The sequence below is a fragment of the Spermophilus citellus genome (assembly GCF_964194105.1).
Source record: "Spermophilus citellus genome assembly, chromosome: 9".
In the NCBI taxonomy this organism is placed as follows: domain Eukaryota; kingdom Metazoa; phylum Chordata; class Mammalia; order Rodentia; family Sciuridae; genus Spermophilus; species Spermophilus citellus.
Window position 1 is genome coordinate 133,079,519 of NC_138191.1, and position 142,336 is coordinate 133,221,854.

Genomic DNA, 142,336 nt, shown 5'->3' on the forward strand with positions numbered 1-142,336 from the left:
CCTCCTCCCTGGCCTGGAACCCAGGCAGCCCCTCCCCTCAGCTTCCTGCCCGGTGCATCTTCAGGGTGAGACCCCAAGGGGAGAGGCAGGGCTCGGTGGACTGACTACAGCGAGGTCATGAGAGGGGGTGGACCACCGGAAACTACTCCCCAACCAGGCCCCAGCCCTCACTTGGACTCAGGGTCATGAGGCTGGTCACCTGCCTGCCCCATTCCAGGACTGACCATGGCCAGAAAACTGGGCTTCTGGGGACCCTCCCCATAGACGGCCACTGCCAAGCCTTTCGCTGCCTGGGACCCTGGGAGATCCCAGGCCTCAGGACACACAGGTGGGGGCGGGCATCAGAGCCTACCAGGCCTGGCCTGTGCTTCCTCTCCCCGTGGCCACTTCTATATCCTGACCATCTCTGTCCTTCCAACTGCCTCTGGGCATCCCCCCAACATTCTGCAGAGCCCTCAAACCCAATGCATCAGGCGGGGTTCCCGGGCCCAGCCATCCTGGCCACCCTCTGGGTAGCACCCTGTCAGGAAGGCACTCCTGCCTAGCTTAAAACCACAGGGTCCTGCTGTGGCCTTCACTCTCCTCCTGCCCACTACTGCCCCATCCTTCCTCCACAACAGGGGCCTTTCTCAGAAGCCCTGGGGCTGCTCAGACCACAGCAGGAGCCAGGTGGGGGCAGGGGGAGGCGCCATCGGCCTCAGCAGTTCCTCTGCTGGTCTCCCTCCGAGTGGGCGGTGGGCGCTAACCCACCAGCGGCCTCTGCTTCCCCTCACGAAGGCTGTGGGGCTGAGAAACTGGAAATAAAAGCAGTTTGCAGCTGCAGTGTCACAGGCGTCCCCTCCTCTGCCCACTTTGGGCAGGAGTCTCACCCAGCACTGAGTGGCACCCAGGGCCACAGCGTAGGTGGATGTTAAGGGAGGCCTGGCCTTTTTTGGAGGAGATTCAGCCCGCCTGGCTACTCCCATGGGAAAGGGGGCAGGTGTGTGGACAGAGCCGGCCCATTGTCATCAATGCCATTATTATTATCTAACGCACTATCATCTAATCATAATCCTTACTGGTGTTGTCCAATTTAGATATATCAACCCCATGAGATCAGTAGTAGGCTCCCATTTCACAGGGGAGAAGGTGGAGGCAGGGAGGCCTGTTTACACAGCATGACTTGGCTGGACAGGGTTTGGAGGCTCAGGCTGCAGGAAGCTCGTGCCTTCAGCTGCGAGGCATGAAGATTTGTCTTCCTTTGGGTTGGGGGCCACAAACTGCAGCCCCAGCACATGCACAACTGTGCAGTCCCCCCCCCGCAGGAGGGCTGGATGTAGAGGGGGAGGAAGCCCCTGGGGCAGAGAGGCTGAGTTGGAGTCCCTACCTTCAGGGGACACTTGCCACTCCTCTCCCCAGGCCATCTGTGGCCATCTGCCTGCCTTGACCTCTGGGCCTCCTGTCTGGTCTCCAGGGAGCACAAAGTGCCACCTGGTGGCGATTTGGGGGCATTGCAGGCGCTGTCCACAGATGCTCAGTGCCCCTTGCTGCATGCCTGGCTGAGGTGTGTGATTTCCGCCACATGGTGACCTACAGAACATGGGACTTCTCTTCTTCCTGCCAGATTCCAACAGGGTGGGGCCCAGCATAAACCCTTGTGCTGTGGGGCCTGGGCTGCAGGTGGCCGTGGCAGGTGCTGGACAGCCGGGCTAGTTGTGCCTCCTGCAGACCCCACCCGCTTCTCCCCCACTCCTGCTCCGCCCTCCCTGTCAGGCTCCACTGGCCTGGGGACATCCCATCTGGGCCAGGAGTTCTCCCTGACCCAGCTCCCTCCCCTCCTGACCTGCCCCCGCCTGCGCTTCCTTCTTGCCGAGGTTTCTCTTCCCCTGGTGGCTGGTGGCTGGTGGCTCGATTCTCTCTCTGGCTCGCCCGGGGCAGATGTCCTGAAGTCACTGTCCGTGAGACCCTCAAGGACAGGGTGAGCGGTTCACTTGTTCCTTCAACATGTTGTCAACCAGGTGCGGGGCCCTGCCTGCAATCCCAGCTCCTCAGGAGGCCGAGGCAGGAAGATCACGAGAGTCCATCCTGGACAGCTCATGAGACCCGCCTTGGCATAGAGGTCAAAAGGGCTGGGATACAGCCCAGAGGAAGCGCCCTTGGTTCACTCCCTTGTGTTGCAAAACAAGAACACAACCACACAAACAGAACCCGTGTTGTCAAAGGCCACCAGACACGGTCACACTTGATATTCTGTGGCATTTCATACGGAGGCTGCCTCCAGTTTCCTGAGGATACAGCAGTGGCCAGCATCCCTGCCCTGGAGGGTGTTCCGGTGGGGTCGGGAGCAGAAGATACGAAAGCACCCCTACTGTCTGCCCACGACACCTGCCCAAGCCTGGCCCTCACCACCTCCGGCCATGGCTCGGGTACCTCCTCGGTGAGTCCTCCTGCAGGGCTTCCCTTCCCAACGCCTTCTTGACTGAATTGCTGAGGAAGGGAAAGAAGAAAAGTGCTCCTTCAACTTGATTGTTTTTGGTGCTAGGTATGGAGCCCAGGGCCTCCACATGCTAAGCACGTGCTGTACCACAAAGCTGCACCCCGGCCCCCCAAGATGGTTCTTTAAGGGCTGGGGTTGTGGCCCAGTGGTAGAGCGCTCGCCTAGCACATGCGAGGCCCTGGGTTCCATCCTCAGCACCACATAACAATAAATGAATAAAATAAAGGTATTGTGTCCAACTCCATCTAAAAAATAAATCTATTTAAAAAAAGACGATACTTTACGAAATGCAAACCCCTCTGGAGAGCTGAAAGGGTGGTTCTGTGCACACTGGAGCTCGGGGTGGGAGACGGGCCTGTTTGCAGGCAGAGGGCAGGAAACAGCACACAAGCTGATTGGGCAGGCTGCTGCTGGGGGCTCCTTCAGCGGGAGGGCAGGTGGGACCAGGTATGGGTGGGGCAGCCCGGGGAGCAGCGTGGACAGAGCAGCCCTGGTGACCAAGGATGTCGTGGCAGAGGACAGGGTCCAGGTCCTCGAGGTGTTAGTCAGCTTCTCTCAGCTTGACACCCCAAATGCTTCACTCAGACCTTTGGACTCCAGTCTCAGTTTCTGTGAGTCAGTCGTTCTCAGCTATTAGCCAAGAAAATGGAAGAGCAGGGTCCAGGACACCGCCAGGTCCTACTGGGAGTGACTGTAACTACACCTACTAAGCACAGCTGCTGTTCTCAGCATGCCCGCACCGTGAGCTCGGGCAACCCTCACCAGGGTCCTCCGAGAAGACCCTGTGGGTGCTTCCATGTCACTGGTAAAGGAGGAAGGAAGTAAAGGGGGCCTCAGGTGCTTGGCTGAGGGGGGACTGGATGGTGGCAGGATGGGTCCCACAGTGTGCAGGGCCCGGAGCAAGATGAAGACACAGGCCTTTGCCCCCAAATTGTTAAGGCTTTCAAGATGGCGACAGCGGAGCATTAACCCCTTCACCACTCAGTGGCCGTGAGCAGGCCTGGTGGTGGAGGGACAAGTGGCAGCAGCGGCTCGGCCTCTCTGGGAGGTCTGGGCTGGTGCCTTGGCCTTCCCGCTCAGGGACCTGCTTTCTGCTCCTCCAGGCCTGGACACGGGGCTCAGTGCTGTGGTACAAAAGCTCTCTTGGCCCGAGGAGGCCGAGCCAGAGGCCAGGCAGGGGGAGCAGAGCAGGGACAGAGGCATGGGGCAGAGGCAGAGGCCGGCTTCGCTCACTGACCTGGAGTCTGAAAGCAGGGGGCCTCTTGCTTCTCCCCCTCCAGGCTGCATGGGGCTGGCTGATCCCTCCCACCTCCGTCTTCCCCTATCCAGGATCTTGGTGCAGGGAAATGAACCCCACCCCAAGATGTGGGGTCGAAGACTTAAAATGTGCACTGGATGTGTTCTGGGCTTGCAGCCACGACCATGGCTTCCCACAGCACATCCCCCTTCCAGCTGAGCCCAAAGCCGAGGACGCCTTGCCCACTTGGATTATCCAACAGCAGGTGGTGGCCTAAAAAACTATGGTACTGCGACAAAAAAGTGTGCCATCATCGGAAATCATGGAGAGCATTTAATGATGGGGGGAAACGCGCAGGATGTGAGATATTAAAAAACAACAACAACAACAACAACAAACACCTGTCTTGAAAAAACAACCAGCCGCCCAACATTGTCCCAATTTTATTAAACAATACAGGTGTCTTCATTCACTCCCTCACAACCGCCTCCCAAGCACTCACAGCTCCTGCGGTGGAGCCTGAGGGGCGGGGTCAGGAAGCCTGGCCCTGAAGTTGAGATGCCCGAGCTGAAGAGGAAAGAAGGACGCGCCTGGTGCCCTGGAGGGACCCCGGCTGCCGGAGGAGGTGGTACCTGAGCCAACACTGAAGGACACTCAGCTGGGTGGGGGCGGGGACCTGGAGGCTGCAGAAAGCTCAGCCAGTTTGGGGACAGCAAGTGCCCAGGCAGTGGTCAGGGCTAAACTGGGGACCCGACTGTGACCGATGGGCTAGAGTGGGACCCATCCCCTGTCCCTCTCTCATGACCTGACAGTTCTGCAAAGGAAGGAAATGAGAGGAAGAAGAACAGGGTGGTCAGAAAAGCCTTCTGTGGAGGGGGGGGCAGGGCTGAGACCTGCAGGAAGAGCGTGGGGAGGGGCCTGGGTGGGAGAGTGGCCTGCAGCGAGCCACTGTTCTGGATGGGGTTGTCCTTGGGCAGGGTGTTCTGGAGTTTTTATTTTCATTTTTTGGTGGTTCTGGGGATTGAACAAGGGCTTTGTGCATGCGAGGCAAGCACTCTACCAACTGAGTGATCACCAGGCAACCACCAGCCACTCTCTGGATTCTTTATAGGGCCCCTGTGTGCCTCTGGGACTCTGAGGCATCCAGAATCAGCCTCGGCAGCAGTTCTTTACAGCCCAGTCTTCCCACAGGTGCCAGCAGGAGCTGCCCAAGCACCAGGTTCCATCCTGAGGACACGGACTGGTCGACCAGATGCTCTGGGCAGGTCAGAGCCAGCTCTGCAAGGCAAAATCAAGAACCCAGGACAGGGCTGCCGTCCAGCTCAGTGTCCCCCACCTACATGGCACATGTGGCCTCTGCTGAGGAAGATGCCCTTTTGAAGAACCCCTGAGATTGTTACTGAGGGAAAATAAACCCTTTTGCTTCACTCGCTTTTGGTTGAATTTAAAAACCGCAAGTTTTGGAGGTCGCGCAGCTGGGCAATGTATTATTAACTCCCATTACCTGGCTTTAGGGAACACCTCTGACCCAGATATGATGCTGATGGCTGCCTAGGTTACCCTTCAGGGACCTGCAGGCCACTGCTGCCGAGAACTCTGACTTCACTGAGCCTGCAGGTGTCCCATGGTGGTAGAACGGGAGGAAAAGCCTTCCTGTTGTGCCTGTCTCCTTTGCTGCTCAGCTGAAGATGGGTCAGATTTCTGCTCAGCTCTGCATGTCGGCAGTTGATCATTTGAGAAGTGCTCCGCCTGGTGCAGGGGTGATTTGACCCAGCCTTGCCAGGTCTCCTCTCCTGGAAGCTAAAGGCACCAAGAGGGGAGTGGCTGGGACAGCATCCAGTTCTGGGTCACTAGGGTGGTACCTCTCCTTTGTCCCTGCTCCTCCCCCCCCCATAAAGCCCTTTTGCATATCCAAGGTCCCCAAGTTGGTTGCTGAGGGTAGGGTGCTTGACTCACTGTCGTCCGAGCCGGCTTGTTATGAATACATAAAACTCTTTGGGGGCTGGGGCTGTGGCTCAGTGGTAGAGCACTTGCTGAGCCCAGTGAGGCACTGGCTTCAATCCTCAGTACCACATTTAAAAAAAATAAATAAAAATAGAATAAAGGTACTGTGTCCATCTACAACTTAAAAAAAAAAAAAGAAAAGAAAAAAGAAAACCTCTTTGTTCTCTTGTCACTTGTCTCCCAAGCCATTGGCTTTCTAGGGTGGCAGCTGACCTTCTCTGGGTTACCAGACTCAGGGCTTGGAGTACCTCCAGCTAAGACACTCTGAATCTATGCTGTTCCCATTTTACAGATAACAGAACTGAGGTGCAGGAGGATTGGTTGAAGGGGCCCCCTCTACATGGGAAGTGGCTGAGTTAGGATTTTTTTTAATATTTATTTATTTATTTTTTAGTTTTCGGCAGACTCAACATCTTTGTTTGTATGTGGTGCTGAGGATCGAACCTGGGCCACACGCATGCCAGGCGAGCGCGCTACCGCTTGAGAGCCACATCCCCAGCCCCTGAGTTAGGATTTAAACATGGGTCCTCCTGTGCTCTCACACCTGCGCTCTACTCCCTGGGTCCTCGTGACTCTGGAACCAGCACCTGGCAATTCCCAGCCTCCTCTGCATCCTTTACAGAATTGACTCATTCACCCTGCACCAGTCCCCGGAGGTGGGTTCCCATGTTTCGTCCAGGAGGAAACAGTCTCAGTGCTAGAGTCTGGGTGTTTCCCAGGGGCCTACCCGTCCAAGGCTTGGTTGCCAGCCTGGGGTGCTACCAGGACGTAGTGGGACCTTTAAGGGGCCGGGTCTTGTGGGAGGAAGTCTACATTGGGGATGTGCCCTGGAGAGGACTTGGGGACCCACAGCCCCTTGCTCTCTTTGGTGGCTGGCCACCAGGAGCTGAGTGGCTTCTGCCACATGTTCCTGTGGAGACGTGCTGCCTTGCTAGGGGCCTCCAGGCCGGGTCTACCACGCGACCTGCGCAGTGGTTTCATTAATGAGGTTCTGGCATTCAGTTAGTTAGAAGAGATCAAAATAAAACACACAGACAGTACCTTATTTTAATGCTAGGTCCAAGACGGCTCGCCTCTCTGTTTCCCTCCTCAAGCCGCTCAGCAGGGCAGCGAGGATTACTCTGGGCTAGCAGGAGAGAGAGAGAGCGAACACGCCGGGGATCAGCCTTTTATTTGGGGAAACAAGAGATTCAGGGGAGAATTCCATCCAATGAAGGTTGAGGGGGGGCTGTACTCCAAGGTCAGGGTCAGTGATTGGGTCTCCAGGGTCAGTGGTTACACACACCCCCACACGGATGGGCTCTCTCATCAGGAAAGGGTCGGGATAACTCCGACACAGCCAGAGTGCCTCAGGCCCTTAACGGGAGTCACCCAATCACGTGTCAGAATGGCTCCCCACAGCCGGGCTTCCTCTGAGCTGTGGATCTTGGAAGCATGTAATTTCCTTTTTGATTTTTTACAGCGGCTCACAGCTGAGAATTTGCCTCACATCTTGGATAAGGGTTTTAGTCGTGGTTTCTGAGTTTTGCTGGGACTGTTAAGACCCTGGGGTCTCTGGAGGTAGACTGGATGCATTTTGCTCTGTGAGATGCACCTGAGCCTTCGTGGAGCAGTATGGTTTGGATGGGTGTCCCCCAGAGGCCCATGAGTTAAAGAACCGGTCCCCCGCTCATGGCACTGCTAGGAGAGACCCTAAGGTGTTTGGCACAGTGGAAGGCTTGGTTACTGGGGACATGGCCTTGAAGGGGATATTGGAAACCTGGTTCTTGGTCTTTTTACTTCTGGCCCCCCAGGAGGTGAATGGGTGTGCGCCACACACACTCCCTGGCGGGATGTGCTGCCTTGCCCTAGGCTCAGAGCAACAGGCCAACTGACCATGGGCTGGAACTGAGGCAAAGAAACCTTCCTTAAAAAAAAATGTTTATCCAGGCATTTTGTTACAGTCTTAAGTCAGGAAACAGGGCTAGAGACCCCTGTGCCTGCACCCACCCAGTGTTCAGAGAGGCTCCAGCTCATCTTCATGCTCTGCTGATCCTGCCTCAGAATTCTTCATCATATTTTGTGTAAGGGGTGTCATATTTTTATTTCATGCCAGGCCCTGCAATTATGTATACAGTTCTCCTGAAAGAAACTCATATCCAATTGTTGGCAAGAACTGTCCCTGGGAAATAATGTTGTGGGGAGTGAAACAGCCAGAATTTCTCGTATATTCTGCACAGTGCCACCATGTTCACAAGCACTTTTGCTTTTGTACCTTACATACGAATATCTAGAACATGAGTAGTGCTCCGGGTAAAGTTAGCTGCCCAGTGAAGAAAAATCGTACTCCATGTGGGCAGAGCTGGATGAATTCTGTCTCTTCCAAATAGTCACTGGTCTGCTCACCTTGGGTACACTACTTGGGGATTGAACCCAGGGCCTTGTGCGTGGGAGGCAAGCACTCTACCAGCTGAGCTATATCCGCAGCCCAGGTTAATTGACTTTCCATTGCTGTAACAAAATGCCTGGGATAATCATTTTTTTTTAAAGGAAGGTTTCTTTGCCTCAGTTCCAGCCTAGGGCAAGGCAGCACATCCCGCCAGGGAGTGTGTGTGGTGCACACCCATTCACCTCCTGGGGGGCCAGAAGTAAAAAGACCAAGAACCAGGTTTCCAATATCCCCTTCAAGGCCATGTCCCCAGTAACCAAGCCTTCCACTGGGCCAAACACCTTAGGGTCTCTCCTAGCAGTGCCATGAGCGGGGGACCGATTCTTTAACTCATGGGCCTCTGGGGGACACCCATCCAAACCATACTGCTCCACGAAGGCTCAGGTGCATCTCACAGAGCAAAATGCATCCAGTCCACCTCCAGAGACCCCAGGGTCTTCAGTCAGGAAAGACGTGCAGGCCTTTATGCTCCAAATCCTACTGTCCATGTGTTTCTGCAACTCGCTGCTTTCATTTTACAGAGAGTCACATGCGACACTATGTACCTAGGCACTCTACAAGCTTAGTTCAAATGTGTGTACGCGCACACACACACTCACACACACACACACACACAGGTGGGCAGTCAAACTCTTCAGTGACCTGTGAGGGACCCACTGTAACGGCCTGATTCTGGGGATCACAGATGCGACTTCCATGAGACAGATCAGTCGCGGCTCCCTCCCCAGCGGGTCCTGGTCCGACTCTGTGTGGAGAGATACAAAGCAAGGCTGTCGGCGGGTGTCATCGGCTCACTCAGCCGTTCTCAATCCTCCTCTGTAGAAGAATAGGGCAAGTTTTGCTAATTAAAAAATTGTATTGGGCTGGGGATGTGGCTCAAGCGGTAGCGCGCTCGCCTGGCGTGCATGCGGCCTGGGTTCGATCCTCAGCACCACATACCAACAAAGATGTTGTGTCCGCGAGAACTAAAATAAATAAATAAATAAATTCTCTCTCTCTCTCTCTCTCTCCCCCCCTTTCCTCTCTCTTAAAAAAAATAAAAAATTGTATTGAAATTATCATCTGTATTAGTCTGTTTTTTGTCTAATAAAACAGCTCAGGCGGAGTGGCTCACCCAAAAGACGTCCGTTTTCTCCAGTTCTGAAGGCTGGAGTCCCAGAGGAGGCAGCGGGCAGACGGGCCCCTTCCTCTCTGGGTGTCTCCTGGTGGCCTGCAGAGGCCACCTTCTCCCTGAGTGTCCCTAAGGTCTCCTCCATGTGTGCTCCTGGTGCTTGTCTTTTCCTAAGGACACCAGTCCTGCTGTGAGGGCACTTCCTTACCACTGCATGTGACCGCAACGACGCCCCAAAGGCTCTGCTTCCAGGCTCACTGGGATTAAGGCTTCAACGAGTTGTGGGGGGACACAGTCCAGTCTATGACATCATCCACAAGGAACAGGCCGTAAGCCTGGGTAAAGAACCTTCGGATCAGTAACAGAACAGGGCAGGGGTGTGGCTAGTGACAGGACGCTTGCCTTCTCTGCCTCCCCTGGTTTCCCTAGACAGGGAAGGCCTCCGTGCAGATGTCCAGAATCCAGCTGGAAACTCGGTTGACCTGGACACCTTCCCCCGCTCCACCCAGGGCTGGTGGGTTGTCTCCGGGACGCACTAGCATCCCTCTGCTCCATCCCGGCCCAGCTGTGGCCTCTGTCCTGAAGGGGGGCCCCACCACTTCTGCTTCTGCCCTAGGGTCTCCAAGCAGTTCCCAAATGCAGCAGAGCGGCTTTTATTGATTGATTGATTGATTTGTAGTTGTAGGTGGACAGCAAGCCTTTATGTTGTGGATTGAACCCAGGGCCTCATGCGAGCTAGGCAAGGGTCTACCACTGAGATGCAGCCCCAGCCCCAGGGCTTTTAAAATCATCCCATCCTTTTCTGGACTTGTCACAGGTGTCCCTTTGTTCTTAGCAGATCTAAGTCCCTAAGTGGCAGAGGATTCCTGGTGAACGGCCCCACCTTCCTCCTGGGTCTTGCCATGCTGGCCTCGGCCTCGGCCTTGCTAAGCACTTCCTCCCACCACCCGACCTCCCGCTCCGCCCTGCCACTCTCTGGATTGGGCCTCTCCTGCTGCAGGCCAGCTCCCCAGCACAGGGACAGTTCCATGGTGCCCTAGCGGTCTGGCACTCACTGCCGGCGGCCCCTGGTGGCACAGATGTGGATCTGGCTGACTGGACCGAGGGACTTGTTGCAACCTGCTGTGAACTCTGCAGGCCGGCCCTCCCGTGGTCAGTCTCACCTGGCGAGCAGCCTGTGCAGGGCTCCAGGCAGCCAGAGGGTCACAGCAACCGCAGCGGCCCTGAGGCTGGGCTGCCCTTTTTAAGAGCAGCTTTCCTCACATCTGTCCCCAGCAGCACCCTCGAGCTGCCCTCACAGAAAGCGCTTTGCCATGATGGAGTCCTTCTGGGTTCCCTGACGCCTGCTATGGAGGTCCCATCTCAGAAGGGTCAGGAGACCTAGGCTTCTCCTCTCCTGTAACAGAGGGACCCCAGAGTCACAGGCTGTCAGTTAAGAGGGCTGGTGTGCCAGAAATTTTTAAACCCTATTACTTTTTTAATCAATGGACTATTTTCTGACACCAACTTGGGGGAGGCCCGCATGGGAGGACTGGGCTTCTCTGCCCGAAGTGGATGGTGCTGCCCTGTGCGCATGTCCTCAGCCACCCAGGTTCCTTCCTAGAGCTGCGTTAAAAATCACCTTGACCTGTCTCTAATCCCAGTGACTGGGGAGGCTGAGGCGGGAGGATCACAAGTTCCAGGCCAGCTTGGACAATTTAGCAAGACCCGGTCTCAAAACAAAAAAATAAAAAAGGGCTGGGATGTGGCTCAGTGGTTAAGCGCCCCGGGGCTCAATCCCTAGTACCCAAAAATTCTAACCAACCAAAAAACACAAAACATCTCTTTACAAATGTTACTAGGGGAACTTGGATTTCCTGAACCTCTTACCTCACCACGTAAGATGTCTGGTCACTAGAGCCAAGTTTGCAAAGCAAGTCAGGTTAGGTGTTGGAACAAATAATACTATACTTTTATGGAACACAACAGGCAACTTTAAATGCCCTAGAATCCTTTTTTTTTTTGCAGTGCGGGTACTGAATCCAGGGCTGTGTGTGTGCCAGGCAGGCACTCTACCACTGAGCCACACCCCCAGCCCAGCAAAGATGTTTCCTGGCATCCCAATGCAAACAGTAGGCCTTCAAGATGTTTAGCATCAGGGAAGTCAGGTTCCAACAGGGCTGCAGGCTTAATGACAGGGGGAGGGGTTATGATGTTAGAGGAGAAGTAAAGTTACCAAATTCTGTTTTCATTCATAAAAAGTGCACATTTAGGGCCGGGGATGTGGCTCAGTGGTAGAGCGCTAGCCTAGCATGTGTGACACCCTGGGTTCGATCTCCAGCACCACATTAAAAAAAAAAAAAAAAAAAAATAGGGGCTGGGATTGTGGCTCAGAGGTAGAGTGCTCGCCTAGCCCGCGTGAGGCACTGGGTTCAATCCTTAGCACCACATAAATATAAAATAAAGAGATTGTGTCCACCTATAACTAAAGAATATTTTTTAAAAAATGCACATTTAGGGGCTGGGGTTGTGACTCAGCAGTAGAGCGCTCACCTAGCATATGCAAGGCCCTGGGTTCAATCCTCAGCACCACATAAAAATAGATAAATAAAATAAAGGTATTATGTCCAACTACAATTAAAAAATATTTTTTAAAAAGTGCACATTTAGATATATATAGAGAAACCCCCCCAAAACTAGAGGGGCTGGGTGTGGTGGCTCAGTGGTCGAGCACTTGCCCAGCATGCACGAGGCCCTCAATCCCCAGCACGGTGGGTGTGGAAGACACCAATATTTTGTTTATATTTCTGGATTTTCTTCAACATGCAAGGCAAGGGATGGGCAGGCATAAATATTTTAATGGTAGGATGGACATTTTCTTTTTTGATTACTTATAATTCTGAATTTTCTTTAATAATTTTTTTCTTTTTGTAATAAACAGCTTAGCTATCTTCATGATACTGGGTAAGGGGTCTGGAGTGTGACTGAATCTCAGGCTCATGTGTAGAATGGGACAAGCCCATTCTAAGTCGCTGGGCTACCTTAGAACCCCAGAGGGTATCTATCACGGGAACCCTTGGAGTCGGGGACCTGAGGTGTTGGGGCCCCACCTGCGGGCAGCTTGGTCCCATGGTTCTGGGTAGGGCAAGTTAGCCCAGCCTTGTGCGCCATCTGCCCTGGGGGAGTCAAGCACCAACTCACGTCCATCCTCTGGTGGGCACTGGGCCAGGAAGACAGTGGCTCCCTGTGCATTGTGCTGGGCTTAGTATCCCTACGATGGCCTGGATGGACAGCCTGCTAGCTCAGTGACACTGAAGCCGACAAAGAAATGCAAACCCAACGTCCCTGACCTGAGATGGCTTCGAGGGCTGGTCTTGAGGTCCTTGCTCAGCCCGGAGCCCTGTCGTCCTGTGGCTGCATCTCACACTGCATGCAGACATGCTGGTGCCAAGTCCAGCTGCCCAAGGGCCACAGGCCACTCGGAGTGGGTTCAGCGAGATGAGGCATGTCACACACTGACCCTGAGCCTGGGGCAGGCTTTCTAGTGATGGGCTGAGCACTTTCTGAGCCAGCCCTGGTGTGGGAGGCCCTTCCTCATCTCTGCTCACAACCTCTTTGGCTCCTCTTGCCTAGGCTGGCCCAGGTCACCAGTTTCCCTTTCAATAACACCACTGTCACCTGCCACCCCACCCCAGGGGCTCTGCATGGAGGGAGGAGGGGAATCGGTCCCACCTCGGGCGGGGCTCGCCCCATGGAGCTGTGAGCAAACAAGAATGAAGAGGAGACAGCGAGGCACAGTTCAAAGGTTGTTATGTTTTTTGGTTTCATTTTTTGCTTTTGTAAACAAAAATAAGGTTGTGTTTTCTGTTTGAAACAAAACATAAAAGCCCTTCCCCGGCCCTGCGGGGGTGCTGGGCCACTGGTCCAGGCGGCAGAGCTCCCTGCGTGGGAGCATCCTCAGAGCCAGAGACAAAGGGCACTGGGAATGGAGTTTGGTTTTGTTAGGCAAGAAATAAAATTTAAAGACGTAACACGCCCACCATACAAATGAGGATCAAAAGATGCTACCTCGGTGTTGGAACCCTCTTGGCAGCTGGACTGAGTCCTCACACCACCCAGGCCAGGGTGGTGGACAGCCCAGGACACAGCATGGGGGCTCCCAGGACAAGAGTGGCGAGGGAGGGAGGGTGAGGTCAGAGTAGCCTCCTTCCCTGTGTTAAAAAAAGTACTAGGAAGCACCCAGAGCTTAAGAAAATCCCCCAGCAGGGAGAGTCGACAGCGAACACCCTGCCTGGCGAAATGTACAAAAATAAAACAAAACTTTATCCCTGAATGACAGAGTGAAGACCCCTCCACCTGCCCCATGCCCCTCCCCACAGCAAGTCCCAGAATTTACTGAGGCGGCCAATCCCTCCCCCAGCGGCACAACCCCCTGAATCAACAGGCAGACAGACATGCGCGTGGGCGGAGGCCCAGGGTGGGAGGGGATCCCGCACCCAGACCCTGACAGCCCACGTGCTCCTTCCCCCTCAGGAGGCAAGACCGCCACAGCACGGGGGAAGGGGGTGTCAAAGAGCACTGGCAGGGGCGAACAGGAGTGGGGCAGACGGTGGCCAGTCGAGGTGGCCTGGGAGACGAGAGGAACCCAGGTGGGCACAGGAGGACAAAGGGGAAGACAGTGGGTCCCGGGTTGAAAGAAGCCAAGGACCAGGGTGGGGGTGGGGTGGGGTCCGGTCTCCTCTGAGACCTGCAGTTCATGTGGGGCTGAGGACCTGGAGGGCAGTGTGGGCGGGAGGTCCTAGCATACAGGCTGCTTCCTGGGGCGGTCACTAGAAGTCACAGAATAGGGAAGTAGGGGGAGGGGGAGGGTCTGGGTGGAGGGGGAGGGTGGGTGCTGGAACTGAGCCCTAGGCACCCAATTGCCCACTTTGCCTGAAGCCAGCAGCAAGGGAAAAGGGTGGGGCAGTGATCCAGGGACCATCCCAGGGGCTTTCTTCGTCTTTGTGGGGCTCTGATGTGGCCCCCATGCCAGGGGAGTACAGTATGAAGATGGGACCACTTCAGGTGGCGGCAGGGCTCAGGCAGCCTGGCCTCCTGCTGCAGATACAGTAGTTCTGGCGTTCTGCCGGGCAGGTGGACGGCAGGGAGGGGCCTCGGTTTCAGGGTCAGAGTGTCAGCACCAAACACACCCATGTCAGCCAAGGGGGTGGCAGGCGAGGAACGTGGCCTCGGACAGATGGTCAGGTGAGGATCGCGGGTGTCCTGAGGACAGGAACGCATGACCTGGCAGGTCCAGGCCCTGGAGAGGCGGGAGGCACAGTCCCTGGGAGGCTTCTGAGGCCGGCAGTGGTGGAAGCAGATGGCACCTGGGCTCCGCCCTCCAGGACTCCGAAGTCAGCGCAGGCTCTGGTACAGGTAGGCGGAGGTGAAGAGGGTGTTGGCGGCCAAGCTCACAGCCAGGAGGCCCCGGACCAGGGAGGGGCCAAAGCGCCCTGTGCAGGGGGAGACACCAGTCAGAGGAGCCTTGGAGGGGTCACGTCGGCTGAATAGCACCCAATCTTCCACAAGAGGCGGTTTGTGGGGCCTCAGTGTCCCCCTCCAAAGGTGTCCCTATGATGGAGGACCTCGGCCCTGCCGTCCTCCATGGAGCCCTGCCTCCCTGCAGGTGCACCTTTGAGCTCAGGCCGGCGGGCAGCCCAGGGCAGCCTGTGCCATGTCCATCCCTGGGCAACATGGGACAACCACGACAGCAATTTCACAGACAAGGAAATAGGGGTGTGGGTCACCACCTGGCCGGGTCTCAAAGGTAAAAAGCAGTGACTCAGGTCTGTCCTCACCAAGGCCTCACAAGCTACACCCCAGATCTGCCTCACTCAGCTCAATAAAAACCCCTACTGTGGGCCTGTCTGTCCTCCTCTTCACACCCCACCCCCAGGGGACAAACCACGTTAATCTCTGCCACGGCCCAGCCAGCCAGTATGCAGAAGAGCCAGCAGCTTAGCACCCTGCTGTGGGTCCAAAGCCTGTGTGCCCTCGTCCACCCCCACACTGTGCCGCCTCGAGGTGCCCAAGCCCTGTAGACCAGCCCCAGGTGGGAAGTCTCTAGTGTCTGCCCGTCCAGCATGGCAGCCACAGTCATGTGCAGCCGCTGAGCGCTGGCAGTGTGGCCAGTACAGCTGAGAAACCAAGTTTTTTTTTTTTTTTTTTGGGGGGGGGTACCAGGGATGGAACCCACGGTGCTTAACCACTAAGCCACACCCCCAGCCCTTTTTGTTTTTTGGAGACAGGGTCCTGTGAAGTTGACGAGGTTGGCTTTGAATCTGTTATGCTCCTGCCTCAGCCCCCCGAGTTGCAGGAATTACAGGTGCACACCACTATACCCAGCCCAAGTTCTTAATTTTATTTTAGTTCAGTTAAATTTAAATAGGCACCTGAGGCCACAGACTCATTCGGGAAAGTGGAGGCCTGGACCTGTCCTGGCAAGAAGGGGAGGCCATTTGCTGAGTGCAAACTCTGGATCCAGAGGCACTGGGAAGAGTCCACTGGTTGGAGGATGGTGGTACCCTTGAGGGTTCTTTCTCCCAGTGTCACAGGTCCTGTGGCTCTAGGCCAGAGCTCTGTACCCACCAGGAGGTGACCTTGCCTTTGGCTCTGTCCCTTCCCATGCCCTCCAGCATCCAGGGAGCAGACCTTTCCAGGCGGCGGCCTCCTCTGAGCACCCTCTGGTGGTGGTGTCCACCACACAGGTGGATGACTGGGATGACTCGTCCTCTTTCTTGATGGAGAGGCTGCTGCAAGCACTGCCTCTCTCTGGCACTGATCTCATGTCTGCAAAGAGAAGGGTGCGTGTCTCAGGGGTGCTCACAGCTCACCCCCAGGGACAGATGTGGGCAGCTCCACTTCAATTCCAAGACGTGATCCTTGGAAGTGGTGGGCCAGCCTGTCCCAACCCCTCACCTCCCCTGGGCAGTGGAAGGCTGGGTTCTTGTTCAGACCCTGTTTGTACCCTTGCTGCTTGGCTGCCATGGAGTAGCTGGTTATAGATCAGGTGCCCAAAATGCCCACAAGTGGGACCTCTGGAGGGGAAGGTGGACAGGCAGCAGGGCAGCCCCAGGGACAGGGGACCCCTGCCTAGCCGGCATTCAGCCAGTGTGGTTGGAACTTTTGCATTATTAGAGACACAAGAAATCGGCGCGTTTGCATGGAGTCCTAGAAGCTGAAGCCACACACCTGTGATCCCAGTGAGTGGGAGGCTGAGCAGAAGGTACATGAGTTTGAGGTCAGTCTCAGCAATTTGGTGAGACTCTTTGTCAAAAAATAAAAAGCTCTGGGGATGTGGCATAGTGGTTAAATGCCCCTGGGTTTAATCCCTGATTAAAAAAAAATTTTTTAAAGGAGCCCAATATAAAAAAATCTTCTTTTCCCCAGTGCCGAGGATTGCCTTGTACATGCTCGGCAAACACCTTGTGCTGAGCTACATCCCCAGTCCTAGGCACTTTTTATTTTTCTTTTTTTTTTTTTTAAATATTTATTTATTTTTTTGTTTTCGGCGGACCCAACATCTTTGTTGGTATGTGGTGCTGAGGATCGAACCCGGATCGCAGGCACGCCAGGCGAGCGCGCTACCGCTTGAGCCACATCCCCAGCCCCCACTTTTTATTTTTCTTATTTGCAGTGTTGGGGGGTTGAACCCAGGGCCTCATGCATGGCTAGGCAAGTATTCTACCACTGAGCTCCATCCTCAACCCAGACCTAAAAATTTTTGTTTTTGGTGCTGGGGATTGGACCCAGGAACACTTTACCACTGAGCCACAACCCAGCCCTTTGTGTTTTTTTAGACAGGGTCTTGCTAAGTTGCTTCGAGCCTTGCTAAATTGCGGAGGCTGACTTTGAACTTGCAGTCCTCCTGCTTAGGCTCCCAAACTGCTGGGATTACAGGCATGCACCACCATGTCTGGCCCTAAAATTTTTTAAATGCTTTGCAGTACAAGAGCATTTGAGCAAAACAAAAACATCTATGACAAGACACGGCCTGGCTGAGCATGACTGTGTTCAATGGGTCCAGAATGGAGGACCCTGAAGGTCACTTGTAAAAGAAAAACATAAAAACAGCCAGTAGAGGCCAATGTCCCAGGGGTTCAAGGTCATCAGAGCCACTTCACTGGGAAGTCTGGAGCCTGGGAAAGTGTCCAAAGACAGGACAGCCCCCTTGCAGCACCGATGGCCTCTTGGTGCTGTGTGGAAGGTGAGCTGAAGGTTGTATCTGCAACGTGCTTTGTGCCCCCCACGTACCCACAGTGTGCTTCTTGTCCCGCGTGGGCTGCCTGTGGGAGAGCTGAGGCGGCTCGATGGTGAAGAGGCTGCCATTGTGTGGGGAGTGCTCTTCTGAGCTGCTGGGGGTGTTGGGGGCCTCCCCAGGGGGTGACGGGAACAGCAGCAGCTTCTGTCCCTTGAGGTTGAGCCGGGCGGGGCTGATGAGGGGCCTGCGATGGCGCAGGGAGCCATAGCTGGAGGCCAGTGAGCTGGCCACCGAGGGCACCGGGGAAGGGAGTGGCGAGGTGGGGCAGCTCCCCGACAGCAGAGAGAAGTAATCTGCAGGGAGGGAGGACATAAGAGCAATGACGGCAATGCGAGGATGTGTCACGGCCACCCAGTCCTGGCGCTTCTCCTTCCTTAACCCAGGACGAAGGGGAAGAAGCAGACGTGGGGGACAGTGGGAGGCCCTGCTGGAACCGAGGAGGGGTGGTCATGGAGCCTCAGCCACCTCGGTTTCTGTCCGAAGCCTGGTACCCCCTTCAGCGGAGAGCAAGGCCTGTGTAGAACAAGCTCAGGCCTGACTCTAGGTCTCCCAGCCCAAGCACCCTGGAGGCTGGAGCCCAGAGTACAGCTCTGTCCACGGCCGACAGCACACCCTGATCCTATAACCCACCACCCCATTTCACACCACAGGAAACCGGGCCCGGGTATGGCATTCTTGCCCAGGCCTGGTGTGAACACAACTCGGTTGGGTCTCACAGCTCATGCTCGGGGCTACCCCACTCTGGAAACCCAGGGCCACCCTGGCCCCAAGGCAGCTTTCCTGTCCCCCCTCTTGGCTCCTGTTCTTCTTACCTGAAAGAGGAACCTCCCCGGGTCGAGACATCCGAGATGGTGGGCGGCTCCCGCTGAACAGGTATCCTGAGTCTGACAGAAAGAGAGACAAACTGCACAAGGCCTGCGACCAGAGCCACCACCTCTCACCCGACCCACCTGCACTTTCACCCTGCTCTCCCCAAACATGGGCATTTGAATGATCCCTCAGCCACCACCCAGGTACCTTGGCATATTGCCATCTTGAAGATGAAGAAACCGGAGCCCTGGTGGGCCACAGGGTGAGCCAGCGGCTGGTTCAGGCCTTCCACTCCTCATCCCATGTCCTCCTCCCACACGAGGCCCCCATCTTCAGCCGTCTTGAGCTCCACCTTCCCCACTGCCCTAGAGCCAGCCGCCTGTGTCGGACCCCATGGGACACCTCCTCCCCAATCAAGTGCACCCAGGGCAGGCCCAGATCCAGGATCTCATGTCCCCCAAATGACCTGCTGAGAGCTGTGCGGGAGACCTGGAGGATGCCACAGACCTCGTGGTGGGGACAGACTGCTGTTCCCCTGCCTTAGGAGCTCTGCAGGGTCCATCCCAGTGTCCTGCCAGCCCCTTCCCCTTCAGGCCAGCCCCTGTGGCTGGGTAAGGGTGAACACGTGACCCAAGCATGCCGATCAGTCCCCCAGGACCAGGTCTATGGATGCATCGACAAGCCTGGGGCTCAGGAATGTCCTCAGAACAGTTCCCTGTAGGGGACAGGCAGCAGCCACTTTCCGCCAGCAGCCTGGCTCCTGGCTGGTTACACAGGAACACCCAGAGTGTGGGACTGTGTACCTAGGGTCATCACCCTTCACCAGTCCTCTGAAGGCCGTGGACTGTGTCTCCCTGGGGAACGACAGGGTGACCCTTACATGCTCTGGAGCATGCTCACTCACACAGCCTGAGCTTAAGGGCTCAAACCCTGTTCTCAGCATCAGAGGGACCTTGGGCAAGTCACTAGGGAGCAGAGGGGCTGACACAGAGCCACACCCCCCTGCCTGGAAGAATTGTTGAGGGGCTTAAGTGAGACTCTCACTGCACTTGACCAAGCCTGTGCCTACAGTTTAGCAAAGAGAAATCAGATTAACCCAGATGCACCCACATTCTGCCTTAAGCTCCCCTGGCACTCAGAAAGCCACCTGCAGGAGACTCCACTGAGAGTGAGGCTTCCCAAAGTCGAGAGGGGATCATTCAGACACTCTGGGTCCCTGAGCACATTTAAAACTGAATTAATTTACTCGTAACTTAGAAGATGCAGCCGGGAAAGGTGAGGGTGAGACAAAAGTCCTTCATGTCAGGGACAGTTGTTGGTCCCCCTCAAAGTCTGGGAGAAGCAAGTGCTTGCCCAATGTAACTGACCTGAACAGAATCCCTGCCCTGGGGGACACATTTCCCCTTCCCCAGGACTTGGCTTAGAACAGTAGATTTTAGAAACAGGAGGAAAAGGCAAAAGCCAGCAAGAGCTCACATTTATTGAGTCCCCAGGGTGCCTGTGGCCCTTCCAAGGCCCCTCCGTATACCCCTTCATTTAGCCCTTTGACCATGCTGTTCCTGTCCCGTGTTTCGGAGGGAAGCAGAGGCTGAGCGGGATTGAGGCCGAGGGCAGCTGCTGAGCAGGCCCATCCTGTCCTTACCAGATCCCAGTGCAGCTGTCCCTGGCCTGCGCCTGCCCACCAATGCAGACATGCATGCCACTTACCTGCTCGAGTCAGAGAGGGAATGGTTCCCAGCGAGAGGGCCCGGCGGAGGCGGCCTGGCAGTGAGGAGGGCGAGGCCCGACGGGGAGACCGGAACAGTTGCTGGTTGGCGAGTGGCAGGAAGCCGGGCGGGGAGGGGATGAACAGGGATGGTGAGGAGCCTGTGACGCTCGGGTGCGGCATGGCCAGGCTGGGGCCAGAAGGGAAAAGGCCGGCAGAGTCTCCAGGGAAGCACCTGCAAGGGCCCATTGGGCACCGAGAGAGGAAGAGGGTGAGCCTGGAAGGTTCTGGAGGCAGCCTGCCCAGCAGGGGCCCATGCCCTGTCCCAGGGTATGAGGGGGCCTTAGTCGGGGTCCCACAGGAGGCGTGCATTAGTTAAAGCAGGAAAGCAGTCGTCCATTTGCACCATTAGGAGCAGGTGGCTGAGAGGTGGCAGCATGACTCCCCCCACCCTGCATGCCCCTCCAACCCCTCAGGCTCACAGCAAACTACCTCTACTACAAGTCTCAGCATTAAAGTGACACTGTCGCCCTTGCTGACCTCACATCAACCTGGTGGCCTGAAACAACCCAGCTGTGTGCCGTGCGCTCAGTGAGGCTCTGTGGACCTGGGCTCCTTCCTTCCACTTCCTGTTCTGTGTCCAGAGATTCCCAGCAGAGCAGTGGAGCCCAAGAGACACCCTGGGTGGTCTCCCACATGGGCTGGGACCCGGGGAAGCAAGAGAGCATGGGGAGCCCTGTGCATCCTGGGCACGGTTCCTGCAGCCCTCCCGGGGCTCCCCCTTGGGAGGCTGCCTTTTACTCTCTGCTCTCAGACACTGGATGCTCTGCTAAAGCCCCCTGTGGCGCAGAAGGAGAGGTGGCCAGGCCTGGCACTGCCAGGCTCTCAGGGGTACACACCAAACTCAAGCTCAGAAAAGACCCCTAAACGACCATGAGGCTGCCCAAAGGACAGGTGACAGTGTCTCTTTAACTTGAGAATGGTACAAATCACACAACAGGACGGATGGCCCCAGGCCAGAAGGTCAACCATGCTTCCGATTAAGGCACCCGATTACAGGGGGGAGAGGACAGAGGCAGTTAATACATTAGTCTGCCATCTGGACGGAGCTTTGGGCGTCCAGCCTTACCTCAATCCCAAGGGACAAAGGAGCCCGGCAGACAATGTGGCAACAGATGGGCAGGTAGGCTCAGGCCTGTGGTGAGGGGGGCTGGCTACTGCACCCGTGCTGTCCCGACTGAGCACTCCTGAGCTACCAAGATGCCACCACTCTCCTGGCTATTCCTCTCCTCTGTCCCTTTAAGTTTTATAAGGTAAGGACGGGGACAGCTGTTGACTCCCTGGATAATCACGTGACCATTCTGATCTTAGGCAAAGAACCAGGAGGCCACCTGGACTTTAGAACCAATGGTGAGACCCAGTGTTTGCAAATTAAGGCAGAGAATCTGCAGAGGGGCCTGGCCAACTGGGCCCAGGCTGGACGCACCCCTGCTCCACCTGCTGACTCATCCTTCAGACCTGATGCCTGGCTCCTTGCCCCTAAACTCTGGGGAGGGCTCTGCCTCTAAACAAAAAAGATTTTGCAGGCTGAGGGCGCCACTCGGGGGCAGAGCATTTGCTGAGTGTATGCAAGGGCACAACACAAAAAAATAAGGTTAAGAAAAAAAGGTTTCGTCTTCTCGTTTTGGGAGTGTACAACATGTGGTAGGCAATGCAGGGCAGTGGCTGGGACTGGCGGGCTACAGGCCCCATGACACAGAAGCCTGGGTAGGAAGAGACTGGGTGCTCAGCCCTGCCGGGGAGTCAGCAGAGAGCATCCCGGCGGCAGCAGGCTGTGGGTCAAGAAGCCGAAGCAGGCCCCTCCAGCAGGTGGCAGCAGGACTCTGTGCTGGGCCTCCTGTGACCACTCCTCTCAAGGCCAGAGCCAAGGGTGACTCTTGAGCAGAAGACCCCAGGGACAAGTGAGCATGGTTAGGGAGGCAGAGAGGAGAGAGTATCCCTATCAGGCTATGGGTTTTGGAGGCAGCCAGCTAGGACCAGAGGCTCCTGGCCCCTAGGGCCAACACCAGAAGGAGCAGCTGTTGTCTTGTTAGTGTGTTCCCAGGTTCCCCAGTACTTCCTCACCCCCGGGGCCACCCCCCACATCTCCCAGTTGAACCCGAGAATCCCAACCATCTGACAAAGACGTTTCTGATTTTGGTGGCATGGAAAATGTTGGCACTGTGGGGGGCTGGAAGTCTACCCTCTTGCTGTCATGTGAGGGAACGTCACTGGATAAGTGGACTCTCACAAAGCCCGAGGTGTGGTCTCTATTTGGGCTCAATTCTGCTCTGGACAAGGGTCTCCACGGAGCATCCTTCTGTTACAGGGGCCCTGGCTGTCGGGCTCCAGAGAGCTGTGCAGGTACGAGTGCTCATGTGCTCAAACCCACCTCAGAGTGGGACTCGGAGCCTGAGATGCACGTCTGTGTGACCCCCAACTCCCCAGGGTGGTGGCTGTGGGTGGGGCCAGCAACATAACTGACACATGAGAAGCCACGGCCTTCTCCTGCCCCGCCTCATCAAGAGCAGGAGATAGGTTATGTTTTAAGCAGCTGTTTATTGAGATGGGAAAAATATGCAGCAAGGCAAATGAGGAAGGGTGGCCCCTGAGCCATCTGGTGACATTGTCACCAGTTCCCAGATCTCCCACCCAGACTTCTGTGTACGTGCCTACACCCCAAACAAGCCCTCCCGCTGCCCCAGCCCTGGCAGAGGCCCTTCTGAAGAAACGTGAAAGAAAACAGGAAAAGACGCGTGGTACCTGACGCCACCCGGAAGTAACAGGGCCGGGAGGCATTTATTGAAAACACAGCATTCAGATCATGTCGTCTACGGCCAGGGTGTGTTTACAGCGGTCGGGGTCACTACACAGTCATCGACAATGCTACACAACAGGACAGATGAGACTGGCACCTGTCGCAGACAGAGGACACAGGCCCCTTCCTGGCAGGGCTGGGCCGGCTGAGGGGTCCTGGAGGATGGTCCTGGCAGTCTGCTCCAGGGCCCACTCGGCGGGGTTGGGGACCGCAGAGCCAGAGGGTGAAGATGGCTGAGCCTACCTCTCCCACATCTCCGCAGGGGTGGTCACCCTGACCTGGGACGTTCTGGCGGTGGGCCCCAGGCCCCCTCCAGGGAAGCCTGCACTTCCTCAGTTGCCACTATTGATACCAGAAGGTGCCGGCACTTGTAATGGAAACTTCAGCGGACAGTTAAAAGTCACACAAAACTCTAAAAAGGCCAGGAATCCTTACTCGCACGTGTCTTTTGACACCCACTAGAGGGCAGGAGACACATTTGCTTGGTAAGGGATCCCTGCCAGCCAGAGCTGGCTCCGGCTCTGATAAATAATTTAAATAATAAACACATACATCCTGCTCCTGCCCACCGCCAAGAGCGCAGAAATCAGCACCACACTGTCAGCTTGGAGAAAAGGAGATTCACATCACACCAAGAGCACGCATGGCTGACAGCCTGGCCCTGCCACCTTCCCCCTAGGTGGCTTCACAAGGTGGAAGGACAGGCAGGTGAACCTCCAGGGCGGCTGTGGCCCCCCACTCCTCACTGCTGAGCACAGGGGCATGGCCGCATCCACCTCTTTTCTGAGGGGCTTTTTATCTCACTCTACAGCAGAACAACAAGCCGCGTCCAGCACGGCCAAGCCTCGTGTGAAGTCACAGAAGGCCACAGAAACCCAGATGGTCTCCTTGCCCTTGCTGGGCTCCCCTCATGCAGAAACTGAGCAGGATGTGAGCTCCTACTGTCCATTATGGAGGCTAGAGGGTAGATGGCCTCACAGGATCCTCGGACTTAACAGCTTACAATGCTGGGGCCTAGGCACGACTCTCCAACTCCCCGTGGGGCTCCATGGTCAAGCTGACCAGCCATCTCCCACCTGCCCATCTGCCCCCCAGACCTAGGCAGCTGGTGGCCCCTTTGTTGGGTGTGGCCCTTACATGTGTAATCTGCTTTTGCCCTCCTGGGCTCTGAGGAAGAGGGTGGAAGAGCTGGCAAACTGTAGGCCAGTCACAGCAGGGGTTATGTTGAATGACAAGCGGCAGGACAGACTGGCCCTGGAGGGAGTGTACAGCCTACTCAGGGGCACCACAGGCTACATGCCAGGCAGGCCCAGGCTGGGCCCACGCTCCTGCTGGATCCTTGCACACAGCCTCAAAGCCAAGGTATATCTCCACATTTGGACAGCACCCAGTTCTCAGAGCATGTCCACATGTGCTACTTCATGTGACCCTTACATCCCCAGAAGCCACATCCCAGGGCCCTGGAGAGGGGACCACCTATTGTTTTGGGTGGTTAATCGAGGCTAGGAACAGCAGGGGCCTGGCCAGGACAAACAGCTAACCAGGAGCCGGGTATGGCCCTTCCCCGGGGCAGCTCTGGGGGGGCAGCACCCCAGGCAGCCCTGCCTCAGAGGGAAAGGCAAGGCTGAGGCCCCGTGGCTGCCCTCTGGGGAAGTGGGGGGTAGGAGGTACGGCACCCTGCATGAGCTGCTACAAGGAAGTCAGTGGGTGACAAGGCAGAGAAGGACGAGGTGGCAATGACCTGGGTCACTATGAGCCTCTGGATCCCTTGGGCTCCTGACCTGCATAGAACTGGGGCAATCTGAGCTTCTCTCAGGCACCACATGGGGTGAGCAGAGGAGCTGGGGCATGTCCTAGGCACAGGGCAGAGCAAGGCCGATGACAGCACTCAAGTCCTGCTCTTGCCAGCCACAGAAGGGCAGCTTTGGCCCAGCTGGCAGGGCAGGGCAGGGCAGGGCAGGGCAGTGGGCAGGGTGCGCATGTGGGGTGCCCAGTAACTAACTTATGAGCAGAGACTATTAAGACTCTGCACCCTGGGCAACCCCAGCACAGCCTGGCTGTCAGGAAGGAGCCTCCTGACTACATAAAGCAGCAGGATTTTCTACTATCCACCTTGGGATGGGGCTCACCACACAAATCATGGTCAAAGCCAGGTCAGGCCCAATACTACACTCCGCATTCCTGGGGAAGGAGGCCGAGGGAATCATGCAGTCTCCAGGAAGGTCTTAGAGCAGGAAACGGGGTAGTGGATCAAGGAACAGACCAGGCAGGAGGTCCTATGCGGGGACAGGGTGGTGATTCTGTTCTAGTCCTCACTCAACCAGAGTGGCACCTGCCCTGCCAAGCAGCCTAAGTGGACAGGTCACACAGCAAGGGCTCAGCAGGTAGCCACCATCACTGTCCTGTACCAGGGGCTCACCCCTGGGAGCTGGAGCCAGGAGAGGGCCATGGTGGTGTGTACGTGCGTGTGCCTGCAGGGTTAGGGCTGGGGTCAGAGGCAGACTGTGAAATGCTGATCATGTTTAGGTCACTGGGGCTGTGAAAGGGTCTCAGGCCAGAAGTGGTGGTAGTGGTGAACAGTTCCTGGGCGCTTGGGCAGCACCTCAACTGGGGGATGGCCTAGCGGTGCTGGGAAGGAAAGAGGGGGCAATGGAGAGGCTGGACTGAACTCAGGGCTCTAGGCTGGGTGGATGGGAAGTGAGACAGGTAAGAAGAGAGAAGACTGAGGGGTGTCTGTTCCGGGCACGAGTTGCACCCTGGGCCTGTTCATCCATCTGTCCTCCCCCCGCAGTCACTGCTGCTTCTCTGACCTTCGGGGCCGGAACCTCCGTGGGCCCGTTGCTTTTCTTGTTGCCACAGCTGCAGTGAAGCCCACCAGGCAGCACAGGGATGTGGTACTGAACTTGAGTGTGTCCAGCCAGCTGGGTGAGGCCGCCTGCAGGTACTGTTGGGCCAGGTGCAGCCCCAGCAGCAGGGCCCAGAGGCAGGTGGAAAAGGCGTCGATTCTTCGGAGCCTGTGGGGGGACAGGAGGGGCAGGTGAGTGCCCAAGAGGCAAGGCAGGAACCCTCAGCCCCCTCCATCCACACTGGGCCTTGCTCAGAGTGCAGAGTCCAGAGCCAGGGGGATCCCTCTTCTGGCTTACAAGCCACCAGCCCTGGGCCAGTGCAATTCCTAAGCTGGTGAAATGGGCTAAGGAAACCTCTTGAGCCACTGTGTGGATGCAGCAGGTGTGGACCTGCTACCACTCGAGAAGGAAGCACGGCCCAAGAGCACCTCTCCTGAGCCCTGCAGCCTCAGGGCAGGTGGTCATCATCACCTGACTTACAGGTGGGAGCATGAGAGAGAGAAGTGAAGTGTCAGGGCCCAGCTCACAGTGGGCAAGTGCTGGTGACCCTGCCCCTGAAAGGCAAGTCATTTGTTATCCTGTCTCACCTGCAAGACTAACAAGTCTCGTCTGGCTACATGGTGGAGTTCAGCCCAGGGCTGTGCACCAACAAGGCCTCTCAGCTCCCATCCCTGCACAGCAATGCAGAGCTCGAATCCCACACATACCTGATGCGGCCAGCCAACAGCATGGCCAGCAGGCAGGTGAGCAGGCCCAGCAGTACAATGCCCATCTGGTGGCTCTGCCCAAAGGCCCAGGCCTCAAGCAACTTCTCTGCTGTGTGCTCGGGCAGCAGGCCCAGCAGCTGCCGCCAGCCCTCAGCCCCAGGGGCAGTGCCATTGTCCGGCATGGCTGAGCCATTGCTGCCAGGGGGCAGAGCTGGGGGCAGGGCAGCCTCTGGGGTGAAGGGGTCACTGGGGCCATACAGCGCAGCAGTCAGCAGGAAGGCACAGGCCAGGAAGGCCAGAGCACGGAGCAGGATGACCTGGACTGGGGCCTTCACCGTAGAGAAGCTCTGAGAGGGAGGAAGAAAAATGGGTCAGCAAGTGCCACCAACAGCCACCTGTGCCCTCTGGGGGGGTGGAAAGTGTGGGGAGGGGCTGGCCAGGGCCCTATGGCACCCACTCGAGAGCCCGATACTCAAGAGATGACCTGTTCCCACACCCCTCAGCTCTGTGTGGACACACCACTGGCTTGTCCCACTCCTGCCCCCACCTGGCGTGGGAGGGGCACCCTCCACCACGCTCACGCTCCCTCTAGACAATCTCTTCCACATTGTAGGGGCCTTATTCCTCCAAACAAGTTTCCAAATTTATTTTGTCAAGTTCTCTCTTGTGCTTTTAACTAGCACTGGAATAACCATACAGTTAATGCTGGCAAAAGTTATGTTAAACAGTACAGTCGAGCCATTCAGTCAGAATGAGAACCACAGGTCTGACAAGGGTCCACCTGGTGTCCTGCTGTGGGCCAGGGACCCAGTGCAGACTGTTAACCACACCAAGTGCCCCAGGGCACATCTCAGGACATGAGAGGTCGGTGTTTATTTCTAAATCCACCTGCTACTATGTCAAGTTAAGGTTTTTTTTTTTTTTTGTGCTTAGATCAAATCCAGAACCTTGTATGTGCCAGGAAAGTGCTCCCCCTCTGACATGCACATCTATTCCCTCATTTTTCAAATGACCAGAATATTTCATTAATTAAGTACTGTGATAACAGTTAATAGTTTCAGCCAGACATTCCCAGGTTTAAACCCTGATACTGGTGCCCAGCAGGTGTGGCAGGTGTGGGGCTCTGTGCAAGCCTCTCAGCCTCCTCACACAGCACCTAAGAGTAACCACGAAGGCCGTTATGAGGAATGTACATATGATGCCGAGGAAGTGCCACTCAAACCCATGCTTGGGCATGTAAACAACCCAAATGTCATGGTCCTGGTCACTCTCCTTGGGAACACACACATGGCTGGTGACAAAGGGACTTGGGGGGCAGGGTGGGAAGGGGGTTCTAGGGGAAGGTTGTTTCCTCAGGAAGGGTCACTGAGGCCCAGCCCTCTGGCAGGGGCTTCCCATGTAGACCCAAGGCCCCAGAAGCCCACGATGCCAGTCTCAGACTTGTACCTGGGCCTGGTCAGCCTCCCGGCGCCTGAACTGGTGGCTAAGCAGCAGGGCCCGCAGCTGGCGGTTCTGGTGCTTGATGTAGTACTCCACGGCTGCCTGGCATGGCCGGCATAGCTTGTACATCTGCTCCAGGTGGTGGCGGTACACCTCGATCTCCTCGTCGTATCTCCCCTGTGGGTAAGGACAGAGGCTTGGGTCTGGGGGCACCTGAGCTCCCCTGGTTCAGAACCAGGTCCTGCCACTTAGAAGAGGGTGACCATGGGCAAGTACTCCCACTCTGAACTGCCTGTCTCTCTGCCACTGAATGGTGATGCAGGCTCCCAAGAGTGAGGGACAGCACAGGGCAGGGGCACAGGTGACAGCAGTGTTCTAACAAAATTGCTGCTCCAACCATGTACCTAGAGGCCAGGCACTGAAGAAGCGCTGCCTGCAGCAGTCCCCACTCCTGCCTGGAGCTCCTGGAAGTGGGTGACCTACAGGAGGCAGTTCTAGGCTGCTGCTGGAATCAATCCAGCAGATGGGCAACCCCAGCTCAGGGACTGCCCTTACCCTTGACTGATGGTCTAAAATGCATTATAGCTGCTGGCTAGGCCAAGGCCTTATTGGGGAGCTAAAGGGTTCTTTGGGCTTCTGGAATAGCCCAGAAGACAAGTCCCATCCTTACCATCCTCAGAGATACAGCACTGTACCTCCAATGTCTTATAGTCTGGAGTGGCCAAGACGGTTATCAGTTTGATCTCTTGAGGAGACCAAGCATGTCAGAAAAGCCATCTGGTGCCAGGTCCCCTATTCCTCCCCTTTCTGCAGACCCTTCCCTCCTTGCTTGGCCTGAGCTCACTCTGTTCTCTCCCCCTCCTAGGCTGGACCTGAGAAGGCTGGTGTTCCTGGGCTTCAGCTGGGATCTGCCTCTGAGGTCATAGGACCTAGGCTAGGCAACGTCTGGGGATAGGGTTCAGGAGGAGGAATCTCTGGATCTCAAGGAGGAGGTCGAGGGGAACAAAGCTCCCAGCTCAACCCAATTCCTAACTTCAAGTTTCTTAGCAATACCTAGCTTCCTTCCTCTCCCAGAGCTCTGAGTGTTCCCACCAGCTCAGAACTGGCCCTGCTGGGCTGAGGTATAGCTCAGTGGTGCAGCACTTGGGTTCAATCCCTAGAACCCTTCACCCCCAGGAACTGCACAGGCTGCCAGTGGGTAAAGGGACCTAGAAGGACGGGGACAGGATAGGGCCCAATGGAGTCCAAGTTCCTTATCTCTTTCTGTCCAGGGACAAAAACCCCTGGAACAGCAATCCCTGGGGTTTCCACTGGTGTTCCTGGGCTGAGTCCCCGGGCAGCATGGACAAGACAGGGAGAGCAGGCAGTTTGGCTCTAGTTGAGAATGAAATTGCACTCCCTGGAATGTGGCCAGACCAGGGTCAGGGAAAGGGGCCTTGGGTCCCCGGGACAGAAAAGCTGCTACCTGGCTGAACAGGGGCTGGAGGAGCAGAGCTAGCCCCAGCCAGCACCTGTGCACCTCGGCCCTGCCACCCTGCTCACCTCCTCCCGCGGTGCGAAGGCGGCCAGCTGCTTGATCTTGGTGGTCTGGTGGTGGCTGCACCTTCTGCACAGAAGGACTTGGCTGCTCACCCACTGCTGCGGCTGTGTGGGATCTTGGGGCATGCGCACGCTGCTCACCACGTGGTTCAGGTGCTCCATGTACTGGGCAGGGATCGGCTTGTTGTAGTCACCGTTCTGTGGAGGAGTGTGGGCATCCTGGTTAGTGGGGAGCCCACTCCCAGACCCTGGCTGGCTCAGCTAGAGGCCGCTGCAGGATGCTTCAGGATCTCAGACATTCCCACTCTTTCTCTATGTGACAGAGCAGCAGCTTTTCCTGACACCTCACGGGTGCTGGGGCAGGGCCTGCACACACACCTGGCTCTGGCTTCATCACTCAGAACCCAGACTGTGAACAGTGGCCTGTGAGCGGGCTGCCTGCCTGCTCTGTGAAGTCTTACCGGAAATTGGCCACTCTCCTTCATTCACATATTGTCTGTGGTGGCTGGGCAGTCGAGCAGCTGTGATGGACCACGCTGCTTGTAGAGCCGCAGATTTGGGCTTGCCTCAAGTCTGCCACTTGTAATGGCGAGATAGCTGACAAGCCACCACGGCTCCCTGAGCCTGGTTCCTCCCCCACAAATAAGGGTGTTGTGCCAGGACAGCTGTGAAGCATGTGTGAGATGCCAGCACGCTGCTCACGGTCCAATGGATGGAGATGTGGCGGCCACCAACCCTGGGATGGGCCAGGGAGCAGGTGGCTTTGAGTTGCTGTCTCAGGAGCACCAGCCCCACCTGCCCGCCTGCCCACGGCCCGCACCTCCTGGAAGCCGTTGTATTGCTCGCAGTGGGGACAGTCCCAGCAGTTGCGGTTCCCATATGGCACCAGTGTGTCCTGGTTGCAGAACCAGCAATTGACCATTGTGTGCGTTGGCTTCACCCTGTGGACCAAGGACAGTAGATTCAGTCCAGAAGCCCTCAAGACTTGTGAGAGGGGAGGCCACCCAAGCCCTGCCCCAGGCCACCAGAGAAAGGACAACAGAAGCAGGATCCCAGCTGGAGACGTAGGTGGGCTGCCAGAGGAAACGGCGGCCGAGGGAGAGTGGGGAGAGGAACTCAGACTCCATGTGCTGTGGCTGGACCAGAAGGACCAAGCGAGGGGGCCACAGCTGACAAAGCACCTCCCAGGAAGAAGCTGGACACTCTCCGGATCCAACAGTTCCAGCACATCCACATGGGGACCTAGGGCCACCAGCTCCCCCCACAACCTGGGGCCCAACTCAGGATGGTCCCTCCCCAGGCTGCGGAAATGGTGCTCTCCAGAGTTTTCTAAGGGAAGGGAGTCACCCGTGAAAAACTCCCAGACTTTCTGCTTCCCAGAAAAAGTCCCTGGAGTACGACGGCCAAGGAGCAGGGACTACTGACAGCTGCTGGGCCAGGGCCCAGCCTTCCTAGTGAGGCAACAAATGTGGGCAGGTCCACAGTGGCCTTCCCTGGTCACACTTGTGGTGACAGGTGGGGGCTTCAGGATAAGCCTAGCCCAGACACTGGGGAATCTGTGTTCTGGGTCCCCTGTCCCCCTCCATCTGCTTCATTGGCTGTGGGGCGTTGTATGGGGGAGGGGGGCACAAAACAAATACACAACAAACTCCTCAGTCCCAGAGCCTAGGAGGACGGGAGTGAAGGAGGCAGCTGGGAGTTCTTACCTCCCAGCTCAGGGCCCACGTCTGTGAAGCAGGAGCTTCTGCACACTGCAAGGGCTCGATGGCATAAGATACAAAGGGCTCTGCCAGCCAAGGGACAGCTCTGTCACTACTCTTGTTACTGGCCTGGGGGGACGGTAGCTCCAGGGAAGAAGGGCACAGCTGCTGCTGCCTGGCCTTGCCCTCCTGTGCCCTCCCATCGACTGACTATGGGCAGGATAAAGTGGTTTCATCACCTGTCGCTTGGGGACAAGAAGGCTGGCTGCCCTCACGGCCTGTTCCTGGGCAGTGCTTAGGAGGCTGGGCCTAGAGTCAACCTCATAAACCGTAGTGATGTGGGGGTGGGGAGGCCAGAGGGTGGCCAGGGTACGCCACTGGCAGCCTCTGCCTACACCCGCTTCCTACTCTGGCTCAGGTCAAAGCCCTCATCATGACAAAAACCAGCTGCATCTTGTCAACAGCACAGGGCTAGCAGGCAAGGCCTGAAGATAGTGCACAGGGCAGGGGTGGCTCTGTGCTCACTGGCATGGCCTCCAGAGAGGGTCACCCAACTTCCTGGAATCCCCACTTCATTCCCTCACCTAACAAACGGGGGACACTAAGACTCACTGCCCCAGAATGGCTGCTGGGAGGACCCAACCAGAGAATGTAGGAAAGCACTGAGCACGGCAGGTGGCCCATGCTCAGCGCCAGCCAGCTTCACTGGGCACCAACAATGGGGCCAGTGTGGCTGGAGGCGTGGAATCTCTGCAGTGGTGGTCTGGTGGCCTGGGCAATTAGCACTTGCTGTTTATTAATTTGTACTGCTTTACAAGCCTCTCTGTAGTTGTGCATGGGGGTGTGTCCCGACAGCTGGTGACCAGGCAGTGTGACCTCTCTCACCACTCCCCCCCATGCCTAGGACAAGGCTCTGTACCTACCTGTCTCTAGGGCCCCTCAGCCATGGTTTGTTTGAAGGGGAAGACCACCCCCTGTGCCTGCCCTGGGAACCAAAGACAGGTGAGCAGGAGTGTGGCTCCCGCTGCCCAGGGGGCCTTCAGAAGCCCCTCCCATCCAGGGAGCCCCTGCCAGGGAAATGGCTCAGGGCCCTAGAAGGAGCCCAGCCTAGAAGGGAAGGCAGGAGGTTAGCCTTTGTCACAGGCCAGCAGCTAATCTTTGATGGGGGCAGAGGTATTCTTTTGTGGCCACAGTGGCTGTTGCCCACTCTGGCTAGGCAGTCTCCAAACCAACAGTTGCCTCCTAGCCCCAAAAGGTCTGTGGGTGGGGTTGGGGATGTGGCTCAAGCGGTAACGCGCTCGCCTGGCATGCATGCGGCCTGGGTTCGATCCTCAGCACCACATACCAACAAAGATGTTGTGTCCGCCGAGAACTAAAAAATAAATATTAAAAAATTAAAAAAAAAAAAAAGGTCTGTGGGTGGCAATGAGGGGCTACTGGTAGAATCTCAGGACCCCTCCCACTAGTAAGGCTGCCTCCCAGGCTTCAGACATCAGCTGTGTGGGTGAATGTGCCAGCCCAGGCAGACCAGGCAATCCTGGCCTCGAGGCCTCCCTCTGCCAGGCCTAATGCAGCAGTAGCTGAGCCAACCTCACCTGGCCTGGCTTCTGCTCAGAGAAACGCCCCTGTCCCACCTCACATTTCCCTCATAAACCCCGGGGCCCACTTCTCTCCACCCGGCCTACAACTACCCCACAACTGGTTCTAGGACACAGTGTACCTAGCAGGTTTGAGGTGAAAAGACAAAGTGACACAGGCAGCCTCAGGCCCACGAACCTTTTAGGAGGTTACTTGGGGGCTTATGGGTGGGCCTGGAAGGAACTCTCCTAGCTCCTGACACCATTATACTAAGCTCTTGGGCTGCTGGAGGGGCCTGAGGCAGTCATGGGGCAGAAACATAGCCCAGAACAGAGGGGAAAACTACGAGCAGGGGGAGTCTCTGAAGAGGCTGGCGCTCCAGGAGGCCCCGACACAGAGCGTTAGCGTTACTCAGAACAAAGCTCCTGCCCTGAGGTCTCCCCACTGTTCTAGAGTGCCCACAACTTGAGTTCCTTGAGGCCTACCTCTGCCAGGCTGCTCTGTGTCACACAGAAGAGACACTGAAATGGCTCAGCTGCCATCCTGAGGAGCTCCAAGTGCATGTGTACACTGGTCTCCACCAGGCTGAGCAGCACACGGCCTGTCAGAGGCCCAGCCCTGTCACTTTGACCCTGGGCACTGTGAGCAGGCTTGGTGGAGGTTGGAAAGACATGTCTCTGTGAGCAGGCTTGGTTCCCTCACAGGCCCAGGGAGAGCTGGCCTCACAGGGTGTCTCTCTTGCCGTTCCACCTGCTGGGTGGCCACGCAGATTACCTCATCTGCCCTAAGTATCCAAGGAGCCTCTTGGCTTACTTCAACCATGGTGGCATCACACCACAAAGCACACCAAAGTCCACAGTGATGCTACCAACACCAAAACAGAAACCCCAAGTTCTACCCCTCGGAGGACAGTCCTGGCTTGGGGCGGCTCTTTGCCTATCAGTTCACCAAGCACCATGCAAAGTTTGCAGAGATGCAAGGACTAGCACAGTGCCCCACTTGGTCCTGCACATGAGGACAAGAATGACAACTCAAAAGGCAGCAGGAGACAGATGCCACAGGAAAGTAGCCAACAAGCAGGGCATCTGCTGTCACCCTGAAGAGCAGGTGTGCTCAAGCCAGTATGGTGGTGCACACCTGTAATACTAGCTACTCTGGAGGACGAGGCAGGAGGGTCACAAGTTTGAGGCCAGACTGAGCAACTTAGTGAGACCTCAAAAAACAAAAAGGGGTGGGGATGTAGCTCAGTGGTAGGGCACTCCTGGGTTCAATCCCCAATACCAAAAGGAAAAAATACCCCAAACACAAACAAACAAAAAAGAGTGGGTGCACTCAACAGCAGGCAAAAGTGGGGACCATGTGAGGTGAATGCACCCAGGCACAAAATCTGCTCAGCTTGGGTGGGCAGCCCAGGACATAAGTGGCGAGAAGTGGACCTGGCAACATGAGGGTGCCCTAGAGGGCTCTGTAGCACCAGAGGCTGTGCTACACACTGGGGGAAGTTGCCTCCTCTTCATTCCCAAACAGAAGAAAGATGATCCTAATAAACCCCAACGTAGTGTCGTAGTGTCGGGAGCCCCAGGCAGCATGTGACGGGTGCAAGGAAGTGTGTGCTTGCAAAGGGCAAATCCTGGACACGCGATAAGGTGGGATGAGACGTACCAGAGCAGCAGAGTCAAGGGCCAGGGGGTGGCACAGGAAGCCACGGGCCATCATGGCTGCCTGGACGGGGTGAGCAAGCCCAGGGAAGTGTTATTTGGGCTGTGCTGCCTGTGAGCGCAGAGAAGCAGCCCAGGTGCTTAGTGAGCACGCAGAGCATGAGGCTTGGTTGACAGCTGAGGCGTGGACATAAGGCAGGGCTCTGCCACTTACAGCTGGGTGATGCGGGGCAGGAAGACCAACCTCCCCAGGACTTTGTTTTCTCATCTGTGAAATGAGAGAATAGTATATCTGGCCCTTTGGAGTTGCTGCCTGGGGACAGCTCCAATGCTTATGGCCCCACTATCACCACAGTAATGGTAGCTGATCTGGTCGTGAACAATAATCAGGGTAAGGGGACTCATGGGGGAGGAAGCCACAGTTATTGGACTTGACTGGGGCTCTGGGGGACTTTAGAGAAGTGACCACTTCCTGGGCATCTCAGTGAGGCTTAAAGCCCAGGGTAAGGCTGACCTAGAAAGAGTCCAGAGGATGTTCCCTCCACATTCCTCCTCAGGGGCACCTTCCTGCCCTCTGCCATCTCTGTGCTAAGCCTGCAAACACTGAGCCCACCAAGTCACCTTCCAAAAACAACTGTCCTTTCATGCCCTCCTTAGGGTCATTCAAAACCCCTGCTGTGGCCAGAACCAATGACTCCTCACTGTCACAGTTTTCTCCCTGCTGGAGGGAGAAAGGTGCAAGCAGCCACTTGCCAGACTGTTCTCCAGGTGACACCCAATGCCCTATGAGGACATTGAGAGCATCCTGGGAAGGACCGGTCCTTCTCTGTCCAATCAACAGTAACAGTCCCAACACTACACCTCAACCCTCTGGTGTTGTTCAGGGACACGAAGGGACTTCTGGGCACCCACAGCACAGCTCACCCCGCACCTCACCAAGACCTCTCATTTTGTCTTGTTTCTGGCAGAATGAAAGCCATGGCTGACAGGCCAGGAAAGGGAAATTGGTACCTGGGAACAGTCACAGCACAAGACATCCAAGTGTGTGGCACAGTGAGCAATCCCTAGTCACATGCAGCCACACTAACCCCAGGTGAGCAGGTACAGACTCTGCTCCTCGGCTGTGCTCCCAATCCTGGGCTGCCGAGGTGCTGCTGTCCAGGAGGAACCTGGCTCTGCGCCAGCTCTGCTGCCCACAGGCCCTCTGTGTAAGAAAATGACTGGTTCAGACCAGCTGGTCCTGCAGGCCCCTCCAGCTTCCAGGAGCCGGGCAGGAGTGAAACATGTGGAGACTCAGGGTGAGTGACCCTTTGAGTTTGGCTCCCTCAGTTCCCCAGGAGGCAGCCCCTCCTCCCGAGACACCAGACACCTCTTCCTCTTCCAGAGGTCTCTGTGATTCGCCCAACCCACTCCTTTTTGCCTGTCTCTCCTCTGAGATGGTTAAGGAAGATTCTCCAGTCACGCTTTTGGATTCAAGCTGCAGCTCTGCCACCTGCTGCTGAGTGACCCTGGGCAAGACCCCTTGCACCCTTCACCTTCGTGCATCCCTTGCTGTCTCTAGGATGGTCTCACAACTCCACTTTCCTCCCTGTGCCCAGGGAAGGTGGATCAGTGGGGAAACAGTTGGCTATTCCCGCCCCCAGGCCTTGCTGAACCAAGAGGCCATTCCACTTCTATGCCTGACCATGGAGTGGGATGGAGAAGCCAGATGTGAATGGAGGGTCTGCATGATCTCGGCCTGGCAGGGCGGAGGACGGGCCCTGTCCATCTCAGACACCTCCGAAGCAGCTTGGCTTTGCCCATCTCCAGGAGGCAGTCCTGGAGTGCAGGTTCCAGACACAGGCAGCATCTCTCCTGACATGGACCTATCTGGCTTGCTGTCTCTCGGCTTTTCCTGGGGGAAGCAGTGGTAGCCTGAAATGGCCGATGTGAGGAGTGTGTGGCCCGAGCCATGACACGCAGAAGAGCAAGTGCCAGCTATTATCAACGCATCAGACGCGCTGCCGGGGGCCCAGGGCGGAGGGGGCCCAGAGCAAGGGGCCCAGGGCAGGCCGCCAGGGGGCAGCGACCTCCGGGCCTGCAGGGCGTGAGGCGCGGGCGCTGCGGGCGCCGCGGGCGGAGGAGCCCGCAGCCCCCGAGCCCGCCGCCCTCGCCTGCACCCCACACTCTGGAGCTCCCGCCCCCGGCCAGGCTCCCCAGCCGCTTCCCCACTCGGTTCCAAACCCGGTCTTTTCAGGGCGGGCGTGGGGCTGCAGAGCGGTCCCGCGCGTTCCCAAGCAGGCCGGTCCCCGCCGCGGCCTCCGCGAGACCGGGGCGGGGCGGCGGCCGGGCCGCATGGGGCCGGCCCGCGCACTCACCTCCGCGCGATCCGGTAGAGCAGCACGCCGGCGGCGGCGCACGCTGTGACCCCCAGGCCGCCGGCCAGGCCGGCCGTGGGGCAGCGGGCCAGCAGCGCGCTCACTCCTTCCATGGCTCCCGCGCGGGCGGCGGCGGCGGCGGCGACGGGCTGGGGGCGCGGGCCGCAGCGGTACGCGGGGCGGCGGCGCGCGCCTGCTCGCGCCGTGACCTTCGCCGCTTTGTAGCAGGCGCGGGCCCGCCCCCTGACTCGGCGCGCTCCCGCCGCTCAGCCTATCGCGGCGCGGGGCGAGCCCGGGTGGGCGGGGCGCCGGCGGAAGCGCGCGGCGCCGGCTCGGGCGCGCCCCCCGGCGTCCGGAGGTGGAAGGCGGCGCGCAGAGGCGGGCCAGAGTCCCGCCCGCGCACGCGCCGGCCCGCGTGGGTCGAGCTCCAGCCGCTGGGGCTACCTCCGCGTCCTGCCACCGAGGGCTGCTTGCCGTTGGTTCTCTCCTCCCGCTAGTCCGCTTCTCTCAACGTCTAGCCAAACCTTGCCTATGCGCTCAGTGCCGTTGCAACTTCTGAAGGCACAAGGTTGAAAATTAGCTTGTACAGACACAAGCGTCCTGCGACGGAGACAAGGTTAATCCTAGGATCATCATGCAAACGTTAGAAAGAACCTCAGGCCTGGAGGTATTGACCTGGAAGGGTGGTACACTTTTAAAAATCCACTGAGCAGGGCGCGTGGCACACGCCTGTAAACCCAGGGGTTTAGGAGGCAGAGACAGGAGTTCAAAGCCAGTTTCAGTAGGCGAGGCGCTAATCAACTCAGTGAGACCCTCTTAGTAAAATACAAAATAGGACTGGGGATCTGACTCAGTGGCCGAGTACCCCTGAGTTCAATCCGTGTACCAAAGGCGGGGAAAACCCACATGCTGGTTAATTATACAGTATCCTAAGTTTGAATAAAGCCTATTGGTGTATTTGTAAACAGTAGAGGGTGGTTAAGGCGCACTCGAGGGAGTGTAGCAGTATTGATTTGAGCTAAATTGGTCGATAAACGCTAAGGAAATATTTTTATCTAAGCAAATGTTTCTGTAACCCCACAAACTTAACACTGTTTTTGAGATCGATATTAAGTTCTGTGTGGCAGAGATGGGTTATTTGGGCATCAATGTCATCTTTGTTTTCTGTTGCCAGGGAAGCTGCCCACTCTCCATTCGGTGCTTTCACTGGGCAGGAAGGAGGAACCCGGGTGAGTGAAAGGAAGCAAGGTGAAGCCTAGGGGGTGCTTGGACCTGGACTAGACCTCCTCTCCTAGATAAGGGTGTTTGAACAAAGCCCTTGCTCCGCACTGTCTTGGCTTGCAGCTTTTTCCCAGCCATGAGCACACAAATATCTTATGATGTGCAGCATACCTTCAATGTGTGGGCCTGAGTCTAATCATCACCTTTCCCATAAGTGTGCACTTGTATCCAAAAGGAATGAGTGCACTATGTGAGAACAATGTATGACATCCAGCTGTCACATCCCTCGCTCATTAGTTTAAGCACACCTTGGTCAGCAGCGCTGCCTATGAATGCAGCTTTCTGAATGGTTTGTCAGACCCTGCCTTTGGAGTCAGAACATTCCTGTCTTTGGTTGGACCTAGAATGACACCCTCACCTTTTATTAAGTCTTTGTCTCCAGCCTTCTTTGTTATTGGAAGGTGGTGGTGACTCAGTTCACTGGAAGCATGCCCTTGACTGTGAAATCCCTGTCTATTCCTCTTTTTGCTTCTGGGCCACAAGGTGAGTGTTGCTCTGCCACGGTGCTCCTGCCATGACATGCTGCCTCCCTGCAGGCCCCAAAGCTATCAGCCAATCAACCATGGACTGGAATCTCTATAACTGAGCCAAAGTAGAACTTTTCTCTTTTTATCTCAGGCATTACCTAACACAGACTTTGGAGTCAGAACATTCCACAGGCTCCAAGGCCCTTTAGACCTCTTTTTAAATTTATTCAACAAGTAGGACAGTGGGCTACTGTGGGTCAGTTTACCACTTACCACTTGCAAGTCACTTGACATAATCCCACTCACTTCTTGTGTGGATGGTACCACCTGCCTCACAAGGTCACCAGGATGAATTTAAATGAGAAAATACCTAATACCTTGCATAGTTCATGGCATATACTAGGCATGCAATGAGGGTTTTTAAAGTCACAAATATGTATGTGTATATGTACATATGATTATTTAAAAATAATGAAATCCCAATGACTGAGCTTGTGAGCAGAGAGGAATAAATCATGGGGTTTCCCCGCTCAGCCCCAGCAGTGGTATTCCCCATGAAACCAGCATCTCTCCCACTTTGAGTGCTCAATTTTCTTTCACTTTGATGGCCCGGTGAAGGAGAGACAGAAAATTAAATTATACTGGCTCAACATCAAAATATTCAAGAATGTATAAGTGAAAAGTTAAGCAATCTCATTTTTAGAAAGAATTCTGGTTTTACTGAGTATAAAAATGATGCGGCTGGGGCTGTAGCTCAGTGGAACAGCGCTTACTTAGCACATGTGAGGGTTTGATCCTTAGCACCACATAAAAATAAAAATCTTTAAAAAATGAGGTGGTGGTAAATGCCACTATCAAACACTACAAGGAGCTTCTAGATTAGAAATCAATTTCCCATTGTACAACCAGAGAAATGAAAAGTTGTGCTGCAACCGTGTACAATGAATCAAAATGCATTCTGCCATCATATATACCTAATTTAAATAAATAATTAAATGTTTCCCATCATGCACTTTAGAAGCAATGAAGACTGGCTACAGTTTCTCTTTTAGGTAGTAGTTGAAGCAGATTATATTAGTGAGCTCAAGAATACCAACTGACTTCTCTATGACTATAAAGATCAAACTTGATTTAAATTCTACTTGAAAACATCCTCCCCTCATCCTTACCAAAGTATCTGCAATTGAATCTGAAATACAATGTATCAGGTATTAGGATCAAATCTCTTTTGAAACATTCAGATTGCAAAATAAACTTCATATACCAATTCCAGTGAAAGAGCTACTGGAAGACTACTGATTTTAACCTGCCTTTTGTCTTGTTATAATCATCGTGCTCCTTTATTGTTTCCTTTAAAAGCTAGGAGTAAAATTCTGGTAATTTGTTTTTAGGCTTTGATCAGAGGTATTTATACAACACCAGCACCTCCTGTCAGTATGAGTGACCTCCCCAGGGGTGGGCAATCACTCCTGTGTGGGGTTCCATCTCTCCAACAGCAGAGACCCAAGAACAGAGTCAGAGACTGCAGAGGAACGGCCGCTGCCCCCCCCACTCAACATTCACAGCCAGGCTGGAGTGAGCCTGTCTTCTGAGGGTTCACTTCTGGAGGACCATCCACGAGTAGGGAACAGTCCTTTAAAATTCCTGCCTCTGGTCCAAATGGGGTAGATGAGGGTTCCTTTGGAAAAATGTTTATAAGTTGTGCTTCAGCCTCCGTGTTCCTACAGTTCAAAGTAGGAGAGCATAAAAGAGGACACAAACCAAATGCACACTTAAATTAAATAGCATGATTTAATTTAGTTGCCTTAATCCTGAATCCTCTTAAGTTAAAAAAAAAAAAGTTATAATTAACTATTAACGTTAATGAATTTAAACCTTCCAGAAAGCATGTATCCAAAAGGAAATGTCCATCAGGTGACAGGAGCCAGATGCTCTATGGCCTTTCCTGTTTCAGTCTCAGACACTCTAAACATCAATGGAAAAAAATCTCTAATTTCTCAGTTTTATTCTCCTAGAGCACAGTGTGTGGCCTGCTACTGCACACGGTCCTCCAGCAGGTACACAATTAACTCATAGGTGGACAACACGATGGCAGTGTTTGGGATCTGCCTGATGAGCTGGGCTGAGAGTCCTCTGTAGAAGGCGAGGTAGCCTTCCTCCCGGAACACCAGGCGCGCTGTCTGGATGAAGGACTTGTACTTGGTGCCCTCCTCCCGGAGGCGAGTTCTAATGACCTCTGCAGAGAGACAAACACCTGCTTTAGGCTACAAATGAAACAGGGAGAGAAGTCAAGGTTCAGCTATGTCTATCTGCCATCCTGGTTCTATTTGGACAGGACAGTCACAAGCTTAGATAAAAAAAGGGTAAATTCCTTTTAGCGCATCTCCTACTCCCCTTCATAACTTTCTCCTCCTCAAATCCTTTCCACTCTGTCCAGCTGAAAAGCCGTTCCCTCCTTCTTCAAGACTTTGCTGGTTTGGCCTCCTCCCCAGGCACCCACAGCTGGACACTAGTCACTCCTACCTGTTGTGCAGAACTCAGACCCTGGATGACCTCTACTCTATCATCCCTTTGGGTCGCCTGGTAGTGTCCCAGCACAGGGTGGAACGTGATACCTGCCACCAATACTTGATACCATGTGCTGACAGTACAGCAGGCTTGGGAAACAGCCTGTATCTCACAGCACGATAAACTAAGTGTGGTTGGGCTTGTTTTGTTTTTGTGGTACTGGGGATGGAACCCAGGGCCTCAAGCAAATGGTCTACCACTAAGCCACATTCCAGCCTTTTTAAAAATTTGAGACAGGGTCTTGTCAAGTTGCCCAGGCTCAGCTCAAACTTGTGATCCTCCTGCCTTAGCTGAAGGAGTAGCTGGGATTACAGAGGTATCTGCTACTGTCCAAGGTCTTTTTTTAAAAAGTATGTCAGTGGGACAGTAATTCTATAATTCTTTAAAAAATAAAATTAGCTGAGGGCAGTGCTCAAAGGCAAAGCACATACTTAGCATTCATGAGGCCCTTCATCTCCAGCACCAAGACAAACAAAATTGCTAAAAATTAAACTTACCCAAAGCAGCCTTACTCATCACTCCACTCAAACTGAAGCTGAGTGATTTTTAAGTTTGGCTCCCACGTAATTTTTTCAATCAAGGAATTTTAAGTAAGACTCATATTTTTGAGTTTCTGTGAAAACAGAAGTTCATCAACACAGGGCCTGCATTTCTGCATAGCAAATTCTGGCCCCAATCAGCTGAAGCTGAATGAAGCAGTTCCCACAACTGACCTGATCTCTGCCAAAGTAGCTAAGGCCACTTGTGCTCACCCACCTTACCTGCAGGTATAGGGTGAGCACCCCTAACCCAATAATCTGCCTGAAACTTCTGGTGCATCATGTGGGCCAGATTAGGCACGCTTAACTGGTAAAGCCTACACACACATTACAAAACCTGAAAATCCCCAAATCTGAAACACTTCTAATCATAAGCATTTCAGACAAAGGACACTCAACCTGTATGTGCACTTCAGTTTGTGCTATGGAGGTCCTGATACAGTGACAAGTGACAAACCTGTCAACTGCTTGACTGCTCTGGAAGTAAAAGGCAAAACATACCGTGTGGATAAGCAATGCAGGAGGCACATCCCTTAGAAAGAGCAGCAGCTGCCATGAGTCCAAAAAAACTTGTGGAATTTTTCTCAGTTCCACTTGTGGAAGAGGCTAATGGACCTTCTTTCAGATACTTCTTTAAACTTTCATAAATAGCAAAACAGATGATAGTTTCTGAGATTCCAGCATATGAGGCAGTTAATCCTCTATAGAAGCCACGGATGCCCTCTGTCTGGTAAACGTATCGAGCGCACTGGAGTGTGTTCATCTGCTTGGAGCCCCTTATTCTGCATGGGGAGAACCAATGACAGGTGACTTGAGAGATCGCTGCACCAGGTCACAAAGGTGATCGCCAAATGTACAGAGAAAATGCACAAGAGAGAAATCTGTCCTGTGGCCGGCTGACCCTTGGCCCCCTGTGAGGCCAGCTCAACACACTGGGGCACCTGACTGGCCCACAGAGTGGTCGGTCTATATCAAGGGCCGGAGAATCATGTTCACAGCCTCTGACCTAATTCTATAAAGAGCTCATGGAGGATAATGCTCGTCCCAGGGGAATCACAACTGCAATACAGTCAAAACAATCCAAAAATTTAAGAATGGGATGGCAAGTACCAGATTCAAAGTCAAGGTGCAGTAAGACACAGGAAGGTGCTTAAGTGGAAAGCAGGACAAAATTCACACATGAAATGTGTGAAAGGAAGAAAAATTCACCAAAATTCTGACAGGCTGGTAAATACAAAGGTTCCCCAGGCTCCAGAGTATTTTGTACACGCACTGAGGACTGAACCCAGGGCCTCATGCATGAATGGTATATTTTTATTCTATTATTTCTAAACTTGGTTCCCTGTCTTAATCATTTTACAAAAAAGGTAACTTAGAGTGAACTGATGTTGACCAGTTGTTTTTAATTGTTCAGTCTCTTAATTGCTATGTTACAAGGAAAAGTAATTCTGGCCAAACTTCTTTTTATTATGCCCCCCCCCCTTTTGTGTGCTGGGGATTGAATCCAAGGGCGCTTAACCACTGAGCCACATCCCTAGCCCTTTTTGAGCCAGGGTCTCACAAAGTTGCTCAGGGCCTCCCCAATTGGCAGAGGCTGGCTTTGAACTTGTGATCCTTTTGCCTCAGCCTCCTGAGTTACTAGAATTGCCTTATATAGACAGCCCTCCTCTGCTTGATTCACTGGAACAGTTATTCTGTGTTATGGAATAAAGTGATATAAATTTTAGAATCATAAAATGGACCTGATTAGGAGCTTTAAGCTAAATTGCTGAGATTTCATCCTCTGACCAAGGTGCTTTCTTTTTTTTTTTTTTTTTACATTTTTTTTAAAGGGGGGGGGGAGAGAGAGAGAGAGAGAGAGAGAGAGAGAGAGAGAGAATTTTTTAATATTTATTTTCAGTTCTCGCCATACACAACATCTTTGTTGGTATGTGGTGCTGAAGATCGAACCCGGGCCGCACGCATGCCAGGCGAGCGCGCTACCACTTGAGCCACATCCCCAGCCCCCAAGGTGCTTTCTTGTCTCAAGCCTTTTCTGTAACCTGGCTGCTCTCAGGATGGTGGGTGGCCTTGCTGCCTCAGGAGACGGACCTCCTCACCTTGTTATGTGCCTCCTGGGTTGCTGGGATCAGTCTTAGGCCACTGTACCCAGCTAATTGTATTTTAGTAACTATTTATGATTTCGTTAAAAATACTTTATTCTAAAAAGAGCCTACAGGTTTCCCCAGAATGCCAAAGGAATCCACAGCACCAAAAACAAACAAACAAAAACAAAGCCAACAACAATGCCTGGCTAGAATTTCAGGGCCAAAACTGAGTGTATCTGAGGGCCTTATTCAACTTCTCCTCTGGGGCCTGAAGGCTTGTGCTGTTCTGCTCTTTCAACTTCCTCCCCTGGAAGGTGAGGCCTCCAGAGGACCCTCAGCATGTAACCTGGTGGGGCCTGCACACAGCCCTGAGAGCACTTCCCATCTTCTTCTGCCATCTCTGTGGCCCTCCTCTCCCCACAATGCTTACAAGCACAAATCTCAAAATAAAAAGTATTTCTACATATGCTTAGATTGAGAGGGGAAAAAAGGGGGATGACTGAAGAGTCCTACATCTAACACCATAGCTAGAACTGGGGAAGGAAAAATCCCACCAAATTCTTACATTAAGGAAGGGACAATCAAAAACTTACTTTCGCTCTAGCTGCATCCGAGTTTTAACCATCCATATAGGATTCATTAAGGAATTTGTGACAAAAGCTGGAAGAAAAGAACAGCAAAATAAAGTCATTACTGGGCAGAGCCAGTGCTTATCAAAGCTGCCCATGCCATACACAGCTTGAGAAACCAGGAATCCTGTGGCTTAACAGAACTGGGTGGCGGAGGCAGGTACCTCTCTGTACTGCAGATGGAAGCCGCAGTCTCTAAACTGTACCGTGTCTACTCCTGGACCCTAAGAAAGCGTTCAGCTTCCTAGAGCCTGCTGGGTCTCTCTCACCCCTAGGTGGTGCTGCTGGCCTTTCTCCTAATGTGATTCCCACAACTTAGAAGGTTCAGATCCTCAAGGAATTTTTTTAAGAAGTTGCTAATGTAATCCAAATGTTACCTTATATCTAATTTGGAAAAAAGGAATTCAATCTCTTTTCACCTGAATTCAAACTTAGAAATTTTAAGCCAGATGAATCATTTCAGGAAATGAACTATTGAGACTGATCTGCTTAGAGGACTCATCTTAATTTTGCTCATCTTTCAAATCAGTCAAAAAAAAGGCCATGCTGTGGTATTAGTTCCAACTCCTCTGACACCTCATGCCATCCATAGTCCTAAGTAGATTAATTATTAGGAAGACACTTGGTTATAAAGTTCCCTGAAGGTCTGCTTTATTTACCTGTTCTGGGTTATTTTTGCAAGTCACAAAACTAACCAGTAGCTTCTGGCTTATGGTTAACTCACTACTGGCCCATTAAGTGAAGATAGACCTAATTTGGAATGCTATGTCCTCCTCAGAGCTCCACACGAAGTGGAAATGCTTCTCTTGTGTGAAGCAGCTCTGCTTAATGTTTTCTATTCAGGGTCTAAAAATCATAAGCTCTAAATATTCAAATGGGTTGCTAGTACACTTACTGGGGTAACAGAGGCAAATGAAACTGGTGTTTATACCCACAGACTGGCACAAGGTGGAAATTTTTATAAAATGTCAATTTAAATTCTCTAAAATATGTTTCAATTTAAGTGGACATAAGCCTCTGTATAAAAAGACAGACTTTCTCTTGGCAATCTGCAAGTCCATGCTTCCTGCATAGGACTTCCTGAGGAACAGTCCTGCCCCAAGTTCTACAATGAGTGGAATGACTTGCTCAAAAGAGAACAAAAGCTCTCTGACCTGTCACCTGTCCTGAAAACACTGCCCCATAGCCCTGAACCCTCGCTGTGTACCCAGGTATTAAGGGCAGATGGGCCTGCCAGATCCTGGGGAGTCACAAAGAAAGCAGCTCTGATTTCTGGAAACAACTTAATGGGAAAAGCAGAAAGACATGAAAAACACACTAATAACATTAAAAAAAAAATAGCACTGACTGGCAGCATGCGGGAGAACATGTGAATTTTGAGGGAGAATAAAAAGCTTGAGCAGTCAAAGAAAAGGAAATCAAGTTACAAACTACTCTCAAACATCATTCCATCAGTTCTAACATAAAGCTTTTGAAAATGATTTTGGGTCAAAAAGAATAGGAAGTGAATTTCTGGGGGGTTAGGGGGGACACATGCTTTAGGAAGCAAGAGGCTTTTATTTCACTCACTAGGTAACATACCTGCAGAGCCAGCTGAGAAAATATGCACAATATTGCTATTAGGCACGAAAATGCCATTAAATTGCTCTTTGGCTTTGGAGTAACATGCAAAGTACACAGCCCTGTTAGAACAAAGAGAGAATGCTATAAAGAAATCATTATGGCACTATAAAATATATATGTGAGGCATAATAAATAATATGGGAGAAAATATACAACCAAAACCATGACCTCACCTGTGCTAAAACCAAAACCTGCTCAGAAAGTTCTTGCTTGCCCTGCCAGAATTATTTAATGATGACAGAGTATCCAAAATAATTGAGGAAAGTGATATCTGGTGATATGTGTACCAAGTTCTTTTATGTTCTTCATTCTGGATGAATGCTAACAGCAGCAATATAGACTTTAACTTTAAAAGCTTGTAACATTTCTAAAATATACTAAGGCCAGCGCAGTGTTTCTGTCCCTTGCTCCAGTCTTCTCGGTCCTTCTCCTCTGTCCTCCTTGCTGCTGGGGCTCAGGAGTACAGGCTGCTTGGAAGTTTCCCCGTAATGCAGGCAAAATGCTTCTTTTTCTTGTTGGCTAATAACCCAATCATAGGATTTAAGTTTCATCTTAGGATCTTCTTTTTTAGGTGGACACAATACCTTTGTTTTACATTTATGTGGTGCTGAGGATCAAACCCAGTGCCTCGTGCATGCTAGGCGAGTACTCGCTCTACCACTGACCACAACCCTAGCCACTCATCTTAGGACCCAGACTACTGTTAAAATAAAAATTGCAGAAGGCCACTATTTTGGACTAAATTCCTTCCTGGCCCCAAGAGATCAGACAAAAGCAGTGGAGTCCCTGTGTTGAAGTTGCTTGTCACCAAACTATCTGCCCCTCCAAGAAATCAGGATTAGGTAACTGTTAACGTTCCCAAAAGGGACAGTTTCAACTGGTGTGATCGTCAACTTTCCTCTGCTTTAATTCTTATGAAAAAGAACTGATGTTAACCAGTTATTTTTCTATTGTTCCCTGTTTTTACCCTCCTTGGCCCACTGGAACACTTATTCTAAATTATATGGAATAAAATGTTGCCTAAAAAGTAAAGCCTGGGTGCCTTTCCAGTTCCTTCAGATCAATGTTTCCAAGTGCACATGAATCATCTGGGGATCTTGCTAGGCTGTAGGCCTGGGTGTGCCCTGAGATGACATGACTGTGTGGTTTCTCACAAGCTCCTAGATAACACCACATGGTGACCACATACCACACTTAGGACAGCAAAAGCTTAAGGGAGATTATAGGTGATGATAGCAAATTAGTTTTTCTATTTAATAAAATAACCAGAATTTCTTTCTCACCCAAAAGAACACAATCACAGCTATTACCATCTCTGAAGGTCAGATATATTTAGGTGAATCCAACACAGAAAACGAAACTGGCCAGTTAGCAGTGTGGCCCTCTGGCAAAAAAGGCCCAACATGGACACTACTCTTAGGAGCAAGCGCACAATTCAATGCTTACCTTGATGGTGCCACTCCAACCAAATTTGGACCCAAGCCTCTGAAGAGTGACTTTGGTCCTTCCTTCTCCAAGATCGACCTGAATAATAAAAAGACATACTTTTTTTTTTTTTTTTTTTTTAAAGAGAGAGTGAGAGAGGAGAGAGAGAGAGAGAGAGAGAGAGAGAGAGAATTTTTAATATTTATTTTTTAGTTCTCGGCAGACACAACATCTTTGTTGGTATGTGGTGCTGAGGATCGAACCCGGGCCGCACGCATGCCAGGCGAGCGCGCTACCGCTTGAGCCACATCCCCAGCCCCAAAAGGACATACCTTTAATACCCCTTATGGGAGGACTGTGCCAAATGGCGAAAAGTCAACTTTCACATCATTCCTTCAGATAATATGTTAAGGAACCCTTACCCAACTCTACTACACCTGCAGGAGTAGGCCCTGAGTCCCATTTCCACTAACACATTGACACAGCCTGCTGCAAAAGCAATCACTGGACATATTTTCAACAAGCCTTTTCCCTGCTCCACAGGAGCAAGATATCGAGGGTTTGTGCTACATACTGAAATGCTCCGGTAAAGGGAAGTGTCCTCAATCATAACAACAGCTCAGAGATTTCTCTGGGTGGTATTTCTTTTGGAAATACCTCTTTATTTATAGCATCATTATCTTATAGATCTTTGCCTATTGTAGCAGAGCCCTAAACAGGACAGAAGGAACAGAAAAGCCTACCAAGTTTCATGGTATATGTGAAGGTTATTTAAAGCCAAAGTCTAACCTCTTGAGTCCCCAAAATGATACTGTGATAAATCTTATTTATTATTTTGGGGTATTGGGGATTGAACCCAGGGGTGCTTAATCTCTGAGCCACCTTTTATATTTTTATTTAGAGACAGGGTCTGGCTGAGTTGCTTAGGGCCTCGATAAGTTGCTAATGCTGGCTTTGAATTTGTGATCCTCCTGCCTCAGCCTCCTGAGCTGCTGGCATTACAGGCATACACCACCATTCTTTTCAAAATTGTACAAATATATAAAACAAAATTTACCATCTTGGTCATTTTTAAGTGGACAGGTCAGTGGCACTGAGGACATGCACAATGCTGTGGAAGCAACTCTCCTGTCTACCTCCAGTACATCTCCAGCTGACACTTCCTACCAAACAGTCCTGCCCCCACTCCTCTCTGACTTGCCATTCCACTTTGACTCTGCATCTGACCATTCCAGACACTCCCACCAGTGCAATTATATAACGTGTGTCTCCTTTTTGTGACTGGCTTATTTTACCTGGCATGTTTTGAGGGTCATCTATGCCCTAGCATCAGAATTTCCTTCTCCTTAGAGGTGTGATGACCTTCTATTGTTATATACACCACATTTTACTCATCCATTCATTCATCAGTATACACCAGAGCGCCTTCTACTTTCTGGCTATTGTGAGTAATGCTGCTATGAAGACAGGTGTACAAATACGGTATCTGTTCAAAATCCTGTTTTTAATACTTTTGGATTTATACTAACAGAATTGCTGGGTCACAGGGTCACTCTAGGTTTTGAGGAGCTACCATGCTGTTTTCCACAGGGTCTGTGCTATCACACATGCCTAAGAGCAATGCCTAAGGCTTCTAATTTCTCCACAACCTTGCCAATATGTTTAAAAAAAGTTAATTCGATTTCTGATTAAAATAAACACAGAAAACCCTAAAATGGTATAGAACATTCTTAGACATTTTCCTACTCCAATACAGTAATTCAAGTTGGTTAAATTTACTCATTTCAATGGCTCAATCCAATAGAATTTACTTTATTTTTATTAATGGTCTTCTCTAATTTATTCTCCTTTCTGAGTACACACACACACACACACACACACACACACACACACAGGACTGAATCTGGGGATAATCTACCACTGAGCTATATTTCCAGCCCTATTAATTTCTTATTTTGAGACACAGTCTCCTTAAGTTTCCCAGGCTGGCCTCAAACTTGAAATCCTCCTGTCTAAGTCTCCCGAACAGCTGGGTTTACAGGTGTACAGCACTATGCCCCATTAATCTTTTCTTCTAGTACCTTCAATTCGACAGTATTCTATGTTGAACCAGTTCACAAATAATCATATCCTAGTCAAAGGGTTACATGCAATGTTTTACCTTCATTATGACACGCTGAAGGTATGATAAAAAGATATTTTTACTTCTATGCCAACAGTGAAGTGTTAACTCTATCTTTACCACTTCCATATTTCCATTTCCTCAAAACCAAGCAGAGGGGTAAAATTGGGAGTTCATAACCCACTTCAATCTAATGTATGAAATATGATATGTCAAGAGCTTTGTAATATTGTGAACAACCAATAAAAAAAAAAAAAAGAAAAAAAAAAAAACCCAAGCAGAAATTTTTGGTGCGAGAGTGGTTAGGCTGATGTCTGCTCATGGCACATGAACTGTGTTCAAGTCCTGTTCACCAGCAGCTTTTCTCCTTCCTTAGGTCACTTTTCATGCTCTAGATCCCCTCGATGAACCAATCAACCAAATTGTGAACCTTGGTTTCTCTCCTAAGTTTTAGATGTTCACAAAATATTTAAACTGCTTAAACTAAATATTTATACCTTAAGATCTTTCCTAAAAATAGGAAGCTAGCAATTAAATAAGAAAAAGGTTATTTGGATTAAAAAGAAAAAAGTAAAACTCTATTTATGGACAGAAGAATCTTATAAATAAAATATATGTTGGGGCTGGGGATGTGGCTCAAGTGGTAACGCGCTCGCCTGGCATGAGCGGGGCGCTGGGTTCGATCCTCAGCACCACATAAAATAAAATAAAGATGTTGTATCCACCAAAAACTGAAAAATTAATATTAAAAAAAATTCTCTCTTTAAAATAAATAAATAAAATATATGCATTCTGTCCAGCTATAACTAAAAATATTAAAAAAAAATACGGGGGGGGGAGGGGCTGGCTGGGGCTGTAGCTTGGTGGTAGAGCACTTGCCTAGCATGGGTAAGGCCCTGGGTTTGATCCTTAGCACTAAACAAAAAAATAAGTAAATAAAATAAAGTTATAAAACATATTTTAAAAATACTAGGGAATCCACTAAAAAAAGTAATATAGCTAATAAATAAGTGCTGCAAGATTACAGGGTACGAGATCTGTATGAGAAAAATCAGCTGTTTTTCTACACAGGAGCACTCTGAAACAAAATTAAAAAAACAATTCGATGCTGGGTACAGTGGTACCTGCCTGTAGCACTGGCTAGTTTGGAGGCTAAGGCAGAAGGATCATTTGAGCCCAGGAGTTTGAGGCCAACTGGGTAACACAGTGGGATCTGTCCTAAAACAACAACCAAACAAACAAAAAATCCCAGTTCCATTTACAGTAGCATCGAAAGGAATAAAATATGGGGCTGGGGATGTGGCTCAAGTGGTAGCGTGCTCGCCTGGCATGCATGTAGCCCGGGTTGGATCCTCAGCACCACATACAAACAAAGATGTTGTGTCCACCAAATACTAAAAAATAAATATTAAAATTCTCTCTCTCTTCCTCTCTCACTCTTTTTTTAAAGAGAGAGTGAGAGAGGAGAGAGAGAGAGAGAGAGAGAGAGAGAGAGAGAGAGAGAGAATTTTTAATATTTATTTTTCAGTTCTCGGTGGACACAACATCTTTGTTGGTATGTGGTGCTGAGGATCGAACCCGGGCCGCACGCATGCCAGGCGAGCGCGCTACCGCTTGAGCCACATCCCCAGCCCCTCTCTCTCACTCTTAAAAAAAAAAAAAAAGAAAGGAATAAAATATTTATCCCTAGAGACATGAACTAAATTAGTAGTTGCCAGGAAATTGGGGGGTAGGAGTGGGAGGATACTGCTAATGGATACATATTTCTTTTTAAAATATTCTGGAATTACATACTGGTGGTGGTCACCTAACTCAATATACTAAATCTTACTGATCAGCAGACTTTAAAAGGACAAATTTCATGGTATGTAAATAATAATTATTTAAAAAAATAGTGAGAGACCTCAGTTCAATTTATGTAATCCAATTACTTAAAAAAATTAGAGAGACTGCAGTCTCATTTTCTAATCATAAAATCTTTCTTTACTGGTAGGCAGTGATGTCAGGACACTCAATAGTGTGGCCCAGACTAAACCCCTTGGTGCAAACTCTGCTCTACACTGCTACATCTAGACCAGGGAACACATCTCACACTAGCGCAGCGGTCATTTCATTTTTTTCTCCATGGCATCTGAGGAAGGTCAAAGCAATGAGTTTAAAATAAGACCTGACCAAACAATGGAAAATACTTCAATAGTAGAGAGGAAGGAAATACTGATATGTGCTACAGTAAGGATGAACCTCAAAAAACATTCAGCTAGATGAAAAAGCCAGACCCACGAAGCCAACATACATCATATGAATGTCAGGAGAAACAAATCTATAGACAGACAGCAGACTAGCATTTGGTTACCTGGGGCTGGGGCAAGAGACTAGCATTTGGTTACCTGGGGCTGTTGCAAACAGGTAAAGGATTTTATTTTAAGCTCTAAAATTAAATAATGGTCATGGCTGTACAAAACTGAACATACTAACAACAGCTAGACTGAACTTTATCTTGTTTTTTTTTTTTTTTTTTTCTTAAAATGAACAGATGGGTCTTCTGCTGCTGCCTAAAGCTGAGGATCGAACCCAGGCCACAAGCATGCCAGGCAAGCGCGATACCGCTTGAGCCACATCCCCAGCCCCACGATTCTCATCTTAATAAAGCTTTTTAAAACAATAAATAGCTGGGTGCGGTGGTATACGCCTGTAATCCCAGTGGCTCAGGAGGCTGAAGCAGGAGGATCACGAGTTCAAAGCCAGCCTCAGCAAAAGTGAGGCACTAAGCAACTCAGTGAGACCCTATCTCTAGATAAAATACAAAGTAGGGCTGAAGATGTGGCTCAGTGGTAGAATACCCCTGAGTTTAATCCCCAGTACTCAATCCCTCCCCTGCGCCCCATAAAGGCCAGGCAAGGAGAGAGGAGGAAAAACTCACTGAAGAAAGATCTAGAGCAGGGGAGAAATGCTGTTGTAAAGCAAAATTTAGTTCTTATAACAGATTAAATGCTAAAACTGGAATATGGATTATAGAATATTAAAAAGTAGCATATCAATATGAAATTTCTTGAATTTGAAAACAACTATTCTCTCTTGGAAAATAAATGCTGGAGGACTAAGGATAAAGGTGCAAGCCACATGGCACCCACTTTGAGATGGACAGAAAATAAATGTGTACAGCCAAAATCAAAGTGTGAACATTATCAAAATGTTAAAAATTGGGTGAATCTAAGGACTGGGTTGTGGCTCAGTGGTAGAGCCTGGCCTGGCATGTGTGAGGTCCTGGTTTCGATCCTTAGCACCAAATATAAATAAAGAAATAAAGTAAAACATCCACTGCAACTAAAAAAAAAAAAAAAAAAAAAAAAAAGGGTGAATCTATAAAAAGTTATAAGAAAGTTATCAGTACCATTCCTGTAACCTTTCTGTAAGTCTGAAATGATTTAAAAATAAAATCATTTAGGCTGGGAGTGCAGTTCAGTGGTAGAGTATTTGCCTAACATGTGTGAGGCCCTGGGTTTGATTCACAGAACTGCAAAAAACAAAAACAAAACAAAAAAACCTACTAAAAATATGTCAGGCTATAAAAACAACTTAGGTCATGATTACAGTGTAAACACAACTCTTAGGATTCCATAAACACAATACTTCAAAATGAAATTCATGGGGTTTCAATGAATATTCACAGTGGCCAAGAGTAAGCCATCTGGCTCTTAAGAGAGGCATGAGAATTTAATATTTTGAAATTAAAATACTTTCTCAAGGGGCTGGGGATGTGGCTCAAGCGGTAGCGCGCTCTCCTGGCATGCGTGCGGCCCGGGTTCGATCCTCAGCACCACATACCAACAAAGATGTTGTGTCCGCCGAGAACTGAAAAATAAATATTAAAAATTCTCTCTCTCCCCCCCCTCTCTCTCTAAAAAAAAAAAAAAAAAAAAAAAATACTTTCTCAAAGCAGGACTGTTAAAAAGACAAGCTCTTTTAACACAAACTTTCCTTAACACCTTGAAGTAACCTACACCTCCTGACATAGTATGTAATGAAGGTTTTCAATGCTAAGTATATTTGACAATCTTTTAAAGCTTAAATTCCGTCTGTGGTCCCAGAAATGTAGTGTGCAGCTCTAAACACAACTAAGGGAATCTCTGGCTCCAGGAAGCTGGGAGCTCTTATCCATAATGCAGCAGGGAGCTCGTGTCCTCAAGTGACTCAGACCTTTAAAGAAGTGAAGACAGCGGTCTCCATAGTTACTCATATTAACAGTGGCAAAGAGTCAAATCTGTTATATAATCCAAAAGTCTAAACTATCTGGGTGTTTACAACACTTTTCTGGAACAATCAAGTTCCTACTATAAATGGTCCACTTTAGCTTCGAAAGAAGGTTTATAAGGATTCAGACTCATTTTCCCACAGTCACATCAACCTTCATTTGGGAAAGAAATGCAAAAAGGAATTACAGTCTTGTTTGGAGCATTTCAATCTCTTCGCCAGTTTCAGAACACAATATGCTTACCACTGACTAATCCAAGACAAGTGTCTTATCTAAACATGTCAGTTTTTTAAAAATACAGACTGGCTCACTGATGTACACATTACTTTTTGGATTAAAAAGATACTTGGAAAAACAAATATAAGGCACCTCAGCAGTTAAAAGAAGCCTTGTCGACAAAAAATTAAACCAGACTTTTTTTAAAAAACAGATACCTGAAATAAACATTACTCTGGTAAATTTAATAGATGCATCCTGAATTTGCCAACACCTTGTCTTTTATTCTTTTATGTAACTGTTCAAAGAATAAAAGTTATCAATTCTCCGGTTGGAACATGGCCGCCGAGGAGGAAGCAGCAATTCTAATGTCTCCACATTAATGGGATCAAAAAGACCCTTTGGAACAGCGGCAGTCTACATACCGAGGAACTTCTAGCAAAATTCCGTGAAGAGGGGTCCCGCCGGGAATTGGTAGGTCTATTAGAAGTGTCAGTTTGTGGCCGCCGGGACTCGGGCCCGGGGACTGCAGTACTTGCCGGAGAGGGGCTGTCGCCTCCCCGGCCCCGGCTGGAGCCGCGAGCCAGAAAGACACGGACTAGGCCGCGGTGCGGCTAGAAGCAGGGAACGCCGGGGGCGGAGACAGCGACCAGGGCAGCGCTGGCTGTGGAGGCCGCGCGGAGAGAGGCGTGGGAGCCCGAGGCTGAGACACACCGGAGAGAGCGAGCTAGCGCCCCGCCATCATCCCGAAATAGCGAGAAGAGGAAGATGGCGGCGGGAAGTGAGTAAGCCTCTCTGAGCTCCGCACCCCGTGCCCCCGCGTCTGAAAAGCTGAGATGGCTGGTCAGCCCTTCACATCCTACGGAGGTGGATGCCTGCCGGGCCTTCGTGGGTAGTGGCCGCAGGGTCCAGGCGGGGCTTGGGAGAGACAGTGGGGACCCGCCCGTTGCGTTGGTCGCCCGGCAGGGGGAGGCGAACTGTCGCTGTTTGCGGGGGACACCACTGTGGCGGAGGGCTGGCGTGGCAGGACTGCGGCGGTGGAGATAACTTCATTGAAGCCTGCTGCTACAGGTGTGTGGACCCCTGGCTTTCCCTCTCCACGCATCGGGGAAACCTTAAGGGCCCCTCCCAGCTCTCCCGTGAGTGCTACAGCCAGCCCGAGGGAGTCAGCGGTGTGGGACTGCTGCTCCCGCCAGGGCTGACTGCTGAGGCCTCTTGCACCAGCTACGGGGGAGTGGCTACTGGAGGGCAAGTAAAATTCGCTGAGGATTCTCAGCCCCAAGCTCTACAAACTTAGGGTCTGAGGGAATGGCAATCTGGAGGAGTGAGCCCAGTCGTCCATGAAAACAGGGCTCCCGGGAGCAGCAGACCTGGCCTGTAGCCAGTATTGTGGTGAGCGGCACCCATGAGAGGGGCCTGGCTAGAGGAAAAGTGGGAAGTGACTAGACACAAGAGGAGGCCCTAGGCACTCAGGATTGGAGACTCGCCCAGTCTGGGAGGAGCTGCTGCACACTGATTGGTTCCCGCATACTGACAGGAGAAACTTGGCCTGGTGGGCACAGCGCCACCTAGTGGAAGAGAAGTTAATCAAACTCTAAGACTGCATTTATTAGTTTTTTTTTTTTTTGATTTGGGTTTTTCTTTCATCTTCATTTTTATATCTTGGTTTTTTTTCTTTCTTCTTTTTTTTTCTTCTTCTTTCTCTTCTAATTTTAATTTTAATTTTTTTTAATTATTATTTTTTTTAAATTTTTTTTCTTTTTTAGTTCCTATTTCTTTCTTCTTTTGTCTTTTCATTTTTCTTATCCCCCCTTCCTTGAATTCTATCTGCCTATTCTCATTCTCCTTAGTGACTTCTTCCCTTCCCTTCTAATACCTTTCCTCCCAAGCATCAAATAAATTTATAGGAATAAGCAGTAACTCAGCAGTCAAACAGAACAAGAAGCAACATGAGCAGCTTCAAGAAACAAGGAAGAAAAGGAGTACAAACAATGCAGGACAGCCTAAATATTCAGGAGGACCTAGAGTCATCAGAAAAATGGTCATATAAAGACCTCAAGGAACACCTTAGACAGATGGAATGGAACCTTAAAGAGGATACAAGACAGCAAATTCAAGCAGCGAAAGAACACATTGAGAAGGAATTACATAAACAGCTAAAAGAAGAAGTTAAGCATCTTTATCAGGAGATAGAGATTATAAAAAATAATCAAACAATAATTCTAGAAATGAAGGAAACGATAAACCAAATTAAAAACTCAATTGAGAGTATCACTAACAGAGTGGAGCAAGTAGAAACCAGAACGTCAGATAATGAAGACAAAATATACCATCTTGAGAAGAGTCTAGCCAACTCAGAAAGGCTGGTAAAAAATCACGAGAAAAACATCCAAGAGTTATGGGATAACATGAAGAAACCAAACTTACGAGTCATCGGGATAGAAGAAGGTACAGAGATTCAAACCAAGGGAATGAGAAACCGGCTGAATGAAATAATTACAGAAAACTTTCCAGAAATAAAAAAGGAAACATATATACAAATTGAAGATGCATACAGGACACCGAGCACACAAAATCACAGTAGACCAATGCCAAGACACATTGTTATGAAGATATCCAATATATAGAACAAAGAGAAAATATTAAAAGCTACAAGAGAAAGGAGACAGATTACATTTAGGGGTAAACCAATACGGTTAACAACGGATTTTTCATCACAGACACTGAAAGCAAGAAGGTCATGGAACAATGTATTTCAAACACTGAAAGACAATGGATGCCAACCAAGAATTCTGTATCCAGCAAAATTAAGCTTCAGGTATGACAATGAAATAAAGATCTTTCATGATAAACAAAAGTTAAAAGAATTTGCAGCCAGAAAACCTGCATTGCAAAGCATTTTGAGCAAAACACTACATGAGGAAGAAATGAAAAACAATAACCAAAACCATCAGTGGGAAGTGCCTCAATAAAGACAGTGGGCGAGGGGAAAGATAATCACAGAGAAACAAACTAAATTTAAAAAAAAAAAAAAAGGATAAACAATCAAACATGGATGGAAGTTCAAACCATATATCAATAGTAACTCTGAATGTTAATGGCCTAAACTCTCCAATAAAGCGACATAGGCTGGTATCATGGATTAAAAAAACAAATCCAACAATATGCTGCCTCCAGGAGACACATCTGATTGGAAAAGACATACACAGGCTGAAGGTGAAAGGATGGGAAAAAATATACCACGCACACAGTTCTCGTAAGCAAGCAGGAGTGGCCATCCTCATATCGAATAAAATCGACTTCAAGACTAAGTTAATCAAAAGGGATAAAGAAGGTCATTATATACTGTTAAAAGGAACCATTCACCAACAAGACATAACAATTATCAATATTTATGCACCAAACAATGGTGCTGCGACATTCATAAAACAAATTCTCCTCAAGTTCAAGAATCAAATAGACCACAACACAATAATTATGGGTGACTTCAACACACCTCTCTCACCATTGGACAGATCCTCCAAACAAAAATTGAATAAAGAAACTATAGAACTCAATATCACAATCAATAACCTAGACTTAACTGACATATATAGAGTATATCAACCATCATCAAATGGATATACTTTTTTCTCAGCAGCACATGGATCCTTCTCAAAAATAGACCATATATTATGCCATAGGGCAACCCTCAGTAAATATAAAGGGGTGGAGATAATACCATGCATTTTATCTGATCATAATGGAATGAAACTGGAAATCAATGATAAAAGAAGGAAGGAAAAATCCTACATCACATGGAAAATGAACAATATGATAATGAATGATCAATGGGTTACAGAAGACATAAAGGAGGAAATCAAAAAATTCTTAGAGATAAATGAAAATACAGACACAACATATCGGAATCTATGGGACACAATGAAAGCAGTTTTAAGAGGAAAATTCATCGCCTGGGGGTCATTCCTCAAAAAAAGAAAAAACCAACAAATAAATGAGCTCACACTCCATCTCAAAGCCCTAGAAAAGGAAGAGCAAAACAACAGCAAATGTAGCAGAAGGCTAGAAATAATTAAAATCAGAGCGGAAATCAATGAAATTGAAACAAAAGAAACTATTGAAAAAATTAACAAAACTAAAAGTTGGTTCTTCGAAAAAATAAATAAGATCGACAGACCTTTAGCCATGCTAACGAAGAGAAGAAGAGAGAGAACTCAAATTACGAACATACGGGATGAAAAAGGCAATATCACAACAGATGCTACAGAAATACAGAAGACAATTAGAAATTATTTTGAAAACCTATATTCCAACAAAATAGAAGATAGTGAAGACATCGATAAATTTCTTAAGTCATATGATTTACCCAGACTGAGTCAGGAGGATACACACAATTTGAACAGACCAATATCAATGGATGAAATTGAAGAAGCCATCAAAAGACTACCAACCAAGAAAAGCCCAGGACCGGATGGGTATACAGCGGAGTTTTACAAAACCTTTAAAGAAGAATTAATACCAATACTTTTCAAGTTATTTCAGGAAATAGAAAAAGAGGGAGCTCTTCCAAATTCATTCTATGAGGCCAACATCACCCTGATTCCGAAACCAGACAAAGACACCTCAAAGAAAGAAAACTACAGACCAATATCTCTAATGAACCTAGATGCAAAAATCCTCAATAAAATTCTGGCGAATCGAATACAAAAACACATCAAAAAAATTGTGCACCATGATCAAGTAGGATTCATCCCTGGGATGCAAGGATGGTTTAACATACGGAAATCAATAAATGTTATTCACCACATCAATAGACTTAAAGATAAGAACCATATGATCATCTCAATAGATGCAGAGAAAGCATTTGACAAAGTACAGCATCCCTTTATGTTCAAAACATTAGAAAAATTAGGGATAACAGGAACTTACCTTGACATTGTAAAAGCTATCTATGCTAAGCCTCAGGCTAGCATCATTCTGAATGGACAAAAGTTGAAGGCATTCCCTCTAAAATCTGGAACAAGACAGGGATGCCCTCTATCTCCACTTCTATTCAATAAAGTTCTCGAAACACTGTCCAGAGCAATTAGACAGACGAAAGAAATTAAAGGCATAAAAATTGGAAAAGAAGAACTCAAATTATCACTATTTGCAGATGACATGATTCTATACCTAGAAGACCCAAAAGGGTCTACAAAGAAACTACTAGAACTAATAAATGAATTCAGCAAAGTGGCAGGATATAAAATCAACACGCATAAATCAAAGGCATTTCTGTATATCAGCGACAAAACTTCTGAAACGGAAATGAGGAAAAACACTCCATTCACAATATCCTCAAAAAAAATAAAATACTTGGGAATTAACCTAACAAAAGAGGTGAAAGATTTATATAATGAAAACTACAGAACCCTAAAGAGAGAAGTTGATGAAGATCTTAGAAGATGAAAAAACATACCCTGTTCATGGATAGGCAGAACTAACATCATCAAAATGGCAATATTACCAAATGTTCTCTATAGGTTTAATGCAATGCCAATCAAAATCCCAATGACATATCTTGTAGAAATTGACAAAGCAATCATGAAATTCATATGGAAAAATAAAAGACCCAGAATAGCAAAAGCAATTCTAAACAGGAAGTGTGAATCAGGCGGTACAGCGATACCAGATTTCAAACTATATTACAGAGCAATAGTGACAAAAACAGCATGGTACTGGTACCAAAACAGGCAGGTGGACCAATGGTATAGAATAGAGGACACAGAGACTAATCCACAAAGTCACAACTATCTTATATTTGATAAAGGGGCTAAAAGCATGCAATGGAGGAAGGATAGCATCTTCAATAAATGGTGTTGGGAAAACTGGAAATCCATATGCAACAAAATGAAACTGAATCCCTTTCTCTCACCATGCACAAAAGTTAACTCAAAATGGATCAAGGAGCTTGATATCAAACCAGAGACTCTGCGTCTGATAGAAGAAAAAGTTGGCTCCGATCTACAGATTGTGGGGTCGGGCTCCAAATTCCTTAATAGGACACCCATAGCACAAGAGTTAACAACAAGAATCAACAAATGGGACTTAATTAAACTTAAAAGTTTTTTCTCAGCAAGAGAAACAATAAGAGAGGTAAATAGGGAGCCTACATCCTGGGAACAAATTTTTACTCCTCACACTTCAGATAGAGCCCTAATATCCAGAGTATACAAAGAACTCAAAAAAATAGACAATAAGATAATAAATAACCCAATCAACAAATGGGCCAAGGACCTGAACAGACACTTCTCAGAGGAGGATATACAATCAATCAACAAGTACATGAAAAAATGCTCACCATCTCTAGCAGTCAGAGAAATGCAAATCAAAACCACGCTAAGATACCATTTCACTCCAGTAAGATTGGCAGCCACTATGAAGTCAAACAACAACAAGTGCTGGCGAGGATGTGGAGAAAAGGGTACACTTGTACATTGCTGGTGGGACTGCAAATTGGTGCGGCCAATTTGGAAAGCAGTTTGGAGATTCCTGGGAAAGATGGGAATGGAACCACCATTTGACCCTGCTATTGCCCTTCTCGGACTATTCCCTGAAGACCTTAAAAGAGCATGCTACAGGGATACTGCCACATCGATGTTCATAGCAGCACAATTCACAATTGCTAGACTGTGGAACCAACCCAGATGCCCCTCAGTAGATGAATGGATAAAAAAAATGTGGATCTATACACAATGGAGTACTATGCAGCAATAAAAAATGACAAAATCATAGAATTTGCAGGGAAATGGATGGCACTAGAGCAGATTATGCTCAGTGAAGCTAGCCAATCCCTAAAAAACAAATGCCAAATGTCTTCTTTGATATAATGAGAGCAAATATGAACAGAGCAGGGAGGAAGAGTAGGAAGAAAAGAGTAACATTAATCAGTGACATGAGATGGGAGGGAAAGGGAGAGATGAGGAAAATTGCATGGAAAAGAAGGGAGACCCTTATTGCTATACAAAATTACATATAAGAGGTTGGGAAGGGAATGGGAAAATAAACAAGGAGAGAAATGAATTACAGTAGATGGGGTAGAGAGAGAAGAAGGGAGGGGAGGGGAGGGGGGATAGTAGGGGATAGGAAAGGTAGCAGAATACAACAATTACTAAAAGGGCAGTATGTAAAATTATGGATGTGTAACCGACATGATTCTGCAATCTGCTTTTGGGGTAAAATTGGGGGTTCATAACCCACTTCAATCTAATGTATGAAGTACGATATGTCAAGAGCTTTGTAAAGTTGTGAACAACCAATAAAAAAAAAATTAAAAAAAAAATAAATAAATAAAAATAAAAAAATAAATATTTATAAGCAGTGTGTTGTAGCTATAATGTTAGCCTTAAATGTTAAACACTTAAATGTTAAATGTTACTTTAAATATTTTAAATTATTTTAATATTAAGCATTAAATACCATATTAAGGTAATTAAAAGATGAAAAAAAAAAAAGTTATCAATTCTCCAAAGGAGAATTTTTTCTCAAATGTGTTAACTTGAGTAAACAATGATTTGCATTTTGAAAAATAAACTTCCTATAAACAAACTCTGATGTCTTTTCTTTAAATATTTAATTTTTAGTTGTAGTTAGATACAATACCTTTATTTATTTTTCTTTTTTAAAAATATTTTATTTATTTTTTTAGTTGTAGATAGACACAATATTTTTATTTGTATGAGACGCCGAGGATCCCCAGGGACTTAAACATACTAGGCAAGTGCTCTACCGCTGAGCCACAACCTCAGCCCTATTTATTTTTCTTTATGTGGTGCTGAGGATGGAACCCAGGGCCTCACACGTGCTAGGTGAGCACTCTACTGCTGAGCCACAACCCCAGCCTGGCTGATGTCTTTTACAGCAGCACTCCCCCACAAAGCAGCACATGAGTAGCTATAGTTTAATGAAGTGGCTGCTATTCATTTGGGCTTTTTTTTGGTACTGGGGATTAAACTCAGGGGGTTCTACCACTGAGCTACACCCCCAGTCCTTTTATTATTATTATTATTTATTGAAACAGGGTCTCGCTAAGTTGCCAAGACTGGCCTTGAACTTGCAACCCTCCTGCCTCAGCTTCCCAAGTTATTAGGATTCCAAGCTGCCATCTATCATTTGAGCTTTTGAATAACAGTATCTTCTACAAATGTAAACAGAAAACAAAGATGGGTTTTGCAGCACAGGGGAAAGGCTAGAGCCCTTGGCCTTGCCTGTCGTTTCCTATATAAAAAGCTCTTTCTGCAGGTCAAAGTGACAGCCCTGGCTCAGGGTGGCTAACAGTCCACCAGGGTGGCAGCCCAGTGAAAAGCAGCCATCCTCTGAGGCACACAGCCAATGGTGGCCTGACTGCAGCCTGCTTTAGAACTTCCCACAGGAAAACATATGCACTGTCCCTGAAGGGCCACTGTGCTTTCTTCAGATGGGAATTAGGTAATATGGTGTTCCCCTTTGTGGCCCGGGAACCAATAAGTTCATTTACAAATCTATGTTTAACAGTACAGAAAGCACATGCATAAGACAGCAGCTAGTATTTATTTACAAGGCAGGGAATGTTGAGTCCTTCAGGTGCACTATCTATCCAATGGTTTAAATCCACCCACTTGCTGATGTATGGAGTGGTTACTCTGTCATAGGCCTCATTCTAGGTGCTTGAGGACACTTCAGCAATCATATAAAGGTCCCTACCTCCAAGAAGTTCAAGTGGAGGGTGGCAAGAGGAAAGAAAAGAGCATGTAAATAAACAAACTACACTGTTGGAAGGAGATAAGTGCTGTGGATAGAAATAAAGCAGGCAGAGGGGATGGGTGTGGAGGAGGGTTCAGTTTTAAAGAGCATGATCACTGCAGAGCCTTCCTGCAAAGGTGACAAAGCCACGCAGATAATGTCCAGAACAAGCACCCTATGGTAGAAAATGTTCCTGGCCTTTTAAAGGAACAAGGAGGCTGGAGGAACAAGGGAGGACACAGGAGGTGATATCAAGGACAGCTGTGGGCTGCAGCTTTTGCTTGGAGGAAGATGGTAGTCCCAGCAGGGATGGAAGCAGAGGATTCTCTGGCTGCTGTGCTGAGAACACACTGAGTATGGTGACAGCTAAGTCTTAGGGCAGGGCAGTTGGGAAACCACTGTCATGACACAGGTGTGACACTGGCCTCTGCCAGGACAGCAACAGAAGAGGTGTTGAATCAGGGTCAGATTCTGTGTATATTCTGAAGGCAGAGTTGACAGCATCTACTGTGGTGGGTTGAGAGAAATAAGACCTGAGGGCCACTCAGATCCCAGAGCTTCACAGCTACAAAGACTACACTGCTTTAACCCAGACAGGGAGGTTCTGGGGGCAGCAGGGTACAGGGAGTTTGGTTTGTCTCTGTTACATTTAGAATGGCCAGTGAATGTTCGAGCTATCTCTGGCAGCTAGAGGGCCTGTGAGAGAAGCACCGTCATTCACAGATGATATTTACAACCACTAGACGAAATGTGATCACCAAGGGAGGGGCCTCATAGAGGAGTGGGGTAGGCTCTAAGCCCGGGTAGCTCCTGCAGCATGGGGCAGTGTGGCTGCAGACAGCCAAGGAAACAGAAGCAGCAGACAGACAGGATGGCGTAGGACATGGTCCTGGACGTCTGAGCCAAAGCTGACTGATGCGTCTCCGTGTTAAGACCTGAAAGACACAACAGCTCAGCCTCCACTCTAGGGCTCTTGTGCTACTGTTTTTCACCTTACTCTTAGTTGCTCCAAATCCTTAAAAATAAGGTGGCTATTCATCAAACATGACTTTGGTATACCTCTTTTAACTTCTGATCTGTATGTCCTCATCTATAACAACGGGCAATAGTAGGCCTGAGAGAGAATACCTTAAGGTGGTTGTGAAGACAAAGAAATACTACTACATGAAAGTGGACTTTTATTAGTTTGAAGCCATAACATCAGCTGAGCTGTACAGCAGAATCTCAAAACATATATGTATCAGGCTTAGGAGATGGAGCTGAATAAAACAGTTCCCAGACAAAAAAATGCTACTTCACAGATGGTTTTCCAACAAGTTAAAATTTTACTTAATTCTTTTTTTTTTAAATATATTTTTGATGTAGTGTTAAGTAGTTTAAAAAGTATCTACATGTGCTATTTCATTATTTGGTAGCTGTGGTTATATCAACCAATGAATGTTGTAGGTCCACAACAAAAATGTTTGTGTGTAGTGTGGAAGATATTTCTATATTTTAAGAGATAAAGTAGCCCTTTTCCTTCAGGTTACATTTTTGATAAATGATTATCCTACTTGGGGACATATATGGGGGAGGTAGGAATTATTGGAGATGAGACACACAAGATATTGGAGATGTGGAATATAATATATCTTACAGAACTTAATTTCACTGTTGGACACTGCATGCTCTTTAGATGAAAGGTGGACCCAGTGTCTGCCTTTGCTGTGAACAGAACAAGCCAGTAGGAAGTGTAATCAAAGCCACTGAGGACGGCAGTGGCTGTGTGTCTTGGCTGAGGTTCATATCCACCTCCATGGCACTGGATTCTGTTTTCCCTGTGCCTGACCAAAATCTCCTCCTGGTTGGGTCTCCGCTCCACCTTCAATGTTTAACTTAAATAACAGATTACTTGGACTGTTCTGGAGAAGGTCTCCCTTCCCTGAGGGGGTTTCTGACTCTCACGTGGTCCCCAGCAGGTGTCATGTCATTGGGCTCTGCTCAGTAAGCTTGATGCACCCTTTATCATGTTTGGCAGGGACGTCTGAGTGCTGCACAGGTAGGTTTTACAAATAAAATATACCTAAGAACAAACCAAGCACACATTCCACATCTAAGCTGTGGCTGGACCCTGCCTAAGTACCGAATGTGTGTGCGTGTTAGGCCAGAGCATCTCCAGTTACTGCTTCTTTCTCTAAGGTTTCCCGATTAAATCTCTACAGGAACAAACAACAATTTCTTTCCTGATATACCTTTTCCAAGGATAAGTTCCAGAGGTCTGAATATCAAGCTCAGTTAAATTTATCTATTATTTTTTTTTTAAGAGAGTGTGAGAAAGGAGAGAGAGAGAGAGAATTTTTAATATTTATTTTTTAGTTCTCGGCGGACACAACATCTTTGTTGGTATGTGGTGCTGAGGATCGAACTCGGGCCGCATGCATACCAGGCGAGCGCGCTACCGCTTGAGCCACATCCCCAGCCCCTTATCTATTATTTTTTAAACATCTCTTTAAAGAAAATTTTTTTTAGTTGTAGATTTATTTATGTGGTGCTGAAGATTGAACCCAGTGCCTCACACCTTAGGCAAGCACTCTACCACTGAGCTACAACTTCAGCCCTAAATATCTCTTCTTAAAAAAGTACAGACCATAAGCTAAAAAAACAGGCTGTCAAATGCTCTTCTGAATCTTTTATTTTGCCTTAATGTTAAGAGACTGTACCCTAAATTCAATTTAGAAATATTTAGCTACTTTGTAAGCAAGCAAATGATATACTGTTCCTACAACAAAAATAATAAAGAGGGCAGATAGTCTAGTACTAAAACAAAATTTTCTTTCTATAACTTATTTCTAAATAAAATGTGAAATTCAAAAACATTTTATTTGCATATCACTTACTCTTTAAAATACAACCCATATCTTGTCAATTAAAAAGATTTTAACCCTTTATTCCCTTGTTAGCCCTTAAAAAATTTGAGCAACAGCAATAATCTGATGTAACAATTTAAACATGGTTTCAGTTTGCTTTGTAGTTTGGTTTACTCAACTGTCCCTGGATGATGATCACATGCACAGCAATATCCCTGCGGCCAAGGGCACAAGGTCAGGGTTCAAAGGTGTTATAAAGAATCCTAGTTCTTGATGGATGTGGTGGCACACACCTATAATCCCAGCTACTCGAAAGGCTGAGGCAGGATTGCAAGTTCATGGCTAACCTAGGCAACTTGGGTGAAACCTTCTCTCAAAAAAACAGCAAAAATGGGACTGGGGATGTAGCTCAGAGGTAGAGTACCCTTGGGTTCAATCCTCAGTACTCCCCGCCACCACCACAAATACTAGTTCTTAAATAGGACTACAGACTGTGCAGACAGACCATTCCATCTGATGGGCTTGATGAACATCCTGTCCTGACAGCAGAACAGAAGCGTGCAGTGGCAAAAGCAGAGAGGACTGTGCAGGATAGAACTTACTTCAGAACCTGTAGGAGTCCAGGTGTCACCGACGTCGGTCTCACCATTCCAGCTCCATTAATGGTCCCCAGATGAACCTGAGGATAATAGACAGTCCGGAGAGCGAGTCTTGAAGACTGTAACCTGGTCTTAATGACTTCTAGTGGGCAAGTGAAAATAGCACCAACTGTGCCCCCACACCTGGAAGAGAAGAGGATCAGAAGAGTGGCCTGATTTTCTTCATGAGCAGGATGTGGAGTCGGACTCTTCTCTTAGAAAAAGGGCACATACGTTAATGAAAGCAGAACACAAAGGAGGCTTAAAAAAAAAAGTTGAAATCCCCGAGTTAAGTGATAACCACTGTCACCATGTCCTATACTGGCACAGACACACCATCTTCTCCTGATTTTGTACTCTCTCTCTGTGTTGACGTATAATATTTTTAAAATTTTTTTATTTGTTCTTTTTTGTTATACACGACATATAATATTTTAACAAACTTCCTAACGTTGGACATACATGCCATCTCTCATCTCACTATCTGCTGCAAGGAATATTCTAGAAAGTGCATCTTTGCACGCCAAAACCAAATATTCAGGTAATGGCACTATTGCAAAATTCCATGTTTATGACAATACGGATCTTTATTAAAATCTAATTTACTTACTGCTTACTAATGATCCCCTCAAGTTAGCTTCCTAGCAAGCAATTGTGTATAGTTTGATTTGGGAACAGACTCCAGCACCAATCAAAACAACTTGTATAACTATCAGGGCCAGCAGAAAATTGTTTAAAACAAATCACTTCACCTTACCCCACTGTTGCCCTTTTATCCCTTTGAAAATGGGTTCCTGGCCAGGTGCAGTGGCACACACTTGTAACCCAGTAACTTGTTTATCTTAAAACACCTACTTCAATCTTCTTTTACATAACATGATCCATAAATCATGTTTGATAAGCTAGTTATAATGAACAATGTCAAGTATCATCTAACACCACCACCCATACCACGAAGGATGCAGGCTTTCCTCCTTGAAAAATGTGACTCTTGGGCTGGGGATGTGGCTCAAGCGGTAGCGCGCTCGCCTGGCATGCGTGCGGCCCGGGTTCAATCCTCAGCACCACATACCAACAAAGATGTTGTGTCCACCGAGAACTAAAAAATAAATATTAAAAATTCTCTCTCTCTCTCTCTCTTAAAAAAAAAAAAAAGAAAGAAAGAAAGAAAGAAAAATGTGACTCTAGAGCATGATGATCCTCAAGGTCAGGACCCTGCATTCCTCCCAGTGAGATCTCAAACGGTACTTATTCATTTGAGATTTCATGGGGAATGTTTTTAGAAGGCACCTAAATAACTGGGAAGAGCATTCACCCTTCACCTTCCACCCCTGCCACCTGCACTTGCAGTGAGCTGCTGTGGGCCTGGCACTCAAGGAGGTTCAATCAGAATGATGCTGCACTGGCATCTCAGACTGGGACAGGCTAAGCTCGGAAGGACAGGAGCTGGCACTGTGCAGTACTCCTGCTAGCTCCCCGGCTCCACCACAGCTTTACCAACACAGGGTTAGGCGGGGGAAATCTAGAAGCATCCCAGGCCCTCCCACACAACTGGGGTAACCAATGAAGTCAAATCTCCAAGCAGGATGCAGATCAGGAGCCTGAAGCTCCATGGAGCAAGCAGCAGCCGGAGAAACCAGCATTGAAAGCCATCTGCTAACCAACAGCACTGCTGCCATCAGCCCAGGGATGGTTTGTGACAAACATTTACTCCTCTGACAATCTTAAGAGGCAGGAATAATCAGCCCTATTTCACAAGGAGGAACCCAAATGTCAGGAGACAGAAATGTACAGATGGGGGAGAAGAGGACAGAACCAGTGGGGGCTGGTTAGGTAAACCTGGTTTAAGTCACAATGAGGACAAATCCTAAACTGCTACCTACAACAGTGGTTTCTGAACTGAGGGCCCAAGCCCATCAATCACAAAAGCACTTTGGGGGATCACAAGCAGGACAGGGAAGCAGGAGGACAGAAATTGATGAAGCCCTGTACTGAAGGCAACGTGGCTCTCCACAAGCTTATATACTTTTTCAAAGTCTCCAAGTCATTAAGCATTCAACCCAAACCCCTATCCAGGTCCCCTATGCTAAGATACCCTCTTGTGGGATATTTATGGAAAGAAAGCAAGTATTATTAGTTTGGTTATACTACTATATATTAGCTTTGTTAGTTAACTCAGACTTTGTAAAACTCTCATGGATTTTTTAATCAAGAAGGTATTTTGAGCTGGGCGTGGTGGCACACGCCTGTAATTCTAGGGGCTCAGGAGGCTGGGGCAGGAGGACTGTGAGTTCAAAGGCAGCCTCAGCAATAGTGAAGTGCTAAGCAACTCATTGAGATCTTTTTTTTTTTTTTTTAATATTTATTTTTTAGTTATCGGCGGACACAACATCTCTGTTTGTATGTGGTGCTGAGGATCGAACCTGGGCCGCACACATGCCAGGCGAGCGCGCTACCACTTGAGCCACATCCCCAGCCCAACTCATTGAGATCTTGTCTCTAAATAAAATACCAAATGGGCTGGGGATATGGCTCAGTGCTTAAGCACCCTGGTGCACACACACATACACACACACACACACACAAAAAAAAAAAAAAAAAAAGAAGACGACGACGACGACTTTTGAGTCTTACTTAATATTGGTCTGTATAATTTTTGCTTAGCACTAGGCTGTATCTAAAAAAAACAGAATAACAGGGAGCAGTTTTAAAAAGAGGTTGGAAAATACTATCTTTCTAACCCATGCCTAGTCATATAAAATAAATGACTCTTCTCCATTATAATACTAACTATAGGGGCTGGGGACATGGGCAATACATTCATCAATCTGAGAAGATAAAATACTTATTTTGATTGGCCTTCCAAAGTTTTCTAAAAATATTAAATCATAGGGCTGGGCTTAGCTCAATGGCAGAGAGTGTTTGAAGGCCCTGGGTTTCATTCCCAGCACCACACACAATCATAAATATTTATTTTTTCTAAAAATATCTGGGACCCAGGCGCTTTAGATCACAACAAACCATATTCTTTGCAGAAAAGCTCTCCCCGCTGTCCAGACTCCTCAGTACAAAACACCACCTGGCTGCACACTGGGCTCTGCCGCCCTGTGCTCCACTGCGCTGCCCGGTGTTCACCCAGTTTCTCTGGAGTCTCGACTCAGAAAGGACACAGGCACTGGTCCTGTCACTGGTCCCCTACCCACGGCTTTCAGCTGTGCTCACTGAACTCCTCTTTCCTTTCAATGGCATGGGCAGATTCCAGACTTTTCCGTAACTTTCAGGTTTTCCCAAAACAGTCCCACTGACGCTTCCATCTCTGATCAGCTTCAAATTTCCCTCTTCTACTGCCAGGCAAACTTGTGACATGTGGGGACTTGGCTTGCTCTGTCACTTTTTTTCCCTTTGATTTATGGTTCTCTGGGCTTGAGGACAGGGAGAAGAGATGTGGTCTTGTCTTATTGGGGGTCCATCCAGCTGTGTGCTGTACTGGTGGCCCCAGAGAATGTTACAATTTCAGTGCAACTGGTACTCAACCCACTCACCAAGCCCTGACACAGGACACCCCTCCTTGGGTCTCAATAGTAGCTCCTCCCCCAACCTCTTTTCTGCCTTACTTGGCCTGGAGACTTGGGTAGCAATAGCGCCTTCCCTTCCTCTGGCCCACGTACTCCTCGACAAGAAGCCAATGGAGCCGGTCAGCTTGGCTTTCCTCAGCCCCTTCTCACCCTGCTGGCTCACGGGACGCAGCAGCTTCCCACCTGCAGGAAGCAAACGGCCCCAGAGCAAGCTTCAAGTCTTTCTGCCTTGAGAGCTCCCTCACTCTGCAGCCCAGACTGGAGGACAGAGTAGGAGACAGGGACAGTAAGATGTTCTTAGTACTCAACAGGACCCAACGTTGACAGTCATGTATTTTCTTCTCTGCATACACAGTGTGTGGGTAGAGTGGTCAATGGCAGCAGGAAGACTCTAATACCTCTTTCTAAGACTAGGTTTATTTGGTTCATTTGAGTGTCCTAGTAGCCATGCTCAGACAATGGGAAAAGTCACATTCAATGTCCACTTACATAGTGACACAGACTTAGCATCACATAATTGGGGAGCTGACTAATCTGACTGAATAGCAATATTTTAGACCATTAATCTCCAAAGTGGGCTATGTCCTCCACTGTAAAGACCCACTCACGTACAGAAAAAAAATACAATTTCAACAGGGAACGGTGGCATGTGCCTGTATTCCCAGCAATTTGGGAAGCAAAGGCAGGAGGATTACAAAGGAGCCTCAGCAACTTCACCAGATCCTGTTTCAAAATAACAAAAAGGTAAGGGATGTGATTCAATGGTAAAGTGCCCAAGTTCAATTAGTAACAAAAAAAGAAAAAAATCAAAAAAGATGAAAGATTTTATTTCTAATCTCCATTTAATTTATAAAATTTGTGTATACATTTTATATGTATAAAATAGGGCAGAATAAACATTTCAATCATAGGCCTGTGTGATCAAAACTTGAAACCACGATTCTAGACCAATGTTCCAAGCCTGGGCAATTTTGCCCCCACCCTCAATGACATTTGGCGATGTGTGAAAATATTATGGTGTTGAAATGGGGGAAGAAGCCACATACAGTGACTATGCCTGAAATCCCTCAGGAGGCGGAGGCAGGAGGATCACAAGTTGGAGGCTGGTCTTGGCAATTTAGCAAGACCCTGTCTTGAAATAAAAAATAAATTTAAAAAAAGAGCTGGGGAAGCAGCTTGGTGGTAGAGGTCCCTTGGGTTCAATCCCCAGCATCACAAAACATGAAAACAAAACCAAAACACATACAAGAGAAACGGGTGTTGGGAAGTTTTTACTACCACATAGTAAGTAGAGGCCAAGAAGCTGCTCAACATCCTCCCATGCACAGGACATCCCCTCCCCTCAAAATAATTACCTAAGGTTGAGAAACTCTGTTTCAGACCAAAAAAATGGACAACACATCTGGAGACAGCAGAACCCAGGCAGCGGGCACTGCAGGCTGCTTCCTGCTTCCTGCCTCCTTGCACCCATCCCTCAGATCCTCATTTGTTAAGTCACACAGTACACATGGGACTGAGCCCATTTCTCTTTTTAGCTCTGACTCACTCATACCCCTCAACAAAACACCATCCACTTGGGTAGGCTGTCTGTTCAGAGAAGGGCACATGATTCAGCCCAAGCTTCTAAATGACCAGTTTGGAGATGGTGTGGGTCCAAGTGGGTCCAAGGAGAATGAAACTCCAGACCCTGGGGCTGGAGATGTGGCTCAAGTGCTAGCGCGCTCGCCTGGCATGCGTGCAGCGGCCCGGGTTCGATCCTCAGCACCACATACAAACAAAGATGTTGTGTCTGCCGATACTAAAAAATAAATATTAAAAAACTTCTCTCTCTCTCTCTCTCTCTAAAAAAAAAAAAATGTTTAAAAAAAAAAGAAACTCCAGACCTGTTCAGGGGCGGGAGGCAGAGGAGCTGCTGGAAGCCACTTTGTGTCCATGCAGCAACCAACCCCACCATCGAGTAGACATTCCTGGGAGTCAGAGCAGGCACAGGTGGGTTCCATGGAGACACTGTTAGCTGATTAGATGAGTCCTTCCCTGAAGCCTATCCTTCCTCTACAGTTTGGTGTATGTACCAATAATTAAGCCAGTGGGAATTAAATTTTCTAGACTTACAACTGAAAGCCTCCTAAACAAGCCCAGCCAAAAAAATAGAATTGTGCTCACATTTCTCCAGAAAGCACTTGTGGAGCTTGAATGTTATAATCTTCCAAAGAGAAGTTAGGACTAATGTTTACTGTAGGCTGCTTCTAACGGCTGTGAGGAAACTTTCAGGGTATTAATTTTGCTCCCAGCGTAATATCACTCTAGTTGGTAATGCCAAAGTCCAGCAAAAATTCTCTGGGGCACTGCACACTCCAAGCGAACAATGAGGGTCTGAGCAGAGCAGCAGCGAGGCCATGACAAGCAGCTCAAGTGCATGTCTGAGTGGTCACAGGAGCGTTTTTGCTTAGAAGTCTATTTACTTAATTTTCCTAAAAATCTATGAACTAGATTTTTTCTGCACTGCTTCTATTTTTTTTAATGTTCCCTGTTATATAAAACTACACTCCTTGTTTCTCTACCTTCTTTCTTTCCTCCTTTCTGGAACTAAAGTCTTATGTTCATTACATAAGAGCACATTAACCTTTTATCTTCTACACCCACATAACACTTGCCTGATTTCTCCCCCTGAGGATTAGGCACCTCTCCTCCGGTTTATAGCAGGGCAAAGTTAGGGCATTCCACTCCTGCCACAAGGTACACACTGGGTTTTTCTACCACTTTTATGTGCTCACACAGAACTACACAATATTTTAAAATTGTTCAGACTTTTACCTTTTACCTCAGATTCAAATTACTAGAACAATTTATTAAAAAACAGATGTTTTCAACAAGAATCTGCTTACTGTGCCTGTGCACACACATACTAGACAAAGTCAAGGCCACAGTGCTCTTTAATGTAAGAATCACTACCCAACTGGTAGAAAACTGGTTTCCACATGCATGGCTCACATACACGTACAACAGGCTCCACCAACAAGCCGACCCCTCAGTTCTACCCAATCCTCCTAATCTTTGGTGCTTCTCATAATTCTGCTCTTTTTGCTGCTACCTCTGTAGTCACTATTTGAAAAATATTAGTTGCTTTTCTGTACATACTATAATTGAGAAGTTTTACTTGAATACTTGAGATAAGGTTTATGAAATTTTAATTATGTAATTTTTCTGTATTCACTCAGTGAAAGCAAAATAGTTTGAGTTGGGTATGTATCTCTATGGTAGAATGCTTTCTTAGCATGCATGAGGTCCTGGGTTCAATTTCCAGTACCACCAAAAAAAAAGATAAAGCAAAATAGTTTGTTTTTTTTTTAAAGAGAGAGTGATAGAGGGGAGAAAGAGAGAGAGAGAGAGAGAGAGAGAGAATTTTTAATATTTATTTTTTAGTTCTCGGCGGACACAACAACTTTGTTGGTATGTGGTGCTGAGGATCGAACCCGGGCCGCACGCATGCCAGGCGAGCGCGCTACCGCTTGAGCCACATCCCCAGCCCAGCAAAACAGTTTTTGATATAGTTATTTCCTGAATTCCATCTCATTTGGAAAGAAACTTGAAAACAGCACTCAAAATGAATAAAAACTCTAGTACTTTCTGAACATGAAGATAATCATATCTTTTTTTTTTTTTTTTTTAAAGAGAGAGTGAGAGAGAGAGAATTTTTAATGACACAACATCTTTGTTGGTATGTGGTGCTGAGGATCGAACCCGGGCTGCACGCATGCCAGGCGAGCGCGCTACTGCTTGAGCCACATCCCCAGCCCGATAATCATATCTTTTACAAATAGACAAAACCAAATTACCATTACCTTATAACTACAGTTTTAGCAAATCTTAATACAGAACCAAATTTGCAATTCATAAAAAATCATGGTGAGTCTATTCTTTATCTGGGACAATTCAGAACTACATCAGTCTATATACCCTCAGGTGAGATACACAGTATCTTTTATTCACTTGGTCAATCATTTAAGAAATATCGTTTGGGGGCTGGAAATGTGGCTCAAGCCGTAGCGTGCTCGACTGGCATGCGCAGGGAGCTGGGTTCGATCCTCAGTACCACATAAAAATAAAGATTTTGTGCCCGTCGAAAACTAAAAAAAAAAAAAATATATATCGTTTGGGCATTTGTAACATGGAAATATAGTAGGAGATTCTAGTGAAAACCAACATGGTTTCTACCTTCATGTACCCTCTATTCTATTGGATATTTCCCACTCAAATACCATACAATTTTTAAAAATGCTTGTAACATGTATAAACAAACTGGACAAAATCAGCCAATTTATATTCCTAGCAGCATATACAAGGAGCAGTTACGTAACAGTATATTCAAGTTATTATGCATACACTATATACTTTATCAAAAAAATTTTAAACATTTCAAGTAAGCCTTGCCTCTTTTGTAGACTGTTTCCCCCCAAAATAGATGAACTTGCACCATATCTCGGTATTCCCCAAGGCTTCAGCAGTAACCACTGGCTGATACAGATTAAACTTCTAGAAATACAGCACTAGAGTATACCTAGCAAAAGCTGCCCATAATAGGGTCAAAGTATTGATTTTTAAAAATATATGTAGATTTTATATTTTAATACCTTAAAGACATACTATATTCCTACTAAAATACATTTTAAAGGCTATGTTAAGTATATTTAATTTCAACACAAAAAATCATGCCATAAAAATAAGACCTGAAGTGTCTAGTCCAGTTCTTCCATCTCTAAATCTATATCAGCTTAGTCTAGCTATTTTCAGGTGCCCAGCAGATCTCCTAATCGCCACCCTGCTACTGTGATGAAGATGAAGGGCATCACTGACACTAATACACAAGCAGAATCCCCAAGTCATCCTCTGTACGCAGTAGAGGAATCCAGCCCCAGGCCTTGTGCATGCTAGGCAAGTGCGCTACTACTGAGCTATATTCCCAGTCCCTCCTCAAATTCTTTGGGGACAAATCAGGCCTACACAGGGAAGGGCCACTTCACAGTATTTCAGCATTTTTCTTGATGAGATGGTTCAAATAGCAGAAAAGGATTAAAAGTAACAATAAAATGTGTGTGAGTACTTTGTTTTGACAACAGTATTACCCATATAAGGGAAGAAAGCAGAAATCCTAAAGGTATTAACTACCATCAAATGAATGATGTTATTCATGCAGAAATGAACCTAAGATAGTTTACAGATGTGGTGGGACCAAAAATGTTTTTACTCAGTAATTGTTCCTCTGCTGGTTTATCCAAAGAAAATAAAGAAAGTATGCACCTGTAAAGATATCCAGTTGTTTATAATGATAGAAGTCAGCAATGATAGGAGATCAGAAAGAAATGTCATCCAAATATTAGGCAGCCCTGTTGTAAATGACTCTAATGTCCTCCATAGACTTTAGTATTGGGTTTAGACACTAAGCTCGCCTTCTTCATTGCTTTCTCCACAGTCCAGCATTGATGGTAGATAAATATGGTTCTATGGCAAACTGTACTCAGAGACTTTCTACCATGCTGCCCCTAAAACTCAAAATAGTACTAAGAAGAAAGCAATTTAAAGAACACAAAGCTATCTTAAAAATGAATTTGAACTTGTATTTGAGACATATATTCAGGCAGGGAAGCTTTTACAGTGTGTTCACTTCTAGGTATTGGTTTGTGGGTGGCTTTTCTTCCTGTTCTCTTAAAAGGCAACATACCATATTCAACATGTGATTACAGGTTAATACAAGAGTATTTTCTTCTTTGTAAAGAATCCAAGAAAATATCTTTTAAAAAAATAAATCTAAGAAATTTCAAACACTATGCGCTGTTTTAGTGCAGTTTTCATTTTCCAGGTTCTAAAATTAATTTCCATCTATTCAGAAGCCTGTTAAACCTAACAAAAATATTTGTTCAATATCATTAATTAGTGATAGCATTAAATTTGCTTGGCATTATTATACCTTCTGAAAGCTGTTTAATAAACAGGAGAAATGTGACAATTTCAAAAGGGCCCTGACTTCTTTTCAAAAGGCTTCTAAAGGAGCTGAACTTAGTTCTTTGGAAAGGTGCCAGCTTAATGAGAGTTGACTAGGTGAGACAGCCTGCCTGACTACAGTAACTATATACCGTGCCCGTTCTAGACTCAGCTCCTTTCAGGTTCCACCCTAAAAGAGACTGCAGTCAAATATATTAGAATACTAGATGGATCTGGAAACATCTCTTTTGAAGATTTCTTTCTTGAATTTGCAAGTAAAGTAATCCCAAAATGCTACTGATGAAGGAACTGAAGTATGTTAAATCCCATAGTTTATTAGGTGCTACCCTAATAAACTACCTAATCAGTCCTCCTGGCGGTGCTGCCCACTGCAGTTTTTTGCCATCACAAGGTAAAAGCCTGACACTCCAGCAGGAGACTAGGCAGCCAGAGGGCACTATGAAGGGCGCATGGGGAGATTCATCAAGACAGGGCCATCAATTACACAGTGAATCTCAGCAGCTAGGCTGCTCCAGAGCATACAACTCTTCCAGTTTGGAATACAAAGAAAAACTTAAACGAACACTTCACTCAAAACAGTAAATCAAAAATCACTGAGCATAATTTCATTTAAAAAAATTCTCCTACTTGGCTTTAAAAAATGTATGAGACGTTTTTAAAGCCACACTTTAAAATGTGGCCAACTTTTTTAAAGTTCTCAGGAATGACGAATTTATAGTCTATTAAGGATGCTTCCTCTGTTCCTCTCAAAGGAAATATCCATGGAGACATACTGGGAAGGGTTGAAAGAATGACAGAAGAGAGACGAATGAGAAATTCTTCCTAGGAGGAACCACCAAAACTGTCTAATTGAAAAAATAAGTAATGGCCTAAAATAAAAGTACAAAAAAATGCAGAAACACTTACAGGTGAGTTTCTTAACTATAATTGTTTGTAATGGGGAATATGTCTAGGTATCAGTCCAGGCTGAAACCAAAACACTCAAGATGATAAACCAGGATAATCTGTTTTATGCAAAATGTCCTATACTGAAAAATCTTCGTGCTAGGCCTGTGAGGTTCTCAAATAAGACTCCAAATATCTGGAAGAAACCAAAAGGACCCAATGCCACCAGCCGAGATTTTTAAAAATTCCTCATACTCAAAAACGTTGCTAGTTCTATGGGGGTTGGGGGACGTCAGCTCCCGTCCCATACAATTCAACACTCAGGCACACCTTCGCGACCCAGCCATCTCCTGAGGTTCCTCAGTTAACCCTCCCACGTGTTGCTGCTGGCTGGCATCGCTGCCGTTCACCAGCACCTTCCAGGCCCTTGCTGATGATGCCCATCACCTGCAGCCCCCGGTCCTCTGAATTACCTCTGCACTAGCTACCCCGAGAACTCCAGGGCAGACCTGAGCATCGGCAAGGGTGCCCAGGGCCCGAAACGCTGGTCTCGGGGGACAGGCCACGGAAGAGAATCCAGATGGACAGGGAGCATGGCGTGGCTGGCGAGGAGGCCAGCCGCCGAGCCTCAGTGGCCCGACAGGGCCGCCCTGGGCGACACTCACCAGCCACTAATTGTTAAGGAGAAAATGCCTGGCCTCCGAGCCGGGGGACGCGCGCGGGGTAAAACCGCCCCCGCGCGACGCGTCATGGTGGGGGTGGGGAAGAGGCCCCGACCCCTCCCCCGGCGTCGCCGCCCGGCCGCCGGGACCCTCCCTGGGGACCGCGCTGAGCCCACCGAGGAAGCCGCGGCGGGGGCCGAGAGGCCGGGGCGGCGGGGCGCGCGGGCTCGGCCGAAGGCTTACCCGCCGGCGAAGAGGTGAAGCAGCGTGTTCTCCTTCTGCTGGGTGCCGGTCGCCATGGCCGCGCCGGCTCTGCGGCCCACCGCAGCCGCTCGAGGGATGCGCGAGGTCGCCCGATCTCTCGCCCGCTGTCCTCAAGCGGCCGCCGGGGCCACCATGCGCACGCGGGCTCCGCAGTCCCGCAACCCCCGCGGCGTCGCCGCCGGTGCCTCACCGGCCTCTGCGGCGAGAACCCGGCGGCAAACGAGACCACGGCGCGCGGCCGTCACGTGGCGGGGGCTGGGCCGTGACGTTACTCAGCGGCGCGAGTCGGAGGCGGGGTGCGGCGGAGGTGTGGGCCCGGATCCCGCGCGCCTATTGGGCAGCAGGAGGATGTGGGCGGGGAGACCTCACTGGCTGGGGCGGGGTCAGCCCCGAGCCGATCACCGATCTGGGCGGGCCTAGGCCACTGAGTGGATGAAGTGGGAACTGGCAGCAGCTGCCTGGTACCAGCTCCCAGGCGGCGAAGTCGCACTTGGCAAGCATAACCAGGCCCTTGACCTCGCCGTTTTAAAAAGTTAACTTTGTGATTTTTACGTTTGCAAAGAATTATACAAATACACCCAGCTTAAATGATCTTTTAAATAGACTGACCTCCCAGTGCATCCTAAATATTTTGTGTGTGCCTGTGTTTGCAGTGCTGGGGATGGAACCCTGGACCTTACCGGTGCTAGCCAAGCATTCTACCACCGGGCTACACCTCAGCTCATCATTTTGTACATTTCGATATACAACACTTTTTGATTTACAAATAGTATTACATAGTGTTGTATTTAGCAATGTGCTTTTTGACTTTTTTTTGATCTTCTCCAGTCCAGACTGATACATCTAAACTGTTTCTCTACTTGTACTTCTTGAGTCGCTGTCAAACTCAGCCTGGCATTTTATCTCCTGGGCTGGCTGGGTGGAGCCTTCTCTGGTTACCCTTGCAGCAGAGTCTATCTCATGACTCCACTGAATATCCTTACCTGGGCTTCTGCATTTGCTTTGTTGATATATTTAGATTGCCCTTCCCACCCTGGAATGTGGGCTTCAGGAGAGCAGGAACTTTGGTTTTGTTTTTTTCTTGCTCAACGATTGTTCCTGACATGGTTCTTGCTGCCTGGTAATGCCCAAGGAACTAATTAGTAAATGTCCCAAATTGAACTGATCATTCTTGCCCTCCTCCAAACCTGCTCAACCTCTCCACTTCCTGTTCTGGTGGTGACTGCCAGTCTGCACAGGGACCAGTGCCAGAAACTCCTTTTTCCTTAGACTCTCTTCTCCTTTCTCTGAACAGCCCGCTGACCTCAGGTGGCCGCTGGGGCCTCCATGCACACCTGGCTCTTCTAGCTTCTAAAATTCTCTAAATATACCTGTTTCTCTGTGTTCCCTCCACTACTGCTAGGGGTTTCAGGTCTGCATGGACTTTACCTACTTTGCAGGGGAAACAAAAAACAAAACTCTCCTGTTCTCACAGGCCACAACTTTACCCCTTTAGCCTGTAGCCCTTTAGTCTTTACCCTTTATAGTCTGTTGGCGAATAACACCAACTCTTTGTGTTCTCCTTCCTGGAGCTGCTGAAAGCAGCACCTTGACTAGCTCAAGCTGCTAGATGTGCTTGCTGTGTGTAAACAGTAGAAGTAGGAAGGGAGCTGTGAGCAAACAGAAGCCAGCAGCCAATCTGTATTTGATTATGGGAACTCTTCAGAAATAACTCCCAGGCACAGTCATACAAAATACAAATACAGTGATTGCTCTATATTAAAGCCATTGCTCCCAGGCCTAGAAAGAGGGAAGCCATGCTAGTGCTCTATATATGAGGGAAAAGGAAAGAAGGAAGGAAAGGAAAAAAAGGGAAATGTGGTCGTGTTTCCTGAATCTATAAAACCCCTTGCTTAAGTCACTTAGGAAGTCAGTGTTCACCTTAGCTGAAGATGACTTATGAGGCAGCAGGGAAGCCTAAGGAGAGTTCTGCCAGGCTGTTAACCAAGCTGCTCCCCTCTACGCAGGATTCTGAATCAGGAGATGCCATGGTGGGCGCACAGCCCTGACCTTGGCTGGTGTTGGAGGCTAAGACCTAGGCTGCTAACTCCAAGTTAGCACTGGCCTCCTGCTTTCTTTTCCCAAGGATTGTCCATCTGGTGCTCAGCTGGACACACAACAGGCCTGCCCACCTCCATGTCAATAGTAACAGTGCCTTCACATTAGAGGTTTCCCAAGGTCTCTGTGTGTTATCTCACTGGGTACTCATTGTGTTGGCAGCCCTGTTGTTGTCATTCCCTTTGGGTGGATATGCAGGAGAGATTTGTCCAAGGTCACACGACTAGTTGGTGGCTGATGCAACAATCTTTCAGCATCTGTGCCTTTGAATGTGCTGTTTCTGCCATCTAGGCTGCTCCCCTTCTGCTGGCCAGACTCCCTGTGAACCTCGTGGACCTCCTCCTCTTCCTCGCTGGAATTCTAGCAAGACAGCCCAGGGCTTGGCTTCTCTGTAAGGCCTCCCTATGCTCTCTTGGGAGAAGTCAAGGGCTTCTCCAACCTGTTCCCCATCACTCAGTGGAGGGAGTGTGGCGATGACGCCATGTGTGTAGCTGAGCCATACTGCACACTGTTAACTCCCAGGCGTGCATGTTGATCGGAGTGAAGACTGGGAAATTCTCAGAGGAAAGTCTGACAATATCTGTCAAGATATAGAAAAGCACACTTCCTGTGACCCAGCAATTCCATGTCAAGGAAGCTATCAGATTCAACACATGTATTGAGCATTTACTCTGTTCTCAGCGGTGTTCTAGGCTCTGCGGGTATAGCAGGGAGGCAAATGGATAGAACTCCTTAGCAAAATGTGAACAATCAAATCCAGTAATATAGAAAAAGGATATTACGTCACAACCAAACGAGAAATGTCCCAGGAATGGCAGATTGGCTTAACATTTGAAAATCAATCAATATAATTCAGCATATTAACAGAAGAAAGGAGAGAAAAACCAGATAATCATGTCAACAGATGCAGAAAAGCATTTGATGAAGTTGAACATCATTTGTGATTAAAAGCCCTCAGCAATTTGGGAACAGGGAGGAATTCTTCCATCTGATAAAAGTTGCCAATAAACCTACAGCTGACATACTTAAGAGTAAACAGATGCTTATCTGGACCCTAAGATTAGCAATGAACAAAGGTGTCTGCTCTGTATTCATTTTGTGTTAGAGGTCCCAGTCAAGGCAAGAAAAGAAAGAAATGGCACAAAGTCTGCTGCCATCAGACTCCATCTTGCTTTATTCTTGTTGCCTTTCTTTCTCCCAGGATGTGGCTGCCTCTCTGCACTGGGAGCGTCTTGCCCTCAAGATAAGCATAGGCTATCACTAGAAGATTATCCCCTATGGCTGGTGTCAAAACACCGGACTGCTTGACTCAAGCTCCTGCACGTATGTAACCTCTAATTTAGTCCTTAGATAAGTATCCCCTGCTTCCCCAGAGACTTGGAAAAGGGCTCTGGAGACAACAGTCTACCTCCCAGGTTGCTAGCACCCTCAATAATGGCTGCTTTCTTCCCCCCAACATTTATCTCTTGGATATGAACTTACATTTTAATGAACCTTTGGAGCCAGAGTTCAGTAACAGCCAAAAAGGGAAAAGTAAAACTGTCTTTAGTCACAGACAATGTATTGTTTACTAGAAAGTCCTAAGGAATCTATATAAGAACAACTCAACCTAGTGAGTGAATGTCGTGAGATCACAAGAAGTAAACAATATAAAGATATTTATATGTTGTTTATTATTATAGCTAGGCTATAATTTGAATATGAAAATTTAAAAATATATCCTGGCATGGTGGTGTGCACCTGTGATCCCAGTGACTGGGAAGGCTGTGCCAGGAAGATTAGAAACCTAAGGCCAGCCTCAGAAAATTAGCAAGGCCCTAAGCAACTTGGTGAGAACCTATCTCAAAATAAAAAATAAAAAAGGCTGGGAATGTGGCTCAGTAGTAGAGCACCACTGAGTCTGATCCTCAGTATAAATAATAATAATAAAATAAAAATTAAAAAATCTATTTACAATAGCATTTGAAAAAGAAGAAAAGAAAATAGGCATGAAATAGTACCATAGTGACTGAGAACAGATCAGTGAATGCTTAGGGCAGGGGATCAGAAGGGGCCTGAGTGCAAAGAGGCCAGAGGAAACTTCTAGGACAATGAAAATGGTCTGATCAGGGTATACGGAGATAGTGAGGATAACACTCATTAAAAGTTCCACTTATAATAGGTGCATTTGATTGTATGTATATTATATCTCAATAAAATTGATTGGATGGGGGAAACAAAGCAAGGCAAAAAAATATGTACCACTAAGGCCTGGGGGTTAGTGGTAGAGCATGTGCCTAGCCTGTGTAAGACCCTGGTTCTAACTCCAGGATACACACACCCACACACACACACACACACACATTTAAATATATTTACCATGTGTCAAGTTTAAAGGTGAACTGCATGGAAGGTTACACATGGAGACCAGTTAGGGGTCCTTGGGTCCCCTGCTGGTAGGGTGGGAGGAGAAGAGCTTGTCTGGATGTTTTGTAACCAGGTCAGGTTTTTTCCTCCTTGTTCTGGGGGTTGAGTTGAGGACTTCATGTGTGTTAGACAAGTGTTCTACGCTGAGCACCCCCAGCCCTTCCAGTCCAGTTGTGAAGGGCTTGTGGCTTCCTGCTGGCCTACTGCAGGCCTCCTCTTGTTTCTCTTGACTTCGATTGTCAAACCTCTAATTGATTCTTTAATCCTTATTTTTCTGCAAAAGCTGCTGGCTATGGGAAAAGCATCCCTCCCACCCTCTATTTGAGGTTCCATTTCTATGCCAGAAATTGTAAGGAGAATTTTGGTTTTGTAGAGAGCTAATGGCTGGGGCAGGACTGGTTTCTCTCTCAACAGGCCTCACGTAGATAGAAGAGGAAACAGTAAGGCATACTTCTGCGCAGGGGCAGCACGGGCAGGTGGTGGTGTGTGGGGCAAAGGACAAATGCCCCGTCGGCCACTGCACTCCCTCTTTTCATTTTTCCATAATAGATCCAGCCTGAGCCGTTTCCAGTGACAGTCCTCATGAGACTTTGCAAGCCAAGCCTTCTCTTTAATGAAAGAACGGCGTTGTTTTGTGTCTCCAAGGAAAAACTATCGCCTGTGAATCTCTGTGCCAGCTAGGCTGGAACTGGTTTTCCTGGACTCTCTTGTGAGCTCTTTTTCTCTGCCCACAAGTGTTCCTGATCATTTCTTAGAAGGAAATCATCTCATGTCAGTCTAAGAGGCCCAGACTTGTGCTTCTGAAACATTTTGAATAATCCTGGGAACTTGGTGGGCCCTCAAAATAGATGACAGACCAGTGGGCAGGTACTAAGGGGTGGACCCTGTTCCTTTTCTTCCCTCTTGCTAGTCCCTTTGTCCCAGCTTCTGAGAGACAGCAGAGAACAGGGCTCTGTTCCTGAGCTACCACATTACTTGGCCTCTCTGCCTCAGTTTCCAAACCAGCCCTGGAAGGCAGGCTATGGCTTAGGCTTCAGAGTGAGAATTAATGATGATTCTGCTAACGCTGGGTATGTGCTAGGCATGGTTCCAAGTCCCCCAGGACAGTTTAAGTTGGCACTGGGATGGAACCCTGATTACTAAGGCAGGGAGGGGTCAAATGGCAGGCCCTGTTAGGAAGTGGCAGAGCTGAGATTTGAATAGAAGGCACCTCTACAAAGGGCATGTGCTTGGCCATGTGGCTACAGGGTGTCGGGCTTAGAGCTCTGCCTTCAGTGAGCTTGGAACGTGCAGGGATTTTAACAAGATTCTCATCAACATCTGTTCACATCCATTGAGAGGCACAGAAGAGAAGGCTGGCTGGACAGGAAGAGGGGAAGGACATGCACAATCCTAAAAGAAGAGAGAATGGTGACTTACTGAGCACCTGCTCTACGCCAGCTATGGGCAGAGAATGCCATAAGCACCACCTTTTACCAAAACCCTGGGTGTGTTTCATGCATTAAAGTTGTCCTGATGATCCTAGAGAATTTACCTGGGGATGCATATACCACATAGCATGCAATGCCCTTAGTCTACACACCCTTTGAATAGCCATGCTGCAGGGGATTTAAAAACATCCTGTCAACAGCTTCCTGGTCAGTAAGGTCGGGGTTTGCCACCAATGAGGGTGAGCCAGGTCAGGTTCTCCTGCCAAGGAAGTTTGACCTTCAGCTTTCAGGGCTTTGGGATTGTAATCAGTGTTTCATTCCATCCTCCCAAGGACCCTAGGTGGCCTGAGTGTTCTAAAGGGTGACCAGACCCAGGGATGTACTGCAGGGCTGATGACAAGCACAGCATGTCACATACATACTCTCATCCAGCCACATGCTCTGATTATCCCCATTTCACAGATGAGCAAACTGAGCTTAAGAGAGATTAAGGAATTTCCCCCAGAATCATAATTTGGACCCAGCTACCCCTACTTGCAGAATGGGGGTGCTTAACTCTAAGCTAGGGAATGGGTAAGTAACGCACGGGAAAGTCAGGCCAGGTGGGTTCAAATCTCAGGATTCTGGGCCCATCACTGGATCTCTGTAAGCATCTGTTTCCCCAGCTACAAAGGGGCAATAATAACAGCACCTGCCTCCCAAGTGGCTTACATAAGATAATTGCACCTTGGCTAGAGAAAGTACCCCATTAACATAAACCCCATTCTTCTTGCGGTTTGGGCTCCCAGCTGTCACTGTGGGTTCATGCCACATAGACAGGTGGGAAGGATTTGGGGCAAGAGACAGAGGACCCTCAGCATAGGATGTGGGGTTCTGGATTCTTGTCCACACAGTGTTGCTCTCCTCAACCTGGTACCCGGTGCTGATGGGCAAGCATTCAGAGGGGTACTGAGCCAGGGGCATGGCCGTCCCATAGGGAGATTCAGTGGTGTCTGGACCCACAACAGCGTCCAACCACTAGAGGAGAGAGGCAGAGCAAGGAAGAGAAGAGGGCAGATCTTCATTCAAGCATGCTTTCCTGCAAGGAATGCTGATTTGCCCCGACTGTGTTGCAAGCCTGATGGTGGCAGGGGCTTTCACAGCAGGGGAGCTTCACAGGGGTCTTAAATCTTAGGAAGGATGCAAAAGCCCTAAAAGCCTTGAGAGCCAGGCTGGGGAGCCAGGTGTCACAGGAACTCCTGCACTTGTCTGCATAAGGTCTGGAGCCCATACAGAGAGGCTGGCAGGAAGCCTGTGCCTGTGCCTCCCCACCCCCAGGGGCTGGAGCCTGGCAGGGAGGGAGGGCCAGAGGAGGGCAGGGTCAGGCCAGGAAGGCCAAGGATTGGCAGTTTTATTCCAAGGGCAATGGAAAAACCACTGAAGGTTTTTAAAGGGTGGAAGAAGCTGCTTCTGGCTGCTGTGTGGACAAAGAATCAGTTGGCAAAAGATTGAAATCCAGAGTCAGGGCGGAGGATGTTGGGACAGTAGTGACAAGAAAGGGTGCTGGCCTGGGTTATGCATTGGGGCGGAAGGAAGAGGATTGGCCGTAAATTGACTTAGGAGGCAAACTGCAAATATCAAGGCCATGTGAGGGGTGGGGAGCCCTGCAGCAGACGGCTGGTTAGTGAGGTTCTTTTTTTTTTTTTTTTTTTTAAAGAAAAATTTTTTTTAATATTTATTTTTTAGTTATTGGCGGACACAACATCTTTGTATGTGGTGCTGAGGATCGAACCCGGGCCGCACGCATGCACACACGCCAGACAAGCGCTACTGCTGGAGCCACATCCCCAGCCCCGTTAGTGAGGTTCTTGAGGCCCCTGTTAAGAGGGTCATGTCATGGGAGGGCACTGTGGACATGGGGAGAGTTCCTGCAAGGGTGGGGAGGGGCTGGAGTCCTCGACTTGGGCCTCCTGTATGTGGGGCCTCCTGTTAGAGCCCTGATTGGTGAGGGCCATGGCTGGCTCCCCTTCTGACACCAGACATGCTGGGGATCAATCACTCTGGGCTCTCTGGGTTGAGCCTGGGCTGGTTACCATCTCAAAGTGCAGGACTGATGCAGGTGACCTAGAGTCAAGGTGCTTATCCCAGACCCAGCATCGACGAACACCCTGAGCAGTGTCTCCCCATTTCGCTCTGGGTAGCTTCCCCTCAGTTGTATCCCGACAGCACCTCGAGAATCCAGAATTCTCTCTGGTTTCTTGCAAGACACCAGGGTCGCTGGTAGAGGACAAGGGGCAAAGCTGGGCGTTCCTGCAGCTGGGTGCACACAATGCAGAATGGCTCAGGTGCCTGCTGGTGTCACCAGCCGTGATGCACGCAGCAGTCACAGCCCTGCAGGCTCTGCAGAGTCACTGTCCTGCAGGCTGCTTCTCTGGGCTCAGTCTCTCCAGGAGGCAGAATCGGGACACCCTTCAGAGGGCTAGTAAGCCTGGGATTTGAAAAATTCATTAGTTCCTGGAAGTGATCCACAAGCCGCCCGCCCTCCCTGGGTACCTGGCTCCAGCTACAGACCTGCCATCCAAGTGGAGCAGAGTGAGGGTGTCACCTTCCAGGGCCCATGCAAGGGGAGGGGGCCGGTCTGCCAAAGGGAGCCAGCGCCTGGCTAACATGCGAGATCGCGTGCTCTGTCCTATTCTTGTACTAACTCAGTGGTCACAGCAACCCCATGAAGTGGAGACAGTTTTGTTACTGTCCCCATGGTATAAAAGAGGACACTGAGGCACCAAGGATTTCAGCCTGTGTGGTTTGGCCCCAGAGTCTGTGCTCCAAACCCCTCCCAGGACTGAGCCTGGCTCTGAGCAGACTGCATCTTCAGACTTTCTTCCCCTGAAGTTCAAGTTAAACTGATCCCAAAGCCAAGCTCTTCCTCCTGGGTCATTCACCTCTTTGTGCTGATTATCTGTTATCAGTAAGCCTAGGGCTGGGGAGGGCGGGAGGGTGAGAGGAGGGAGGGGTGGAGGGGGAAACACTCCAGAGCTTTGCCCCCCAGCCGTGGCCATCGCCATCAAATGACAACTGAGCACCTCACTGCATGCTGTACCATTTATAGGCTGTGTGACCTTGAGCAAGCTAACGTCTCTGATCCTGACTTCCTCTTATAAAACAGTGCTTTAGGTCACCAGGTTGTTCAGAATCCCTCTAGCACACACCCTCTCTCAGGGTTGGAAGCAGCCCTCCTGCTTCCTTGGGATGTCTATCTGAAGCTCTACCCTTTCCCTGATATGTTCTGGAAGATCCACCAGCCACGGGACACCTCTAGAGGGTATTAGGCAGAGGAATTTAATGTGGACAAAAGACGTGTGTATCCTTCCCCTGTCCTCCCCCATGTCTGCTGAGCCCTGGCTGGCCTCATCTTCCCCATGGACGGTCATAGCTGGCTCACTGGGCCTGAAGTCAGAGTTAGGGGCTTAGTGGAGTCATGAAACTGAGTCATGAAAAGGTTTTGTTTTTTTTTTTGCACAGACATCCACCTGAACGCATCCTCCATCTCTGGCACCAGGTGCTTGGGTATGAAGAAGAAATGGTCTTTGCCCCTCATGCGAGCTCAAATTCTAGTAGAGAAGATCGACCACAAACAAGGAAACAAATGGTCCATTAAATCATCACCTGTGACCAATACCAGGGAATAAGCAGGTCCTGGATTAATGATCAATCTAATGATCCCTCTGGGGAGGGCGGAAGGGCAGGCTGTCCGCAGAATGACATTAGGCTGAAACACGGAAGATGCAGAGAAGCTAGATTCATTCACTGGTCCTGACCAGTGGGCATGGCAGGGGCAAAGGCCTGAGGTGGGAGAGAGCTTGGGTTGTGTCAAGAACCGAAAAAATGGGGCCAGTGTAGCCGCAGCCCAGGGAGCTAGGGAAGGAGAGGTTTGCAGGTAGGAGAAGCAGTTTGGTGCTGGTGTGTAGACATGGACTTCTACCCGGAGGACTCGGCTTACCCTCCAATCCGGGGATTGTCTCACAGCAGTCCACTTTCTGAATATATCTTGCTTCTTATGCTGCAACTATAGGGATAGTGCAAGGATGCAGGTGTGTTTGGCAGGGGGTCCCAGGAAGCATGGGAAGGCAGGGAAGGGGGAAGGGGAGCGTTTTAGTCAGCATTTGTGTTGCTGTGCCCAGATGGAGAGGAACAAGGTAGAGGAGGACAAGTTTATTTTGGTTCATGGTTTCAGAGGCTCAGCCCACAGTCAACTCACTCCTTAGCTCTGGGCCTGACGTGAGGCAGAACATCATGGCAGAAGGACTTGGTGGAGGAAAGCAGCACAGGAAGGACATGGCAGCCAGGAAGCAGAGAGAGGGAGAGCTCCCGCAGCAGGGACAAAATATAAACCCCAAAGGCAGACAGCCAGTGACCTACTTCCTGCAGCCACCCTACCTGCCTCAGTTACCACTCAGTCAATCCACATCAGTGATCAACCCGCCGATGAGGCCACATCTCATAATCCAATCATTTTACCCCTTGCTTTGTCTCACACATAAGCTTTTGGGGGAAAGCTCATCTCTAAACCTTAACATTCCACTCATAGCCCCCAAAGTTCATGCCCATCTCACAATGCAAAACACATTTGGTCCTTTTTTCCCTTTGAATATTTTCTAGTTGTAGATGGACACAGTACCTTTATTTATCATTATGTGGTGCTGAGGATCCAACCCAGGGCCTCACACATGCCAGGCGAGCACTCTACCACTGAGCCACAACCTCAGCCCTCACATTTGGTCCTTTTCTAAGAGTCCCCACAGCCTTGACAGTTCCAGCATTGCCCAAAAGTCCAAGCCCAAAATCTCATCTGAGTCTCAAGGCAAACTCACAGATGTTTTCCCAGTAAAAATAAAAAGCAAGTTTTATATATATATATATATATATATATATATATATATATATATATATATATATATCCAATATATAATAGCACAGAGTAACATTTCCATTCCACTGGGCATTGAACCCAGGGGTGCTTAGCCACTGAACCACACCCCCAGCCATTTTTGTATTTTTTATTTAGAGGCAGGGTATCACCGAGTTGCTTAGGGCCTTGCTAAGTTGCTGAGGCTGGCTTTGAACCCGTGATCCTCTTGCCTCAGCCTCAGAAGCCCCTGGGATTACAGGCGTGCGCCACTGTACCTGGCCCATGATGCTGTCTTTGAAGGACTTGTGAAGGTGTATTCTTATGACCTTGCTGGTTACTGTCCATATGGTCTCTCTCTTGGCTTGTCTCTGTTCAGTTCCTGCAGCTTTCTTCAGGGGTCTCTACTACATCCTTGGCTTCTTTCTCACATCTTCACACACCACACTCTCAGGGGCAGCCTGCAGGGACTCCAACCTCGCTGAACTTGCCTGGTCTCCCAGGCCTTCCTTTGAAATTTTGCTGGAAGCCTCCATGATCCCCTAACTCTAGCATCCTGCATTCCTGCAGAACCAGCGCCATGTGGTTGATACCAAGGTCTGCTGCTCTCTTGAGCAGGAGCCAACCCTCCTATGACCATGGCTGCCGCAGCCTTTGAGTGCCTGGATGGTGGAACATGGTGAAAAACTTTCTAGGTCCCCCTGTGTAATCAGGGTGCCCCCTTTTCTATTCTCAAAGGAATTTTTACCTTGACACCCTTCAGCCTGAGATGGGTGTGGTCTTCCCAATTCCTGAGATGCCCTCCAGCCATCTTCCCCATTGTTTCTGGGAAAAGTATTTAGCATTTCTTTAGTGGCTCTAATCTCTTTTACAGTAACACCTTCCTTAGTCCCAGTTTCATTTTTCCGGTCACACCGCAAGGTTTTCAAAGCTTTCTGGTTCTTATTATCCTAACAGCTGCCAGCAATATTCATGCCATGACCTGAACGATAGGTTGCCTACAAATTTCTTTTGCCAGATTAATTAGTCCATCACCTTTAAATTAAGACTCAGAAAAATCTCAGGGCATGGGTAAAATGTAGACAACTTCTTTGCCAGAAAATATCGTGGATGGCCTCTAGTCCAATTTCTAATAGAATCCTCCTCTGAAACCCCATGAACCCAGTTTTTACTGTCTACAGGCCTATCAGGATTCTGGTCTTATGAGCTCCCACCAGAATCATCCACTAAACAACATTCTAAAGCTTTTCCAGTCTGAATTCTAAGCTTTTCAACACCCCACCCCCTCAAAACCAAAGGCTTCTGGTCACAGCAATAATCCCACTTCTTGGTACCAATTTCCATTTTAGTCAGCTTTTGTGTTACTGTGACCAAAAGACCCAAAAGAACAAAGGATTCATTTTGGAAATTCAAAAGGAGGAAGAGTTTATTTTGGCTCACGGTTTCAAAGGTTCAGTCTATGGTCAGCTGAATGCGTAGCTCTGGACCCAAGATGAGGCAGGACGTTAGGGCAGAAGGGTGTGGCGGAGGAAAGCAGCGCAAGAGATGCCAGCCGGTAAGCTGAAAGCGGAGTGAGCTTGCTCACAGCGACAGACCCAAATGCAGGCGGCCAGTGACCTACCTCCTCTAGCCACCGACTCCCTGCCTACAGTTACTGCCCGGTTAACCAGTCAGTGGCTTCATTCACAGATTAAGCCACACCTCATAATCTCATCATTTCATTCTGAAAACTCTTACCTTGTCACCCACATGAGCTTTGGGTACCATAAAGGAGCCACTGTGGTGCTTCTGAGTTCCACTGCGTCCCCACCCCACCCCAAGAGGCCGTGTGGGATGTGAATGGAAAATCCCCAGAGAGGAGGCTAGGTGTTTAGCTGTCATTCCCCAGTGGGGTCGCTCCCTCAGTGGGTAGTTGTCATGGAGGCTGCTGGAGGCCACAGGGGCTGTAGGGGGAGTTGAGGTTGGCTGAGGGGGCGGCAGGTGGGTTCCCGATGATGCCTGGTCTGTTAAGTTACCCAGTGCATGGTGGCAGTGCTTTGGGAATTGGCAGAAACCGCCACTCTCAACATGGCTTTGCACAGTGAGCGTGAGCTCAAGTCCATTTCAAAGCACCAGCGACCCAGGCAGGGCTTTTCTCTTCTGCTGCCACATGATATTCCTTCACACCGCCAGGCCACTGTGCATGCTATGCCCCCCGCCTGGGACCCTCTGGCCCTTTCCTGCCAGTAGATTTACCTTGCTATTATTTGCCTGTGGGGCCCTCCTCTCTCTGCACCCTAGCAGGAGATTGTAATGAGGAAGTCTGTGCTTACCTGTTTCCTTCCTGCTTTGACTGTTAAAGTACAGTGCTACCTGTGTCCAGCCCAGTGTGTATGTGCAAAATGAATAGTTAACAGAATTCTGCGTTTATACAATTACTTCCTGGACCCCTCTCTTATTTTTATTTTTAACTTTTTTGGTGCTAGGGATTGAATCCCAGGTGATCTACCACTGGGCTACATGCCCAGCCCTTTTTATTTTGAGATAGGTCTCACCATGATGCTTAGGCTGGCTTCAAACTTGCAGTTCTCCTGCCTTAGTCACCCGAGTCACTGAGATTACGGGTGTATCCCACTGTATCCAGCCTTTTTATCCCTTCTTGAAGGAAGATTATTGCCTCAGAGAAATTGGTAATCTTAATTTACCTTATTACATTCCATTTCTTTAAAATAACCTGTGCATTTTAGACTGATTTTCTCTTCAAAGTATTGGACATCAGTATGTTTTGTTTGTTTTAATTTTATAAAGATAGTTTTTAAATCGAAGAACAATCTGCCTCACCTACAGGGCAGTTTTGAGTGTGCCTCCCAGTTTGGGGCACCCGCTTTGTGACTCTTCCTTCGCTTGCCTTGACTGTTGGTCCCTGTAGCCTCCTCCTGGCAGGGTCCCAGCAGCTCCCGGGAACTTGCTGTCCTAGGACAGTTGGCCATGTTTCTTCTCTGGCTGTCTGTCATCTGTCACTCCCGGGGCTTCCCTTTGGAGTGGAAAGGGGCTCAGTTCATCCTCTAGGAGAAGCCTGGAGCTGCCAACAATTCTTAGGCAGCCGCAGGGACAGCCGGTTTTCAACCGAGAACCCAACCTGGAGCTTGGATCCTGATATTAAAAACACAGTGGGAACTTGCCCCCATCCAGGCCCTTCTGGCCCCCCTGAGAGCAGTGGGTCACGTTTCCATCTCTGACCTTTAGAAGCGTCTTGTTCCTGAACGGCTGATGAGGTCACAAGTCCCCAGTTCTGAATGGGGGATGGCTGGGGAAGTGACTTTGAGCGGGTCAAATATCAAGTCCCCAGGAGGTGGGAGAGGTGGGGGGTGTCTATGTGTGGAAACAGCCTCAACTTGACTTTTTTTTTTCCCCCAATGGTGGAGATTGAACCCAGGGCCTCCATATGCTAGGCAAGTGCTAGACCACTGAGCAGCACACCCAGCCCTTACATTTTATATTTTTTATAACTCAGATTTGACACCAGGAACTGAATAATCAGCCTCAGGGTCATTTTTTTTTTTTTTTTTTGTACATCTGGATTTTGTTTTTGGTGCAGGGAATCAAACCCAGGTCCTCCTGCATGCTAAACTCTGGGCTCTACCACTGAGCTACACCTTAACACCTGTTAAAAAAATCATTAGAAAAAGTCCTGTGAAACTATAGCCCAAGCCCCCCCATCCCCTTTTATTTTTTAACAGTTAAGAATGATTATTACTTTTTTTTTTGTTTGCAGTGCTAGGGATTGAACCCAGGGCCTCACACGTGCAGACAAGTGCTCTACCACTGAGCTACATCCCAGCCCTCTTTATTTTGTTTTGACATTACGGTCTCACTCAGTTGTCCAGGCTGGCCTTGAACTTGCGATTCTCCTGCCTCAGGCTCCCAAGTAGCTGGAAGGGTTTTTTTTTTTTTTTTTTTTTTTTTTTTTTTTTTTTTGTGGTCCTGGGGATCAAACCCAAGGCTCATGTGCTAGGCACACACTCAACCACTGGGCTACACCCCTAGCGTGGTTGTTAGGTTTTTAAGTGGTCAGGGAGAGGGAAGTGGAGGCTAAAGAAGGGTAACATCTCATGACACATGAAAAGCATAGAAATTCCATCCTGGTCCATAAATAAAGTCTTCCTGGGATTCAGTCTGGTCCATGCATTTCCAGCCTTGCCTGAGGCACTGTCCCTGTAATGGCAGAGCTGAGGGGGAGCCCACTGAGGGGGTCCGACCACGGAGGTGGTGAGGCCATGAAGTAGGTACTGTGTGGCCTTTGGCAGAAAGTTTGTGAGCCTTTGGTTGGAATATTGGCAACGATGAGGTTCAAGTTGCTGCTTATCTGTAGCAGCTGGCCCAGTGAGTACCTGCTGAGGGGATGAAGAAACAGTCACTTGGCTTCAGGTGGAGGTTTAAATGCTCTTTCCCCCAGATCCAGGCTGCACGGGGCTGTGCTGATGCCGAGGCCTGAAAGAGTACATGGTGGTCCCAGCCCGCAGTAGGTCTAAGTCCACGTACTGTGGATGGTTGTGCCACCGTGAAGGCACTCAGGCAGGGCATTGGGAAATTGTCCCCTCAGCTCAGCTGAGGAACACGCCTGTCCTGTTGTAGAAGTCACTCTATTCTGGGAGCTAGAAATGTCAGGTTACCTAAGGCATTTGTCTACTGGTACTGCCATAGCAAAGTCCCACAGACACTGGTGTCCCAGAGCTCTGGAGGCTGGCTGTCCAAGATCAAGGTGTTGATCTTGGTTTCTGGTGAGGTCTCTCCTCCTGCTTTGCAGATGGCCCCTGTCTTGCTGTGTCCCCACGTGGCATTGATTCTCTGTGCATCCCTGGTATCTTCCTCTGCTTATAAGGACACAGTCTACAGGTTTACAACTCTACCTACACAATTTCATTTAACCCTAATTACCTCTTAAATGCCCTACCTCCAAATAGTCATTGTCACTTAACAGGGATATATTCTGAGAAATGTGTCAAAACCTCTAGGGCCTGGGCCAATCACTTGATGTTGTCTCTTTTTTATTCTTCTCTCTCTCTCTCTTTTTTTTTCTTTTTTGGTATCAGGGATTGAACCCAGGGGTGCTTCACCACTGAGCGACATCCCCAGCCCTTTTTGTTTTTTATTTTGAGACAGGATCTTGCTAAGTTGCTTAAGGCCTCACCAAGTTGCTGAGGCTGGCCTTAAACCTGCGATCCTCCTGCCAGACTCCTGTTTCGCTGGGGTACAGGTGTGCACCACCATACCTGGCTTTGATGTGGCCTCTAAGTAATCAATAGACTCAGTTCACACCAGATGTGTGAGACTGCTGCCCGTGGAGCATGGAACACTGTTTAATAGTCAACTTTTATGGGGGGGGGTGGGTACCAGGGATTGAGCTCAGGGGCACTCAAACACTGAGCCACACCCCAGCCCTATTTTGTATTTTATTTAGAGACAGGGTCTCACTGAGTTGCTTAGCGCCTTGCCATTGCTGAGGTTGGCTTTGAACTTGTGATCCTCCTGCCTCTGCCTCCCCAGCTGCTGGAATTACAGGTGTGCACCACCGCACCCAGCAGTCAACTATATATATATATTTTTAATAAGCAGGAGTACACTCTAAAGTAGCAATAATAAGTATTGCAAATACCTAAGCGGTAAGAGTCATTTACTTTCTTCACCAGGCATGTCACTGAGCGTGCCTGTATGTGCTTGGCTTTTGTAGGGCTGGCAGCGTGACCACAGGTATGTGGCCGAGCTGTTCACTTGGTAATAGCAATTTCTCAGCTCCATTTCCTATTTGTTTTGTTTTTGCTATGCTGGGAATCGAACCCAGGGCTTTGTATGTGCTAAGCACTATTCTGATCTTATGATCTCATGGGACCACCGTCAGATGGATGTGTGGCCCATCATCAACAGAAATGTTTCGCGGTGTGTGACAGTACAGTGGCCTTCTGAGGGGTACTGGGGTTTAGGATGGCAGCATATGAATTTTGAAGGGACACAATTTGGCAAATACCATCTAATTTCCTTGATTTTAATGATGCCGAGGGCCTGATCTCAAAGAGAAAACAGAGGCAGGGCCCATCAGCCTCCAGCTCCCCGCCTCTGGCCATGGGTCATTCTGGGGCCGTCACCTTCCTACCCTGCTCCAGCCCAGTGCTCCCTGTCCCTCCAACTCCACCAAGGATCCCCTCTTCTGTATTTTTGTTTTGTTTTTAAATAAATCTTTTTTTTTTTTTTTAATTTTGGAATAGTTTCAGATTGACAGAAAAGATGCAAATATAACCCTGAGAGTGCTGTACAGGCCCTCCCCCCCCTGCCAGCTTCCCTATTGTTAACATCTGACATGACTGTGTGACGTTTGTCACAACCATGGAGCCAATATTGAGACATTATTATAGCTAAAGTTTATATTTTTATTCCTAGTATTTGTTTTTCCTTCCCTGCACTGGGGATTGGACCAAGGCCTCACTCATGCCAGGCAAGTCCTCTACCACTGAGCCATATCCCAGGTCCTCTTTTCTTAGTTATTACTTCATGTTCCCTTTCTGTTCCAGGACACCTCGTTACAACGATTCTTGTGCCTCCTTAGGCTTCTCTTGGCTGTGACAGTGTCTCAGACTTCCTTGTACTTGGCAACCTCGACAGCTTTGAGGAACTCAGGTCAGGTGCTCTTCAAGAGCCTCTCCCTCCGTGGGGGTTGTCTGATGTTCCCTTCAAGGTCACCCTGGGGTTGTGGATTCTTGGGAGGAGACCACCCTTGGGAGTGTCCCTCTCAGCACATCCATGGAGGGGATGCCCTCTACTTGGCTCCTTGCTGATGATGTCGACTTCACCTCCTGGCTGCGGCTGTGTCTGCAGGGTTCCTGCCCTGACATGCTCCTCTGTGCCCTGCCCCGCTCATACTGTGCTGTTTGGGGGAGTCACCATGTGCAGCCCACACTTAAGAGAGGGGCTGATGGGCTCTGCCCTGCAGGAGATTCGGCTCCTCCTTTCATTTCCTTAGTCAACCGGCTATCTGCATGCACTCATGGGTACTTGGACTTTGAGTGCTTATCTAATATTAAATTATTTACCACATTATTTATTTGTTGCTCACATTGTCCCAACTTTGGCCACTGGGAGTTCGTTTAGTTGGCTCTGTGTCACTTTGATTCAGCTCCATTTTTTTGGAGCACCCCCTGGCTTTCCCACGGGAGGCGGATGCTTGCTTGGGTTCAGCTTGTATATTCCCTCCGCAGCTCTGGAATCAGCCATTACCCTGCCCCCCCCTCCCCCCAGCCCTGGCTCCCTTGAGTGGAGGGAATATCTTGGAAACCAAGGCCTCATTGCTCATTGCTTAGAAAAAACCGAGAACCTATAGAGAGAGATACAAGCACCACGTACACATACATACATCTACAGCTTCTGTATTCATCCTCTGCTTTATAGTAAGAGAAACCTGAGTTCCTGCTGACGTCTCCAGCTCTGATCCGGTATCCTCTGGCTGGTCCCAGCCTTCCCTCTGCTCACCCGGAACCTCCCTCCTGACCCTCCCTCTCTGACCGTGAGAAGCCCGCCCCCACCATGCAGTGGCCCTGAAGCGTAACCAGGCCCAGCTTTGGTCCTGGTCTTGGCTTTGGTCTTGGTCTCCACTCGTTTCCAGGTGACTTCCATAACTTAGTGTGTTTATATTTAATTCCCCACTGGTGCTGGGGACTGAACCCAGGGCCTCACCTATGCTGTTCTTTTTTTTTAATATTTATTTTTTAGTTGTAGTTGGACACAACACCTTTATTTTATTTATTTATTTGTATGTGGTGCTGAGGATGGAACCCAGCGCCTCCCGCGTGCCAGGTGAGCGCTCTACTGCTGAGCCTCAGCCCCAGCCCTCTTATGCTGTTCTTAGGTCACTTCAGATCATTCCTTCCCCCATATCTTTCAGTGAGGCGATGTCACATATTTACAGCATGGAGAGGTTCTTTTGTCACAGTCTGTGTGCCACCTTGGGATCCCTCAACCTCCTGAGTGTTTTAGAGTTTACATACATCAAGAAGGTTCACCCTCTGTCATAAAGCTCTTGGGGTTTCAACGACACACTGTCACTCTCGACAGAGTCGCACAGAACAACTGCCCTGCCTGTGCCCCACGTCCCGAGCTCCGCCTGCTCCCCACTCCCTCCAGCCCTTGGCAACCTCTGCCCGTCTCTCCTTTGTGTCCTCTGACCTCAGCTTTCCCCACGGGTTCCATGCACATTTAGCATCTCCTATAACCTGTGTCTGAGCCCCCTGGGGCCCTCAAACTGTGGGCTGATGTGTCTTCTCCCTTTGATATACAAACCCTTCAGCCTGACTTCCAGTCCCACCATTGACACCATTGGCTTTCTCCTTGCTGAACCAGATCCCTGATCTCCTCTGTGGTCTCCTCCTGGGGCCTCTTCCTTCTCTGCTGGTCAGCCTAGGCCTCCTCTGTGGGCGCCTCCCCTTCTGTCCTCTGTAGTCTCAGACCTGCCCTCCTCACTCTGTAGCACCCTCCCTCGCTCCCTCTCATAAGCATCCATGTACCAGAAGCTTCCATGTTGACCGCGGCCACCCACCTTCCCTCTTGAGTGCCAGCTCCACCTGCCACCATGGACCGCCCACTGGAAGTTCCTGGAGGTGCCTCCACACAACACACCTCACATCGCCTCATTTCTTGGTCCCCACCACTGACACCAGAAGACCACAAAATGGAGGACAATTAAACTGTTGTTTTCATCCAGAATTTTTTTTTTTTAATTACTCCTCAGCCAAGCTGTCTACCAGCACTCTTTCGCCTGCACTTGGCTGAGCACTCTCTGGCCCTGCATCGTCCTGTTGTCTTCGTGGCAGCATTTCCGGAAGCCTTTTCTGCAATAACACATGCAGACTTGACCGTGACCAGGTAACTATCTGCCACCTGACCTAAGTCTCATTAGATTCCAAATGCCTGCAGCCACCGTAGGCAGAGCAGGGGAGAGCAGGGGCTGGGGCGGGGGAGTCAGAATGAACAGAAGCAATCTTTAACTGAATGCAGTTAGATATTTCACCTTTGCAAATTTTGCAAGAACATTTGACCTCCAGAGGGCCGTTGCTAAGGTCCTTGAAGCTTAAGCTCTATCTACCTCCGGATAAATCACATCGACTCTATGGATCTCCCTTCACATTTCATGAGCCACCCTACCATCACCCTTTTTCCTGCAAATGGCATTCTTTCATAGCCCATGGTATCCTCGTGCATTGGGACTGAACACAGGGTTCTCTTAAGGGCATTCATATAGATTCTGTCTGGTGATTCCAAAAGAAAAGCATATTTTAAAAACTTGCTTACACAGATATTCATAGCAGCATCGTTCCTATTGCCAAAAAGCCTAGCAATCCAAATGTCCACCAGTGGATGGATGGATGGATGAACAAGAGGTAGTATATTGGCACACGATGGGCATTACTCAGCTTAAAAAGGAGTGAAGAACTTACACACGCTACAGCATGAAGAAGCTTTGGAAATATTTTGCTAAGCACAATTCACAATAGCCAAACTATGTGAGCAGACCAGGTGTCCATCAATGGGTGAATGAGTAGCGAGAATGTGGCGTGTAAACACAATGGAGATTTAGTCAGCCATAAAGAAGAACGAAAGGACGCCGTTTGCAGGAAAATGGATGGAACTTGAGAGCATTATGTTAAACAAAATAAGTAAAACTCAGAAATTCAAGGGTCGTATATCCTCATATGTGGAAACCAGAGAGGAGAAAAAGGAAAAAAAGGGTGATGGTAGGGGGGCTCATGAAATGTGAAGGGAGATCCATAGAGTCGACGAAGGGGCCAGGCACAGGGAGAGGGGAGGAAAAGGAAAACTCGGAGCGATATTGGCCAAATGACATTGTTAGGCTGTGTGCACGTACAAGTATGTAACAACGAATCCCACCGTGATCCAAAATTATAATACACCAATAAAAATGCAAAAAAAGATATTTTGCAAAGTGAAAGAAGGGGGAGACACTAAAGGTCACCTATATGATTCCAATTCTTTGAAATGTCTAGAGTTTGCCAATTCAAAATAGATGAGTGTCATAGCCTGGGTGGGAGGGAGGGAAATTGGGGGTTAATAGAAAAGGGGAATGCCCTTTTTGGGGGTGATGGAATGTTTGAAAATCAATTAGGGTGATGGTTGCACAACTTTGTGAATACATTAAGATCATTGACTTATACCCCATTCAATGGTAAGTTGTGTAGTGGGTGAATTCAGATCAATAAAGTGGTTACCAAACCCAAACCCAAAGCAAAACCCTCACTGATTGCTTTAAGACACTATTCATTCATACCAGGAATACCTGTGAACAAGGTGTGTCACTGTGTAAATTCCCAAGCTGATTCATTCGGAGGCAGAGCTGCTTTCATGAACACCCCAACTTGGATGGAGCAACCTCCGTCCGGCACAGGACCAGCCAAAGAGGTTTATCAAAGGGTGTCCCTGAGACTCGGGCCATGGGGGGGTTGGAAACTGAGCAGGACTATAGAGGGAGCAGGTCCTGCGCAAAGAAAAATAGCCACCCCTGTTTTGGTCTCTAATTGTCATCTCTGTCTATTCTAAGATGCCAAAATAGGATTGGAATTTGGGACAGTTTTGCAAGTGACAGAATTTTAGCCCTGTCTATAGGGCTGTTGCCCGGCCTCAGAGGGAGGTCACTGTCTGATGCCAGATCAAACGTAGACGGGATTGCAGCTTCAGCGTTAGGAAATAGCAGAAAACCAGACCAAAAAAAAAAAAAAAAAAAAAATCGATTCCAGGAGCTAATCTGGGAGAAAGGGGCACACACAGGGTGTCACACACCTCCAATCACAGAGGAGCCTGGGGATTACAGGGCGTCCAGGGGAGTCTTTAGAGCGTTACAAAGAATTCATTCTCCCTTAGTTCCAGCTCTACTGGCTGATCTTGTGTCCTCATTTGTGCCTCTCAGCATGTCCTTGGTGATTCCAGTCACTTGGTGTATTCCCTGGTGACCTTCTCCCTGGCTGCCACAAGCAGTCATCTAAGAAGCTGAGTATAGCTTCTCTTTTGCTATGAATCCACCTGGAAAGCAGGCCCTGTCGTGGTTTGAATATATTTGAGTGTGTCTTCCAAAGATTCAGGCGTAGGAAGCTTGGTCCCCAGTGTGGCAATGTTGGGAGGTGGTAGCCTCTATTAAGAGATAGAGTATGGGGCTGGGGATGTGGCTCAAGCGGTAGCGCGCTTGCCTTGCATGTGTGCGGCCCGGGTTCGATCCTCAGCACCACATACCAACAAAGATGTTGTGTCCACCAAGAACTAAAAAATAAATATTAAAAATTCTCTCTCTCTCTCTCTCTCTCTCTCCTCTCTCACTCTCTCTTTTAAAAAAAAAAAAGGAGATAGAGTATAGTAGGGAGTCCCAAAATTGGCCCCTCCCCATGCTCTGTCTTCAAATGTGATCTCTGCCTCTCCTCTGTGCTCCCACCACCATGATGGTGCATGCTCTTTGGATTTTCAGCCTCCAACACTATGAGCTAACTAAACCTCTTTTCTTTATAAGTACCTGACTCCAGATATTTTGTTATAGTAACAGAAAAATAGCACTGTCATGGAACACTGGCCCCTCAAAAGCTATATCCACCCAGAACCTGTGAATGTGAAATTACTTGGAAAAAGGGTCTTTGTAGATGTGATCAAGTTAGGGATTTTTAGGTGAGATCATCCTAGGTTACACAGGCAGATTTTAAACTCAGTACTTGGTGTCCTTATGAAAGACAGGACAGGGGAAGTCACAGACACAGAAGAGAAAGCCATGCAAAGAAAGGGGTGAGTTTTAGCGATACAGCCACAAGCCAGGGGCCATCTGGAGCCACCTGGAGCCACCAGAAGCTTGAAGAAGTGAGGAAGTCGATCTCCTCCAGGGCTTTGAAGAGAATGCAGCCCCGCCTGATTTCCAACGCTTGCCTTCCAGAACTGTAAGGGGATACGTTTCTATTGTATGTCACCCAGTTTGTGGTCATTTGTTACAGTAGCCACAGGAATTCAGTACAGTCCTCTGGGTCTTAGTACTTACCTGGTCAATAATATATTTCAAGAGAAGGCAGCATTTGTCACATGCAGGGGACTATGTGGGTTAAGCATTTAACCCACTTACACCATCTAATCTTTGGAATATTCTGCACTGGGGACGCTATTGTCTGGTTTTGCTGATGTGGGAGAGAGCATCAGAAACTTTGAATGTCCAAACCAGGTGGGGCCCTGCTCCGTGATTGGCTCCCTCCACTGCTCTTGCCCTTGGCCACCTGACACCCAATTGCAGGGAATCTAACCTACACAGCGCCTGGTCCAGCCCTCAGCTCCTCCATTCTGTGTGTCAACCAGCACTGGGGGTCATGTCCAAACCCAGCCTGGGGAAGACAGGAAGTGACCCCTCAGCTTCTCTTCCTGCCACTGCAGGCATTAAAGTAGCCCAGAGGGGAGAGGGATGCTTGGGGGCAGGGGGACTCAGAGGTCTAAGCTGGTAAACAGGAGCCAGGGCGCGAGGGTGATGGCTTTTCAGGGTGCAGACGCAGCCCCATCAGAGGTGACCATGGTCATAAACGGGACCCAGGGTGTGTGGGGCTTGCTGAGGTGCCCCAAGGATGGGTTCCCTCTCTGCCCAGCACCCAGCTTGGCTCTGTCTTTAGCTTCAGTTTGTAAGGACCTGTCTTCTCCCTCAGGCTGCCCTTGTGACCCCCTAACCCTCTACACTTGCACCCCAGAACGAAGCATGTGGATTGTTAAAAAAAAAAAAAGTTTAATAATAAAATGAACACGTGTGTGTCCTGGGCGTGTGACTCTGAGGGACACCTGTTCTGGGCATGGTAACAAGCCTGCCGGGAGCTTATCCGCCTGTCCACCAGAACAAACAAACAAGACCCAGAAGAGTCATCTGAGCCGCCTCCCGCTCCCTCCTCTCCTGGCAGCAAATAGCAGTGCGGCTGATGCCACAGGGTGAAACTCAGGCCTGGGAACTACTGGCCCCCGGGGCTCGGTGCAGCTCCCCTGGTTCAGCCCCGCGTGGGTTATTCATCAGCCCTGGCGCCTGGATCAGACCGGCTTGTTTGAGTGTCCGGGGTCCAGGTTTTCTTTTCTTTTTTCCCAGTGAGAACGCACTCATGGACACACGGCCAGCTCACCACAGAGTCCAGCGGGATCAATTCTGGCCCGCCACCTGGGTCAAGGCCACACTGATCCAGACGAAAGGCCATCCTCCCCCTTCCCTCTGGACGGTTCTCTTGAGCATGGAAAGGAGCCAGGGGCTCGGTGTTCGGGGAGGGTGCCCCAGAGCCTCTGCCTGGCCCCTGTCCCTGATTGTGTCCTTCCTCAGACATGGACATTCTGGCTGAAGTCCCCAGAGGAAGGGCCTCACCAGCATCGGTCGGCCCTGGGCTGCCTGTGATTCCCATGGGCCAGGGCTGCCTTTGCTCTCGTGGGTCCCTTCCTCCACCTGAAACCCTAGGAATGGCATTTCCTAACTATATTGCTATCAAACAAGCATGATCAGGGCCGGATTTGTTCTGACTCATTTGCTATTAGACTCATTGTTTTTCTTCTGATTTTGTGGGGACCTTGAAGTACCAGAGCCGGAGTTCCTGGGTTCCAGGGCAAGGCCATCCTGGTGCAGTCGCCCTCCCCGCCCCGCGCTTGGTCGGCTTGGAGCTTCTCTGAGCCGTGTGGTCCAGGGGAGCAGCAGCTTTCCTTCCTCACCCCAGGCCCTGGGTGGGCACCCCTGCTCCCCCGACCCCCAGGCGGGAGGCTGAGGAGTCGGGCAACCCGGCCACAGTCATCGGGGCTGAGCTGAGCGGCCCTCGGCAGGCTCCCAGGTCTTGTTCCGCTCTGGGTGCCAGGTGCCTCCTCACCCACTTTTGCCGTTTCCCGGCTCACAGCTCGTTGTAAAGCTGCCCAGGGCTTCTGTTAATCAGTAGCTGGGCGCACTTGGCCCAGTAGGCAATCCAAGAGCAGAGAGTGCAGTACAGACAGAACCCGGGAGCCCTGCACCTGGAGCGCTCTCTGTCCTCCCAACCCTTGGCCAGGTATGACCCCCTCAGGGCTGTCCCGCTGTGAGGCAGGCCGGTTGTTCCAGCCTCAGCTACCTCGGGGCCCATGACCACTGCTGGGCCAGACGCTTCGTTCATGAGAGTTAGAAAAAGGGGTCCCTCCCTCAAGACCCTTGGCAGCCAGGAAACCGGTACAATAACCACAAATTTATGAAGTCTGAGATGCGAATGGACCCCCTTCAACGTGTGATGTCACATCCTGCCCAACGATCCCGGGTGGTCCTGTCCAGTCCTCTGAACGCCCCAGCTTTCAGAGGACTACACAGATTAGAAACTCGGCTTTCCAGGGGTTTCTAATCTGTGTAGTAATCGGCCAGTCCCAGGAGCAGGCTGCAGAGGAAGGGGGTGGGAGAGGTTGCAGGCTGGCAGCAGGGGGTGGGGGGGTGGGGAGATGCGTCTGAAGCTGAAGGTGGAATCTCAGGCTGCCTGATGGGACATGGTGGCCATAAAAGGACACAGGGGACAGTCATAAAAAAACACAGAGGTGGGGCTGGGGATGTGGCTCGAGCGGTAGTGAAAGACCCCCGGACCCTCAAATCCCCCGTCCAAAAGAACTAGCGTCACACTGGCTGCAAAAGCAAGAGGCAAGTTTATTAATACACAGGCGCCTGCGGGTGCACAGCAAAACCTCAGCCGAAGCTTTGGTGAACTGGCACACCGGGCTTTGGGGTACAGATCTTTTATAGGGAAAAAGGAGTTGTTTTCCACCTAGCACAATAACAGGTGTTTTTGAATCCAGCATACACGTCACTTAAAGGGTAAACTTATTTTTCACTATGGTAAACTTGTTTTTCACTATAGGTTCCCGAAAAACTCATCAATCTTACAGGTTTACATTGTGTTTCCTCCCTATTCCCGCTTATGATCCCAGTCTGCTCAAGCATGTCCTGTGATGTGGTCAGGGTGCCCTTTCTAACAGGTCATGTGGTGAGCTCACCTGTTTACTACATACTTTCTACTTTTTATAATCAAGCCTTAGGTTATGGGGCTGGGGTCTTTCAGTAGCGTGCTCACCTGGCATGCGTGCGGCCCGGGTTCGACCCTCAGCACCACATACAAACAAGGATGTTGTGTCCACCAATAACTAAGAAAAATAAATAAATAAATATTAAAAACAAACAAACAAACAAACAAAAAAAAAAAACACAGAGGATAGGCACCTGCTGTCTCAGGCAACAACACTTGGGGCCAGGGACATCCAGCACGGGATGCACCGACTGCTCTAAGACCAAGTTCATGTGGTTTAGTCGAGAGGCGTCCCAAAGCTCCCGGTGAGCTGCAAGAAAGTTGGGAGGTGAAGTGACTGGGTTAGGAGAGCCTCCACCTGACTATCGCGTGCATCCAGCGGACCTGCTTCACTAGGTGGTAGCTGTGGGCAGGTAGGAGGTGCTGGAGGAGACAGGTCCCTGGGGTTTATGTGTGTCCCTGGTGGGTGGTGGGTGGGGGCTCTCTCGGCTTCCTGGCGGTCACGCCCTGAGCGGTTTCTTCCTCACACCCCTCTGCCATGGTGTGCTGCTCACCTAGGGCCCAAACTGTAGAGTCTACGCACTGAGACTCTGAAACAACGAGCATCGCGAACAGACTTCTTAAAGTCGTTCTTGTCAGGTCTTTTGGTCGCGGTGGTGGAAAAGCTGACTGAACCAAAGGTGTGACTAGTTCTGCCTGGGCAGCAGGGACAACCAGGAAGGGGGTCCCCAAAGAGGGAACGTTTGAACAGGGCTTTGCAGGAAGGATCTTGTAAAAGGAGCAGGGAAAAGAAGGGATAGGGCTCCGGAGGCCCAATACACCAGAAGCAGACAGCAGAGAAGGGAGGGGGCGGGAGCAGGGGAGAAGGGGACAGAGAGTGGAGAGGAAGGAGCCAGAGCCGCAGCAGCCTGGGGCTGGAGTGAGGGGTGAGAGGTGAGCCTAGAGAGTTCAGCTGGGGGCAGCGTGTGGCCTGGGGCTCTGCCACCTAGGGCATGTGGGTCCAGGAGGGAGCTCTAGACCTGCTTAGCCCCTGCCCTGCTGATAGGTCTGGGTGGCCCCTGGAAAGTGGGCAGAGCCTGAGGGAGGAGGGAGGAGGAGGTGTGAGGGTCTGGGTCTCTGCTCTGAAAAGAGCAAATGGCACCTTTACCAAGATGTTCACGCTGCGGGTCACCAGCGATCTGCAGACCAACACTGCAGGGACCACACTACGTCCTCAGGGAACATCCCAAAGCACACACAGGTGACCCCAGACCCCTGGGAGGGCTGGGCGGCAGGAACTCAGCCCCGTGCAGTGGGTGCAAACTGGCGCAGCCCTTGGGAAGACAGCGTGTGACGTGCCCTTGACGCACACTCCAGCAAAGGGAATGGAAACCGAGCCCCCCCCCCCCCTCACAGCGTGAACAGCAGGAAGCAACGGAGGCTCGGGGCAGATGGGCAGGAGCTGGATGATACGCACCTGGAATCACAATGGTCAGCACTGAAAAGCAATGAGCCCAAAAAGGTCCAGGAGGGAGCCCTAGACCTGCTTAGCCCCTGCTAAGAGGAGGAGACTGACTGCATCGGTGTGCAGAGGAAACCATGTGAAAGGCCGCTGGCTGACATTCTGGAAAAGGCCAAGGTGGCCGTGGTCGCCAAGAGCTGGGGGTCAGGGCACGGAGTGTGTGGGGCACTGAAACTACTCTCTGGCTCTGTAGGGACACACCTTCACTATAGAATGGCCGCTGTCGGGAGCAGACCCCAATAGACCGTGGGTTTGGGTGACAAGGGTGAGTCAATGTGGGTTCATAATTGTGACAAAGGGGCCGCTCTCCTGGAGAATTTTGATGGGAGGAGCGGCAGGAAGGTGGGGTTCAGCACCTTGTGCTCAGCCGAGCTGTGAAACTTCACTAAAACGTAGTCGCCTCAAACCAAATTATCCACAGAACCCCCACCCCATAACCCAGGAGTTGGGCGTGGAAGGCCCTTGGAGAAGGATCTGGGGATGGTCGAGGGGACTGATGGTGACCAAGAAGCAAGGGCTGGGTGGTCTCCCTCCCCTGGGCAGGGCGGCTGGGACCTGACCCTGTCACTTGCCGGCTGGGAGCCTGGGCGAGTTGGTGCTGTCCAGGGGGTTGTTCCCACCCACTCCCATGGGTGCCACGGTCATCCCCTAGTGAGGAGTGTGTGCCCTCTGTGGAGGCCTCCATGCTTCCCTGAGGCTCCTGCCGGCACCTGTGTCCCCTGGTGGCTGAGGGAAGAGTGACTGCTCCAGGAAGCTGCTTGGGGCTGGGCCTCGCTGGCCTCTGAGGCTGCCGTGCGTGCCATGGGCTCTGAGGTTTACTAGTTAAACGCCCCAGAGGTGGCGGTGTGGTCCTCCCACCTGCTCTCCCTCGAGGGTCCTGGGCTGCCACCCCAATAGCATCTTTCTGGATACTTTCTGGTGCCGTGCTCAGGGGCTGAGGACATGGTTCATGAAAAGGAGCCCTAGCCCTAGCCAGCTAGCGGCTGCTCCTGCCCCCTCCCTGGAGGGATCCTGGCCCCCCACCTCAGCACAGGTGCTAACCCAGGCATTCTGAGTGTGGTTGGACCCTGGAGGTGACTGGCAAGCCGGCAGCATCGCCTGGGAGCCGGAGGGAGACAGCACCCACAGCTGGTGGGGCGTGCGGAAGCCATGTGGACGGGAGCCAAGACCTAGAGGAGTCAAGGGTCTGTGTCTGAGGTTCCATTGTGGATGTGCACAGGCCTGAATCAGGGCATTTGAGCCCCATATGTCTGTTTCAGAAGGCCAGGTTGGCCCCAAGGTACATCTGAGAGGGACACCACGTGTAAGTTTAACAGCATCGATGCCCCCTGGAAATCAAGGTGCTGCCAGCAAACAGGCTGTGTGATGGGTGATTGGGCTGAACCGTGGCAGAATGTTTTGGAAGGAGCCATGTAGGGAGGGCATTTGGGCTGATGGAAAAGGGGTGGCTAATTGACGTGGGGGAGTATCAGCTAAGGGGCAAGTGAGGTCAGAGGCCAAGCTGGGCTTCACCTGCCCTCACCTGGATGTGCGGTTTCCCACCACAGAACTATTTACGGTCGTTCTTAACGAGCTCCAGAATCTCAGAGGGGCTTGGAAAAACTTTAGGTTCGGTCATTTGAAAGAGAGACATCTTCATTTTTCTCTGATGGTGTCTCTGGTGCGTTTTCTTTCTTAAAAAATAATTGTTTTTCTACGATAAAAGTAATAGATCCACAGGAGGCGGGGAAAACTGGGACAGAAAGACAAAGTCCGTGTAGCTCTGACCACAGAACACAGCCAGCAGGTCTCGGTGCTCGCTGTTCCTTATTGTGGCTGCCATCCCAGCCACTTGTAAAGCTGAATTATGCGTTAAAATAGGAAAACAGGTTTCTTCAACAAATAATTGCAATTATAGAGAAAAAAAAGTGAACAGAAAACCTAAAGATAAAAAGATTTAAATGGAGATCAATCTGAGTAGAAACCAATTCAGACAGACTGTTAATAAAAAACATTTTTATGATTGATAAGACTATTGATGATATTGAAAAAAATTTCAGGTGTAATAATAGCCTTGTGGTGATGTTAAAGAGTCCTTATCTTTTATGCATGCTTGAATGCTCTCTGGAATTTGCTTTATAATGACATAGTCATTATAAATAGTCATTATAAATGGAGGTCATCATGAGATGAAATTTGCCATGTTTTGATAATTATTCATGAATTAGTCTTGTATGCTTGTAATTTCCCATAATATGAAATTTAAAAATTAAACAGGGAAGCCAGGCACAGTGGCACACGCCTGTAATCCTAGCGGCAGGAGGCTGAGGCAGGAGGATCATGAGTTCAAAGCCAGCCTCAGCAACTTGGTGAGGTGCTAAGCAACTCAGCGAGACCTTAGGTCTAAATAAAATATAAATAAGGGCTGTGGATGTGACTCAGTGGCTAAGCACCCATGGATTCAATCCCTTTTACCAAAAAGAAAATTATAAGGGGGCTATTCAAGGGCTAGGACCGATTATCTTTTGGTCCCAGGTACCCTGTGGGCTGGGACAAAGGGCCCCGCAAGTCAGGCTGCGCTGCAGCTCCCTCCAGACGCCTTGGCTTAGAGCCCCAGTGCCCGCCAGGGGGCGCCTGAGACCGCGCTAACCGACCCAGGACCCTGGCTCCTACGGAGACCCCTGAGATCTGCAGAGACTTGGAGCTCCTCCGTGGGAAAGCTTGCACGCAGACTTGCGATGTGTGGGAGGTGAAGGTCAGGGCCAAGACCGCGGAAGGCTGATGAAAACCTGCTCGCAGGGAAGCTGGACTTTGTACTGCTTTCTTACCCAAGAGCACTTCGGAGGACTTCCTTGGTTTTCTGTACCAGTTTCTTCTGTCTGTCTGTCTGTCTGTCTCTCTCTCTGTGTGTGTGTGTGTGTAAAGCAGTATACTGAGCTATAATCATATATATCTTCCACCTACCTAGAGTCTACAATTCAGTGATCTTAAGTATATTCACAGATGCAAGTGAAACTGTTACCTCGGTAGAAAGAAACTGGGTGTCCTGTAACTATTATCTTCTTCTTCTTGCTCAGAAACTGCCCACAGCCCTGGGTAAAGGCCAATCTGCTTTGTCTCCAGATTTCTCTGCTCTGCACTCTCCCTGGTGGTTCTCACCCTGGAACTGAAATCGTATAGGGGGCCCTGGGTAAGCTGGCTCAGAACATGGAGGCTGCAGATGGCCATGATGGTCTAGGGACTGCTCAATGACATTGGCTCTTCCAAAGGTATTCTCTAAAGAGTCGTGCTCCATGAGAGTTGATCACACCCTGCCGACACGCAGGAGTGCCTGACTGTGCACACCCAAGGAGTCAGACCAGGATGATAAGCAGGTAGTTCTCTGGAGACAAGAGCAGAGACTGGCCTCCCCACTCTCTGTTCCCTGTCTCACAGGTGATGTCTTCCGCTCCCACCATGATGCCGTCCACCATGATGTGACACAACCAAGGGAGCCCCTACCAAAGCCCAAACCCGGGGGTTTCCCAATCTTTGACTCTTGGACCCCAAAACTGTGAGCTAAATTAACCCATTTTCCAAGGCTGAGTATTTCATTACGGCAAGGGAGGCCAGTGGTTGCCCAGTGGTTAAGTGTTTGCCAGGTGAGAGGGAACTGGGAATTGGGGGTGGCTGCTAAAGGTGTGGGGTTTCTGGACTTGGATGGCGGTGCTGGTTGACAACATTGGGTAAAAGCTAAAAAACAGCAAATGAAACATTTTAGAACAGCAAAAATGATGAGGAAAACAAGACTGGAAGCCAGGAGCCATCTTTCGGCCAGGGACGGGGAGGATGGCGAGTGTTCATTTAGGGACTGGGGGAAGAGCGGGACCAGAAACCCGCTCCAGGCAGCCCTGGCCCTCAGTGCTCCACTGTGACAGGTGTTGTCCATGTCACTGGGCCCTTGCCTCGTCCCCATCCTGCTCAACTCACCCCAGCTTCCTCCTCTGTCTTCTTCCTCTCTTCTGGGATGCAGCCCTCCTGGCTGTCCCCTCCCCCTTCCTCTCTGACCTCCTTGGTCTCCTCTGTTGGCCCCTCCTCCGCTCACGTGCCAGTCCTTGGGCCCCTTCCCTCCTCGCCTCACTCCAGGTGTCCTCAGTGGGTTTCAGGCCTTCGGTACCCTCCAGCCATCGAACTGTCCCCTCTGTGGACTCCAGGACTCCCTGCCCAGATGCCCCCTCAACCTCGCCACAGGAGGCCACTAGGAAGCTCAAATCTAACTTCTGCAACGCCCTCCACCCTCCCCAGGCCAGCGCCTCCCACAGACGTCTGATCCCGCCATCAGCAGCCCTGTCCTTCCACCCCTCAGGCCAATGCTGCCAGGTCCCCTGCCCTTTCTCACATTTGATGTCCAGTCTGTCAGGCACCCCATAAGCTCTACATCCGAGGTGTTTAATGCCTCGTCACCCCCCCATCTCTCACCTGTGTCACCTTGGCCCTTCTAGAATTTTCTCAACGCAGTTGCCAAAGTGATCCTTTAAAACCACAAGTTGGATCAGGTCACTCATCTGCTCAAAACCTCCCGGAGCCTGCATTTCACCCAGAGGAAAAGCTGAAGAATGCACCAGGCTCTCAGGTCCCTCCATGAGCTGACCCCTCAGGGTGGGCTGAATATGGCCCCTCCAAAGACACCTGGGGCCCATCCCCGGAACCTGGGAGTGTGTTGCCTTATGGCAAAGGGACTTCTGCAGATGTGATTAAGGATCTTGAGAGGGAAGTTACCCTGGATTACCCAGTGGATCTCAAATGTGGCCACAGAGTCTCTAGAAGAGGGAGGCAGAGGGAGATTTTAGGAGAGAAGGTGACATGACTGCAGAAAGTGATGGGGACCCTGAGCTGTGCCATGTGACAGAGGTGAAGAGCAGGGTTCTTCCTGGAGGAATCCGCCCTACCAATGTCCCTGGCTTTCCAATGGCACATTCTGAGGTGCATGAGTTTGAAATGCAGCAATAATCACCATTCTGGGTCTCTCTGGAACTTTCCACCCTGGCACCTTAAGAGCCCATAGCACTTACAGGAAAGGGCAGGCTAGCAATGAGAAGAAGCTGAAATTCAGGAAGATGAAAGGAAGAGACCAGAAAGATGTCACCTGCCAAGCAAAAAAGATTTAGTTTTCTAGATTCACCTTGTTGCACGTGGGTCGGTGGAGGAGGGTAGAACCGGAGAACGTGTAGCCAGACTTCAGTGCCAATGAATGGAACCAAGAAAATCTTGGTCAATGGGACCGTTGAGATGAGAAGCTGATGATTATGATTCTTTTTTTTTTTTTTTTTTTTTTTAAGAATGAGAGAGGGGAGAGAGAGAGAGAGAGAGAGAGAGAGAATTTTCAATATTTATTTTTTAGTTATCGGTGGACACAACATCTTTGTTGGTATGTGGTGCTGAGGATTGAACCCGGGCCGCACGCATGCCAGGCGAGCGCGCTAGCGCTTGAGCCACATCCCCAGCCCCTGATTATGATTGTTGAAGTGTAAATAAGGTGGCTTCTGATGAAGCCAGCTACCGTGGCTATGGAGTCTCAGAAGTCACGAACACATGGCTTGTGCACTGAGGGGTGGGGACTCTGACCTGTGTGCCACACGGATGACCTCGGCACGTTATGCTCGGTGAACGCAGCCAGGCCCTGATTCCCTTTACCTGAGTGAGGTACGTGGGGTAGTCAAGTCCACAGAGACAGACAGCAGGACGGTGGTGTCGGGGCTGTGGAGGGAGAATGGGGAGGCAGAGTTTAATGGGGACGGATTCAGTTTTGCAAGATGAACCAAGTCCTGGAGCGGATGGTGGGATGGCCGCGCCACAAGGGAATCCGCTTAACATGACTGAACTGAAAAATGGTGAGGATCGTCCCTGCAGAGTGCAGGTCAGTGGTAGAGCGCTCGCCCAGGAAGCCCTGAGTTCCATCCCAGCACCGCCAAAGACCCAGACCCAAGACGGTCAACGGTATATCATGTGCATTTTACCACAATTCCAAGAAAAAGGTACAAAGCACATTATTTAGAATATTATTTGCATACGCATATGGAAAAAATGGAGAGGAGATTTAGCAAAACAAAACAAACAAAAAAACAAAACCCCTAAAAAATTCTGCCGGGAATCGTTTCCAAATGGCAATATTGTAGATGGTTGTTACATTCCTTGAATTTTTCTATATCTTCAAAATTATTTTTAAAAACTTAGAGTATATAATTTTCATTTTTAGTATGAAAAATGTCAAGCATATACACAAGTGGATGTGCCCCTACATGCATGTCACCAGCGTCCTCCATGAACAGCCCAATCTGGCTTTACCTACACCTGCTCACTGTCCCCGCTCCCGTCTCATGTTATTTTGAAGTAGGTCTTAGACGTCGTACTATCTGTTCGCAACAGGACTTCATTGTAGAAGGGAAACTGCCTGGATCTCCGTCATCTGCTTGGAGGCAGTGGCCGAACCCCCCAAGGCAGGTTCAAGGGCTTCAACCTCTAGCCTGCGACCTGCGCTGGCTTCATGAAAGAAGGTTTGAGTCATGATAAACCACGAGGGAGTTTTAAATTAAAGACTCTAATTACCTTTAAAATCAACTCCAGGACAGCTTCTCCTAGCTCCAGCTTCCAGCTACCTAATGCGGTGGTGAGGTTTACTGAATAGGCTAGCGAGAGAGAGAACACGCCAGGGAGTGGACTTTTATTGGGGAACAAAAAATTCTGGGGAAAATCCCATCCAAGGAAGATTAAGGGGGGCAGCATCCCAAGGTCAGGAGTGACGATTGGGTCTTCGGGGCAGTGGCCAGACATGCCTCTGCTTGGACAAGCCTTGGGACCTGGAGAAGGGCGGGGAAAGCTCTGACACAGCTGTGCCTAAGTGCCTCTCGATCAGCCAGGGAGGTAACTCAAATCACGTGCTGAAATTCATGACATAAAAATTACCACTTGGATTATTTTAAAGTATAAAATTTGTTGTCCTTAAGTACATTCGCAATGATGGGTAATCACCTCTATCTAGTTCCAGAGCCTTTTCATTACCCCAAAAGGAAGCCTGTCCCTACTAAGAAGTCACTCATTCCCTCCTGCCTCCTGCCCCTGGCGGCCGCTCAACTGCTGTCCCTGTGGAGTAACCTCTTCTGAAGTCTGCAGCCAGTGGGGTCACACACTGGGTGTCCTGTTGAGAGCCACAGTTTAGTCGGAATGACGCCTGGCATTTTGCTAGAGGGAATGGTTGAAAGGTGACCCTGCTCCTGGATTATAGGGCGGCTCCAGGATTAGGGTGGATCCTGCTGGGATTAGGGTGGATCCTGCTGCCTTGGGCGCCGCTACTTTGGAGTTCCCATTGAGTTCTCACAGGTTCCGTGAGAATTGGCACGGGGAGCCCGGTGGAGGGAGTGTGTTCCCGGGAAGTGTGTGTAGAGTGCCGGTGAGAATTCGGGGAATAAAGAGTTGCTGTTTGAACCTACAAGGCTTTGTGGCGGCTCGGTTATTTTGTGCCCAGCCAGACTGAGGCAGTGTCCTCTTTTGTCTATGGCATTATGGATCAGAACTTCGTTCCTTTTATGGCCAAGTGGCGTTCCTTTTATGGCCAATTGGCATTCCTTTGTACAATGGCCCACATTGTCTTTATCCGTCTATCAGCTGATGGATGCTTGGCTTATCTCTACCTCTTGTCTCTTGCGACCAGTGCTGGTAATGAACATCTTTGTACATATTTTTGTTGGATTTATTCAAATTTAAAGGGATAATGTAAAGTCTTACCCGAAAGAACAAAATACAAATTGCCCAAGTGTAGCATAGGAAGTTCTGTGACCAAGACTGGGAGTTGTGCTTTTTTGCATCTCAGTAAGGACTAGCGGGCGGGGCAGTTCCTGCAAAAGAACAAATGGATCTTTGTTAGAGTGAATTCCTCAGCTCGCACCTGAGGCCAGGGGCCTTTCACTGTTCCTTCGGAGGACTGGAGTCTAGTTCCCTCATCACTGGAAGACCAGCCCCATCCTAGTGGAGCAGGCACAGCTCTGAGGGATTGCGGGCTCCACAGGAAAGGTAAGGCCTCGGGTTCAAGTCTCCATCTTGCTATCTCCTGACCAGACAGCCAAGGTTCGTTACTTATCCCACCAGAGCCTGTGTTCGCTTCCCTATAAAGGAAACCATCGAGCCGGGAATGGCTTTTGGATGAAATGAGATAACATGGCAAAGGTTGGTAACTGCCATGTGGTAGATGCTCTGCTGACATGAGAGGAGCCCGGGGAAGCTGGGTGAGCAGAGCAGGTGCTGAGCGCAGGGCTGCAAGATCGCCCACAGGACCTTGACTCTTAAGTTTTGACAAACAGGATCCAGAGAAGGCAGAAAGGCAGACCAGGAGAGGGGAGAAGCCCACACTGGACGCCGGCTTTCCAAGGCAGCAACCCATGAGCATCGCAGATATTCCCGTCTGGCCCACATTGTGTCTGTAATTGGGCCGAGGAGAGGTACTTGCATGAAGGGAAGAAAGAGGCCACCTCTTATCGGGGATTTTCTCGGAGCTCTTCCCACATGGAGTTCCCCGGGTGAGTTTGAGGGAGTGTGGTGGAGAAAAGGCAATAAAAGTGATGAAGAGGCTGAGAGTCTGAGGACGAGTCAAGGCGAAATGACAGCTTGGCCTTAGGGTAGATCTGGGGGGGTCCTGGCCTCGGAGGCAGGTGTGAAGGGTCCCAGATGGAAGGAGAGGGGAGGAGAGTCTGGAAGGACGAAGGAGAAGTAATGAAGCGAGTCTGCGAAGAGGAAGTGCTAGGCCCACGTTTTCAAGATGACTTCTGGGCCGAGAGCCTGCCAGGGAGAGTAATGGCCTCCCCCGGCCTGGAACGCACCTTTGCTTGATGGAGCTGGAGTCTTGCAAGATCAAGGCCTCAGGCGCGGCTCTGTGGGGAGTAACAGCTCCCCCGTCCAGACCTGGACACTTCACCTCCAGGTTCTTCGCCTCTTTCACAAGTTTATTTGGAAAGGCTGGTGTGGGTTTGCAGCCCAGGCCTTCCCGGCTGAGGACAGGCGCTGGCCAGTCAACCCGGGCTGGAGGAGAGCTCTGCAAGGCCAGCAGCCTGCTCCTGCTCCCTCCAGGAGCAGCCCCAGCAGCAGTCGAATTGCCAGAGCGCACCTTTTTCCTACGAGGAGCAAAGCCCACCTGAGGGACCAGGTGAGGGGCAAAGCCCGCCTGAGGGACCAGGGGAGGGGCTGCTCTTGGAATCTCAGGGGTGAACAACCAGTGGGCTTCCCGCCTGTTCTCCAAGCTGAGCAGACATGTGACTGGTGCTTTCTGGGCTGGTTTCTTCAATTTACAGCGGCGTCCCTCTTGGTCATGGGGTCCTGAGGCGTCCACATTTCTGATTGGTCCAGCATATTTGCAAGACAGTGTCAAGCCCACTGCTTTCTTTATTCACTATGGTTAGTTGAAACTAACTTTAGGGCTGAGAAGAAGCATTTCAGATCTGGAATCTGCAAGAAAAATTGGAACTAGGGATAAAAATTTGGTAGTTGTCACCACATTGGAGGTGTTGAAGCCCGGGACCTGGGGTGAGTTCGTGGAGGATGTGGAGGTGAACTGTCGGGAGCTGAGCGCCCCCTAGCTTTGAGTGATGGGAATGTGGAGGTGTGGCGAGCCAGCCGTGGGCTGGGTGTGTGAGCTGTGAGCATCTTGAGCGCACAAAGCCAACTGGACTGACGATGCTGCTCTGTCTGGGCTGTGCACATGTGTGTCCCTTTCGCTTGCTCTGCTTTTGAGCATCACACACACATGAGATGGGTGTGGCCTTCCTAAATGTCAACGTGCTGACCTGCAAGACATCACAAAGCTAGACTCAAGCTCCTGAAACCTGACCCCTTGCCTCATTTGAATGTCTTCTCCCCAATAAAATTGAGTTCCAGTGAGCTCTTTCTCTTTCTTGCCTCCCTTGCCTCCTTTGTGGGAGCTGGGTCAGAGGAGCCATCACAGAACCCAAAGAAAAAGGTTTTTCTCTGTCGCTGTGTGATTATCTCGTGCCAGCCCAGTTCAGGAGTGAGCCTGGCTGGTTTAGTTGTGTGTCGCGACAGGAATGAAGGAAACACCTGGGCCTGAGCTCTGGAGTGTCTGGGAGAGCTGAAGGAGGTAGGAGAGGAGGAGGAGGAGGGAGGGGAGGAGGAGGAGGAGGGAGGGGAGGATGAGGAATGAGGGGAGGAGGAGGAAGACGGAGGGGAGGATGAAGAATGAGGAGGAAGAGGGAGGGGAGGACGAGAAGGAGGAGGAGGGAGGGGAGACGAGGAGGGAGGGGAGGAGGAGGAGGGAGAGGAGGAGAAGCAGAGGGATGGACATGCGAGTCCCATAAGCATTTCTCAAGCATCTCCATGTTCCCAGCACCACTGGGGCTCTGGGACAGGACAGGGAAAGGCCTTTTCTACCCTCAGGGGGACTCCAGGCCAATGCAGGAGAACAAGGAGCACGTGGCCATCAACAGATGGGCTGCAGGTGCACTGAGGTCTAGTCATGGCAGCTCAGATGTAGAGGAACACCCAGACTCTACGGGGTGCTGAGAGAGGGTTCCCATAGCCTGGGACACTGGAACCGAGCCTTAAAAAACAGGCAGTATTGGAAAGGGAGGAGGAAGAATATTCCAGAATGTTCAAGAGAGGTGTGACTGAGAATTGCAGATTGAGATGGGACCCATGGTGGTGGGTGCTGGGATCCTGGCAGACATGGGGAACCTTGTGTTTGAATTTGGTCCTGAGGGTTGTGGCCACTAGGTCTGAGGATGGAAATCCGGGCCCTGGAGGCGCTTCTACCCTGGGGAGGGGAAGTTGCCTCTTCTGCGGGCAGAGACCATTTGGAGCATGACCCCTCCTGATTCTAGAATTTCACCTGTCCTCTTCCCAGGAGCAGAGTCAGCAGTCCCGCGGAAGCCAGTGACCTCAAGGCCAGGCCTGGCCCCCTTTCCACCTCTTGGGCCTGGAATGTTCAGTCTGGCTGGGTGTTTACGGAGTTGGAGCAGAGAAGGAAACATGGCGCTCCTGCTGCAGGCGCGTTCCCCCCACTGTGGAGAGAGCACACCCTTCACCTGGAGCTGGGGTTTGTTGTTTTCCGGGCAGGGGAGGCCACCTCCCATGGCCCTTCTACAGGGGTGCTCCTGGCCCTGGCAGCTGTTTCCAAAAAGCTTGTGGACAGAGACAGCTGCCCAGTTGGGGAGTCCACCGCTTCCCTGCAGCCCCTGGGGTTGGCTGACCTCTGACCTCAGGGTCAGCTGGATGAGCAGGAGGGCCCAGAGTCCCTAGTGAGCTCTTTGATATGCTGTGACCCGTCAACTGGGCTGGAAGGACCCTCACTCCTTGAACCCATGAGCAGCTGCTTTAGAAGCCATCGGGAAACCTCCCAGCACAGGCAGTGGCTAAGGACAGGGACCTGGGGCAGGACTGCTGGGGTACAAGTGTCAGTTTGTCACTTAGCAGCTGTTGACCCTGGGCAGCTTACTTCACCTCTCTGGGTCCCCACTTCCCGGCTTCTATCAAATGTGTGATAACAGCCCACCCTCATGAGGCCTTCACGGGACATGGCTTGGCATCATGACGTCCTTAGCACGGAGTCTGGCAGGGGGTGTTCTCTAAGTTTTTGTCACACAAACCAAACAAAGGAGGGTGATGCTTGGAAGGGTCCTGGCTCGCTCGTGCTCTTTCGGTCCCCAGGGCAGTGTGTCAAGGTGCTCTTCAGCACCCGGCTGCCTTGTCCCCCAGGGCAGGAGGGGTACTGCCTTGAAAGACTATGCCCCGTGCACCCCCTAGTACCTACCAGAGCACGTGGCTCCCGAGGCTCTGGACGAATGTGGGGCCCGTGAACCAGCCCTTAAAACACCCCCTCCTCAAGTTTATAGTCTGTTTCTGGAAAAAATGAATCCCAGAGAGGCAGCCTCTGCCGGTAATTCCCAGAGGAGTTTTGAGCTGGGGCCATAGTCCAGACTTTCCCACTGGGGCTCGGGGTGTGGCGGGCCTCAAGGTGGGCATGGAGAGCGCACGGAGGCTTGTGCAACTGGGAGGCAGAGGGAGGGTGGCCCCAGAGGATGAGCCAGGAGAGAGGCCACTCAGCCAAAAGTGGGTCCCCACTGCAGCCTGGAAGAGGGCGTCCAGCTCTTTCTGGTGGAGCCCTAGGCTGGGCCAGCTTCTCGGAACTCTCCGGGCTGAGTGCCGAGTGGACTCAGGGCAGCGACACCTGACAGCTGGTACAGAAGCCCAGCAGCTCCAGGAGGTGTGGGGGGCCCCGGAGGGAGGACCTCTGCTCCCTGACAGGTGGGGGGCACCACAGCGGAAGAACCCACTGGGGAACCAGGGATCAAGGCTGAATCTGCATCCAGCTGCCCTGGGTGACCCGGCTCACCTACCGGTTGGCACCTTCACTGCCATCCAGAGGGGAGGTCAGTCTAGAGGACTGCCATCACCACCTTGTCTGGTCTCCAAATCAGAGGAAGAGGTGGCCATGGAGGACCCTGTCTAACGGCACCTGGGCTGTCACGTGTGAAAACATGAATGTGACAGCTACAGAAGCAGCAGGCTGGTCGGGTGGCGTTGAAAGGCCTGGTCAGACCCTGCACCCTGCGGTCTGCTGCCAGCGAGCAGCCCTATCCTCCCGTCCCCCAGGCAGGCCCCCACGGTGTGGTGTGGCTCCTGGGAGGGGAGGTCCAGAGTCCAGAGTCCCACTTCAGCCCAGGCAAAGGCCAATGGCTGAAATAACAGAAATTGCATCTTCAAATACAGGAGAGCCTGGGGCTGGTGGCGTGCCCGGATAAAGCCAGCTGGCATAAATTGAAACTCTTTATCTTTGGGAAAAACTTGGCAAATGAACTCTCTTTTAAAGCAGTGCTCCCAGGCACTTCCTTAGTTGCTCATTCACTCAGTCACTCATTCAACAAGCATCCACTGAGCCCAGCGGTGTGCTGGTCAGCAGCGGCCCAGACAGGCTTCGCCGGCAGGATGGCAGTTTGGGCGTGTGGGGGGCAGACAGGAGACACAGACAGATAATTAAAAGCAACAGGCAGGTGAGGGCCGAGCCACACACAGGGTTGTGGGGAGACTGGAGACACGTCCTGGGGGGCGGGCACTGCCTCAGGGGAGGCCTTTTGGAGTAGGTGATGCCTGAATCAAACAGTGGAGGCTGAGAAAGCAGAGCAGATGGGGGTTGAGGCAGAGGAGACAGGAGCAAAGACCCAAAGAGGGAGGGAGGGAGGGAGAGAGAGAGAGAGAGAGAGGAATCGTGTCGCTGGGCTGGAGTATTAAATGAGAGGCAGGAGCTCAGGGCATGAAGAGAGGGAGGCTCGGGCCAGCAAGCTGCTAAGGCAGAGGCAACTGGAGTCACCTTTGCCCCAGGTCCTGAGGAGATCTCTTTGGATGATAGAAATCCTGTTCCAACTAGCCGAAATACTGGACAACGGTTCTGGGCTTTCAAAGGTGAAACGTCCAAGGAGAGTCTGCTTCAGGCAGAGCTGTATCCAGGTGCTCATGTCAAAGGAATGGGCCTTCCCTTTGCCTCTCTTTCCTCGGTGTGGGTTTCATTCTCAAGTGGGAAGGTGACTTGCCAGCATCACCAGTCTCCCGTCCTGTTATTGGAGAGCCCATCAGAGAGCACCACGTGCAGGCAGTTTGGGAAGAAATCCTGAGGTTGATCTCATTGGCTGGGATTGAGTCACTAGCCCACCCACGAGCTGATCCTGAAGACTTGGAGGCAGTGGGAGGGGTAGCCATGTGGGTCAAGGGGAGGGGAGATATGATTTCTCTAAAGTGAAATGAGGGGTCTGTGATCAGAAGGGGCAGTGGGTGCTGGGCAGGTGTCCAGCCAGATATCGTCTGACTCTACTTAGATGAAATGCCCAGAATGTGACGCTCCACAGAGACAAACACTGGCTGGAGGTTGTCAGGGGCTGGGCAGGAGCGTGTGGGTGACTGCTTAATGGGCAGGTGGTTTTCCGTGTGGGCTGGTGAAGGTGTTTTGGAACTAGGCAGAGATTGCCTGGCATTGCAAATGTACTAAGAGCCGCCGAGGTGTTCACTTTGGAACGGTGAATTTTACAGTCGTGAATCTCACCTCAACAAGAAATAAAATTAAAAAACAATCGTTGTCCCTTCCACCCTGTGTCCCCCGCCCTGCCTGTCTTCCTGGGATGCCTCCTCATTGGTAGGGTCTTCTAGGCCACATAAATTCTTCTTTCCTTCTTTCCACATAAATTCTTTTCTTCCTGTTTTCTCTCTTCTTAAACCTCAGAGGGTTTGGGACCCAGAGTGGATGGAGTTTAAGCCAGAGGCAGCTGTACAGGGTGGTTCTGGGTGTGGTCATTGGCAGGGCTACTGCCCACTTTGGGGACCATGGAAATGCCTGGACACTTTGTCCAGAGGCACATTCCTGTTTTCGTGAAACCTGGTAGGGTGAGCCCCAGTGAGGTGCCAAGGACAACTTGTTCAGAGGCGAGGTTCTGGCGGGTCTGTGGGTGGACCTGTGAGCAGTGCTACCTGTTTCCTCCTGGTTCTGGGTCTTGGGGAGGATGCTGTCACTATTCAGGGTCCAAACTGCTCTGACTGACTGGTGCCAATGTTCCATCATCACTTGGTTCAGTGACCCCTCCTGGAGAAAGACTGATCTGGGAAGAGCTATTCACACTGGAGTGTGAATGTGACAGAGGGTTGTGTCATTCTCTGAGCCGGTCACATCCTGCATTGCCGGGTGGGGCAGAGCCCAGAGCATCTGAGGCCCCCAGATGAGCCTGTGCTCTCCCCTTCTGGAACCAGAGTTTCAACTGAAACGCTCTGTTTTGGGTTGCGCAGTCAGCATGAATTGGCTGTGGTGGGACAGGGACTTGGGATCCCCAGCTTTGCGGGCACTGGGTCCATCTGGCCAGGATTCGGGGACTAGGCCTGCCGACTGAGTTGTGCTCTCTGCCCCTGCTTGTAGTTGAGATGGGCTATCTGCAGCCTGGGTCTAGGGTCAGCGTGTGCTTCAGGGGTTTGTAGAACCTGGTCCCGGTCCACCACACCCCTCTGCACTGGGTTACCTGGAGTTGAGGGGCTTATTGAGTCAGCCACTGGGCAGAATCTCCCGAGTGATTTTACAAACTCCTATTGGGGATTTGTCCCCAGGCTGAAGTTAGAGAAGAGCTGGGATATGGACCCACTTTTCGCTCTGGAAGTCTAAGGATTCTCCCCATTTTCAGCCCTGCTTGGAGGTCGTAGGGTGGGAATTCTCACAGGTGTTGGGTTCTGGCAGAGAGTGTGGCCTGGGTCCTGGCCTGGGGGCCTGTGTCCACATCCTGACCCCACACCTACCAGCTGAGGAACTCTGGGAAGGCCGCTTCCCTTCACTGACCTCTCGTGTCATCATCTGTAAGAAGGGGTACCAAGACTGTTCCCCGCAGGGACCCTCTTCATTTGATTCCTTGGAATCTGTCCCTCTTTGGAAATGAGGCCTTTGCAGATGAGATTAAAGATCCCCAGATGAAATCGTCCTGGATTTCGGGTGAATCCTATATCCAATATCTGGTGTTCTCTCGAGAAGAGGGGAGGACCCAGAGACACACAGAGAGAGGGGAAGGCCACACCAAGCCCGAGGCAGAGTGGAGGGACGCTGCCACAGGCCAAAGACAGGCCACAGAGGCTGGGAGAGGCCGGAGACTTGTCCCCTAGGGCCTTCCCAGGGAACCCGGAGCTGCCACCCTGTGAGTCTGCACTTCAGGTCTCCTGAAGGAGAAGAAACTAATTTTTTGGTGGTTGTTGTTTTAAAACACACAGTTGATGGTAATTTGTTAAAGCAACCTCATTCCAGTCAAGGAAAACTCCTTGTTCAAGTGCATTTGGTGTGCACAGCAAGGTGCTCAGTACACATTCACTCTTGTCCCTGTGCTGCTTTCCCTGGAGACATCACGGGCCACACAAAGAGGGGACATCAGGGAGCTCTAGAACCCTTTAGAGGGGCAGCCCCTGGCCCTGGGGGGACCCATGTGCCAAGGGAGCACTCCAGGTCTTCACGGGCACTTGTGGGTGCTTCGTCTCATCCTGCCCTCCGAGCTGGAGCCCCTGGAGGACAGAGCCAGGGGAGAGGACTCAGGAGGTGTCCCGGAGGACCAGCAGCAGGCTGAGGCTGAGCTCGGGAGGAACGCTCCCGGCCTGAATCACGGTGCTAGCCCGTTGCAGCCCTGCTGACACATCACCCCCAGGGAGGACAGAGTTTACCTCATGCTGCTGGTCAAACACTCGCCCCTCCCAGCACCGCCCAGAGCTGCATCAGGGCCCGGAGGGAGCTGTCCCCACCCCACCCCTGCCCAATCTCTCCAGCGCTCCCCTCCCCTGCACACGCCGCAGGACCAGCAGACCCTTGGAGCCGAGACCTTAGTGGTGGTTTATTATTTGGATCCTTTTGGGGCGAGGCAAACAGTCTCCACTTCCCGGAGGGCAGCCGAGTCGGAAACCCTGGAATACTTGCTGCGCATCTGTCACAGCTGCTCCAGGAAAGCCTGTTGGGATCAGCTTCGGAGGCCTCGTTCCCAGGGCTGGAGTCCCATTCTCTCCTGCCTCCGTCTATAAAAATAATGGTTCACAGATGGGGAAACTGAGGCCCAGAGGACTTAAGAACTTGCTACGCACCTCCAGGTCAAAGAGCATCTTGGCACGAGCCTGGCTTGGAACTGAGGACTCATCTTGGGCCAAGTTCGGCTGCGCTTCCTGGACCAAGGTCCTCACCGTCTGGTTCTGCTGAGGGAATCGGCTCCCGGTTTGGTTCGTGGTGGGTGCATCAGGGCTCCGGGGCCCTAGGATCAACTCTATTCTTTCCCCCTGGTGCTGGGGATAGCACCCGGGGGGCCGTGCCTGCTAGGCAAGTGCTCCACCCCTGGGCTACACCGCCAGTCCTCACAACTCGATTTTCTTTGCCTCTGCTTTCTGAAGGCCAGCAGACAGCCCCAGGTGTAGCTCTCTCCACGCCCACCAGCCTGGGAGATGAAAACTTCCCCAGGCTCTGGATTTTGGCTTTTGCCAGATGACCGTGAGCTGGAATGTTCGGAGAGCCCTCTCAAGGCACTGTGTCCAGTATCCAGCATGGATCCTTGAGCATGGGAGGCACATCCAGCCCCTATCCTGTCCTCTGTCCCCCAGGGGAGAGTGTTACAGGCTTCACTAGAGTTGAGCCAACTTGGTCCACAGACTTGACTGGGGATCTGGAATGCGGGCAGGGCTAGCTGGAGCTCCCCAAGGCTCCTGCTTATTTATTTTACCATCAGAACTTGAAGCCAATATTTAGGCATCACCAAGACAACAGCCCAAATCTCCCGGCCCTTGGCCCCTGTCCAGCCCCACATGGTGGGGATGAGGGCAGTGGGGGAGCAAGGAAAATGAGTCAACTGTTCCCGTCTCCCCCCACCACCTGGGAAAACAGTGACCCAAAAAACAAATCCCAGCTCCTCTTACAGGGCAATCGTTCTTTTTTCTGGTCCCACGACTGATCGCTTTGAACAAAAGCAGAACAGAGTCGTACAAGATCTCTGTGCTAATATTTTATTTTCGCTGCTGTGGTTAGAGCTGTAGGCTTCCCAGACTCCTCACTGAAGTTTAACACACCCGAGGGGAGTGCAAGCCGTGAAGTGTCCAACTCCTAAAGCCCTACATATTTTCCCAGAGGGGCACACCTTTAATTAGCACTGGGACTGAGGGTCAGCACATGACCAGCCCACAGGAGCCCCCTCCTCCTGCCTGGTCGCTGGACCCCCAGGGCAAGCATTATCCTAACTTCTCCCAGCAGAGCTGTTTTTGTACTTTGTATAAATGGAATCATACACTCTGTCCTAGATGGGTCGAAGCCAATGCTGTTTTTTCAGCTTGAGTCCCCCTCCTTGCTCCCTCCTGCTCAGGGAAGAGAGGACATGCAGGAGGAAAAGGCATTTTCCGTGAACCCACGGGCCATATGGGTGCACAGCCTCACCTGATGTGGAATTGGGGCGGGGGGTTCTTGCTTTGCAAAGGCATAATTTTTTGCACAGCAAATCTTGGGCTTCCTGGGTCTGCAGCCACCAGTGTCAGGGATGGAGAGAGGAGGGTAATGCAGAGCAGGGGTTCTCCAGATCTGAGCCCCCAGAAGCTCTCAATTTTCTCAGGAGGATGCTGGGGGCAGCCCACGTCATCTTTGCGGTCAATTGCTCCTGTTTTGGTCCCCGTTGGTGCAGGGCAAGGATTCTAGAAACTGCGGCATGGAGTGTCCCTGTGTCCCTGGCAGGGCCTGGGCTCCTGGCTGACTGGTCAGCACCTCTACCACCCGCCTGGGCTTCTGTGGCATCTGCAGCTGCATGGATCTTACTCTTCCCGTGCCAGGGTTGGGGAGGAGGTGGTGGTTCTTGGTGCCAAACTATCTACAGCAAAAGACCAGCTTTCCAAACCTCCAGCCCATGGTGGACGATCCGTAAGATGCAATGTGGACGATCTACTTGAGAAGACGAAATGAAAGAAATAAAGACTGCAAAATGCAAGCCCTGATTTTACTATTATTGATACTATTAGATTCAATGGTCACATAATACTTTTCACAAACATAAGGACAAATGTAACAAGGGAGGAAAGACATATGGAATCTTCTGGAGCTCCCTCTTGATTTCTGCACACACTTTGTGATAGAATCCCTCTGAGAACTACCACCAGGCCCAGGGTGGGCCACAGCGCAGTGTCACCTTAGGCAATTCCTCTGCTTTGGGTTGGTCTTGAAGGACTCTGCACTTCCTGTAGGCCTCATGGCCTCCTTCCCTGTGCCTTGGGGTCCCCTCTTCTGATTTCTCTCTGTGCTACTTTAGGTAGAGTGGAAGAGACAGAGGCCTCTGGCCGTGTTGTAGGACCTTTGCCCAGAGCTCCGCACACTCCTGTTTTCACTAGGTCCTTGCTCCTTTTGGCTGTGTTGGCTGCTCCCTCTCAGATGCAGGACGTCCTCTCTTTCCCTCTGGGCTCCGCCCATGTCCTGCACTGAATCCCGGCCCCTGACTTTCTCCTCTGGGAGAGGCTGAGGGTGAGGGGAGGAGGTACCGCTGGTGTAGAGGAGACATCTTTGCCCTCTCCCTGCTACCCTCTCGGTCCCTGTCCAATCAGGAGCTGGCTGTCCTGTGGCTTTTCCTGGAGGGAAGCCTCTTAGGGCCCAGGTGAGCTGGCAGCTCCCTTTGGCTGAGGTCACTGCCAGGTTCACCACAAAGTCCCTGCCCCTCTCCCCCATTCCTGTGGGAAGCTCATGGTCTGAGTGCCTCTTATTCCAAGAAAGGTCTTGGAGGTGGCTGGTCCTCCCTGCTCTTGTCTCCGTGGCCATCTACTGTGTGACCAGCCTCCTCAGAAGATGGCGCACAAATGCTTCCTCTGACCCCAAGTGCCACCAGGCTCGTCTTACCAGAATGTCACGTGCATGTTCGGACTCAGCACAGGAAAGGAGATGGCGTGGGGGGAGGTCGCTTTCCACCTGTGATGGGCTCTATCTGGGCTTTGTCTGGGACCTGGGGACATAGTGACACAACCCCAGCCTGAGACACACGCGGAGCCCTAGGCGCTGGGTTTACGAGCTGTCGCTGCGCTTGCTGTTAGACAAGCCTCCCGCTTCCCCTTCCCTCTCTCCTCTCCTCGTTCTTCTGCTCCTTCTTTTTTCCTTTTAATAAGGCTGACTGCATATTTTCTCTAAACCAAACCATCTGTTTACTAGCTTTTATAAGCGGTAATAAAGAGAAGAGGACCCGAGGCCACGGGCCCGGGCGCTTTCTCTGCCTGTGGAAGAGGCTGAGTGCTGCGGTGCGGGGCCTGGAGGTGCAGCTCGGGGTGGGGGGGTCCTTGTCTTCTACCTGGACTTGCCCCTTCAGAGCCGGTCTCTCTGGAGAGGCTTGGCAGCGCTCCCTCTCCCGCAGCTGTATCAGGGGACCTTTGGGTCACCTGCCTGGGGCAAGTTGCCTGCTGGATCAGGAGCTGGGAAATGAGGTGGCTGCAGAATCCAGGCTTGGGAGGTGCCAGGAGATCACTCTGAGGGAATGTGCTGGACTGAGCACCAGCGAGCCCAGCAAAACAATCCGACAACAAGGCCGAGTGCCTAGGTGACAGCGCGAAAACCAGGAGTCTGTTTGGGAACAGACTTCAGCCTTCACTTCCAAGGCCTTCGTAATCCAAGCAGCAGTGAGTGTAATATTTACTTGGGAAACTATGAAAAGTCATATAACAATGTTCTTTTCACGGCTTTCATCATCAGCTCGCTCGGTTCCGAGTGCTGTCTGCCACCTAATCATAACCAGAGGCGCGCTTGGCCATCTGGCAGCCAGAGTCAGCGGCTGCTGCCGGCTGCGCCTCAGGCCTCACTGTGTGCAAGGCGTCCCCATCCCCAGGCCCTCGAGGGTCAGCACTGGGCCCTGGCAGGTCACGGTGGCAAAGGAGGCATCTTGAGTCTCTTGGACAGAAGGAAAAGAGAGATGGTGCTGCCGGCAGGCAGGCCAGAGAGAAGACGAAATCTTGTTTAACCAAATCTTGCCTTTGGTTTTATATTTCATTCTACCTCATTTTATTGATTGGTTGTTGGTTGTGGAGGAGAAGTCGGGAAGTGAGAGGGGGTGGGCACAACCATTGGAGTTTGCCTGGGACTGAGTGTTCCCAGGCTGTGCTGAAACCCAAAAAAGTCCCAAGGAAACTGGAGGCAGTTGGCCAAGTTGGTGGGAGGGGATGTCCACCAAGGGGGTCGGAGCCCTGGTCCCAAGGTCAGCACTCTCGGTTGTCCCCAGGAAAACTAGGTACATTTGCTGGGGTTGATCTCTGCAGAAGATAGACTGGGGCAGGAGGGCCTCAGATGACCTTCCAGGGAAGGGGGGTCAAGGCACAGAAACCCTGTGTGGGGACCTGGAGGAGAGGCTCCCTCCCCGCCTGGCCCTCCCTTGTCACAGGGAGGCAGGTGATGCCAGTCGGCTGATTATTTTAAGGAGTTCTGCGAAAGCTTCCAGAGCCTGCAGCACTGGCTCACGTAGGAAGGACACGGACACTTCTGATGGCCAAGTCAGCCTCCAGGGACGACTCCAAGGTTGCCATGAGTTCTACAGCTCGATGTTCACACAAACTCGAGCCAGACACAGTCAGCTGACTGGAAGCTAATCACATGGTTTACTTTGAGGAGGAATAAGTAAATAAGCATTTGTGTGTGTGTGTGTGTGTGTGTGTGTGTGTGTGTATGCACGCGCATATGCATGCTGGGGATTGAACTCAGGGGCACTCAACCACCAAGCCACATCCCCAGCCCTATTTTGTATTTTTATTTAGGGTCTCACTGAATTGCATAGCACCTTGCTTTTGCTGAGTCTGGCTTTGAGCTTGTGATCCTCCTGCCTCAGCCTCCCAAATTGCTGTGATTATAGGCATGTGCCATTGCGTCCAGCTGCAAATATATGTATATTTTAAAATCTGGCTTCAGGGGTTTTATTCTAAAGAGCAGTTTCTGCAGGGCAATCCAGTATCTTTTTTTTTTTTTTTTTTTTGGAATTTTTTTTTTCCAAAAAGAGAGAGAGAGAGAGAATTTTAATATTTATTTTTTTAGTTTTCGGTGGACACAACATCTTTGTTTGTATGTGGTGCTGAGGATCGAACCCGGGCTGCATGCATGCCAGGCGAGTGCGCTACCGCTTGAGCCACATCCCCAGCCCGGCAATCCAGTATCAACTCAGTGTTGTTGCGATGTCTGCTTTGACCTCCATGACACTTGAAAACATTTGCTCAGTGAAAGAGGCCAAACCCAAAGACCCACATCTGACGATTCCATTTCTATGAAATGTCCAGTGCAGGCAAACTCATGGAGACAGAAAGCAAGTTAGTGGCTGCCAGGGACTCGGGGAGGAGGGACTGAGAGGGACAGCTAATGGGAATGAGGTTTTATTTGTGTGTGTGTATGATAAAAAGTTCTGGAATTAGATAGTGGTGATGGTTGTGAATTTACTAAAACCCACTCAAGTGTACGCTTCCAAGTGAAGAATTTTATGTAATGTAAATTGCATCTTAATTTAAAAATGTTAGGATTTTGGTTCTCCTAAAATTGTCAATGTCAATCAAAATTCCAGCAAGTGGACTTTTTAATTTTTGGTAGAAATCGACAAAATGATTCTAAAATTCAAATGAAAATGTGAAAGATGTAGAATAGAAAAGCACCTTTGAAAAAGGATAACAAGGGCTGGAGGTGTGGCTCAAGCAGTAGCGCGCTAGCCTGGCATGCGTGCGGCCCGGTTTCGATCCTCAGCACCACATACAAACAAAGATGTTGTGTCCGCCGAAACTAAAAAATAAATATTAAAAATTCTCTCTCTCTCTCTCTCTCTCTCTCTCTCTCTCTCTCTCTCTCTCTCTCTCTCTCTCTCTCTCTTTAAAAAAAAAAAAAAGAAAAAGAAAAAGGATAACAAAGTGAGACTCACATGGCTAGATTTCAAGACTTACTCCAGTAACCAAGATCATGTGGTATCAACGGAAAGACAGAGAGATCAATGCAAGAGAATAGAGGGTCTGAAAATAGATCCACACCACACAGATGTGGACAACAGGTTTCAACAAAGGTTCAAAGGCAAGTCAGGGGGGTAAAGACAGTCATTTCAACATGTCTGGCATAGCAGAATATAGACTGTCTCCACTTGCGGGGATTGACGTGGGATCGTTTGACTTGGTGGAGGTGCAGAGGCAATGTGCATTGAGCAGAAGCTGCGCTTTGGATTTTGAGTTTCTGTCACTGTCTGGGCTAGCAATGTGCCCACACTCCTCTCATGAGATGCTGGGCAGGGACGCCATCAGCCATGTGACTTTAATAACCTGGTTTAACTTGATTGCCTCTTTAACAACTCTATCTCCAAACTTTCTGAGGCACAGGGGTTCAAGGGTCCACAGATGAATCTGTCGGCCCGGGACAACCCTGTATCATCAAGTTTATGCAAAACTCTAGAAAATGTAGATGAATCTAAGGGACAGGAAGCAGATTTATGGCTGCCTGGCCTGGGGCTGGGGAGCAGAAGGGGTGGAAGGAAGGGATCGTCGCAGGGGGTGGTGGGGTGGCTGGAGAAAACTTTTGGGAGTGACCAACATGTTCATTATCTTGTCTGTGAGGACCCTGGTGGTTGAGAGGGTGGCCTCCTCCCAGGCCACGTTGCCTGTCACCAACCTCTTGGTCCCACAGAGACCAAGTGTCTCCCTCCCCCAGGGGCACACTGCCCCCTCTGTCTGGGATGCTTCTCCCTGTCAGTGACCACATCCTCGTCTCCTCATGCTGTAGGTCTTGAGGTCACCTCCTGTGCTTGGTGGAATTCTACAGGTGTCCCTTCCCCCATTTTATGTCCTACTCCCTGGAACGGGCGAATGTGACACTGTGTCCCTCCTGGATGCATTATGTAGACCACACGGTCAACCTTAGGATGTGAAGATGGGCTTCCTGTGGGCTCATCTACTCACACTGGGGAGCAGGGAGCTGGCTCTGGCCCATGGTGAGAAGGAGGCCAGGGAGATCTGAAGTGAGAGGGCCCCGCTGCCCCTGCTGCTTGGATGGAGGTGCCAGGGGGATGGGAATGAGGTGTTCATCAGTTGCTAAGGTGACCCCGGTGACGGCCAGAAGCGGGACTGGCACCTCAGTCCTACAATTACAAGGAGCTGGATTCTGTGAACACCTGGAATGAACTTGAAAGTCAATTGTCTCAGATGCTGCAGATAAGAGCCTGGCCCAGCCCAGCCACCACCTCCCTTTTGGCCATGGAGGCCGTGAGTGCAGGATGGCTGAGTTTGAGCTAATTTGTTTTTGTAGCCAGAAGAAACTGATTTAGCTGCTCAGAGAGGGGTTCCCTGACTGCTCTGTCTGAACTGTGCCCACCGTATTATCTTCTCCCCCTCTGTGGCACTTTCAAGGCAAGGGCCCTGTTTTCTTTGCTCCTCTCCCATTCTAGAAGGTAAGGCCCAGGAAGGCAGCGTCCTCGTGTCCTTGTTCACCTGGGCAGGCCGGACAGTCAACTGGCCTCTAGTAAATGTCTGTGGAATGGATGCGTGATTCCTGCATCCTAACTGCCAAAGAAAGTCAAGTGGTCTTCACTGCTCTCTTCTTCTTTTTTTTTTTTTTAAAGTAAATCATCTTTTTTTTTTTAAAAAGAGAGAGAGAGAGAGAGAGAGAGAGAGAGAGAGAGAGAGAATTTTAATATTTATTCCTTAGTTCTCGGCGGACACAACATCTTTGTTTGTATGTGGTGCTGAGGATCGAACCCAGGCCGCACGCATGCCAGGCGAGCGCGCTACCGCTTGAGCCACATCCCCAGCATTGCTCTCTTCTTTAAGGGAGGCAAGCATAGAGTGTTAATGTGCCTTTTAGGACTTTTCTACAAATGTTAGAACAAAGTGGGAGTCTAAAAGTCATTGCTGCCTTCATCTAGCCAAAGCAGCTGCTTAATTGACTCTCCCAGCTAGAACTGAGATTTAACTCTAGTTCTTGTTCAGATTCCATCTGGAAAGTTCTGGTAATACTGTTATTGTTCCACACAAAGAACTCCTGTAAAGTGACTAGAGGTGGAAAACAGCAGGCAGTTCCTCAAAAGGTTAAACACAGTTATTGTTGAATTTAGAATCCCACTCTGTGTTAGTCAGCTGTCTGTGGCTATGACAAAATACTTAAGAAAATCAACTTAAAGGAGGAAAGAATTTTATTGGCTAATAGTTTCAGAGGTTTCAGTTCATGGTCACTTGGCTCTGTTGTTTTGGGGCCTGTGGTGAGACAGAACATCATAGCCAGGAGCAGGTGGAGGAACAGGTACAGGCCAGGGACAAAATATACCCTCAAGGGCACACCTCCAATGACCCACTTTCTTGAACTAGGCCCTACCTCCCGATGGCCCATTAAGTTAGGAATCCATCAATGGATTAATCCATTGATGAGGTTACCTTCATGATCTAATTGTCACCCAAAGGCCCTGTTACCACTGCTGCACTGGGGATCAACACATGGGCTTTGGAGGGACATTTAAGATCCAAACCACAACATACTCCTGGGTATATGCCTAGGAGAAATGAAAACAGATATCTAAAGAAAATCGTGTACACAAGTGTTCACAGCCACATTATCCATGAGTGCAAAGGTGGAAACAACTCAAATATCCATCAACTGATACAGCAAGTTCTCTCCAAACAATCAAAAGGTATTCAGCCCTAGAAGGGAATGAAGTGCTGCCCCTCGCTCCAGCATGGTGATAGTGTGTTGACTGGAAGAAGCCAGACACAAAGGGTGGCAAGAATCAGGCTTCTATTTGCATGGGACGACTGGAGCAGGCAGGTCCATGGAGACAGCAGGTAGATTAATGGTCGCCAGGCAGAGAGAATGGAGTGGCGATCGGAGGGTGCTGTCTAAATGTTGTGGGGTTTCTTTTTGAGAACGTGTTCTAAGAGGGATTGTTGCCATAGCTGCATACAGAGGCTCCTTGACTTATGAGGAAGTCTGTCCCCATAAACCCATCAGCAGTTGGACACATTCTTGGTTAAAGTGCGTTCGACACACCTGGCCCGCCCAGCTGGCGCCCTAACTCAGCCGCACAGTGCAGTGCAGGGTGGCGGCTCCCTCTGGGGTCAAGGGGTGGTCAGGTTGGCTCCTTGACCCTTCCTGGCTTCTTGAGAGTGAAATCAAAATTCAGAGAACAGTTTCTACGGAATGCATATTCTCTTGCCTCATCATAAATTAAAAAAAAAATTATAAGTTGGATAATCCTGCTGGGGACTGCTTGTACTCTAATCGGGTGATGTGTATAGTGTGTGAATTAATAATAAAATTTTTTAGAAAGACTAAAAAAGGTGAACGGAAGCATTTCAGGGATGAGGAGCGGGGGCTGCCGTGGGGAAAGGAGCTGGCCCAGAACTTCAGCTTGGCCCCCACCCCATGTCCCCACCAGAGGGCAGGTACCTTTCTGACTCCTCAGTAAGACTCTGAATCTAAGAAAGCTCTTGTTTCCTTGAGCCACTGAAAATAGAAGGATGTAGTCAAGTTTGGTCATTGGGTATTTTTGTAATTCAAAAAAATTATCTCTAAAATTTTGTTTTGAGGCCAGAGGGTAAATGCAGCTGCAGATCTTCTCTGGTGGGATCCGTGTTGTATGGTAGAATCTTCTGATTTCTCTCTCGGGGTCCCCATAGGGCCTTCCCAGAGCTGCCTCATGGGCCTGCAAACCCTCTGCAGCAGATGGCATGCCTGCCTCCTCCAGGAATGAGCACGGGCACAAGGTCCATCCAGCAGAGAAAGTAGGTGATCCCTCCTAGAATTTCAGGGTGTCTGGGAGGAACCCACCACCTGCATAACACACACGGTAGAGAGAGGAATTCCTGCTGGGCCCACGGTGGCTCCCAGTTCATGTCTAGAGCAACCCTTCTCTATGCTTCCTAGAGACAAGTATCATTTATGGGATTGAATCACCCGACCATGGATAGGATTTCAGCACAAGGGCCATGAAAGTCCCAGCCTGGACATCAATGGCTGGAGGATGGACGTTGCAGTCTCTTTCCCTGGGACTGTGGGTGGTATCTGGGACCTGAGGTTAAGCCCTGTCCATTGTCTGGCTTCCAGTTAATCTCAGCCCTTTTATAAATACTTCCCTCTTTTCTTGGCTGGAATCTAGATCACATCTTCAAAGACTGACCCCCCAGGGGCACGCTGCTGGAAGGTGTGAGCTTTGAAGCTGTGTAGTGCTGGGGAAAGGAGCTGGGCCATTCTATGCCTAGGGACTGTCGCGGCTCTGGGAACAAATGAGGGACTTGGCCCCGCTCCCGCCAGGGGGCGCCACATACCTCTTTTATTGCTAGTCTGGCTGGGATCCAAATTTCAGAGGCTCTGGAAAAGGTTGGGATGCATCTTTTAGAGAAGATTCTGGAAATTACACCACTATGCCAACTACTTCTAGGCATTTCATTGTCCTCCTAAGCAGCCCAATGACTTTATGAGGGGAAAATGGCTCTTATTTGGTGAAACACTGTATTTAGTACCATCACCATCTACATCAACGGCGGACTACAAGCGGACTTTCCTCCTGGGTTTCCATTTTCTTTTCCATTTCACATATGACTCAAAATGAACTTCCTCTTCTCAAGTCCAGCGTGGCTCCCACTCGGAATCTGCAGGGGTAAAGAGAGTCCCTGGGAAGAGCTTGACAGAAGGGAGTCTATTACAGACTTCCATTCAGTAAAAAGGTCTATCCAAACAGGCCCTAGCAACAGTGAGTACATGTTCTATCCCAAGTCGTTTCCCTTCCTGGTGGCTGTTAGTCACTGGGTAGAAGACGATGACCCAAACCCTTGGCCAGACAAGAATAGAGCCTGGAGCTCTACCGTGCCCTATGGGGGGAAGGGTTGCCCAGACCAGATTCCTGTGTTCCAGCTCCCACTGCCCACGGGGCCCCGACAAAGAAAGTCATTCAGCATAGCATTCGGGTAAGCTCAGCTCAGGATCCCAGGGAGGGAGACAGGTGAACCAGGGCAGTGTGGCAGAAGAACAGTGATGATTATTACCCTACCAGGTGGGCAAGGGATGGGAGGCTGTCTATGTGAGAGGGTGAGGTGTTTGAATGTGGGTGTGTGGGAGATCGTGCAGATTGGGGTGGACTATTTTCTGGATGCTGCCTTCAGTGAAGAGTTTATGTGCCACAGAGCTGTGGCAGGAACACTCTATGTTCTTGACCCTTTGCCCTAAACCTAAACCAAACCCTAACACTGACCCTAATGCTAACCCTAACACTGACCCTAACCATACTGCTGACCCTAACCCCAAAGCTGACCCTAACCCCAACACTGACCCAACCTAGTGCTGATCTTAGCCCTGTATTTGCGTTGGTTCCAAGCCTCCAGCAGGTGACCAGTCTCACAGCATCTCTTCCAACTGTAAGTGTTTGCTGCCCGCCCACAATGTGCTCCCCAGCAGATGCTGGAGAGGGCGGCCGGGAGACCTCACGTCTAGAAACTGCGAGTACACCTGGGTCCCTGGACCTCGAAGGCAGCTCTTGCTCATTGTGGGTCTGAGACTCAGTGTGGCCCTTGTCTTCAGGTTACTTCTTCTCACATGGCACTGGCCTCTGTGTGCCCATGCCCTTGGCAGCTTTAGCAAGCTTTCCTCTGGAGACATTGTCACAGGAGGGATTTCATGTGGGGCATGAGTAGGAGGCAGAGCTGGAGGCCAGAGAGCAAAAGAGGCTCAGGCTTGTTCTCGGAAGATGGAAGGAAGATGGGAGAGCTCACGGCAGCGGCCTCCTCCGGGGATAGAGCCACCAGACCCCAGCTGTGTACGACCCTCAACTTCAGGGCTTCCTAGATGCAGTTGCTGTCACCCTTTTAAATTGGAGGATTTACTTCCATTTTTAGCTTCTCATTTTTCTAAGAAAATCTTTAATGACAGCAGCCTCATGCTGTCCTGATTGTGTGTGTGTGTGTGTGTGTGTGTGTGTGTGTGTGTGGTGCTGGGATGGAACCTGCCAGCTCTACCATTGAACCACACCCCCAGCCCTTTTTATTTTTAAACAGGGTTTTGCTAAGTTACCCAGGCTGGCCTTGAACTCATGATCCTCCTTCCTCAGCCTCCCGAGTTGCTGGGATTACAGGCATATGCTACTTTGCCTGGATTATCCTGATCATTTTATAAAAGAAAGGCTATCTTATCTCCTTCTGTGGAATTATTTAATCTTAGAATAAATGACCCACTGGTGGCCTTTAATTGGACAATCTTTGGCTTTATGAAACACTCGTCACCTTGGTCCCTGTTTCTCCTCATTTCGATACCCATCTCTGGGGTGTCCGCAGTCCCTGTTGTGCCCTGCAGCCCTGGGGCCTCTCACTCCCTCCCCCTCGGGGTCTGTGCTGCCTCAGGTGGGACCTGGTATGGCTTTTTTGAAAGACACCTGCATGGTAACTTTCCCACGTCTCTGTGTGTTTGTGCTACGGGGACATCACACTGGCCTGCAGCTGTTTTTTTTTTTTAATATTTATTTTTCAGTTTTCGGTGGACACAACATCTTTATTTTATTTTTATGTGGTGCTGAGGATCGAATCCAGCGCCCCGCGCATGCCCCCACAGCTGTTTTGAGTATGTGCTGGGGGTGGCTGCACACGGGCTGAGCCCAAGGCATCCAGCTCTGTGTTCCTGGTCCCTCTACTAACCCTTCAGTGCGAACACGCCCAGCACCCAGCGAGGAAAGGGACTACATCTGCATTCCGCGGACAGGCTTTGCCGAGTGCCAAGGACAAACCGAGAATCTGACCAAGCCCCCAAGGGGTAGGAACACACCAGAGCTGTCCAGGAAGTTTCCCATCCCCGAGGAAATACAAGGAACACCAAGAATTCAACACCAAGTCCGGGCCAAGGACAGAGGTCTCTGCTGGAGGAGATGCTGTGGGCAAGATCATTCTGAACTCAGGCCTGCAGAGCTCTCCACTGCCTCACACCATCTCAGCCCTGGGTGCGTGTCTCTGTCTCCTCCATTCATTTTATCCTTTCTTCCAAATAGCTTCTCTTTCCATCCTGATCATCCCGTGGTTGGCCCCATTCCTCCCAATGCCGTAAGTGCAGCTGGACAGTCCTCTGCTGCCTCCGTCCTCTCAGTTGGAAACCTGGTTGGTTGCCAAGGGTGTCAGTTCCTCCCGGGAGGTGGTCTGGAATCTCCTCTCCTGTCCCTGGCTGCACAGATGGGTTCTTTTTGGTCTTGTACTCACGGACTGTGGCCACCCAGCTGGGCAAGTGCTCAAATTCTAGGCTGTGCCGTCAGGCCCAGTCTTTTCTCCCAACACGAGCCCCAGTGATGGCTTTTCTCAGTCCTGTGGTGCTGAGTACAGTCCTGGGTTCCAGCTCCACCGGGCTCCATCATGTGGGGCGTGAGAAAATGACTTCTCACCTCTGGAACTGGGTTCTTCACAGGGAACAAACTGTCCTTAAGAAAACATCTGGGGAAAGGGTGACAGGTAAGGCCTTCAGGGTTAGGTGAAAATCAGATCCCAACCAGACCAGACCCAAGACCCCTTAAATTATTCTGTTTGGGAAGAGAGGAGAGAAGGGTGCAGCGCTGGGGGCGGGGGTTCGGATAGTAAGTGGGTGGCCAAGGAGTTGGTGGAAGTGGTTGGAGAAGGGTCAACGGTCCCTTCCCCCCCCCCCTTAGAAAACTCTGCTGCTTCTCCTGCCTAGAGGTAGAGTCATTCAGCAGTTGGCCCCATTCTGAATGTGCAGGTGACACTTGGCGACATCCCCCACTCCCCAGTCCAGCCTCCTCCTGTGAGTCTCTCAGCAGCCCCTCTGGCGGTCTGGCTCCTCCTCTGTTTGTGAACACGTTAGGCTGCAAAGCCTCCTTCTCCTCTAGTCCCTCTGCCCCCCTCACCCAGGCCTCTCTTGCCAACCCCTCAATGCTGGGTGAGCTGTCGTGGTCTTGTGGCTCACTTCCACCTCTCCTTCCCAGTGACACTCCCTTGTCATCCTGAGACACGACTGCCTCCCTCACGCTGGCTGTTCCCGTGTTCCCACACAGCCCTCAGTTTCAGGATGGATCGTATGGTCATTCCCACGATCCTGTCCCTCCTGGACCAACCCAAGGAGAAGGGCCTCGTTTCTTGATCTCAGTGGCCACCCAGCACCTGGTATCCAGTTAGTGTCTGCTCCATCGACTGTCTAGGCAGCGAGGAGGAGAAGGACTGTCATCCAAGGATGTGGGGTCCTTTCCCCAGCGTTCCCGGTGTTCCGCGGACAGGAGCATCAATGATGGCGGCGACTCCCTTCTGGCTAATTTTCATCCAGCTTCCAGTATAAACAGCTCCCTTTGCCCATATCAGAAAACAGCTGCTCCCACGAGCTCCCCAGTCATGTCCCAGGACTATAAATATCCTGGCTGGTCTCTGCCTTGGCACAGGGGCCCGGGTAACTTGGAAACAGTGCGCCCCAAGCCATGCGGGCAGTGGGAGGGAGGAAGCAGAATTACCCAATCTCCCTCCGCTCAGGCCTCCAGGCACAGGCTGGCTCTGGCTCCCACGTGGGCTGGAAACCCCCGAGGTATTCCTGGGAATTGGGCAGAGACAGATAACCCCCAGGCCGTCTGCTCTGGTGGCTTTCTGCACATTGTCTGGTGCAAAAACCCAGCTGGGCTCTCAGCAGTGGTGGGTGCAGCTCGGAGCTCAGTGTGAACCAGGTCTCCGGGTTCCAGCAGATTCCTGCGGGATGGGGATGATGGGGAAAAGGAATCAGGTTCTCTGTTCCTTGAAGCTACCTTTGTATTTAACAAGCCAAGGTCCAAATTCCACAGGGCATTTTGCTCTGAACCTATAGTTTTCCAGGGAGGTGGGTGACAGAAGGGACCTGACCAAGACTATTTCTATTGAAAAACACACCTGTGTGTCAGGCCTGGGGTGCGTGGGTGCAGCACATGGAAACTCTCTTTACTTGTTGTTTGTTTGTTTTTGAGATGGCGTCTTGTTGTTACCAGGCTGGTCACTTGGGGTCTGTGGTGATCTCCTTGCGACAGGGACCTGTTGCAGCACTTCTGCCCTCAGTGGGCTGCTCCCAGCCAAAGCCTGAGGGGGAGGTAGACAGGGCCCTTCTTCTGCTTCCCCATGTTTTCTGTCTACCCTCCCCCGACTCCCTGGCTGCCTGGGCTCCTGAGGGTGGGCTGGGAGGAGGGGGCCAAAGCTGTCCTGTTCCCCTGGGAGGGGCTTGGGATTCCTTGGAGGCTCCGTGTAGCTGGGCAGTGGCTTTGCCACAGTCCCCGGAAGGGCTGAGGACATCTCTAGCTGGAACCTGGGCATCCTTGCTCTGCCCTTTCTCCTACTGACCCTCTTGGGCCAGCACTTTCTTGCGGCCCTACCTTCTTATCCAGCGCACCCCTGTCCCCGCCCTCAAGCCCTCTCGGGGTAGGACGCGGCGTCCTGAGCAGCCACGTTTCCCTGTTCTGATTTTAGGAGTTGCCTTGAAGATTTCTTGGGTGTGTTGTGGGCAGCAACTGTCTGCTGCCCAAGCTCCAGGTGTGCCTGTCTTTCTCTCGACAGCCCCTCCCACCCTGCCTTGGTGGCGGGGTGGAGGGAAGGGCCACTTGACAACTCTGAAGAAACAGTCATGAATCTCCTTCCTCTCCCTCCTGGACCACTCACTCCACTGTGGCGGTCACTGTCTTCAGACACCTCTTTGCAGGCCTTGCTAGGCCCGGCCAGGCCTCCCATTGGAACATGGGAGCAGTTGGCGCCTACTGGTTTGTTGTCTGCCTTAGGCCTTCGCCAGAATTGAAACGGAACTGTTTTTTAACATCTTGTTCCAGTTATATTAGCTGAGGGTAGTGGGCCAGCAGTTAGTTTTAACAGCACAGCGTGTCCTCTTTGGCTTATTGATGTTCCAGGCATTTCCCGTGTCCTACAATTACCACAGTTACACCCAGGGGAGAGAAGGTTGGCAGGTGAAGGAGTCTCAGAACTAGGCTACTAGTGGCTTTAGAGAGTTGTTAGTCACCTCATGGTTATAAAAGGTTGCTGCTGCTCCACAGTCATGCCCACAGTCAAGATAGGAAGAAGGTTAAAAGGGACCTCTAGAAGACCTCCATATGTGTGTCCTTTGGTAGAAGCAGGCCAGGTGCACTTGGCTTTCCCAGGCTCCTGAGTGAGGAAGGGCACAGGAGATGAGGTGGGAACAGCCATGTGTCAGTCCTCATGCAACAGCGTGAAGCAGGATGGTGACTGCTCCCCGGGAAAACCTTCCGTCATCATCCTGACCATCCTCCTCATGTTAACCAACAGTGAGGAGCTCTCATGACACTGTGTAGATAATACACTGAACACAGGCAAACAGGCCCTGCTCCTCAGCGGCTCATCTGAGTCTTGTGTAGCCCGTATGCAGACAGCCATCCTGCTGGATGTGATTCCAATGGGATTTCAACTTTGGCTCAAGGATGTTCGGATTTCACACAGTGATGTGGAAGCGCTGGGAGGGACATTGGGCATGCCAATGTGTCCCAAACCATGAGGATAGAAGAGGGAGGGGCTTTGAGACACCTGATGTGTCTACTGGAGGTAGCCTTGATATCCATTTTTCTTTTCTGGAAGTTTATCTTGGCTCCCAATTGGTTCTCCTAGGCCTCTCTGGATGGACTTGCTGTAGCTGAATTTCTGGTCCAAGGTTAGTTTCTGAGCTGGGTGTCTTGAGGGCATCAAAAGATTCCTGGAGAGCTGGTGGCACCTTCCTCGCAGTTCAAATGCTGTTAAGAGACTCTCAGTTCCTACATCCCATCCTTCTGTCCCAAATACTTCAGTCACCAGACCCAGGGACACCTTGGCACCAGGAAGAATCTGGAAGACATGAAGAGTCTTTTGAAGTTATGTACATGATATTACCCATGGTCCCCAACTGAAGATGGCTCAGTTTATGATTTTTTGACTTTGCGGTGGTGAGATGGCACACCTGTACAACCACTGTGTTTCTCCCTTTCAGCTTAGCATTCAAGAAATTATATGAGATATTCAGCACTTATTATAAATAGGCTCTGTGCTGGATGAGTCTGCCCAATTCCAGGCTATAATGTTCCAAGCACGTTTAAAGATGAGTAGGCTAAGCAATGTTACTCAGTAAACCTGGTGCTTTTTAGTTTTTTCAGCACAGGGGATTAAATCCCAGGGCTCATGCATGCTAGACTGGCACTCTACTGCTGAGCTACAGCCCTAGCCCTTTTAAAGTTTTATTGTGAGACAAGTTTTATTAAATGCTGAGGCTGGCCTTGAACTTGAGATCCTCCTGCCTCAGCCTCCTGAGTAGCTGGATTATAGGCATGCACCATGGCATTGAGATGGGCTTGCTGCATTTTTTTATTTAGGATATTTTTAATTGACAGGCAACATATTGGGATGTAGCTCCATTGTGATTGAAGGGGTTTCTTCCACTTAAATCAGGATAACCAATCAGAGGCCAGAGCCAAAGAGAATGGAATTGGAGTGAAAAGGTATTTGCAGGACGAGGCTTAGGTCTGTGGGTAAGTGGGCTTGCAAACGTCCCACTTCTGGTGGGATGTACTGATTTACCCTGTCACTGGCAACATGCTCTCTGCAGGGAGGTGGGTCCCAGAGAGAAAACAGCGGGTATTCTGAGCACGTCCAGCACCTTCCCACTCACCCAAGTGGTAAGGGGCTCCTTTCCCCTGGGGAAGTGATGGGTGAAAGGGGAAAGGAGGCACCGGAAGGGTGGAGGCAGGGCCTTTACACGGCAACCTCTGGGTGTGGGGGGGAACGGGTGTCTGCCTTCACCCAACGTAAACTTAAAACATGACATGGAAGTCAGTGTATCATGCTCTGACCTGCAACTGAGCCATTAGCTGGGATTCTGGACTCTTCTGGTCTTCCTATGGATCTCACGTCACCGACTTCTCTGCTCTGGGTAAGTCAGGGTCTCTATGTGCCTCAATTTACTTATTATAACCAGAAGGGTAACAGCAACCTTCATTTTAATAGGGTTGGCATAAAGGTTGTTCTATTTAAGTTGAATACTGCTTTTATTGTGTATTTGTATGGTTCATTATAATACTAATCATTAATAAACCATGCACTCCATTTAAGAACCTGGCTTCTTAAAAATGTATGAAAATGGCTACAGACAATGGGATATTCCAGGGCTAAAAGGAAAGCAGCTATCAAGCTATCAAAAGAGGTGGAAGAAACATAAATGCATATTATGAAGTGAAGGATGATGATCTGAAAGGCTCCATACCATAGGGTTCCAACTCTGACATTCTGGAAAGGGCAGAACTATGGAGACAGAAGATCCGTGGCGACCAGGGGCCAGGGAAATGGGGGATGAAGATGTGGGACACATGGCATTTTTAGGACTTTAAAACTGTACGCTGCAGTAGTGGTGGACACATACCATTATTCATTTGTCAGAAATCTTGGTTGGTTTCCTCCAAGCTTGAACCCTAATATAGTTTGGAGTTCGAGTGGTAGTGACACGTCGACATGGCTTCGTGGTGTAAGTCACCTTGACTGTGCTGGTCTGGTGCAGGCTGTTGGCAGTGTTTATGAAGTAAACATTGAATCAGAAACCAGCAGGCCTAACCCTGGTGGAGTGGAAATAACGTGGACCTTTCCATAATTATGAAGCTGGGGACACGTGGACGCTCTCTGCAGTGTCTGCTCAATTTTGCTGTGAACCTAAAGCTGCTCTTAAAAAGTAAGGTCTCTTTAAATTCACATGCACATATATGAATGAAAATGGGTTGGTAGGCCTGGGTCTTTTTATTCTTAGAAGTCCAGCCTGTTTTGTCCCCAAGGTCTGCCAACAAAATCCTCCTCCATGTTTGAAGTGGACGTGGGGCTACAGAGGGAGGGCCTGATTCTCACGACCTCACCTTCCTCTGCACACAGGCCGTCGGGGCTGCTGTGCTCAGGCTCATCCTTGCACAGAGAACACTGCCAGCTCAGCAGTGCACGGCGGACCCTAGACACAGGAGTGTTATTTAGTCTAGAAACTCTCAGAGGAAATATCCGCTTGCACGTGAAAAATCTCTGGAATTTCTGTTCCTCTCTGTCCAGCGTCCTGTATCTGCTAAAATGCCTCAAAAAGCTCCTGTGCTCAACCGTGGCCTTCCTCTGAGCGGACCACCTCCATGACTCCAGGCCCTTCTGTCCTGCCTGTGTCATTTAAGAGCAGCCCCTGTCCCCCTGAGACCAGCTGTGCTGGGGTAGGGTCCTCTCAGGTCAGAAGCCAGAGCTTTCAAGCAACTGGAGAAACCGAGGAAGAAAGTTCAGAGTCCTCAAGCCCCGGTGCTTGGCTATCTTAGCCTCGCCATTTTTCGCTCTTTAATTCGGGACAACTTGGGATGCTGTGGACAGCAGAGACCATAGGCTCGTCTCCTGACACCTGCCTTACTCTGAGCCTCTCCTGGGGTTGCCCTTGCTACATGTCCCCCTGTTTCCCATTTCCTGTTTCTCTTTGAAGTTCTCTTTCCTCCCTTGAGTTCTCTCTCTAGGGGCAGTGAGGGTGACAGGTGTGAGTTTATTTAGATCAAGCGTGCTGAGACCCAGGGGTGTCAGGGCCTCACTAGAGCGCTCAGTGAGAACACAGGCTCAGTGTCTGCGTTCACCTTCTAACATGAAAACCAGGAACGCTCTGCCCCCCTTCCTCCCTTCTCTGCCCCGCATCCCAACACCCTGTCTGGGGCCTGTCCTGTCTCCACCTTAGCCCAATTTCAGCAGCGAAGGCGAAAGACCACAGCTTTCCTGCTCCTTTTAGAAATGACATTTATAAATGCCTTTCTCTTCATGCCCCAGGCTGGGTTCCAATTCACATAGAAAAGAATCCCAGGGACCCTTTGGAAAATGAGAGATGTTCAAGCACCAGGTGTGGGTGTTTAAAATAGAAACCTGCTTACATTGCACTTAGAATAACAACAACTGGCACTTTGAGGTCCGGGTTCTTTTTAGAAGACTAACATTTGACTTCCAGACAATTCCGGCCAGTCTCAACATCCCGTGAATTCACTGTAGCAAATGCTGCAGCTCTGCGGCCCACTCTGCCCGGGCAGCTCAAATTTCGAGTTTAGGAGTTTATTTTCTAAGTTATATGCTAAGCTTCCCACATTCCAAAATACACACACAAGGACTGTTTTGCAAAATGCAGTCATACATGGGAATTTTATGACATCAAGCTCCGAAAAATGTGGAAACTTTGGTTTCAAAACACTTGATGGGGCAAATAATAAAGTGCTTGATTTGCTAGTCTTTGCTGAAGGTCTGCTCCTGCAACTGTGGCCCACATGAACCCAGTGGCCTGGGCCTAGAAGGCAAAGTCAAGAATTCCTGTACTCCAGGTCTCGGCACAGCGGCCTCTCTGATCTGGAAATATTTCCCCTTCAAACAGGAATGGAGGGGTTTCTGTGGGGTCACTCACAAGCTCATAAAAGACATTTTCAAATGAAAGAAGTTTGGATTTGTTGGGAGAACCCTCATGAACTTTCGGATTATAAACCTGTTATGTCTCTGGGGATTATAAGCCTGTTATGTCTCTGGGGCAGGCGGAGTGGGGACGGGGCAACAGTTGGGTGGGGAAGGGAATGAGGTCTCACTTCCTCCAGGTGTCCCTTACACACACTTTCCAGTCAGGCTGCTGGCAGTGTGCGGCCCCCCGCCCCCTTCCCGTGGCTGTCAGTTCGCCAGTTCTCTCTGGAAACCCAGGCGGTGGCCTTGCAGACAGCCTGCCAGCTCTGGGGCTCTGCTAGCAGGCAGGGGAGGCCACAGCATTTCAGGTGAACCCCCCACCTTGGGTGGGTAAAGAGGCAAGACCAATGGGCCCCAGTAGCACAGGCACCTGTGCTCCGAAGTCGCAGAGGCCTGTTCGTCCTCCGAATGGTCCCACTTTGCCACGTCTCTAGGGAAAGCAGTTACATGGAATGAAGAATCAGAGGGGCAGCCCGTGAAGGGACAGAGGCACATGGATG

At 50.0% G+C, this 142,336-nt stretch overlaps 2 protein-coding genes across 3 annotated transcripts; both read right to left on the minus strand.

The window, feature by feature from the left end:
- Positions 1-13,033: 13,033 nt before the first annotated feature.
- On the minus strand, positions 13,034-36,951 carry TMEM201 (transmembrane protein 201). Of its 2 annotated transcripts, XM_081306810.1 has the most exons (12): positions 36,732-36,951; positions 30,259-30,379; positions 29,442-29,636; positions 27,906-28,076; positions 26,460-26,806; positions 25,717-25,920; positions 21,179-21,244; positions 20,052-20,284; positions 18,347-18,418; positions 17,528-17,827; positions 15,926-16,063; positions 13,034-14,727 (listed from the first exon to the last, which is right to left on the minus strand). In XM_081306810.1, the coding sequence occupies exons 1-12, from the start codon at positions 36,842-36,844 to the stop codon at positions 14,630-14,632; spliced, it is 2,058 nt and encodes a 685-aa protein (XP_081162936.1). In that variant the 5' UTR covers positions 36,845-36,951; the 3' UTR covers positions 13,034-14,629. The 2 variants fall into 2 exon arrangements, with proteins under 2 accessions (XP_081162936.1, XP_081162937.1); XM_081306811.1 differs by lacking the exon at positions 21,179-21,244 and having other exon boundaries at positions 36,732-36,950.
- A 3,299-nt stretch (positions 36,952-40,250) lies between these two features.
- On the minus strand, positions 40,251-77,821 carry SLC25A33 (solute carrier family 25 member 33). Its single transcript, XM_081305743.1, has 7 exons — positions 77,550-77,821; positions 66,149-66,328; positions 47,372-47,449; positions 45,884-45,984; positions 44,267-44,333; positions 42,088-42,368; positions 40,251-40,715 (listed from the first exon to the last, which is right to left on the minus strand). The coding sequence occupies exons 1-7, from the start codon at positions 77,603-77,605 to the stop codon at positions 40,513-40,515; spliced, it is 966 nt and encodes a 321-aa protein (XP_081161869.1). The 5' UTR covers positions 77,606-77,821; the 3' UTR covers positions 40,251-40,512.
- Positions 77,822-142,336: the final 64,515 nt, after the last annotated feature.

Excerpts from the sequence above, each read along its gene's own strand:
- TMEM201 (XM_081306810.1), bottom strand. The coding sequence starts at position 36,844 with ATGGAAGGAGTGAGCGCGCTGCTGGCCCGCTGCCCCACGGCCGGCCTG. Across the intron at positions 30,380-36,731 it reads CTCTACCGGATCGCGCGGAG|GGTGAAGCCAACGCACACAA; the intron begins GTGAGTGCGCGG and ends CTTGGTCCACAG. Across the intron at positions 20,285-21,178 it reads CTTTGTCCCTTGGGATTGAG|GTGCTTCCCTGGAGACTCTG; the intron begins GTAAGGCTGGAC and ends GGGCCCTTGCAG.
- SLC25A33 (XM_081305743.1), bottom strand. The coding sequence starts at position 77,605 with ATGGCGACCGGCACCCAGCAGAAGGAGAACACGCTGCTTCACCTCTTC. Across the intron at positions 45,985-47,371 it reads GTTGGAGTGGCACCATCAAG|GGCTGTGTACTTTGCATGTT; the intron begins GTAAGCATTGAA and ends TTGTTCTAACAG. Across the intron at positions 44,334-45,883 it reads TTTCTCAGCTGGCTCTGCAG|CTTTTGTCACAAATTCCTTA; the intron begins GTATGTTACCTA and ends CTTTTCTTCCAG.